Source organism: Pleurodeles waltl, chromosome 5 (genome assembly GCF_031143425.1).
Source record: "Pleurodeles waltl isolate 20211129_DDA chromosome 5, aPleWal1.hap1.20221129, whole genome shotgun sequence".
NCBI classification, from domain to species: domain Eukaryota; kingdom Metazoa; phylum Chordata; class Amphibia; order Caudata; family Salamandridae; genus Pleurodeles; species Pleurodeles waltl.
Window position 1 is genome coordinate 269346761 of NC_090444.1, and position 144179 is coordinate 269490939.

The window sequence follows — 144179 nt, forward strand, 5'->3', positions numbered from 1 at the left end:
TGAAAAAAAAAAACTTTCAAATAATAATAAAAAAAACAACAACAAAAAACAATATGCAGAACGTTTTACCTCCTGCGCCCTTTCTACAAGATCTTGGCGATCCACCTCTTGAATGGAAATTGTGGCTATGCTCGTTCAAGGCATATCTTGGAGTAGTTGATGGCCTCAAGTTTAAACCGGAAAGAAAAAAAAGTTTATTGTATCATCACCTGGGAGTTGAAGGCCAGAACATCTTTGATCGTCTTCCGACTTATGAATTAGCTGAAGAGGAGGAACTGGATGAGTTTGAAATGGCCATTGCGCAACTAGACAGATATTTTATTAAAACAAAGAACATCGTAGTACACCAATACAAATTTATCACGAGATCACAAAGCTCCAGTGAGAGTATTGACACTTTTATAACTGCATTGAAAGTGTTAGCAGCAAAATGCGAATTTGAGAATTTCACATCGCAACTCATCAGAGATCAGCTAATCGCCAGATGTCATTAAAAAAGAATCCAAGAAAAATTACTAACTTGCAAAGATCCGTCGTTAGACAAAGCCATTGACATTGAAAAAAGTATTGAGTATTCAATGGAAGACGCCAAACAACTGGAAGCATCTATGTCCAAAACAACTATCTCTGCAGCAACTGTTAATGCGCAAAATAGCAACAACAAGAGACAAGATCATTTTGAGAAAAAACAGGACAATACTTCTGTCAAGAAAAAGTTTAATCAAAAACCAATTTGTTATAGATGTGGTTCTTCTATGCATGTGTCATCTTTTAAGAACTGCCCGGTGATTCATCAACAGTGCAGTAATTGCAATAAAACCGGGCATTTTGCGAGAGTGTGTAGGAGTGCCAGAAAGAATAACATTCGCTGTGTGTTGAGTGATGATGCTGAAGGTGTTGTGGGAGAACAAATGAATGAGTATGTCTTAGTTGTCAAGGATGTAACCGGTATCAACAAGGTTATCAGTGATCCGGATATTGATGTAATTATTGAGGGGACTAAAATCAAATTATTAGTAGATACGGGAGCACAAATAACTATAATAGCACAAGACAAGTACAAGGAAAATTGGGCCTCCAAGATTCTTCATCCTCCAGCTGTGGCCACAGTTGCGTTTGAGGGCAGAAAAATTGACTTACTAGGTTATTTTTGGGCATCATTGACCATCATGGACAAGACATTGCGTGGTAAAATGTATGTTGCCAAGAAAGGTATCAATGTTTTAGGTCTACTTCATCAAGCAGAATTCATTCTCACCATCAAGCCAGGTCGAGATAGACCTGTTGTAATAGATAAAGAAAGTTTGAGTTCTATCAAGGTTGTTTCTAGTCAGGTACATGATTGGTAACAGAAATAAAAAAAATTGTTTTGTGAACGGTTAGGTAAAATCACCAATTATGCACATAAGATAAAACTCAAGCGTGATGCTGTTCCTTTTAAACATAAACTAAGAAATGTACCTCTGGGTGTCAGATCTCAATTGTTTAATCTATTAAAAGAAATGTGTCAACAAGGGGTAATCGAAAAAGTTGAAGCAAGATTATGGTTATCTACTATAGTTTTAGCCAAAAAAAAACTGGTGATTTAAGAATGTGTGTGGACTTGAGGAGTGTAAATGAGGCAATATGGGTGGACAGTTACCCTCTGCCCAGGATTGATGATTTAGTTACTCAAATTGGTTCGGCCAAGTGGTTCACCAAATTAGACTTAAAGTCGGCCTATCACCAAGTAGATTTAGATGCAGATTCAAGACACTTAATAGCGTTTATTACTCCTGATGGAACTTTTCAATTCTGCAGACTACCTTTTGGCTTAGCCTCGGCGGCCGCAGTGTTTTAAAGGTTAATGTCAGAAATGTTTCCTAATAATCCTAACGTTGTAATTTTTCAAGATGACATATTGGTGTTTTCCTGTGATGAATTAACACACGATAAAGCACTAGAAGAGGTTCTATGTACTTTAGAAAATAGAGGTGTGACATTAAGAGGATACAAATGTGTATTCAAAGCCAGGGAGATTGAATATCTTGGCCATGTTTTCTCTGAAGGTGGTGTAAAGCCAAAACCAAGTTTGGTCAAAAGCATTTTAGAAGCACCAGCTCCGAAATCTAGAGACCAACTTTTGTCTTTTCTTGGTTTGTGCGAATTTTATGCTAAATTTCTAAAAAACTTTGCAAAAAACACAGAATGCTTTAGAGTGGCATTGAAGAGTTCTGTATTCACGTGGTCTGACGAGTGTATCAGAATGTTTGAACAGATCAAGCGTGAAATTGTTGATGTTCCTGCTTTACAACCGTTTTCGGAAAAAAGAAGTACTGTGGTAACCGTTGATGCATGTGAATATGGTCTTGGGGCTGTTCTTTCTCAACTATCCGATGACGGGAGAGAAAGTACAGTGGGCTTTGCATCAAGACCTTAAGACAGGTTGAGTGCAAGTATTCAGTTATCGAAAAGGAACTTCTAGCTTGTGAGTGGAGTATTGAGAAATTTGAGCAGTATCTGTGGGGTAGACCCTTCACGTTGAAAACTGATCACAGACCCTTGGTGGAAATATTGTCTGGCGAGAAAATTAAACACTCAACGGCACGTATTGCTAGATTGTCTGCCAAGTTACTGGAGTTTACTTTCACTGTTGAATATATTCCCGGTGGAAAAAATAGGAGGGCAGACTGTTTATCTAGATTACCTGTTGAAGATAGTGAGGAACAGGAATGGGAAACTGAAATAGAAGAATGTTTTGTTGCTTGCGTAACCGAAAATGACATGCTTCTAGATGAAAACGAATGCACAAAGGCTGTGTTGAATGATAAGATATTGTGCAAAGTAATACGCATGGTCAGAGTAGGTTGGCCTAAGGAAAAGTGTTTACCTTCAGAGCTACAACCATTTTGGAAGATATCTGATGAACTGTCTATTGAAGGTGGCAAATTAGTTAGAGGGAAGAAACTTGTTCCACCATCATGCTTGAGGGGGAATTTAATTACCGCATCTCATTCTGGTCATTTAGGGGCCACGATTACCAAAAGAAGATTAAGGTCTGATTTTTGGTGGCCAGGGATGGACAAGGAAATTGATGATTTTGGAAGAAAATTTACGAGATGTTACTCCAGTGATAAAGTGTTAATTACTGAAGGTGTGACTAGCACATTTGTTCCGTCTCCTGCGAGAGCTTGGCAAAAACTAGGCCTGGATTTTCTTGGCCTTTATCACATTTTGCCTCCTGATATGAGATACTTTGTGGTTATAGTTGACCATCTATCCAGATGGGTAGAAGTTGAACCGGTAAGGTTTCCCACTACTCAGGTTGTGATCAATTGTCCAAAGAAGATCTTTAGTCGTGAAGGTTTTCCGGAGCAAATTTTAACCGACAATGGGGTTCAATTTGTAACATCAGAAATGCTCCAATTCTTGAATAAATGTAATTTCAAGCACATAAGAACTCCACTTTATCATCTACAAAGCAATGGCATGGTAGAGCGATTTAATCGTGTTTTAGTAGACTGTATTCAAGCTTCTTACAGGAATCATTCTTCAGTAGACCAAGCTATAAAGGAGCTAGTATGGTCTTATCGCACCACACCTCATGTTGCCACAGGGAAAACTCCTTTTGAGCTAATGAGAGGGAGATTAGCTTCTACGGAATTATGTCCTTTTTGGATGGTAAACTTGTTCCATGAAGGTAGTGACCTGAAAGAGGCATTGGAAGTTGCAGAATACAATGCCAATTTGAGTGGTTTGCGAAGATTAGACGAAAATAACAGAAATAAGGAATTGCAAGTGGGGGACTGGGTAAGAGTAAAAAATCCAGTACTACTTAAAAAGGGTCTATCCAGATTTAAGGACTCTCAACAAATTTGTGAAATACGTAAAAATGCTGTAAGGTTATCTGACAGGAGTTGGTGGAGTACTTCACGTATTGCACTGGATCCGGCTGCACGAAAACAGGTTGAGAATACGCAATATAGCAAAATAAGTTGTCCAGGCAATGGTTGCTATAAAAATAGAGTGAGTACTAGAATTCATCACAAACCAAAGAAATGTCAAGATTTTGTTACATATTAGTAGCATTAACATAACATATGTATATTTAATTACACATTTGGTATCACACAACAGTTTACCTTAATGTTGTAGTAAGTTATGGTTATTATGATGTTTCTTTTTAGTCTTGTAAAAAAAAAAGGGGGAATAATGCGGTGATCTGTATTGTATTTAGAGCACGGGACATCATTACATCATCTCTATGATGCCGTGGTATTCCGTGTTCTATTATGACAGTTGGAGATGAAAATCTCGGTGCTGCTTTACTTTGATGGACGTTTATTTAATGCGCTTCTTATCTTCTTCATTAAAACCATTACAAAATCTACTCTACTCTGGCTGGATCACTTTAGGAAGTCAGTGTACGTCTTTCAAGATGGGCATAATACGATGAAACTTTCTTTTGTCTGAGACTAGATGAGAAGTGAGATGGAGACCCACCTTAAGAGGAAGAAAAACACAACCTGGTAGCCAAAGAGTATTGTGTACTCTCCTTCAGCTCTGGAGATAATTAAAATTGAGACAGCAATTTTAAGTTGGTCAACAGAGAGAAGAAGTTTTATTTTTTTAAGTTTTGTTAGGCAAATGTTTGCTGCTTGGGTTATCTTTTGAATGTGGTGTTCAAGCAACAACTTGTTGTTGATGAGAAATCCCAGGGAATTGACCACTGTAGCTGGTAAGGGTGCATATCCATAATCCAATAGTATGGAGATTAGTGACAAATTGATTCTTCATTGTTTTGTGGGGCAGGAATGAAAACTCCGTTTTTTTGGGGGGTATGTTTCAGCGAATCAGCAGAATCTCAAATGAAGACCGTTTCTAGGCTATCTTTGAGGAAGTTTAGATCTTTGTGCAAGGAGAATGTTAAGTAGATTTCAGTATTGTCTGCATACTGATGTTGTTTGATATTGGATTTTTCCAGTAATTGGTTCAAAGGTTCAATATACAGATGAACAAAGACAGGTAATTGAATTGAACTTTGATGAATGCCACATGTCAACTTATCCAATTTGGAGATGTTGGAGCCTACTTTAACTAGGTTTTACTGATTGATGATAAAATATTTGAATCAGTATACAACTGTTGCTTTTAGACCCAATATGAATTTGAGAGTTTCTAAAAGCATTTTGTGTCTACAGTGTCAAATGAGCAGGCAGGTGAAATAGAATCAATAAACAGGAATTGCCCATCATCTTCAGTAAATCATATAGGACTTTTAAAGTGGCTGTTTCAGTGCTGCGCCCCCTCTGAATCCTGATTTGCAAAGTGACAAATGATTATTATTTTCAATAAACTCATTCAGTTGAGAGGCAACACATTTTTTTATTGTTTTGCCAGGCCCTGGAAGACGGTGATTTTTCTATAATTTTCCAAAATGTCAGATCAGCATTCACTTTTTTCAATTGGGGAGATTTGACAAATTTAGGGCCATATTTATACATTTTGACGCAAACCTGCGGCGGCGCAGTTTTGCGTCAAAAATAATACCGCCAGCTAACGCAATTTTGGTGCGCTGTGTAGGTGTCAAATTTATACTTTGACGCACGGCGGCGCAAACCACAGGTGGGAGTCATTTATTTTGACGCACACCGCAGCGGCAAGTCGTAAAGCAAAATGACGTTAACGCTGCAGAAATGACTGAGGGTCGATTTACGACCCCGCAAACTGGATATGCGCCGTTTTTTTATGCAATAGGTTCAAAAAACCCTGCGAACACTGCCGTTTCACCAGAGGAGAGACAAAATGGATCCCAGATGACACTACAGACCCCAGGAAGATGACAACAGACCAGGAACCAGCCAGGAGGACCAACACAAGAACCAGGACACTTATAGGAAGAAAAGAAAGTGTCGCTTCAGTGCAGAGGAGCAGGAAATTCTGGTTAAAGAGGTGGCGGAACACCAGCACCAACTGTTTGTCACCTCAAAATTGCCAATTAGTAGGAGAGAGGCTATAAGGCAACAAATTGTTGACAAGATCAACAGTGTGGCAGAAGTACGCAGAACTGTCATCGAGTGCAAGAAACGCTAGCATGACTGCAAGCGCAGGACCAAGGAAAAGATGGCCAGGAACAGGAAGGCAGCACTGCAGACTGGAGGTGGGAGTCCAGCACACCAGGAGGCCCTGGACCACGTGGAGGAGATGGTCGCAGCTGTCATCCCTGAGGAGATCGTCACAGGGATTCAAGGACAGGACAGCGCAGACTACCAGGAGAAAACGCACATGCGATGTAAGTCGCATGGGGAATTGAAATGCACTAATGCCAACTGCAACCGGGGGGAATACCTACTACACATTGCATGTAAGTCATCATATACATGGAGTGGCATGGGTAAAGGTGCACGGCATGGGGGCATGGCCTGCACAGACAGAAGCTGGGGCACACCATTACACTACACCAACAACAGTCCCATGGGGGCATGCTGCCATGCTGCCATGCCAACGATGGAGCAAAGGGAAAGCCACGCCAGGAGGGAAGGGCACAACGTCAAACTGACATCCCGGCACACGTCAGCCACCATACCCCCCACATTAACTAGGGCCCTATTAACAACCTCTAGCCATACCGACAACTGTAATGTAACTACGAAAACAGTTGACACTACCACCTCCGCTCTGTGTGCAGCTCAAGTAGCCAATGGCAGTAACCTCCCCATGGATCGTACACACCTAAATTAGAGGGTTGAAGATGACAACTTCAACAATCCCCTGAAAAAAGACAATGGCCCCAGTACTGTCAAATGTCAATGCCCATAGTTGTTGCAAACATCAGCCAATGTAAACAACAATAGGTGCAACACAGCACTAAGGACATACCCATGCTGCATATGTCAGGGTCAATCCTGTGCCTGTGTCACAATGTAACATCCCAAATGTCATACTGCTCAGACAACAGCATTGAGGGGGGGACACATGTAACTGGTCACTGACATACACCTGCACAGTCAGAGGAGGAAATAGGACACTGATACGATTATCAGGGCAATCCAATGTCCCACACATTCCCAACATCAGCTGTACACATTACCAATGCAACATCCATATCGTGCCATAACATTGCTATGCATAGGATATTCTACATGTCAACTACATTTAAGTGGATGTGAAAGATCAGAGACTGGGGCAGGTCCAGATTGTTTAGTGTGCTGCCAGTGCAATTAGAACACCCGCAGCCAGTGAAAGGTCTCACCATGAGAATCGATGTAGACGAAGGCTTGAGTAGGACAAGAAGGTGGCAATTCACTATTTGGCCAAAACCAACACCTAGAAGAGATGATGCCGACAAGTCTAATAACTTAATAACATACATGTGACATGCAGGTGGGCCATAGGCCTGAGAGAATGCCCATCTGAAAGACTGGAGCAATAAACACGAAACAAGATCACAATGTGAAATCATCACAAGGCAGGCATGTCACATCACCACTCATGCCACAACACATACACACTAATTGTATCCCGTTTCATTGCAGAGGAAGATCGATCTCCTGCGGATATGCCTGTCCCAGATTACCCTGATGACATGGATGACGAGCTGATAAACATTCCCCAGGAGACTATCCAAAAGGTCCTTGAAACCCTCCAGACCCCACCTTCAGTCACAAGGAAGAGCACAGAACAAGCAGCCATCGCAGAGGATTTACCCACCACCCCAATTGTAAGACCTGCCAGCTCCAATACAGCTGAGGACTCAGACAACAAAGGCACCAGCTTTGAGAGAACTGTAGTTGGGGTACAGCGGGAGCTGGCCAAGGAGGTGCGGGTGCAAACTATGGCAGCCAGCCTAGAGGGGGTGCGTTCGTGCATGATGTCATCTGCAGATCAGGCAGCAGCTAGGCAAGCCCTAACATCTATCTTGCAGGAACAGCAAAAAACCCAGAAGGAAATCAGCACAGCTGTAATACAATTGACCCAACACCTACAACAGCAATCCTGTCAACGCGTGCACGAATGCAACATTGAACCCCTCAGGGCCGGCCTGGCTGCCTACCATTGTGATGTGGCTGCTATTCTTAAGAATCAGCAGATCCTCCTTGCTGCAGTACTGCCCTTAAGACCTTCACAGCTAGCAGCGACCAGGATGTCAGACTCCAAGTCTTCTAACACTGAGGTGTGTGTTGCCCCTTCACAACCACCACCACCAAGAACAGAGGAGGCAACACACACATCAGAAGAAGAAGACATGAAACAGATCACCTTCACACGGAAAAGTACCCAGAAGCACTAGTCCCTGCCACATGGCCAACAATTACCAAGGTCCAACGCTTTGTAACATGCCAGTCTTACAACAACTCTACTTAATGACTGTTCTGCTTACCACTTATCTTGTCAGCCTGCCAGTGATTGTCTCTCTCATACTCATTGGCAAATCCTGTCCCTCTGTACTGTCTGAAACATCACCCCAGCATGTCAAAAGCATTTCCGTAACCCCTTGTGTAGGATCACAATGTAAGATGTCACTCTAATGGACTCACAATCATGGACAATGTAAAGATAGCACTACAGCACTTTTCAGTAAATAGCACTTGCACAACAAATGTGTCTCTGGGTAATGTGACATCAACTGTGCAGTAGATAACTGAAATGTGTCTACTGTCAAATTACGTAGCTTGTCAATACAACTGTCCTGATATTATGTAGTCAGATAAATCTGCACAGTGCCCATGATTGCATCATACTCTGCCCATCCTGAGGGACATATCTGATGAAGTGAGCAACCATACACCATCATGCTGTGTTGGACAGAATAATGCTTCCTCAAGGGATATCTAAGTCATAAAATAGTGGCAGCAAAATGTTGTCACCATGCAATACTAACACATATACCAGTGCACACTAATCTAAGTAAACACTACAAAAACTGCATGAATGAAGCTATCTGAGTTTACATACAAATAGGTACTCATGCTGAACTGTGTCACAAATTACTTATGTGAGTCATGAAGACAAGAATACAAGAGTGCCTACGAGAACTCATCTTATAAGGGTGCCCTTGATCATCACACTGCAGTCAGACCTAAAACTGTTCCCCCAATACCAAGTATGGAAGTACTGTTTGTGACATAGAAAACACACATATCAACAGAAACACATTGTGATCCATATTCACTGTGATTGGTGATTGCAACGAAGGGTGGAAACTATGCAAGGTAGCTCTGGGGTAGCTGCCAATCTTACATCTCAGTTGGGATTTGTTTGTAGCATAGGACACAAATGTAATAGAACAACATTCAAGTACACTGATTCCAAGCCCAGGATCAAGTACCATTTAACACATACTGTTAAGGGTTAACTAAATATTTATTAAATGCTACTCACAGAAGAGAAAACTGAGGGAAAAGTCTTACCTACCCTAATCTACCCTGACTACTCATTACCCACAACTGTACCTAACTAACCTAAGCTAAACTTACTTATCACATGTAACAAAATGTTCTAAACATACACCCCCCACCCCTTATGAGACGGGACACATGGAGGACAACACATACTAACCTAAACACATACTATCCTATACTAAACAAATATTTTTTTTTTGTAAAGTTTTTTTTTTAATATATATATATTTTTTTTAAACACACAAGAACCCCAACGTAGCCACACACACGTAATAAGTAAAAATAGAAAGAATCAGGACCCCCCACCCACTTACACTAACTAAACTAACAGCCTATACTAACCTAACACTAAGCCCCCTAAGCCTACTAAGTATAAGAACAAGGAAAGAGGAGGGAGGGGAGGGAATCATGTCCATATCAAAAAAGTCTAGAGGTTGGCCCTGCGGAGGGTCCTCTTGATCGACTTCACACGCCGGTTAATGTGGTGCACATCCCGGCTCAGATGGCTTAACTTGCGCAGCACACGGTCCATCTTCCGTTCCATGTTGTGGAATGCTGCAGGGTCAACAGATGGAGCTGGGGCAGTCTGGGTACCGGTGGAGGAGGTCTGTGTGTGTGTGGAGCCAAGGCCAGTGGGCTGTCCTGCACCTGTAGCAATGCTGGGGCCTGGAAGTCAGGGAGATATAGGGACAACAGTCCCAGCTATGGGTGGGGCCACCTGGCTTGAAGTGGTGGTTGTGCTGATGGTGGCTTTGGTGGGAAAAGTAGGGCCACCCTGTGGGAAGGCCCTCCATGCCCCGGAGGCCCGTTCATGGCGATATCGACGGGCCATCCTCCTGAACCCCGACTCCACCAGCAGGATGTGCTGGTATCTCATGGCCCGCCGCTGGAACTCACGGACCTGGTCTGGAGTCATGCTTGCAGCTGTGAAGACAAATGCAAATAATCTACATTAGGAACTGCATTGTGTGAAATGGCACAAGAAGTCAATCAGACAATACATCTACTGTACTTGTAACAGCTCTTATCACAATACCGATCATTGAATGTCCCTGAGGAAGTACATGGCAGTTCAGCCTACAAAGGTCACATCACACATAGCACATCCATAACCTACAAGATGGGTAACAACTGGCATTGACTTGCCATCTGAGCTCTGCCAGTTATCAGCTAACAATCATGCTGCATATCCTCCGCCAATACCTGGGCTACAAATGTCAGTGTACGGAATGCAAAACTAAAGCCACATGGTCTGCAAGTTGTTACAGGACTTGCCAGTATAGTACCCATGTGCCAAACCTGAGTGTGTATACTAGGTTCCAAACAATCAGGCCCTTTTTTACATATATGTGTAACATACTGGTAGCATCAGTCCTAGGTACCCCATTCACAAACCCATGCCTGTGTTTGAGGGTGGGGGGTGGATAAACAACTATCAATTCCAAACAACATGGACACCGAGGAGTGTATAGAAAACTCCACATGTGTTTGTCTCTACACACACACCACAGGTAAGGTCTATCAACAATTAGGAGTCTGCAAACCCTTGACCAATCATAGTGCCACACATGTCAGGAAATGCAGAGCGTGGTACACAACAAATACTTACAGTAAGGCATGACTTACATCAGACACAGAGTTGCAAGAACAGCCATGATCATGATTAGCATGCACACCTAGGCCATTGCACTCAGGTTCCACATACTTGTAGCACTACATGTGGAAGTACATGCTGCTAGGAGGTTCTACCTACAGTTTAATAAGTACCTTGGTAAATAGTGTAGGGTGCCGGTCCACCTGTAAGGCATGGAAGGAAGAAATGTGCTCAAAATCTGTGCACAGACCAACAATTTCATGAACATATACAATGTGTTGGTTGAATAAGGAAATGGCAGCCATTCAGACATACTGCATCTGATTTATCACGGACAACTTGTACATAGCATGGGTCTCCTGTGACAGTTACACACATATCTGCACACATGCAGTGGCCCTAACTATCATGTGGTGGCAAACATGCCCTATCATTGGTGACCAGAAAAAAATATGGAGTGTAATCGTCTCATCATGTGCATCCAAGAGAGACATCCAAAGCCTGGTTACTTGAGGACTGCATTACCAGTCAAACAGCCTATGTGGCCATGACACATTTATTACACATAGGTACAATGTACAGAGGGACAGGGACTTTTGTAAGCCCTCATGTTGTTACAGTTTCTTCATTTGATGTGGCCTAGCTATGGTGATTTGCACCAACCATGGAGATGTGAACCCATGTGCATACCTTTGGACTGCCATCCCTAATTGGAATGTGGCACAACTAACTCCAACAAACATTCTAAGATGTTAGCTGAGGGCACCTTACACCTTTTCACGATGTTTTCAAATCCAGATCTGACATGTATCCAAAAAGATAAAGGACCACAATAATCCCTAACATTCATAGTACTTCCGTGAACGCTTTCATTACACACTCACCAGACTCACATGAGACATGTGTCTGAGCCACTTTGCTATCATCAATTGACGTGAAGCCAGCACTCATTTTCTGCATCATGTAGTGATTCTAAAGTCAGTCTAGCTATTGCGTCAACAAAGTTAGCCAATATGTTGGTACATCTTTACTTCTCTGGCAAATGTGCCCTATATAGAAATGAGTGGCTCCTATTTTGTTTGGTTGTCTGATACAAAGGCAGCACCAATTTACTTCACGGAAAAGTATCCTGTAAGTTTGCTGAGCACGTGCTACCTGACAGCTAGCAATTGTGATCCTTCCCATAGTGCATCAATTATCTGAGTATGTTTCCCCAGCATTACACACAGTCAGCAACTTAGCTGGCAGACATTGTACAAATCATCTGATGTCACTACAGAGCATTTAATCGTGCACATTTACATAATTAGTACTCACCAACAGGGCCACCAATCACAATGCCCAGGTGGTCCAAGAGATCCTGCTCCCTGGTGATGAGATCAGCCCACCGGTGCTTCAGCTGGTGGTCACTCCTCTGGCTGGCATACACACGCTGCAGGTGATGCAGCACCTTTCCCCACTGGATTCTACGTGCCTCTGTGTGATACCCCTGTATCACCCTGCCTCGATCATCAGTGGCAGGAAATGGCACACAAGCTATATGAAGCCCCCCAACTCCTCTTCACCCATCCTGCCAAGATGTGGCCTACCAGACATTGTAGAAATGTGAAAGGGGTTAAAGAAATAGAAAGGGGAAAAGGGGGAAAGTTGGGGTACAAATACAGAAGAAAAGAAAACGTAACCACTAAAAGAGCCCAACTTTCCCCAAACTACCACTACCCACAACAGACTCCCACAAACTACAAAAACAATAGATAAATGGACAAAATCTATGGACACCACTCTCTACACAGCCACACAGTCTAGAAGAATCATAGACTGCAAAGTGAAAGCGAAAGTACACCCACTGTACACGATCTGTAAACAGGATATCCTATTACATCACTTCCTGTATAAAATGTCCGCCCTTTTTTACGTAATGCGTCATAATTATTTCACGCATACAGTTTGTGCGTCATTTTTTTTTTACGCACAGGATTGAAAATTAGCCCGCATCCAAATAATAGTAAATAGCCTGTACAATTATCTGGATGCAGCCTAATGTTCACTCCTGTGCGTCAAACAAAATGACGCAAAATCAGTATTGGTGTTCAAAAAATGATGCATAACGCTAGCAACGTCCAAATTTCAGTGCATGAACTGGTTTTGGGCTTTTTTTCTGTTTTTCTGTTATGTTACATTTGGGACACATCAGAGATAGGCTGATGGCACCCACTATGGTGTTGATGGTGTATGTCACATGTGTGACATCATACTGCAGCGGACCATGATCCGCTACTTCCTTCACAGTATTTTGACGGTTGGCTGACGCACTAGATGGCCATACGTGTGGCCTACAAATATGTATTGCACAAATTGGGCATGTTTGGCAACAGGAGAGGATAGCAATGTGACGCACATATGTACAATACCTAAATGCCTTTGGCTCAATGTGTGTGCTGTGGCAACTAATGTATTTGTTGACCAAGTGTGTGTGTATCACATGATGCATTATTGCACATATGCTTGTATGAATGTGGCGTCCATGTGTCCAAACCTTAGATGCAAGTCATTGTGGAAATGAGAGAGGACATGTGTTAGTCATACATGTAGCAACATCCATAATGTGGACTTCCAAGATTTAGGGTAACGTAGACACCACATATGACAAAGCATGCACCAGATAGATGGCAGACGTTTGTTCATGTCAATGGTCCACATTTTCAACATCCTATGTCCTAGAGTTTTGGTAACAGCTTCCTAGGCACTAGTTGGTGAATCCCACAGTGAGTCATACACATGCATTGAGGAAGTGGGTACCATGTTGTTTGCCCAGACAGACAAAGGTGAATCACAAATGTTTGATGACACCACAGTTGAGGTCATATTAGTGAGCCACAACTCTCAAGTGGCTGTGGTGGACCAGCAGATGAGGCAGCACGTGTCCACATATTTCCAGTGATCAATTGCACATAGGTGTCTTGTTCATGTGTGTGGTCCAATGTTGATCCTGTATATTTTTTGGGGTGTAATTTGTCACAGTTCGGTCCAGGACTCATCATGAGTCAGTGACAGCTATTCCTGTATCTACTGAGTATCCTTTGTTGATCAATGTGAGTAAAGTAGATGTGGACATGAGAACCTACATGGGGGTGGTCCCACCCTATCACTAAAGACGTGTAATGAGACAGTCAACAGGGCAACCTTGGTGTGCTGAGTGAGATAATGTCTCAGGTGTCATGTTCCGGCAGGTGTCATTACAACATTTGTACACAGGTTAGCCTCTGCAATTCCCACTGTATCTGGGAACATCGTAGCCTCTGTGCTGATTATTCTGGCAGCTATTCACCACACACGGCCCATCAATATGTTGTGAGCAATGTAATTCTGTGTGTGAACTGTCAGGGTCCTGACATGTGTGGATTTTTCATGGACATTTTCAGAGGTTGCTGGTTCTGCTGAAGGCCCCCTACCCTGGCCCTGGGACACTGTCACACTTTGTCATTCATGCATAAATGGGACCCAGACAAGGGATGGGCAATGAATTTTGGTTTTCACAGAGGATTTAACTCATATGGTACAGTTAAAAGGCAGATGATGCTATACAATGTATTTGGGCATGCATTGAAGAAGCACATGCCCAAATACCCCCTGATGAATGAGAGGTTTGCTAACGCAAGTGTGGTACAGATGTAGACACAGGGATAATTTAGTGTGACGCACAGACAGATGCCAGTCAGGCTGACAGAATGCAGGGTGAATCAGGATACAGCAATGTGACAAGTTACATAATTAGTGGTCTGACTAAGACTGTTTGGAGGATGAACTAGACAGTTGACATGTCTAACTGTGTATGTCCTGTGTTTTTAAAGGTGACAAATGAACCCAAGGGCTGTTTTACACGGCTTAATTAGTATCAATGCTTAACTGTGTATTTGGCAAAATGGCAACTCCTATGCTGTTCCAGGCATCAGCAGAGGCAGTGCTTGTTGAAATGGGTGGTGTGCATGGAGGTGATCACAGGTGTGGGCTGCATCAGTTTCTCACAAGTCCTGTAACTGAGATTTGCATTCTAATGGCCAACAGACATTTTCACACGGGAAGCAATCTACAGGTGCTAACAGGGCTTGGAAACTAGAAGCCAGTGTATTAATTGACCTGACGTCCATGCGGTCAGATGTTCTATGACAATGGCATACCATAGGAAAGGGTGTAGCACACTGGATTGATATTGACAAGCTGTGTGTGTTGAGGAGGGAATATCAGGCTACACATCTTAGTATTCCAGGGACCTCTTCAGACAGGTGGGTTGTGAGCAGGTGCATGGGTGTGTCAGGAGTTAGGAAATGGGCTGACATGTACATGGAATGTCATGTGCGCAATGCTGCTCATATGTGTGGCACCTGTGCTGTCTATGTACTGCTTCTATGGAACTCTGGTCACAGATAGTCCTTGCAAATATTGGATGCAGTTGGACTTACTGCTGTCAATGGTCTGGCCATACATTCCTGTTACTGATGCAAAAGCACATCAACTGCCTCATGTATGAGGCTTGTTTTCCCCTTATTGAGTGATGGTGTCTTAGTTGTGTGACCTATGCTGCGTTGGACCTTGATTTCAACATGTATGTGTGAAATAGGTGTGGTCCTCTGCTATTGGCCTTCAAAGGAGAAATGTACATGATATATGTCATTGACAGTGTGTGTGTATGTGACCATTGTATGTTACGCATCACATTAGCTCTGGGATTTTCAGTGTCCTAATCGGTATGTCAGCAATGCTCCATGAGGCAACACTCTTATTCTGATAGTTAGAGATGAAGGTGTGCAAAAATGAATAGCCAAACGATGATATGGTGATTATTATAGGTGTTTATTTAAATTAGTTCATTAAGTGGTGATAGTGATTATATTTAAAAGAAATTGTTAACGATATGTTGCCGCCTGAGTATACCAGCGGCCGTGTTCTGTAGTTCCCCCTCATGTTGCAGGCCAGCATCCTCCTCTTCCTCCTCTTCAGGCATGTGTGGTTCGGGTTCCAGGAGGGGAATGTTCCTTTTGATGCAAATGTTGTGCAGAATAGCACATGTTAGGATGATCTTACAGACCGTCTCCGGGGAATATAGGAGGCTACCACCAGTGATGTCGAGGCACCGGAACCTTGACTTGAGGTTGCCGAAGGTCCTCTCAACTATGGTGCGTGTCCTCCTATGTGCGTCATTGAAGGCACGCTCTGCTGCAGTACTCGGGTTGCCAATAGGTGTCATTATCCATGGCTGGATGCCATACCCCTGAACAGCTGGAAGAGAAAATGAAGGGGATCATGTTGATGTAGCTAGCCCCATTGAAATGACCTTTCATGGCAGTAGTTTTCTTGTGTTGTCTGTGACTCTTTTGTGTTATTATGTCGCATCCTAGGCTTGTAGGATGTATCATCTGCATCGTGTTGTTTCCTTGGCTGAACGAGTGTTTGGCTGCTGACCGTTTGTCAGCAGTATGTTTTGGGATTTGCAGTACAGTGTGCCCTCCCTAGCATTGTGACTTGTGATACAGGTGTTCGTGTGTCTTCACTGGGGGTGAGATGATAGTTCCATACACAGATTAATTTTGACAGTGTTGTTAACACGTTCATATCATTGTACCCTGGACATCCCATACCTTTAGACTTATGCAATGGATTAATGTAAACGTCATTGGGACACTAACAATTTGCAAGGTGACATTTAGGCAACCCACTCCACATTTTGTGATCTTTCACGTCTTAACATTAGACTGTACACTAATTTCCGATGTGTGACAGGTTCAATGGTGACCTAAGAAACATGCCTAGCGATGTCACGACCTCAGTGTGTTCCTGTCGACATGTTGCTGGTGTGGAGAATGTGTTGTGTGTCCTAGGGGGTTGCTGTGCAGTGCGCATATAAGTAGGTTTTTGTACTTACCAACAAGTAGTCCATTGCCATACCATCCATCCTGGAAGTGTTCATTGATGGTGCAGTGACGGAAGATGAATGAGTCATGGACACTCCCAGGATATTTAGCCACGATGTTGGTGATCAATCCTTGGTGATCGACAATGGCCTGCACATTGATAGAGTGTGTGTGCTTCCTGTTGCGGTAGAGGTGTTCAGTTGCAGCAGGTGGCACAAGGCGTACATGTGTGCAGTCGATTGCACCAAGGACGTGTGGGAAGCCACTAATGAGGTAGAACCCCTGTTTTGTTTCCTGCTGCTTCTGCAGTGTGTTAGGGAAGCAGATGCGGCGGGGTGTAAGTCCAATGATGGCATCCAGTACTTTGGGCAAAAAGGCAGAGAATTGATGGTTGTGATATTCCAGCAACCAGGGCCCCAGTTGTTTGAAAAGAGCCACTTGCCAGCATGTGAAGTACGCCAAGCAGCTTGGTTTCTGTTGGGATGGTGCAGGGTGTCAGCAATGAGAGGTGCCAACTGCGGCTCAATGTTTTGCAGCAGCTGGTGAATCGCCTGCCAGTTCAACCTGTACCTCTGGATGATGTCGTGTTCCCTGAGGCCATGAAGGGTTGTTCTGGGGCGGAATATCCTCTCCTGCATTCTGCGCTACCTTTGGGGTCCCTGCTGGTGTTGTGGTAGCTGCTGTTGTTGCTGCTGGGCTCTGCGTCTGCGTGCACGCTGGATAAGAATCACCTCCATGTCTCCCTTTTGCTGCTCTGCTGTTGCTTCTGTGTGTTCTGATTAAATACAGGTGTGTTTGCCCCATTTTAAAGCCTGCCCTGACGCAGGCGTTAAATTTTGATGCAAATCGGGCTGTGCGTCATTTTCCTGCTCCGCCTCCCGGCCGTGCGTCATTTTTGCCTGAAAGCATAAATACGACGCATGGCTGTTTAAGAAATTTTTGGGACGGGAACGCCTACCTTACATATCATTAACGCAAGGCGGGTTGCTGCATCCAAAAAATGCCGCACACGGCAGACTTTTGTCGTCCGTGGGCTTGGCGTCAAAGTTGAAATACGGGACAACGTTTGCACTGAATGTGCGTCAACATTTTTGACGCACATTCGGCGCAGACGGAGTATAAATATGCCCCTTAGAGGTTTCTGGGGAATGATTTTTGCTGTAATGATGAATTGATGAGTAGCAGTCAGTAGGTGGCAAGAATGTGAAAGTTGCCTTTTATTAGGTCTGTTAGTAGGAGGCCATCAAAGTTTGTTGGCTTAACTTGATAATGTCTTCCAATTGAAGCAGTTTAAACTGGCTGAATATGTTGTTTATTCTCAGACAGTAATGTGTTTCTTGTTAAGAAGTAAACAGTAGTTTACATTTGACTCTATTCATTGTTTTCCATGACAAGTCTTGCAAATACATTGCATTTGTCATCAGAACAGGTTTGAAGAGCACAAGGGATTTGGTGACGTCTACAATGAAATACATGTCTAGTTGGGTTCAGGGATTATGGGCCTGATTACAACTTTGGAGGAAGGTGTTAATCCGTCCCAAATGTGACGGAAATACCACCAGCCGTATTACGAGTCCATTATATCCTATGGAACTCGTAATACGGCTGGTGGTATATCCATCACATTTGGGGCGGATTAACACCTCCTCCAAAGTTGTAATCAGGCCCTATGTGATTTGAGTTTGAATGTATGAGGCCTTTATAAGCTGAATACCTGTTTTCTGTTTTCTTTCATGCTGCTTTTAGTTTAGGTTTGGTTCTAGGTGATTTGTCTTTTGCCTATGATTACTATAGGACTTTTGTTGTATTTCTAAGATTGTGTACCTCTTTGTTGAACCAAGGATTGTGCTGTAGTTTTCTGGTATGTTTCCAAATTATCGGGACTTTGTTGTCTATGAAGTGTTCTGTCTTTGTTTTTGAGTTGCAGGGCAAGCAGAGAATTCTGTGCCTCCTCAATGATGTTTCTGTATTTTCTAACTGGAGTTTTGTTATTCATTTATGTGGTTGGTATATTCTTAGGCTGGAATGGTAGCAAATAATGTTTATGAAAGTGGTCAGACCAATCAACTTCTTACGGTTTCGAGTCGCAAGCTGTTGATGAAGGATAGAAACATTTCTAGAATTCTACCTTTGATGTAGAGTGGTTCATATAAGAGGTGTATTAAGTTGAAATGTTTTGCTAAATCAAGAATTTCACAATAAACTTTGGATTTGTTGTTTCCCCAGTCCTTATTAAAATCCAACAAATAAACAGTGTTTCAGGAAAATGTTAGTTTGTGGGATATGTAATAATTTATTTGTTCAATTAGGCTTTTAGGGAGTCTGTGGATTGGTACAAGAATAGAGGAGGTATATTGATCCTTTTCATTGGGACGCTGTGTTGCCAAAGCATAGTAGCTTGCACATTGATAACGTAGCTGATGATACCCAGTGTAGTGTTTGCAGGACTGGTGTTATGCATTCTATGGGGTGAAGGTGTAAGAGAATTCTTGACAGATTTTTGGGATTTTGCGTGTGATGAAGCAGGGACACCAAGATGTCGGCTGTTGGCATGGTTAAGACTAGAGACCATGAGTGCTAAAATAGCTTATAGTTTTTTTGTGAATCCAAGATATGTGACAGTACATCACAGTGTTTTCATTGTGTAAAGGTGCTCCATGTGCCTTTGTTGGCATGTAGAATCAGGAATAGATCTGGATCATTGGTTACCTATAGATTTCTCACTTCTCATAATTTGCTAGAATGGCATCTGGTTCCTTGGCAATTATGGCCATAGTCTAGTGTTTGTGCTATTGTCCACAAATCACGATCTATGGGCCAGATGTATCAATTTTCCCTGTAGCGATTACCTCATTGTGATTTTTTGTGAATCGCATTTAGGTAATTGATATTAGAATGTATGAAACTCCAGGAGTTTCATTTAGCGATTCCCAAGGGCTCACAAATCGACCTACCTCATTAATATTCATGAGGTAGGTTCCAATTTGTGACCCATTGTGAATAGCTACAATCACAGGGATGGTGGCCTGCTGGGCTCAGCAGGCCGCCATGTCTGTCATTGTTTTTAAATAAAGCAATCTTTTTTTAAATTTTAAATGAAGCCCATTTTCCTTAAAGGAAAACAGGATGAGTTTAAAAAAAAATTATACTTTTTCTTTTAATTTTTTAAGAGCAGGCTGTGGTCTGTGGGACCACTGCCTGCCCCTAAAAAATTTTTCTGCATGCATTCACAAAGGGAAAAAAAAATTCTGCATGCATTCACAAAGGGAACGGGGTCCCTTTGGGACCCATTCCCATTTGCAAATGGGTTACCACCTATTTGAAGCAGGTGCTAAAATGCGAATGTTTTGTGACTGCATTCCTACATACCGCTGCAATTCAGTATTAGGAAGGGGAGCCCTTGACATGCCCTTCCTAACACCGAATTGGTATGCAGTCGCAATTCCAATTTGCGATTCGGTAACAAGTTACCGAATCGCAAATTGGAATTAATACATACCAAAATGCATTTTTGCGACTGATACATCTGGCCCTATGTCTTTGTAGTGTTGAGAGTTAGGTGATTAATCATAATTTATGCATGTAAGGCATGGAGCCAATTGCTGGGACTGAAAAGTCCTCTGGATGTTAAGAGAAGTGTTCTGTCCTGAGTGCTCAACTATATTGTTGTTTGGATCCCAAATGTTGAGTTTTTTGTCACAGGCGAATATGGATCATGAGTGTGCACCATGAAATAGGCTTATCTCATGGATTTTGGTCTTGTTGGAGCAGGAGCGGTGCCCATAGTGCTACCCTCACAGTGGGGGTAGGCTACTGCCTTCACAAGGATTTAAGCAGCACTGGTGCAGTGGTGGCAGCATGCCGTATAGTGATCAGTAGTAGTGAACAGGACCTTTTTACCCTCTATCACAGGAGTGAGGCCTTAAGGCTCAATCACCTTTTAAAAGGTTCCACTGCTCTGTGCTTAACTCATCCTTATCAGGCAGACGTGGAGTGCTGCATAGCACAGGAGTAGTGACTCTGCATTAGTTGTATGTGTGCCTGGAAAGGTACAGTAAAAGCATTGAGCAGTACTGTGCAGTACATGAGTGGTTAGTACAGGGCTGAACGTATGTATGCCTGGGAGGATGTAGTGCTCTGCAGTTTGTGTGGTAGGGCCCGCATGTGATGGGTGTATGCGTTAGCGTGTAGTGCAATACATTAAGGGTGAAGAGTTGTGCAGTGCATACATAGTGAGTGTGTGCTGGTAGTGGGTGTGTTTTGGAATAACACACCCAGATTAAAGATAGAAAAGCTTTAGTACTGAACAGTGCACTCAGACTAAGGGCCTCATTAGGCGTTCTGCAAACGTTTTTCACCTTTGCCGAACTTCCGACAGGGAGGTTGCTGCCACACTGGCACCTCCCCACCGAACTCATTGAGAATTTCCTGCTAGGCTGGTGGGCAGAAACCTCTGTTTCCTCCCGCCAGCCTAGTGGGAAACAGTATACAGCATTGTCTCCAGCTCGAAATCAAGCCAGCGACAATGCTGTAGCCAGCAGGGTGCACCAGCACCCTCGCAATGTCCACTGTCTGCTTTGCTGGGTAGGGCGGGCCCTGCACTGCCCATGCCAAGTGCATGGGCAGTGTAGGGGCTCCCTGTGGTCCCCTGCACTTGTTCTCCGCCTGCCTTTTCATGGCGGTGTTACGCGGAGAATAAGGTTGTAATACCCAGGGAAGTGCTGCTGCTTGCAGCGCTGCCCTGGCAGGTTAGGATCTCTGCCACTGATAGTCTGCCAGGATCCAAGATCCTAGCGGAGCTGGCGGTCAAACTGCCTGGGTTTAAAAGTGGCGGTTCGACCGCTGCATAGGTGGCAGTCCATAATGCTACCTCGAGTATAGCGGTCGCAAGACCACCACACTCGTAATGAGGGCCTAAGTGTGTGTGCTGAAGACAGCTGTTCATATGAACGTTCCATGCATGGAGGTATTAGTTCTGAACAGAAAGTATGCTATGAATGTACACTGAGTGAGTGTGTCTGCATTGCTACATTGGATGGAGGACCAGGAGTTCCATTTTGGGAAACCCAGGCCTGCCTGTCAAAGACATGAGGAGAAGAGTCATCTCCCCAGACAGATTTGAGTATTACTACATTCCTGTGAAATGGTTGAGGGCACACTAGAGGGAAGGAAGAATATCCTTTTACATCTCAAAAGACCTCTCTTTGATTAAGTGATAGATCACAAGGAAGGGACCTGGACACATCGATGGAAGGGATAGGGGTTGATAAGAGATTCATAAAGAGTAGAACTGCAGGTCTGGGATTAACGCTTTCATGCACACATCGCTTTGGCTGATATCCAGGTGTAAACTCTTGTTGCTCCCATGAATTATGTTGTGGACAATCAGCTTCGGAGTCGTGCCTGTCCCAGAGCTCTTTCATGAAGAAATATGAAAAGGAGAAGTGACTACTACAAAAGAAGCAGAACCCCAACATAAAATTTGAAAGACCCAGACCCTAAGTTAAATTTGGTGTCTGGAAAAGAAATATAGGAAGGGGAGATTGAGTCCCAAAAAATGTGTCATCTGCAAAGCAACAAGACAGGCTGTGTGAAAAGGCAAAGCTCTGTAAAACTTCCACCTGTGACTCGGACTGGGGCCAAGTCCTGCTAGTCTCCCTGCTTGGTGAAGGGATATCACCCAGGGAAACCAGGATTACCTGCCATATAGCATGGTGCATCAGTGCTTGCCTGCTAGCCACGACCAGTGTGCCCTGTGAGAAAGAGGACAGTGTTAGAGTGAGCGAGGTCCAGAGGGGCGGTGCCCTACTGTCAGGACTCCCTGTGCAAGGTGTGAGGATTTGGCTGTGCACCGATCGGGCTGTAGCTTCTGTACAAGATTGTTTCTGGTGACCCTGTATGCCAGGAGAGGGCTACTGTACTGTGACCAGCTTGCCAGGACATGTGAATGCATGAGCAGTGACCCCATATGCCACGAGAGGCCACTGTTGTAGGGTAATCACACATGAGGAGTCTGCTTTGTGCCCAGAAGGTTCTGGCAACCCCGTATGCCAGCAAGGGCTGCCAGAACCAAATCATCAAAGACTTTCATGGGCGTTGCCCATGACTAGAGTGAGGCTGTAAATGGCAGGTCTAGTTGTACTGAAGGATATACCCTGACTGACACCAATGGACCATGAGGATGCCAAAGAGGACAACATGCCTCTGCACTGCGGAATTCCCCTGCCAAGGAGAACTTGACTCACCACATCAATGTGGACTGTCAGCTGGTCTGAATGCTGGGGAGAGGGGCTGCCAATCCGGTGAGTAAGCCTGCCCCTTGTAAATATCTCCTTCAAATAAATAAGTGACAAAGGACTCTAATTTGCAAATTTGCTTAGGTAAGGTTAAAAGAGCACATTATGATGAAGAATTACCAATACAAGGATATTTAGCACGTTGAATCAATTTATAAGGTATATTGCTTCCAGAAATGCCAGAAGTCCTTAAAGCAGTATTAAAGTGCTGACCCTTTCTGCCCTTACTACACCGCACCCCGTTTGAAGAACGCTTATTCTGTAAGAGTTACACGTGTTCCTCTTTAAGATGCTAACAAAAGGCTCAATGACAAATAAAATACACAATTTCACTGTAATTTGGCTTCGTTAAAATTAACGTTTCTTACTCCAGGTTTCGGTGTGACAGACTCAAGAATTTCCAGGAGTATGACATAGTTACTCAGAGAAGAAAACTTTGTGAATTGGGCCCAACATGTTTAGGGATGGTGAGTGCATTACTGACATGCATTGTAAAAAGGTGTTTTAATCCTTTTGCTTAATGTTTGTCATACTTGGACCCCTAACTGTACCAGCCTTATTCCCTTGATGTGGTGAGAATACAGCGTGCTCTGAGTCTTTCCTGGTTCTGATCTAAGTGCAAAGAATGGATCTCCATCGAACACCATGTTGGCCCACGTAGCGACAAATTGAAGGGATTGGTGAAATCCCATAAACCTGTCCTGACTAGTCCTCTGCTCTCTCAGAGCCTCAGTGAGTAGGCAGATCCACGGTCGTCTCCAAGTGTGATCAAAAGGGTGCTTGTGTCAGATCCTCACACACAGTTATTAGCAGGAATGAGCACAAAATATGACGCTAGCTAACCTGTAGACAACAATAAAGTAACTGAAAATTGCTCTTATCCTTCTTTGAGTTGTGTGTACTCTTCTTCTGACATATTGATTTCCCTAAGTGTTGTGCACACTGGATACCTTTCCATGTTTACAGAGCTAAGTGGGTTTTCTGTGAACTGTATTGTTTCTTCGCCTCTTTGATGTAAACCACTTAAAAGCCTGAGTGCCAAAAAGAGGCTCCCTCAGGCAAAATAGATGTTATGCAAGTAGTGCGGTGTCATCATGATTTCACCAGCTCTCAAACTAGGAGCAGCAGTGGGGCCAGACGGATTAGTGTTTTTGGGCCAGGAGCCAACCAATTTTCACTTTTAGGTCATGGGTTCAAATGTTGCTGTAGTGGCCAACTGGTGGTATTTGCTGCCGCTTCATAGTGGATCTGTGCTCTGAGCAGCATTAAAAGTGATCTGAGCAAGGCTGAGGACGTGTGGCTACATAAGGAATGCCGCCATCACCTTTTCCATCATGAAAAATTCAGAGTGTCACTATCAACAAAATAAATACTGTGACCGCGTATTTAAAAAGTTGTTCATTCAAACACTACCATAGAGTCGTTGAGGGCTGGAGAATTTACACTCTCCTTCTCAGAATTCGTAGTGCCTATCCACGTCTTTTTTCGTTATTTTTAATTAGCATTATTATAATTTCAGCAATACCATAAATATGAACATAGGCTTTACAAATATCATTTCTCTTTAACAACATGTATTCTATAACATTAATAATGACGTACTTGTTTTTATTAATGATCATGAATATGTAGTTTAGCTTATCAAGTTATATATCCTAAATGAAGGTGGAATGTAAATAATAATTGTTGATGAACAAGATAGAAAGGAAATCCTAAACATTCTGTATTCTAGTAACATCAGTTTCAGAACTATGCAGTGTCACAAAACTTCAGACATCGTCCTACAAATTGTGAAATTTCGCCAAGTTGTTAGTAAGCTTGTAATAAATGTTTTCGCTAGAAGCTAGTGTGGATAGTTCTTATAACCACAAAATATATCTACCTTGCTCTTGTTTTACTTGCCAAGTAATCAATTTATATTTTACAGTAAGCCAATAGGCCAATCTCCAGATGTTGATAAGTAGTTATTGTCATTTTATCACGTAGTCTGTTACAGGGATGTGTTGACCTTATGCTTCAGTAGGACACATTCTGTTAAGCGTGGGCTATATTCAGAAAAACGTATATAGATGGCAGAATTATCTTCAAAACGTATTTGGCACAATTAGTGCACTTGAATAATTCACTAAATGTTCATTAGCAATTGTCACCCTATACACCACATTAACTTGCAGTGATCTTAGATTAGTGCGAATGTAATGTGTGTACCTTCAGGGAACCCTGTAAATACTCAACATGCATGAAAACTCTTCAGCCAGCACAAAATTGCTTTATTTTACAGAACACCTGTTTCCGCTTGCGCCTGTCTGGATTTAAGAAACAAAGGCCCAGATTTATACTTTTTGCAGCAAAACTGCGCAAATGCAGTTTTGCTGCAAAAATTATAGCACCGGTTTGCGCCATTCCACAGCACCAGTCGGGCGCCATAGTAAAGTAATGGCGCAAGCCGGTGCTAAACTTGGGTTAGCGTCTTAAAAAAAGACGCTAGCTGGGTGGGGATGTCGGTAGGGAAGGAGGGGTTTGTGCGTCAAAAAATGACGCTAGCCTGGTTAGAGGCAAAAAAATGCCTCTAACCAGACTAGCGCCATCTCCTGACGCACAACCACCCAAAATATGACTCCTGTCTTAGGAAGAGTCATGCCCACCATCCCAATGGCCAGCACAGGGAACAAGTGTCCTCTGGGCATGGCCATTGCATCCTGTGCCATGCAGGGGGCCCCAAGTTAGGGCCCCCGATAGCATTTAAAAAAAAATTAAAACCATTCTTACCAATACTTACCCTACTTACCTGGGATGTGGTTTCCCATCCTCTGGTGTCCCTCTGGTGTGGTAGGGGTATTCCTGGGGCTTTGGGAGGTAACCTGTGGACCCATGCCATGCTGTTTAACCGTGGAAATGGGCCCACAGGTCCCCTAACGCCTGGTCTGACCCAGGCGGTAAATAATGGTCCAAAGCCCCTTCTCCCACCCGTCAGCCATTTTAGCATGGGGTATAAATACGGGGCTTAGGGGAATAGCACCATTTTTTAGATGGAATGCCTACCTTGCATCTCATTGACGCATGGTAGGTTCACGCATCAAAAAATGGTGCTAACTCCAATATGTTGATGGTAGACGTGTCTAGCGTCAAAATATAAATATGGAGTTAAATTTGCACCGAATTTGCGTAAAAAAATGATGCAAATTCAGGGCAAACAGGGTGTACATATGTTCCCCAAAGTACATCTGCTCTCCTTCCCATCATGAATACAGGTACATAACTTTTAGATTTACTCCTCTACCAGACAGGAAAACACATATTAAATCATGCGTGAACTTTAAAGGAAAGGCCACTTGTAGGTGAATTGTGTCATTCCAGTGATAGATTTCAAATTATAAAGTGGTGCTTTAAATAGACAGGTACTGTCAGGTACTGAGTACGATTACCTGCACTTCCTAGTACTAGTGCAATACATTTAATAGGAGAGTACAGTCACTTGTCAGGAGCAAACAGGTACTTTGGCTAGTGAGTACCAGCAATGTTCCCATTTAAAGCTCTTATAATAACAATGAAATGAGTAAGCAAACAATTCACAAATTATTTGTGCACTTAGGGCCAGATTTGCTAAACTCATGCAACCAATGCAGCAAGATAATTTGCTGTGCTGTGTTGCGTGCAAGGGAGGGAGCAGAAATGCACCATATCTTCTAAAATTTGACACAGTTCTTCTCTCTCGTGTCACCGGCACACTTCTGGCTGCCTAGTGCCAATGCAGGCACCCTAGTGCCACAATGCAAGTGTGCCTGCATTGTGGTAAGAATGTTTTTGTGCAGTAAGTGATATGTTGCCCAAAAATCATTCTTAGAGGCTTATTCCTCTTTGTATATCTTTTGTAGAATGCTGCACACATGCAAAGTGGAGGGAGGTAATGAGGAGAAACAAAGATATTTCTTCTTGTGATACCAGCATCGGGTAAGCTCAACATTTTGGTACAAACCCATGTTTACTGATATTAGTAAATATGGGTTTGCACCAAAATACATTTGTAGGTGCATGAGAACGCCCATGGTCCACCCATGTAAAGTCCCCCAGATATAAGGTAACACAAACAGACCTATGGAAAGTGTTGCATTACTTTTTAGATAAAATCCCATGCAAATGTTGATTTGAGCTGCTTGGTACATTCCTGCATGGATTTTATGTCTGGGCTTTGCCACAAAAATGGCCCAACCCCAACATTAAATCTTAGTAAATCTAGGCATTAGAGGAAGATTACAAGTTGCACAGTAGAAGGGTGCTAACATTTCTGGAGCTGGAATCACCATACTAGCTGGTAGTTGCACCTTTGAACCACACAATAATGACTTCAAGTTCCTAGAATGAAGAGTTGTCATAGAGACTCTGAAATATCTGGTCTTTTTCCACATAGTTATCCACAATTAAGGACCTTTAGGCTTCCATTTACCACTTGCTAATAGCAAGTGTTAAATGGAGTGGGGGGCCGATTCGGGTAGTGGGTCAGTGATTAAGGGTGTGGAGGGTGTTGGATGCAGTATAGGCTCAGTGGATAGGAGTGTTGCCTAAATATGGACTTGTGGATACATTTACTGGCTGGGTATTTGCACATGGTAAAATTAGGTCTGGTGTTTCTGCACACTATAAAATAAATTTGGGTAGAGGGACACCGGTCAACCTGCAGTTGGCCCCACATTTTCAAATTAGGTGCAGAAAAATTTGCATTTTGCATTACAATATTGAATTGGCAAATGGTACTTATGAATGTGAAACTTCCACCAGTGTGGTAGAAATTATGAGATGGCAAATTTACTTGAAAGGGCAGGTTTGTAGGTATTACAGAGTCTATGTACAATGTGCAGGATACTTCCTCCCTCAACTTTAAACCACCACATTTGTTGCTGTACCCACCCTTCTTAACATGCACTATCTGACTCAAAAGCATAGAGAGTAATAAAAGGTAAAGTGCCTTTACTGCATTTTCCACTCAGCTATTTTCAAGCTCTTTCTCTCCATGTCTCACATGCCCATCTTCACCTCTGCACTCTCTCTGTGTCTCACACACTTTCACCCTATGCTCATTGTAGTCATCCTTTTATTTTTCTCCACCCTTGAGGGCTTCAGTCCCCATTCTTCTCAATCTACCACAGTTCCAGAAGAAAAGATCAATATATTAGCAGTCAGACATTAAAAGCCTTTTTGGGGCTGCAAACACACTAGTGTCTGAGTTTGTGACTGTAAAAGTAGTTTTTTTTAAAGTACCAATCACATTTTAGGAGTCCACAAACTTTTACCATCTCCTAAAATGAAATTGCAGCTACATGCTGATTCACTACTTGGAAAGGGTGTGTTGTATGTGTCTGTTCCAAATACTGAATCGGTATGACATCGCACCTCAAAACACTGAAAAATTATTGACTCAGAGTGGTGTGAAGCCATTCGAAAAAGAAAATGTGCTCTCTTCTCTCCTCTCCTCTCTAAACAGTCCAGATGGACTTCTGTCCAAGGCAGACTGCAGCTTTCCTTCCAAAGGTAGTTGAAGTCTTCTAGTTGAGCTTCCATCACCTCTGGGAGACTGTCTGTCAGTGACACCGGCTCTGGATCCCAAGACTTTCCTTCACAATCTGCGCAGAGCATCACCTCTTTGGGCAATAAGAAATCCTGGGGCTGTTTGAGGAAGTTTCAAGATTTTGTTTATTGTCTTTTTCTAGACAGGGTATGTTGATCCCATTGATACTGCCCTGTAACCGGTTAGAGGTCCTTAGTCCATGTATCTTCCACACTTTAGAACAGAACCAGTGTTTGGTGATGGTCTCACACAGCAAGTGGTGAGGCGTGTCTCAAGGCAGAGTATCTAAAACTAAAGCACAATGAGCAGTGAATTCTTTGCAATTGATAGCCATTATCTTTTCGAACTCACACCACTGGGAGAGACAAAGGCAGACCCTAACTGAATGGGTCACCCTGCACCTACATAAGAGACTGATATCTCCACCTCCGAGTAGCTTCTATCTTTTCAAATGCGAGTGCACAGGAGAGAACAATTAGGCAAGTCACTGCTGAAAGGCCACTGCAATTTTCTTATTGGGAACCCGGTCTCCATTCTCCCACAAGTTAACTTCTGGTGGCATATATACTAACAATTCAGGCAACTCTTGTGGCATATCTACTACAATATGGTGCATTTCTGCTGTCTCCTAGCACTGTCACACTGTGTGCTGTCTAGCACTAATGCAGGCGCCCTCACACTAGGGAGCAAGCTTGTCTGCGTTACAGACATAATTGTTTTTGTGTTGAAGAGGATATCTTCCATCACTAAAACAGTCCTTAGAAGCAATTTCCGTGCTCTATGTGTGCTGCAGAATGCAGCAAGCATAGAAAGAGGAAGTATTAAAAGAGAAATAAAGATATTTCTTCTTGTTATGCCTGCTTCAGGGAGGAATAGCTTTTTGAGGCAATCCCAGGGCTACTCATCTGTGTAATCTTGGACTGTATCAAAATCCATGGGTGAATGCATGGGAACGCCCATGCTCCACCGATCGGACACCTCCCTGGTGCAAAGTAACTTAAGTCAGTGCTATGCACTGCCTTGCATTACTTTGTATTAATTAAACTATGTAGAACTATGCAAAGTGGCTTTGAATTGCTTAGCAATTACCAAAAAGGATTTTGTGTTGGCTGTGCCATAACAGTGAAGCAGCCCCTACACAACACCTTGGTGAATATGCACCTGGTGTTTCACAAAATCTTTAAAAAATGCCAGTGATACACTGTTCATCTGGGAGGCATTTACCCAGCTTCCAATCTGTACCTTACTATAAGAGCAAACCATTGGTCGCACAGAGCCAAACAGGTTTATCACACAAATCATCTTATACTCATTGCATACAGAGCATACACCAGGATATTATTAAATTCAAAGTTATGGCCCTTTATTGAGACTTTGAAGACTGAGATCAGTAGATTTCTTAGTCATTCCCAAGGCAAGAAAAGACTTGCTTGTATAAGAGATTCAAAAATGGTATACCTCCACCATTGCTAAACTTCTGTGAACTGGTACATAGACAGTAGACCCATTTAATGTCTTAAGTGCGGGCGTCGGCCACTGGCTGACGCCCACACTACCTCCCTGGTGCGGGTCACGACCAGTGGCCGACACCAGGGAGGGGGTTAATAAATCCTCGGGTGCGTCGCACCCGAGGATTATTTTTATTTTTTTGATCCCTGGGAGACACGGAAGCTCTTCCGTGTCTCCCCCTGGCCCCCACCCGCCCCTTTGTGATGTCTGCGCGCCGCGAGGCGCGCTGACGTTACTATGTGGATTTCCCATCGGAGCAGGAAGCGGCCTTGCGCCCGCTTCCTGCTCCGATGGGGAAAACGGCCACAAACGGCCTTCCCCACATTCGGGAAGGCCTCGTAAGAAAGGGGAGAGTCTCCTCTTTCTTACGAGGCCTTCAGAAAGTGTTCCTGCTGCGATCGGGGGCCAGGAAACACCACTAGACACCAGGGATTTCACTTGGGGGGTTCGGCCCCCTCTGAAAACGGGACACCCCTCTCCCCCCCACCCCCCCCCGGGAGCATTTTTTTTTTTTTTAAAGGTAGGTGCCCCCCCCCCCCGGGCTAAATTAATTTATAATTTTTTTTTTTTTAAAGAAAAATAAATGGACAGGGGGTCGCCCGTGGGCAGGGCGACCGCCTGTGGGGGCAATATTTTTTTAGTTGTTGTAGGGTTTCCCTGGGGGCCATTTTGCCCCCCAAAGAAACCATACAACAACTAAAAAAAAATATATATATATATATATAAATACATTTATAGATCTATATATATAGATATATCTATGTAGATATATCTATGTACATGGATATATCTATAGATAGATCTATAGATATATATATAGATATATGTATATATATATATATATTATATATAGATCTATCTATAGATATATCTATGTAGATAGATATATATAGAGAGATAGAACTATATATATATATATATATATCACTTTTGTCAATATGTGTGTGGTTTCCCTGGGGGCTGCGATCGGCCCCCAGGAAAACAAGACCCACATATAAAAGTGATATATATATATATATATATATATATATATATATATATATATATATATTTGCCACCAGTTGTCTTGCAGTTGCAGCTTGCGTCTTCAAAGCAATGCACATTCTTCAACTGACGCTTTTCAACTGTAGCGTTTAGGCAGCAATAAAAAAGTCAAGTAAGTATTGTGATTATGTTTCTGCTACAAAAGGGTCAGACTTGTCTAGTGGCAGTTTTAGTGCCATAAAGAAGCGCAGAAGGTTTATATGCCTACTGCAAAGAGCAAATCTGTATTTTATGTAAATAGCCGAGTACATTAGTAAAGTCAGCCATTACCTGCGCTATAATACAAATGAAATGTATGTGCGAGGTGGAGGGCGGCTATGGAGAGATGAAGGGCACTTTTGCTGGGTGGTAATGAGTGAATCCGAGGAGGAGGGAGTGGGAGCACCAATAATGATTGTTGGACTGGGCACAGGAGGTGCTAAAGACTGTGACGAATGGTTTGTGACAAGGTGTTTTTTGAGTGTCTTGAAAGAACGTGCCGATTGAGGGAAGAAGCGCAGGTAAGGTGGCCTCTACTGTTGCACGAATCTCACACACACCATCGATTTTGTGACTGTCTACGTAGGCTAGTGTTTTAGAGCAACAGTTTAGCCAATAGCAGAGATGGCATCTTGATGGATGAGTGCTGCCGTCACTCGGGTTATAGAGGACAGCTCTGACATAGGATCAGAGACTGAGACATCAGATACTGAGACAGCATCTGAGGGATAGGACAATGGCGCAGACTCTGGGAGTGATTTTTCAGTCAGAGGAGTCCCATTCGATAACTCCTCTTCCAGTACATTATGAGGGAGGTGATGAGGACAGTCCTGATGTCCCTTCGCAAGCAGTCTGTGCAACTGGGTAATAGTGGGTTAGCCCAACCCAGAGAGCAGGTGAATGTGGCGGCAAGCAGAGAGAGAGAGTGCTCTCTTGGGAGCTCCCCAATTGAGTTCAGACCCAAATTCCACCGCCCAAATCGTATTGTGGAGACATCAAAATTATCTGTCGCAAAACAAACTGGTTTTGTAAGGCAGGCACCTGTGTTTTTGGTCCTGGGTTCGGCGGCCATATAGAGAAACACACTAAACCCAAACATTTCTGGAAACTAGACATTCGGGGGAGTCCACAGAGGTGTGACTTGTGTGGATTCCCCAAAATTTTCTTACCCAGAATACCCTGCAAAGCTGAAATGTTGAATAAAAACTCAATTTTTCTCGCATTTCTGTCACACAAACTACAGGAATATGCTGGGATCCACAAAATTCCTACTACCCAGTGATTCCTCACCTGTCCTGATAAAAACACTACCCCACTTGAGTTCCTACACATTTGTATCGGGAGACTTGGGGGAACGCTGGGTAGAAGGACATTTGTGGCTCCCCTCAGATTCCAGAACTTTCTGTCACCGAAATGTGAGGAAAACTTGTTTTTTTAGCCACATTTTGAGGTTTGGAAAGGATTCTGGGTAACAGAACCTGATCAGAGCCCCACAAGTAACCCCATCTTGGATTCCCCTAGGTCTCTAGTTTTCAAAAATGCACAGGTTTGGTAGGTTTCCCTAGGTGCCGGCTGAGCTAGAGGCCAAAATCTACAGGTAGGCACATTGCAAAAAACAGCTCTGTTTTCTGTCAAAAAATGGGATGTGTCCACGTTGTGTTTTGGGGCATTTCCTGTCGCAGGCGCTAGGCCTACCCACACAAGTGAGGTATCATTTTTATCGGGAGACTTTGGGGAACATAGAATAGCAAAACAAGTGTTATTGCCCCTTATCTTTCTCTACATTATTTCCTTCCAAACATAAGAGAGTGTGTAAAAAAAAGTCTATTTGAGAAATGCCCTGCAATTCACATGCTAGTATGGGCACCCCGGAATTCAGAGATGTGCAAATAACCACTGCTCCTCAAAACCTTATCTTGAGCCCATTTTGGAAATGCAAAGGTTTCTTGATACCTATTTTTCACTCTTCATATCTCAGCAAATGAATTGCTGTATACCCAGTATAGAATGAAAACCAGCTGCAGAGTGCAGCTCATTTATTGGCTCTGGGTACCTAGGGTTCTTGATGAACCTACAAGCCCTATATATCCCCGCAACCAGAAGAGTCCGGCAGACATAACGGTATATTTGCAGGAAAAGCTTACAGAGTAAAACATAAAGAAAAATGGCTGTTGTTTTCAGCTCAATTTCAATATTTTATTATTTCAGCTGTTATTTTCTGTAGGAACACCTTGTAGGATCTACACAAATGACCCCTTGCTGAATTCAGAATTTAGTCTACTTTTCAGAAATGTTTAGCTTTCCAGGATCCAGCATTGGTTTCACACCCATTCCTGTCACTCACTGTAAGGAGGCCGAAACCACCAAAAATAGTACAAATGGGGTCAGTCCCAGTAAAATGCCAAATTTGTGGTTTTCTGATTCAAGTCTGCCCGTTCCGAAAAGGTGGGAAGATGGTGATTTTAGCACCAGAAACCCTTTGTTGATGCCATTTTCAGGGAAAAAACCACAAGCCTTCTTCGGCAGCCCTTTTTTCCCATTTTTTTGGAAAACACTAAATTTTTACTGTATTTTGGCTACTTTCTTGGTCTCCTCCAGGGGAAATCACAAACTCTGGGTACCATTAGAATGCTTAGGATGTTGGAAAAAAAGGACGCAAATTTGGCGTGGATAGCTTATGTGGACAAAAAGTTATGAAGGCCTAAGCGTGAACTACCCCAAATAGCCAAAAAAGGGCTCAGCACTGGGGAGGGGGGGACGGCCCAGCAGCTAAGGGGTTAAACAAAAAGACTCACATACAAAGTCTAAGCACACACCCATGATTGGTTAAGTGGGGGCAGGTATGCAGGCTTGCAAAACCATGAATAGGAATAGTCCATTGGTTGGTGAATGTGGGTAGGACAGTCAACTGTTCCTGGTGATGGGCAGATGACAAACTATCTCCAGCAATCACCCCACAACACTTAGACCAGATCAAATGGGCCTGGAATGTAGGAGCACAATGAAGGAGGCCATAATGGAGGCCATAAATCATGTCTCCCATAGATTGTGGCCACCTTACTCCTCTTGATCCTAACTAAAAAACTAGACTTCATAAGACAAAACCATGTTGTGATGTTCTCTTGCAGAAAGACTCATGAAACTCAGGATGACGATATTAGTTGAGGTCACTGCTGCCTGCTGTCTTCTGGGAGCTCATAGAAGCTTCTTGTGGAACAACCCATGCATCTAACTGCTATAACAAAACTTACCTGGCACAAAGGTAACCTGTAATCTAATACTAGTTCTCTGTAGTTTAAACTGAATCAAAACAAAATTGCATTCTATGAAAATGTTCTTACTTGAAGTATTCTGACATGCACGGAGTGAGAGTATGCTATAAAAAAACTGCAAAATAAATAATATATTGTCACACAAATGTGTGACATAATTTTCTGCTTTGAAAATTAGAAATTTCAAACTGTAAAAAAAAATACATCACTGCTGTACTTTCTCTTTCAATTACCTACCTTTTTTTTAATCTATGCATTAGTTAATCAATTCAATGACAGATTTTCGCAATGCCCTCTTTTTGAGTTTGTGTCCCTGTTCTAACAGCTAAGTAGATGCAGTGAGCAAGGCTCAAATTAAACCTTGCTGGCAGTCTCAAGATACACGCAATTGGTGCAAAGTCCCACTGATAAGCCAGGACAGTGTTTCACCAGGTGAAGTTAATGATCTACAAATCTAGGATCTAAAGGGAATTAAAGATGAGTAGACCAGCCATGTACTGATTACCTAGAAGCTGTAAGAGGTACCATATTAAACTATTGCTAATATTTCTGGCCAAGTGTTTAAATACTGAAACCAAAAAAAAAGCATACGTTGGATAACTTTACATCATAATTCCTGGTCAGGAAACTAAAATAGATGGAAATATTGGACTTGATGGTTCTTTCTATTAAAAATGTGTTATGTTACTAACGCATCTCTCTTTGCACAGGGAGATATAAAGGTCTAGATAATGTTAGAAGTAATGTACTCCCAAGATATGTGACCTAAAAATGAATCTTTGATGCATTAGACAAACATGGATCAAAATGAACAACCCAACTATTGAAGGTCAACAAGGAGAAGCAAGACAGGAGCTTTTTAGAAGTTAAAAATATACTACATCACTCTTTTCATGAACCTAATTCCTCCCATCTAGAACTATACCAGATTGTGAGAAAAGTAGAAATCCTGAACCATTCAACACAAACAACCCCAACATCAATAGATTCCTCTATAAAGTTTAGTGTTTTTTTAGTATGCAAAGTTAGTAAAATAAATTATGGAACTGTTCAAAAAAATGAAGGGCCAATGCCCAGTGTAAAATGAATGCCGAAGCGCTTGAATCCAATAAATGGGCCTAGCTTATTAGAAATATCAATAGTAAAATGAATTTATCAGTGGGGGAAGCAGAACTGTCAGCAGCTCGATCCAAGAACAGGGGAAGAATTCAGCCATCTGCTAAATCCTTGGTAGCCTTCCTTTTCTGCCACTGTGGACTGCTAAGTCAATAAATGAGGTGCAATTGTGAAAAGGTATAGCATATGGTGAATGTTTCAACCCATATGGGTGATGTGCTTCATTAAAAGTAGCACTGAAGATAACACATCACATTTATTTTCCACAGTATTTTTGCTATCCTACTATATACTTCATCATTAAGATAGAAATTATAGTTGGAAAATCTTCTTTTGAATCATGAAAGTCTGTTATTATTCCTATTTCTTCACCACGGGTCCCCTTTCTACAACTACGTATTTCTATATTCAAAGGTGTTAGCTCAATGTTTGCAGTAAAAACTTTGGCTCTATTGCTCAGAGACTTCAATTTACAATTTGTCGGTTCCTCAACAGTAGCATCAGACACCTTGCATCCAACTTCCAATCAGCCCTTGAGAGGCCATAGCCCTGTCTCACATCAGTGGGGCAACACACATCTAAACAACCTATCAGACATTATCCTGGTTTCAATGAATGACTTCCTCCAGGCTGATGCTGTTGTGATCAAAGCCAAAGGGGCATCCAGGAAGTAAACAAACCAAGGATCAGGAAACAAGGTGTCTTAATCTACTCTGCCAGGATCTATTCTACCATTGATCTTGAAGGTGGTATGTCAGAACATCAAGAACAAAAATATCATTTGACATAAATAATGTGGGATAAATATTGTTTATAAACAATGTGGCTCCATTGGTGCAGATTTCCTATTATCAGCTCCAGTGGGGCAATTTTTTTTGTAAATTATATTTAGGACACAATATTTTGCCAGATAATATTTCGGCCACTATATACTGGTGCCATACAGATCTAAAGATTCCCCCAATCTTGCGAACACGTTTGGAAATAATGTAAGACCCTCTCATATTGCAATATGAAACACATCCTACATGATGAGCTCCCAGGCCTATGCCCTTTATCTCTCCCTATTGTATGCTATATATTGACATCCTCTGCTCCTTGTTGCTCTTTATCAATGTACCTCAGTTTACTGGAATAGTAACATTACACTGTAAACCTGGTTTTATTACGCAGCACTTAGTTATCACTTAGGGTTATGTTCACCCTGTAAAAGTAGCCTAAGGAAAATAAACATTATGGAATATCGTCATACTTTAATCACCATATTTGGTAAGTGCTGCCTCTCCATCTTTAACATTCTAGAACAGTAATTTTTTTTTTGGAGTTGTCACCTCATCTGTTTTTTATTTATCTGTCTGCCTTTAATTATTATGATGCTCAACGCCATGACTCATTTATCAACCTAATGGGGCAGATCCCTATTCAGAGGCTAAGGACCTCATTCCGAGTTTGACAGTTTTTGGGAAAACTGCTGCAGTGGCGACTGCCAAAAGATCACCATGTTGGCGGTAATCTGACCGCCGTGTTAAAAGCCACACTGTGAAGACCACCAAAATTCAGCCAAAAATACGAAACCGCCAAGACACTGGAGGGCTGGAAAGAGGTGGTCCCACCACCAGCACCACCAGCCTGACAAAAATCCACCCACCAGATTACGAGCCACAAATTACTACAGCGGTTCTTCCCTGGCCTAAAACCATTGGCGGTGCAACCACTGCAATCAGAACTCACATCAGTTAGGACACCATATTGGATAGATGAATACCCCACACCTGACACACATCCACACACCCGACACACCAACTTACTGCACTATATTACACACCACTACACAACCCACAATCCTTTTCAACAAAAATGCCATTCAGATACCCAGACAGTAGGCATAATTATATATATAGCACCTTTACATAATAGGCACACATACCTCACACTCAGCACACACCCACATCAGCACAACTAACACAATACACTCATCACTAGCACACACAATTCACAACTACCATCTCACTCTCACGGCGCAGCACCCACACCTCACCAATTACCCAACACTGCACCCTTACACTCACAACACCCCCCACACACTGTCTATTCAACCTCTACCATGTCCCCACAAAAACACCCATGTTTTACTGACAATGAGTTGAGGGTCATGGTGGATGAAATTGTAAGGGTAGAGTCACAACTATTTGAAGCATAGGTCTAACAAACATCGATTTTCAGGAAAATGGAGTTCTGGCAAAGGAAAGTCAACAGGATCATCTCAGTAGGCAGCCATCCACGCACAAGAGAGGACATCAGGAAGAGGTGGAACATCCTGACTGGAATACCTGGGGACTGGAGTCTCAGAAGTACGGACAACAGTCATGTCACACATGTGTCTTGTCCTGCATGCTTCCTCACCACCCAAATACTGCCTAATTAACAAAATGTCCTACTACACCTCCCACCTAATCACCTAATGCTCCTCTGCTGCATGCCACCACTCCACTCAGCTCAACTGCCCTTACAGCCCTTGGCAATCGCACATTAACAAATGACTCATCATATTACTGCGACTCCCAGAATTCACTAAGCCATCATTGTGAAAAACTGTAATGTGTACAACACATCACATGTAATGCATGTACAACTAAAGTACTAGCTACACTATCTAGATTGTTCTAGTCAGGACCAGTACATGCCAACGACAACAAGGCAGTGGCACATTCACAATAGCAAACAAAGTAAAACACAGCTTCAGTTGAATGACCATTCCTAATGGCCACAGATCAAATATCCAAAGCCAGAAATGAACTGACCTGGGTTGGAAAGTACCATTGCATATTCACATACTGTGCTCCCACTAGGAAACCATTGTGCAGCTTTAATGTGTGACATCTAGCAAGCCTGACTGTTCACTAGGTAATAGAGGTGAACAGTCATGTCAATTATTAGACATAACCACAACCCATCTGCAGTGCAATCTGTACCAAATTTATATGACAACTCCCAACATGGAGTATGGAAATCAAGTCACAGAGTTGTATGTACTTCACCTGTTCACTGGCACTGGGAGGGACCAGGGCGACATGGGTGCCATGAATGACTTCTCATAAAAGTCTGCATTCACATAGGCAAAATCTGCTCTTTGGGGAAACCTGATGTAGCTGTACAGGTGTTTCAAAAATACATACAGTACATCCTTTGGCACCAGACTGAACATGGGCTGAGACATCCCTGACAGCATTCTGAAAGGACCCTGTGGCCAGGAAGTGTACTGACAAGACTTGAACAATGGGAGGTATGCCATAGGAATTGCAAATGGCAGGCATCAGATCTGGCTCCAAAGGTATGCTGTGCAGTATCTGTCAGTGTCATTCCAGGAAATCATGTAACGCAATTGTCTGCATCTCACAAAGAGGCAACCAAACATACATTCTAACTAGAACTCTGTGTCTCGTTCCCTTCACAGGCAATCCTGTCATTGCCACCGTTGAGAGGATACCTGAGACTGCCAGCCCCCCTCAGGATGAAGGACCCAGTGATGACAACATGCCTGGATGTTCGGACAATGATGAACAACTGGCCTATCTGGGACACCTGGTCAGTCAACAACTCCCTGCCTCACCCTGCCCACATCAACCACCCACCACTGGTGCATCTACATCACAGGCAACCATTTGTCCCCAAACCTGTGTTCCAAAGACTGTTCAATCAATTGTGTGCCTCACAGCACAGGGACCTGAGTCAAACCTTAACATCCCTCACAATGAAGGGCCTGCTACCACTGGGCACAGGCACCTAGGGGTAGGGTGTGGGAGGGATGCTGTGGGCCAGAGGATGTGGTCTCAAAGGGGCTCCACTGACCAAGAAACTATCTCCCAAGTCCTGGGAGCATACCAATGTTCCCAGGACAGGATGGGCCACATAATCACCATGCTGGGAAAAAATCAAAGGCTGCAGAGGGAATACCACCAGGAAGTCACACAACAGTGGCAGGCACAAAATGCCCACATGGCTTCCATTACAGGGGTGCTGAGGGGCATCAACACCACTCTGATTGGTTTCTCTACACACCATCAGGCCCCTTCTACTATCAACGTAACATCTGCCACATCTACATCTGTGGCAGCTAGTGGAATGGAGGCCCAGCCAGGGGAACCACATGCCTCAGACACCCCTTCCTCTATAGCTGAAGAACCCCCGCAAATGTGGACGTCCACCCAGACATCTGGCTGGAGCAGATGCCAAGACCAAATCCACTCCCATGAAGCGAACCTCTCCTGACATGTCACCCTTGTGTGCCACTGAGACACCCTGTAGACTGCTCTGTAACATAACTCCATTTTCCCATGGTACAAGGACACTGGACTTGTGTAACCAACGGGTGTAGCACTACTCTGATGATTCCATCTTCCATGACCACACTCATGACCATATTTTTCATTTGTGCACTTTTATTTTGACTACTAGTATTCTGATATGCACAATAAATCCCAACTGAACACAGTTACTGTATATGTGCCTTTTATAATACATCAACAGTTGTCATGCTTGCCAAATGTGGTCTGGTCATGCCCTCCTGCATCGAACAGCCAGTGTAATGGTCATCAGATGGAGGCTCCCTCAGCAGGAGACACATGACAACAGAAATGTCACAGGGCAGATATCAGAGAGGTTGAAATCCAGCCAGAGCAACACAGTAGTATAGAGCATGACAGAGAGTACCATCAGGACAGAAGGCATGGTGGCATACAATGCAATTATACAGAAAATAGAAGTCATGTCCATGGTAAACTACCTACAAAGCAGGGGCACCCAGACTGGACTTATGTATCACCAGGTACAGGCTTTTCACATACCTCTACCATAACTACATGATCACATATCCCATGGAAAAAACAAAGAACATCACTGAGGAACCCAGTACTTTAACCTTACACTAACATAGGCTCCATACTTGTAGGATTGTCACTCACCTTTGTCAGTATACAGTTACCTGCCCCCTTGGACAGCAACGTCAGAATACAAACACAGCTGGGTCCCCTGGTCATCACAAAGTACCCCACCTATTGTGAAGCCAGAGCCCATGATCCAATCATCACACATGGGCCACAAACTTCAACTAGCACGTAATACACCATTTCACACACCCCACCCCACTTGTAATAGGAAAGGACTAATCATTCACACCCCCACCTGTATGAAGGAAGTGCTAACAAGGTACCATCCCACTGTAACTATATCCATTTTACCAGCTATCTGTCAGGTACAACTCTTGTGTCTGTCAGCAATTACCACTGGCTACTGACAATGAATACCCCAAGCTTAGGTTGCAGAGGCAAACATGAAAACGCAATTTCAGTGAGTGGAAGTAAAAGAGGATAGGAGAATGCAAGAAACATACTTCAATACTGAGTAGTCCATTATGGAAGTGTATGTTAGGATGAGATGTAACAACAATACATGATATAGCACACCAAATTGTACTGTATACTTTACAATCTATCAGTCTGCATTTGCAACTCACATATAGGCATTGGAGCTCATGTCACCCCACTAATGAACCAAGTCAGGAGGTGTAATGGCAGCCATCTACTTCAAGTTGTGCACATTCAAAACATCAAAAAGGTCCACTTCACAGATGTGTATGTCAGTGGAAGTACTGATTGATGAGATCTGCCCTAGAGTCACCTGCTTGTTCTTCCTCTGGCTCTTTATCACTTGCCATATTTGTATTTCCAGCCTCCCCCTCATCTGCTATCAATGGTATCTGACATCTCAGGACTAGATTGTGGAGCATGCAGCAGGCAACGATTACTTGGCATACCTTGGAGAGTTCCTCCAGAACGGTCCAGGCACCTGAATCTTGCCTTCAGGAAACCAAATGTTCACTTGATTACCTGCCTTGTCCTCCTGTAGGCCTCATTGTAATGGAGTTCCCCTGACATGGCTGAGTACCTCACTGGTGTCAACAGCCAAGGAAGGGTTGGATAGCCTGCATCACTTGTGAACACAATGGTAAAACAACTCAGAAATAGTTCCTGCGACTGGCCACATTGTGATGACAGGAGACATAACACACAAACACACACTACAATGCAAACTTACCAAACAGTAAGGCCCTCTATGTTGGTAGTCGTGCCATCAGATGTGGGACATTGCTGTTCAGCATGTTGTAGGAATCATGCACAGATCCTGGAAACGTGGCTGTAACTTGTGAGATGTACTGGTCTGCCAGACACACCACCTGTACGTTGATTGAATGGTAGTTCATCCTGTTCCTATACACCTGGTCACTGGCACTGGGAGGGACCAGGGCGACATGGGTGCCATCCATGACTTCTCATAAAAGTCTGCCTTCACATAGGCAAAATCTGCTCTTTGGGGAAACCTGATGTAGCTGTACAGGTGTTTCAAAAATACATACAGTACATCCTTCGGCACCAGACTGAACATGGGCTGAGACATCCCTGACAGCATTCTGAAAGGACCCTGTGGCCAGAAAGTGTACTGACAAGACTTGAACAATGGGAGGTATGCCATAGGAATTGCAAATGGCAGGCATCAGATCTGGCTCCACCTGACTACAAAGATCCATGATGGTATGACGATTCAGACAATATGTCTGGATGACATTGCTTTTCCTCCATGAATTCCAGGTCTACTAGTGGACGGTCCACTGGTGATTTTCTCAATCTCCTCATGGCAGGATACCTATGTTGAGAGAAGACATTATACTGTGTGTTATGCAGTATGCACACATTTTTAACACATTGTATATCACCTGACACCTAACATCTGTAGAGGATGCGTAGCACTTCTGACATATATAGTACAAGCCATAGATATGCACCTAATTCACCCTCATTGCTGCACATTTGCTAACATGTAAATGGGATTCTGCACATGAAACTAATGTTAGGGTACATGTATGTAAGACTTAGCTGTCCTGCACTTCACTCACATATATTTTGGATTCTACCAGTATCTTCATGTGGCCGATGTACCTCAGAGTAGCTTTACATAGTTCTCATCATATATAATCCTTTACCACGTATTTTTGTTAAATTCTGCTCAAGATGTTGCACAACCGTGATGGCACTACATACGAATGCACAGCATTTTGGGGGAGTGTGACAGGCTAGAGCCTGCGCGCCCGCACATGGCTATCACTTGTTCTGACTCTGCCACTGCTGGCCCGAAGCTTCCTGGTCCTGCTGCCTGTGATTGGTCAATCGTTCCGCAGTGGCGGGACGCCAGTCGGTCAAAGGAACCTGTGTCAGCACTTTCGGTGTTCAGAGGCGGGAAGGAGAGAGACGAGGAGCAGAGCTCGACTGTGAACCAGCAGCGGAGGTACCCTCTGGGTATCGGAAGAGTCACTGAGAGGCGATTCCAAGACGACCCTGTTCCAGGCGACCGGGAGGACAAACTGCAGCATCCCGCCACGCTCCAGGAGAAGCGTGGCCATTCAGGTGCGTGGGACTACGTCCCTGAGAGACTGTAAATAAGAGAGAGAACGGAGTGGAGTGACGAAGGGGCACGGGGATACGGGGAGGGGGAATAGACAAACACTAAGGAAACTGAAAGGCACGAGCACTGGGGAAATAGGAAGGGAAAAGAGGGAAACAAATGAGGAGGAGGGAGAAACAAGAGAACTTACCAACAGGCACCGTAGACTACGGTTACCTTTAAATGAGCCAGCCGAAACCCAATCACAGAAATGGCTGGATACTAGAGGAAAACAGAAAGATTAGGAATCAGAATAAGTACGGAAACAACAGACAAGTATGGGCTAACCTGAGACAAGAAGAGTAACTTAACAGTGCCAGGAACAGAAAGACAGGAATCGTAGCGCCATTGTGTAAGAAACAAGATAACATTAAAAGATCACTTACAGCTCTTATTCTTTTCTCTTCACATGCGCTTCCCGGGGAAAGACCTGTGAACCAGAGAGAGAGAGAGAGACGAGTGAAGGAATGGAACCTCAAGAACACCCCACCAATTAAAGCCCAATTTCACAAAGACTGAAAACGAACCTACCTGTATTCTACCATATACCATATCATCAATAAAAATCCTTCGTTTTAATCCAATAACGCAGTCTGGAGTGGTTCCTCCATCCCCACACGGTGACAAGTGGTGTCAGAAGTGGGATTTAGTGGAAACACCGTCACCATGGAGGAAAAGACCACAATGGCAGACGTAATCGCTCAGTTGGCCGAAGGACAACGGCATCTTCAGATAATGTGTGTGAGAAAACAGGGCTGATTGCAGAGGCCCCATAACTTTTTGCCCCCATTTTCCTCTTTTTGCTGGTGTTTTCCTGACTTTGATGGTGCCCTGGGTACTGCTAACCAGTCCCAGGGCCTGTGCTCTGTGTAAAATGGATATGCAAATTAGGCTAATTATAATTGGCTAAGTTAACCTACCTATAAGTCCCTAGTATATGGTAGGGCATGTAGGTTTAGGGACCACAGCATAGGTGGTGCACTCCTAGGTGCACTGCTGAGGTGCCCAGTGTCATTTTAAAAGCAAGCCTGCCTTGCTGGCTGCTTTTAAATTAAAGTTATATGCAAATTCGACTTTGGAATTAAAGGTACTTCCAAAGTCTTAAACTACCTTATTTTTACATATAAGTCACCCCTAAGGTGTGCCCTATGTGCCCCTAGGGCTGGGTGCCATGTAACTATAAGCAGGGACTTTATAAAAATAGATTTATAAGCCCTGGTGAGGTAAAAACAGCCAAATTCGTTTTTCCCTCATTGAAGTAAATGGCCTTCATAGGCTAGAATGGGCAGACTTTATTTTAAATTTTAAAGTCTCCTTAAATGTTACATACCAAGAATTTGGTATCAAATTGATTGTTGTAATAAATCCCACAACTTCCAGTTGTTGGATTTAATATAACTAGTTCAGGTAAAAAGTTTAGACTTTACCTAAAAAGTTGCCAATTTCAGCTCTGCATTGTTTTTGCTGCTGTGCTCTGATTGGCCAGCCTGCAGCAGCTTCTGCCAGGCTACCTTGATGAGGTGTGAAGTGGCCTGACTTCACACAAAGGAATGTGCTTGGGGGAGAGAATCTCCCCTCAGCAGATGGTGAGGCAGGAAGGGGGAGGGCTGCCAAACTGGTCTTCAAAGGCAGAGAAGGACATTTGCAGCACCCAGCAACACCCCCACATCCTGCAACCCCAGACAATTAGGTGCCCCCTTGATTAGATTAGGAGAGGGCAGGAGAGGGGTGTGTTTATGATTTTTAGCCACACCAGTGGGTGGGCTCAGCCAGATGTAACCTCCAAAAATCAGATTCATCCATGTTGGATTTTTAGAGACTGTTGCCTTCTGGGATCGATTTTTGCCACACTTCCCAGGAAGTGGTCATCACAGGGGGACGACCCTGTCCCTGATTGGAGAACCAGGGCCCCCCTGCTTTTCACCCAGGAGCAAGGATAAAACTGGCAGACCTGCCCCCACACCTCAGATCCCCTCCAGAATTCAACAAGAAAGGAACTAAAGAAGAAGAAGGACTGCCCTGCTGGACCCCTGGCCTGCACCTGGACCCTGCACTCAGAAGGACTGCACCAGCTGCACACTTGGGCTTCACCACAAGAAGGACTTTGCCTGGCTTCAACTGGTTCAAGGAGGGACTCCCTGTTTGCTACAGGTGAAAAATTGCTAACCAGAGTCCCCTGCACCAACTCCTGAAGAAAGCGACCAGCTGACCACTGTCCAGTGGCCAAAAAGGAGTTTGCGCCAGGTGCATTCTGGGAGTTGAAGTCCGCACCCCCCAAGGACCATCACAGAACTTCTGGACCCTTGGGGTGAGCTGTGGACCCCAAAAGAACCTTAAAAGAACATCTGGGTGAAGCCCCAGAAGTTTGGAAAAGATTTGAGAATTTTTGGAAAAAAGCTCCAGAGAGGGACCGACCCGCCGCGGAAATTCTAGCCGGCTTGCCTCAACCGCGACCCGGCCTGACTTCGTGGTTCGTCCCGGTAAAGAAAAACATCCAAAAAAGAGACTAAGTCCGAACGTAAAAAGTTGACCGGGACCTCCCAGCCATCGTATCCGAGAAGGGCTCCATGGACGTCGGATCAAGATCCAGGTTTACCCCGGTCGAAGGATTTTCATCTCGAAAAAACGACTAAGTCCGAAGGTAAAAGTCTCCACCGAGGAAACCCACATCGCGTATCCGGACAAGGGCTCCAGGAGGTCGGATTCAACTGGCAGGTTCGTCCCGGTGAAGAAAAACTTCAAAATAAAGACTAAGTCAGAAGGTAACTTTTTAACCGAGGCCTCCCGCGACCTGTAGCCGAGCAGGGCTCCATCGCGGTCGGCCTGAAAGTTTGACTTTGCCCCGGTCGAGGTGCAACCAGATGACCCGATTGGCGCTTTTTGTTTCTAAGCGCTAGAAAAGTAATAATTCTTTAAAAATTCATATCTCCGGTTCCCCTGAACCGATTTTAATCGTTTTTGTGTCATTTTAAAGATAAAAATATAAACTATTTTTATAAATTGGTTTTGGATTTTTAAACTGTTTCCTGTGTTTTATTTAATTACTGTTTTGTGATATTTGAATGCTTTACACTTTGTCTCCTAAATTAAGCCTTGACGCTCGTTGCCAAGCTACCAAGGGTTGAGCTGGGATTAATTTACTGAGACCTAACTGTACCTATGTGGAGGTTAGTGGCTTGTTGCTAGGTGTAGGTACCTACCTGCCCTACCAATAACCCATTTTCCAACAATGTGGGAACAACAAATGAAAGAAGATAAAGAGGAACGAGAGGCACTGCAAACAGCTCTTAAGAGTCAGGCAACGATTATGGCCAATAATCAACTCGTACATGAGACTGCTTTGGGGAAACTTACCGATACCATCGCTCATACAAAGGTACACCCCACAGTACCGAGTAGTGTGTTGCAACGCTATCAGGAACAGGAAGACCCGGATTCGTTTTTCACCAACTTTGAGAGGGTGGCCAGCACTGCTAACTGGCCAGAGGATAAATGGGGCCAATATATCACCCCCCTTCTCACCGGCCATTTACAAGCAACATATCAAGCTGTTAATCCCAGTGGTACTCTTCCATACAAAGACCTTAAGAAAACTATTTTAGAGAGAGTAGGTTTGGACAGTGAGAGCTATCGCACTAAGTTTAGACACATGAAGTGGCAGCAACAGGAGAACCCCCGTACCTTGTATTATCGAGTCCAGCATGCAGCCGGGAGGTGGTTACTTCCAACAGAGAACACAAGAGAAGCAATGTTTGACATTATAGTCTTGGAACAATACTTAGATGCTCTCCCACCTACCACCCGGAACTGGGTTCGGCAACATCCCGTTCTCACATATGAAACAGCCATAGATCTGGCCTGTGCTTATCATAGAGGCTCGGCCTTTAGGGCTAATGTAAGTCGGACCCCACCAACCCCGACCTGTCCGGTCATGCCTAGACTACATCTGCCGCGGCCTGTAGGAAATGCTGGAACTGACCGAACACAACCAGCTGGTCTGGGTCCCGCTGGATATACCAGTCATGGACCCCAATGCTATAACTGTTCAGAAGGGGGTCATATTGCCCGGCATTGCCCGCAAAAGAAAGAGACAGAAGAACCTATGGAGAGACTGACCAGAAGAAAGGTATTTTGGGCTGGAGGGAAGAAACCCAAATACACCTTCCCTCTACTCATCAATGAAGTAGAAAGGATGGCTCTAGTTGATTCTGGAGGTAGCCAGAGCGTGATCAGGGATGATTTAATATTGCCAGGACAGATAGAAACTGAGACACAGGTGCTCATTACCTGCGTACATGGGGATCAACGATTTTACCCACTTGCGACAATACAGTTGAAATGGAAAGAACAGACTGAAACCCTCAGGGTTGGGGTGCTCCCCAGCCTCGATGAGGATATAATCCTCGGGACAGATTATGTGGATTTTCCCTCCTTATTGGAGAAGGCAGGGCAAGAGCACATTCAGAGGGAATGGTGGAGGGAAGCTCCTAGAGTACTGGACCCAGATGAGCCCACACAAGTACGAATTGCCCTCAGCCGAACACAGAAAAGAGAACAGCGACACTCTTATGTGCCGAACTGTCTAACCCACAAAGATTCCCTTAGTATTGGGAAGGTTTGCACAATCACCGGAGATTTCCGACAGAATCTAAATGAGGATCCTACGTTAAAATACGCCTGGCAGCAGGCTGAGTCTGGAATAGCACCAAGGGTGGGTCCCCGATTTTTGGTTCGTAATAATCTCTTATACAGAAATCCCACAGCCACCAGAGGAAATAACCTACAATTAGTAATACCTAAAAGTCACCGTCAACAGGTATTGCAGCTGGCACATGGGGATAATGGGGAAGGGCATTTAGGAAGGGAGAAAACGGAAGAAGCGGTACTGCGCCGATTTTACTGGCCCGGGGTTTATGGCGAGATACGTAAGCATTATTCTGAGTGTACCAAATGCCAGTTATATAACCCTTCCCCACAAAAACCCGCTCCCATCCAGCCACTTCCCATTATTGACATCCCTTTTACCCGGGTGGGAATGGACCTTATCGGGCCCCTTACCCCCTCAAATCGGGGAACACAGTATGTGTTAGTGTTGGTGGACTATGCTACACGATATCACAAGGCCATACCCCTTCCCAGTACACATACGAAGGCTATCTCTCAGGCTATGATAGAGTTCTTTTCCAGAGTGGGTTTCCCGAAAGAGATCTTAACGGATCAAGGGACTCCTTTTATGTCCAGGTTAATGGCAGAAGTATGTAGACTATTAGGGGTGAAACAAATCCGTACTTCGGTTTATCATCCGCAAACAGATGGGCTAGTAGAAAGATATAATAAAACCATTAAATCCTTATTAAAAAAAAGTATATCTGAAGCTGGGAAAGACTGGGAAAAGAAACTGCCATTGGTTTTATATGCTATTCGTACACATGTACAAGCTTCACTGGGCCATAGTCCTTTTGAAATGTTATTCGGACGACAGCCACGCACCCTGTTAGACATGTTAGCTGAACAGTGGGAGGATACAGAAGAGGAAGTAAAAGATCTCTTGTCCTACACCAGGGATTTAAGAGACAATCTACATACAGTATGGGAAGAAGCCCATACAGCCTTACAAGAAGCACAGGATAAGCAGAAACAAAGATACGATACCCGGAATGCTGTTCGCACCCTCTCAGTAGGAGATAAAGCTCTGGTCTTGCTCCCTAGCACTGAAAACAAGCTATTGGCTAAATGGCAGGGACTGTTTGAAGTGATAGCTCAGATTAACCCCACCACATATGAGCTGGCCATTCCCCAAGGGAGTGGTGGGGAGCAGATATATCATATCAATTTACTAAAGAAATGGTTAGACCCCACAGAAGACAACTCTGTTCACTTTATCAACTCTGAGATTCCTGACGACATCCCATATCCCAAGATAACTTCCCAGGATCGGTCCAACCAGGTAAACCCATGGATCCATCCTGACCTTACAAAAGGGTATCACAGTCAACTAACCCAGTTAGTACAGCATAATCAAGATGTCTTCTCTAGATATCCGGGGAGAACTACCCTAGTCCAACACCCCATCCGTTTGAAACAAAATACTGTCTCACGACAGCGGCCATACCGCATCCCTGAAGCAAAGCAAAAGATAATTGAAAGAGAGGTCCAAACTATGTTGACAGCAGGTATCATAGAACCATCAACCAGTCCCTGGTGCTCGCCAGTCGTATCCGTACCCAAGCCCGATGGTAGTACACGGTTTTGTGTGGATTACAAGGGTGTTAATAACCTCACCTATTTTGATGCTTATCCTATGCCTAGAATAGACAAACTAATTGAGAGATTAGGCCAAGCCAAATACCTATCCACCTTAGATCTCACAAAGGGTTATTGGCAGATACCCTTAAGAAAGGACGATAAAGAAAAAACAGCATTTGCCACCTCTTCGGGTTTATATCACTTTACTGTCCTTCCTTTTGGCCTCCATGGTCGCTCCGCCACTTTCCAGAGGCTCATGGATGAAATCCTACGTCCCTTTCAGCAATATGCTGATGCCTACCTCGATGACATTGTTGTATACAGTAAAACCTGGGAGGAGCACATGACACATCTAGGGACCATATTGCATGCTCTACAAAAGGCCAACTTAACTGCCAATCCTGACAAATGTAAACTCGGACAGACTAGTATCAAGTACCTGGGCTATATTGTGGGGAATGGTAGAATTAGTCCCCAAGTAGAAAAAGTAGAGGCCATTTCTAATATGGAATTTCCCAAGAGAAAGAAAGATATTAGAGCTTTCCTGGGTTTGATTGGCTATTATCGGCGATTTATCCCTCATTTCTCCACCATTGCAGAACCTCTGACTAATCTATTGAAGAATTCCTGTCCCAACACCCTTGGTTCCCCCCCTATGCCTGCTGTATGTAGTTTTGAGCAACTCAAGACCGCTCTCACTTCGGAACCCGTGCTGTGTTGCCCTGATTTCGATAAACCTTTCGTGTTATTGACTGATGCCTCCGACGTGGGGCTTGGGGCAGTATTATCCCAACCACAGGCTGATGATTCCCTCCACCCTGTGTTGTACATCAGCAGGAAGCTTCTACCGCGGGAATGTCATTATCCGGCTATAGAGAAGGAATGTTTGGCAATTAAGTGGGCAATTGAATCTCTCAGGTACTACTTGTCGGGCAGAACTTTTACCCTGATCACGCGCCTCTCACATGGCTTGCCCATCATAAGGACACTAATGCCCGTGTTCTTCGCTGGTTCCTTTCCTTGCAGCCCTTCTCTTTTCGGATCCAACATCTGCCTGGGAAACACATGGTGACAGCGGATTTCCTTTCCCGTTATCCGGCTCTGGAGCTTCTCGACAGGCCGCTCCCTAGGAGGAGTGTATGTGACGGACTAGAGCCTGCGCGCCCGCACATGGCTATCACTTGTTCTGACTCTGCCACTGCTGGCCCGAAGCTTCCTGGTCCTGCTGCCTGTGATTGGTCGATCGTTCCGCAGTGGCGGGACGCCAGTCGGTCAAAGGAACCTGTGTCAGCACTTTCGGTGTTCAGAGGCTGGAAGGAGAGAGACGAGGAGCAGAGCTCGACTATGAACCAGCAGCGGAGGTACCCTCTGGGTATCGGAAGAGTCACTGAGAGGCGATTCCAAGACGACCCTGTTCCAGGCGACCGGGAGGACAAACTGCAGCATCCCGCCACGCTCCAGGAGAAGCGTGGCCATTCAGGTGCGTGGGACTACGTCCCTGAAAGACTGTAAATAAGAGAGAGAACGGAGTGGAGTGACGAGGGGGCACGGGGATACGGGGAGGGGGAATAGACAAACACTGAGGAAACTGAAAGGCACGAGCACTGGGGAAATAGGAAGGGAAAAGAGGGAAACAAATGAGGAGGAGGGAGAAACAAGAGAACTTACCAACAGGCACTGTAGACTATCGTTACCTTTAAATGAGCCAGCCGAAACCCAAGCACAGAAACGGCTGGATACTAGAGGAAAACAGAAAGATAAGAAAGATTAGGAATCAGAATAAGTATGGAAACAACAGCCAAGTACGGGCTAACCTGAGACAAGAAGAGTAACTTAACAGTGCCAGGAACAGAAAGACAGGAATCGTAGCGCCATTGTATAAGAAACAAGATAACATTAAAAGATCACTTACAGCTCCTATTCTTTTCTCTCCACATGCGCTTCCCGGGGAAAGACCTGTGAACCAGAGAGAGAGAGAGACGAGTGAAGGAACGGAACCTCAAGAACACCCCACCAATTAAAGCCCAATTTCACAAAGACTGAAAACGAACCTACCTGTATTCCACCATATACCATATCATCAATAAAAATCCTTCGTTTTAATCCAATAACGCAGTCTGGAGTGGTTCCTCCATCCCCACACGGTGACAGAGAGTAAGTAATTGACGCAGATAAGTAAGCACATCCATCGATGACGTACCCAAAATGGCAGGCACCTGGCCTACTGTAGTGGACAGTTGGAAGTGACCTAAGTCCACCAGTGGAAGTCGTCATGGGGTCGCAACTGCCGTGCAATTTGCCATTGGTGAACATTTCTGCCTTTGGCGGACTTGGGCCAATGGCCATGACCACCGCCATTGATGGTCGTGTATGTGGCGGCTGTGACCACCATTTTCTGCAGTATTGCTTACTTCACTCCTGACACTGTTGCCAGCAAGACCTCCACAACATGAGTTGCTGTGTACTGCCTCTGTGAGCCATCATGCCACGTCCTGCAGGTGAGGGCCCTTGCCTTCACCCCAGAAGAACTTGAGATGCTAGTGGAGGAGGTCTTACCCCTGTATGAACAGTTATAAGGGGCACCAGAGGAGCAGGTGAGTCCAATACCCTAGCCATGTGTGATTGGTGTTGTGTATGACGTTGCATCGGGTATGTGAACTTGTCAGTGTGTAGATGCATCTAGATGGCATAATGTGAAGGCGTGTGAGCAGAGAGGATGGGTTTGTGTGCCTACATACTGTGACTGATGTGTACTGACCACTCCTATTGGTATGGTGCATGTGTACATGACTTTCTCTTTTTGTCCGTGTCATCCATGCAGGTCAACGCCCATCAGAAGAAGGGGATTTGGAGATTAAACGCCAAGCAAATGCAGACCTTGGACGACCACAGCCGGCAGAAAACCCATTGTAGAAAGTGGTGGGTGGACCTGAGACGCTGGGCCTGAAAGACTGCTGAGTCCCAGCTGAGGATGTCCTCCCAATGACGGAGGGATGCCCGTCGGACCCTGACCCCCTAATGGCCTACATTTTGGCAGTGGCCTACCCTGAGGTGGATGGGTGCTTGAGGGAAGCACAGCAGCCACAAGGGAGTAAGTACTGACTATATCCTTTTACTTGGCTCTGGTAGTATGGTGTTTGCTGTCACACTTTAGCAGCTGTGAAAATGTAATAGGTGCTACATGTTTGTAGACTAGTGGGAATATGTAGTACTCACATTGCCTGACTAATAGATGGAGATCTGACATTTGGGTTGGCCATGTGTACGTTCATATCACCGGTGTCAATGCATATCTGTGTCTGCATGTGGAGATGCCCGATTGACACTGCCACATGTGTAACTCCACCCAGCCATATCCGTGTATGTAAGCTGCTGTATCATCCTACCCATCTAGTATTTCCAGGTCCATACATCGGAATATGTGAGTATGTAGCTCTAAGGTGTCAGACCACTCCTACCTGTGTAGATCACCTGTATTTGCTCCTGAGTGCCTGACATATTTGGTATGGGGTTTAGTTACCTTTTGTTCTGGTACAGGTATTGACTCCATGTGAGGCTGGCATTTCAATCAACAGATATGGCCAGTATAGGACTGTACTTATGGGTTTGTGGAGGTTTCCCCATTGTCCCTTTATATTCATACTATGGGGTAGGTGAAGGTTGTAACGAAAGGACATTCAACTATGGCTGTCTGATTGTTAATATTTGGCCTTACCATGCATTTCCATGCCATTGAACTGTAGGTGATTCACTATTATCCAAATGCCCTTGTTTTACAAGAGGTAAGTTATTAGGCTTTCCTACCTTCTGACAATATGCAATGTCCATGCTATAAGTGCCCTTTGCCTACCAATACTAGTGCAATCGTTGGTATTAGCCAACTACATCATGTCACAATGGTTAATTGGGGGCAGATGTTGTTGAGTCGACAATCATTGCTACCCTTAGCCTAGTTGATGTGGACAAGTTAGACAGGAAATGGTTTTGGGTCACTTCTTACTTTGAGATGTTCTGGTTTGACTGAACTACTTTTTGTCATACAGGTGTTGTTGTTGGATATGTTTTAGGTGCAATGGCAGTTGTGTAGGACAATGTGTACATCATGTGTACACGTCTTTGTAGTGGGATATGTGTGTTGTCTGGACTTAGGTACAGGTAATCATGTGTCAAGAATGGTGTGAGTGATGTTGGTTTACTCATGTTGTCCAGTAGTGGAACTGTATCTGCATGGATCTGCATGACTTAGGTATAGGTAATCACATCAGGAATGGTGTGAGTGATGTTGGTTTACTCATGTTGTCCTGTAGTGGAACTGTATCTACATGTCAGGTGGAATGGAATGTGCCCTATTTGGATTTAGTTAGCTGGCCTTGGTTCAGTTGTTCTCACACTGATCTCTGTGATTGTCAGTGGATGTCTTATGCGTGCTATGTATGCCACTGTAGCTGTACATGCATGTATCATGTGATGTGGTGTATCTGTGTATAGTGACTGCAGATATTCCTCTAGGATTTGGTACATGTAGTGACATGACTGTTCTCCAGACATGGATTCTCTACATCAGATGGCACCTGTATGGGACTGCTACATGTTGTGTCGTCATCAGAGATTGTTTCCATAATGGCATATATGTACATAGGGTTCAACTAGGCGTATGATTGGAATGGCAGGTGCTGTGTCGTCTGTGAATAGAGTTGTTTTTACTTGCATGGGACATAACTTATGGACAAGGACTGGTCAGGTGTTGAATCGGACAGAACATTCATGATATGGTGTGATCAGTGAAATGCTTTTCCTAAAGGTGATAGGTGTATAGAGAGTAATGACTAGGATTAGGACAGAATTTCAGCTTTAGCCAGGGCATATGAGCATGCTGACATAGCTTTACAGGTGATTTTATGGAATGCTCCAGTTGTGCTACCTTACATGGATTATGATGGTGGTGAAAGAGATGACAGAAAGGGTTGGATAGAGGCAACATGTTGTGACATGATGTAGGATATGTGGTTTTCTATATGAGAAAAATCATTGAAACACACATCAGACACTGACCAAGGTAGGTGACATACAAAGATCATCAAAAAATATACCAGAAGGCTATTTTTATGGCCAGTCCACAAACAAGTGCCCAACAAACTTCACATCAGTCATCCCATGCAAGCAAAACATCTTAGCAGAATTGGCATGGTTTTACAGTGTAGACATTAACGTCTGATGGATACTACTTTATTACTTTATCGTCAACATTTCATTCTGTGATAAACCATTAATACAAAACTACTTTCATCCATAAATCTATTATCAAGATTTCATTCAGTGACAAGCCATAAATCCAAAACTAATTTCATCCATAAAATACAATTTAAATTAGAGTTAAACAGAATAGGTAGCGCATTGAGCACAACTGAGTATGCACATAAAGACTAGCCCAGGAGATTAAGCATGTAGAGGTCCTGGCTTGAGGGGACAGCTCAGTTGCATACTATTCATAACATGGCTTTATGGACTTATGTGCACCGGCATAGTTACCATCCTAAATTTGGCTCATAAGAATGGTAGGAAACAAATATGAAATCCGCACCCCACCCCCTCCAAGTGACAAAAAACATTCCTTCAGCACTAAAGCCATGAAAGCACAAAAGTTAACTATGTGGTTCATCTCACCCATGAGTTTCTCCCTCCCTCACCATTTCTTTCAAGATATTTTCATTATCTTAAGAACCTCAACAAATATTGAGCCAGTGAAAATCAAACCCATGTATTCTGGATTTGATACACAAAGGTAAGCTTCTCTGAAGACTGAGAGCCAGCATATTTCAGCAGAGGAGTTATCCATGTGGATGTAAAGCTCTTATGCATATATACAAATGAAAAGGAAAGCGTTTCGGTATACCTATCATTACTGAAATAAAAAGGAAATGTATGGCTTGTTTAAGCTAACATGTCTGCTTTATCTAAATGTAACAAGCTACATAAACACAGACAAACATAAGTTTTTCGCACTGGTCTGAGACACTTCTGAGGTGTCAGGAGGTGGGCGAATGGTGAGCAATGTAGTAAATTAAGTCATTTTGTTGATTTAGTCAGCCTTTGCAAGGTCCTTTCTACTTTTCTTTCTCCTTTATCTCCATATCCCTTTATGGTGATATTGGGTTTAGAGAACAACAGTATTGATATATACATCAGGATTCCATGCCTAAGGCCACCATGGTTTTTGGTTAGTGTTGGGAATGCCACTTTCGGCAGGGTCACCTCCAAATGTTTTGCCTTCCTCCTCCTCTTTTCTGACCTTGTTTTTGCTGGCTTTAGGACCCTGTGCATTTTACCGCTGCTAACCAGTGCTTAAGTGCTTGTGCTCTCTCCCATAAAACAAGGTAACATTGGCTTAACCCCAATTGACATACTTAATTTACTTATAAGTCCCTCATAAAGTGCACTACATGTGCCCAGGGCCTGTAAATGCAATGCTGCATGTGGGCCTCTGTTATACATTTCCTACTTTGGGAATAGTAAGCTGTGTTTAGGATGGCAGCTCTACAGAGTTTGGGAGACTGAGTGTACATCACATCTTTAGTAGTTGTCTGCCTAATTTAGGCTAGCTGACAGTGCATCGCCCATCCTCCAATCCTACTGGGGTAAAGGGTGATTATGAAAACCTGAACATAACACTCTGGCACCTCAGAGAAGTCTTGGGAAAAAGATCATATCTGTTTTGCTCAGTTACTCATGCAGGTCAAGGTGAGACACAAAGGTGCAAGATGAGTTTTCAATACATTTATTGAAACACTTATAATCTATCATGTTAAGAGTGAGCTGCAGTAGTTAGGCAGATGAAACAAAGCAAGGTGGTCAGCATTACGATCAGGGTAAAGAAGATAAACAATCTAACCATGATGTATATGTTTCTGAATGGTCTAGGGGTTCTAGAAGTTCCTACCTGACCCTATCTCTTTCTCTGATAGCATAGTGCATGTAATCCTCTGCCTTGCTCAATTTATGGGATAAGCCCCAGCCCCATACCTGGATGGAGTGTCAGGAATCAGCCTGTTGTGTGGATGGCGAATCTGTTGGTAAGCTGACAGATCAGCACCAGCTTAGCTGCTTGTCGCACAGCATGTGCCCCAGGATCCTTGTGGCTAGAATGCTCTCTGCCCTCCTTGGATCATTGTATGGTTTATATAGTTAAACCATATCATCTCTGGGATACAGTTCTGATGTAATGCTGTGTCTGGATGATAGAAGCTGTCTACTGTACGGCAACACAAGTTAGCATATTGTGTACTGCGTTCCATAGCCTTGGACAGAAAATACAGATTATTTATGTCCTGCCAAGACTAAGCTAAATGAGCAGCATGTTCCTTGCTTTCCTAGAAAAAAAGTAAACTGATCAAATGTTTAAACGCCTTTCCTAAAAGGTGACAGCTGGGTTGTTGCATTCCCTTTAGACAACCACGTACAAAGGGAGCTTAGGTGTGACTGACTGGCCATCCACAGCCTGATGGGCCATCCTAGGCAGAATGGGAGCTATGGACTGACACGCCTAAACAGGCAGTGTCCTGTCCCCACACTGGGGACTGCACCCCCCTGCAATGAGTCTGGATCCAGGGCAGAGAGGGAGGACCTCTGTGCACTTCAAAGACATTTCTTTGAAGTCTCCCCAACTTCAAGGGCATAAGTGGGTATGAGTACTGGACCGCTGACAACAACAATTGAGTCCACTTCTGGACATGTGAATACTCTGTCAGGAAGAATGACTGCTGTGCTGCTACAAGGACTGCTACTCTTTGGAGCTGGAACTCTGCTGGACTCCTGCCTTGCTGTGCTGACCTGCTGACCTGCTGCATGTCCCCTTCTTGCCTGGGCGTGAGGAGGACAGGACCTGGCCATCTACAACCCAGAACCCAGAGGGACTCTAAGGGCCAGCTGACTGGTCTCCTGTTTTCTATAATCTCAAGGGCACAAACGACTTTAACTCACAATGGTATAGCTCCTGGACGTTACTGCAAGTCTTGCCCTGTCAAGAGGTGCCAACCTAGACCTGGGCCCTTGGAACTGCTGCTTCAAACAGAGCCCAGGCATCCTCATCAGAACCGGCTCATCTTCACATTTGCGTGAGTTGGAACCAGCGCAGCCTCATCGCTGTGTGGAGAGGACCTAGCACATCACCTTCCAAATCAACGCATCACCTACTGATGCAGCAGCAGCCTCGCATCGTATTCGGAACAAGCATGCTGCACTTGAAACCAATGCATTGCTACAGCTGCGAGGAGAAAACCAATGCATCTAGTCCACTACGGGACTCGACACCGATGCATCACTTTGGCTGCATCTTGTATCTTCGTTGATGGAATCAATGTACTTTAGTCCAAAAGACCCAAGTGGGTCCCTGTATCAGGCCCATGCTCCATTTCGGTCAGCCTGAACTTTTGACTTTGTCCCGTCCTGTGCACCAGATATCCTATTTTAGCGCTGATTGCTTGTAAGTGCTAGATACTTTTATTCTTTAAAAATTCATATCTCGACTTCTACTTATTGGATTTTTGTCATTTCTGTCTTGTTTTATTTATTAAATTAAGTTCTGTTTTTTCTAACCAGGTGTGGCATCTTTCTGTGCAGTGTTTTCACTGTTTTGTGATATGATTTTGTAACATGTGCCTCTTGAAGACACCCCTAAGTAGCAGTTGTGAGGGAGGCAGGAAGTGTGATGAGGCACATCTACGTCTAGGCTTTCTGCAGAACTGTTCTAGGCCTCAGTGTCACCTATTCATGCCATGATGCTTGTGGAGTCACTGTTCAGGATAGACATTGGTCCAAGTCCTGTAGAAGATATGTTTATGAAAAGATGAGAGCCCACATTGGAGTTTTTTTATATATATCCAGAAAGTCTATATTCAAAATGTACATAAATCCATTCCTGTCATGATAGTTGATGGTTAAATAATCATTGGCGTATAGATATATCCAAATGTAGCAGCCAACACGTGTTTCGCCCCTTGCGGTAAATTTACAAGGGGCTTTCTCAAGGCTACAAAGTAATACAGAATGGATAAATTAAGATCACTGAGATACCTATTTGAGGTGAGTTAGTAGTGACATGCATCGTTGTGTCCATCCCGTTATTAGAAATCAAGAAGTTTAATTATATTGGTAAAGACGATGAGAAAAAAGGAAAAATAAACAAAGTTACCGTGTAGTGATAAGAGTTGTGAATAGGTGATATTAGTCCCAAGATAAGCAGATAATGATAAATAAGGCTATCCTGAAAAGAAGGCGGAAAGATAACTCATCAGGAGTCAACCATAGTGAAAAGTTTATGTTCAGAATAATGTGAGCAGACTTCTTAGTAATTCCATGTTGGAAGTTAGTTACTGGCATAATGTAATATCAAATGTTTTTGAGTTGTTAATTTGTGAGTATTGTGTTGAACCTATGTAAGTATTTTGAAGAAGTGAAAAGCTAAAGAAACATACCAATGCAGTATTCAATATTATGACATCACATCATTTTGATCAAATGGTCTGTAATGTGAAAAGAAAAATTGAGAATTATATAAATCTTTAAGAAAATTGATCACCTTAAATTTCATTATTATGAATTAATAATTGGATAGGACCATCATTTAATTATAGAGTATGCATTCATTTATGCATTTGTTTAAAAAGAAAGCATCAGGAATAGTGCACACTTCACCGACCGCAATTATCTAGTATTGAACTACAACTGAATGTTTATAATACTTATTAATCAAAAATGAAAGTCCTCCTAATGTTTGTAGAGAGGCTTGAATAACAGTAGATAAAGTCTCAAAGTCCTCAAATTACTATTGGTAGAAAGACGTACGCTTACCCAAATACCATGTTATTTTTCTCTTCCGAGAAACGGCAGCATGTTGCCAAGTCCACGTCTTACTTAAGCACCATCTTGGAAGGGTTTCTTCCGCCTGAGCGTCTACAAGAGGACTATTCCGTATTGGTTTAGTCCTTTTACGCTTTTGTGTAATACCAATGTAGGAACTCCGTTCGTGTTGCCGGCGCCATTTTGAAACATGTCAGAATGCCCATATTTGTGGCAGGAATAACACTAGCTTGGACCTAACTGTTGCCATAGATTATAAATTCGAACATAAATTATTCAATTATTCAAAAAGTTTGTTAAACACGAAATTCCACGAATATTAAGCCGATTGACACACGATAATGAGAAAAGAAATGAAATATGGCCTCACAAAATACGGGGGAAATAACATGAACATATTTAAAACGTGTTGATCATGTCACATTCATACTTGTTGTTTCAATAATGCGTAGACAACAGACTAATAAAAATTAAAGAATAAATAAGTGCAAGATTAGAAGTAAGAAGGAAAAAGGAAAAGGAGGAAGTGTGGGCATGTATTCAAGGATTTATGATAACTTGACCCGATATAAATTATATAGAATTATAGAAAGAGAAATGCATTGAGTATGCAGTCGAAGCCTGATTCTAGATAGAATGAACGATGTCTAGTTCTGCATGAGGATAAGAACAAGGATGATTTTTGTCCAATATTATATAGTTCTATAGATTCTAAGAAAATGGATTAAAAATTAAAAATTAAAAAGTAAGAGTAGAAATAGGGATAAGAGTAAAGATAAAGAAAAGTAAATGAAAAGAGTTAAAGATGAATCATCACTGAAGCCAATAGTGCCATTCTGGATCTTTGTTCAGTCCTTTTCGAACAGTGTCATAAAGGATTATAAAACGACTCTCATTCTGTCATAATTTAAGTTCCAAATTGCTACCTCTGCGATGGTGTTTCAACTGTTTGAGACCACAGAATGAAAAAGTTCAGTCATTGGGGTGATGTTCCAAAAAGTGTTGCACCAGAGGATATTTTGTGTCATTTTTTTGTATATTGCGGAAATATTCTTGTATTCTCGTCTTCAAGGTTCGAATCGTACTGCCGATATATGCTTTTTTGCAGGGACAAATAATGGTATAAACCGTGTTAATGCTTTCGCAGTTAATGAAATCTCTGATCTTAAAAACCTGATCTTGATCTGGATAGTTTTTGATTTTGAAAGACCAAGTTTACATACAGAACATTTTGTACAACAATAAAAGCCATACTGTCTTGGTAACATAATCTGCATTAATGGCTGATCTATAAAAAGTGAAGAACAGATTTTATCCTTATCCTGTAGAAGATAGGTCAGTACGACATCAGTAACTGCTATTCATCTGTAGGAAAGGCCAGGAACGTGCTACTTTGGACCTCTTTTTTTCTTGCTCCATTTTACCTGGGTCTACCTTCATCCCTAGTTATTGTATCTTCCCTCTTGTTGGGTTAGAGACTATAGGGGTTATAGACTTTGGTTTCCTGTCAACTAATCTCAACTAGGAAAAAAGGCAAAAAAACACCCAGACTGGAGCAAGCTAGTCATGCATGGACCTGAGAAGCTTGGCAGCTACATGGCACACTTTCCATTTTATTACATGTTAATTACACTGACTCTCTGGTTGCATGACCTCTTTTTTCAGCTAATTGTCTGATCAGCCAACAGTATATTCTTCCCAGCCAAACACGTTAATTGGTTGCAGGTAAATATAGAGACAATGGCGACCTCCATTTATCTGTAGTAGAAGGCCCGACGCTTTGAAAACAAGGCAGTGGTGGAGGAAGAAAACGCCTCCTTTCTCTCCCAGCCGGTGTTCCACATTGTGCTTCGTGCAAGCGAAGATGTACTGGGGGCAGTCGGTTTGTGTGTATTGTTTATGCTAATCTCCCAGAGTGTGACATTGCAAGATAGCTTCCTCTGTGCTGCTGATCCACGTTTTAGGCCAGCAGCCAAAGTATTTTATCTCTTTCCTTCATTATAGTGATCTTCCAATTAGCCGTGGACTGTAATACCCTGATTTTTGGTGACGGTGGCTCGGGGGGTGGGGGCTCTTTGATAGTTCTGCTCGAGAGGCAAAACGAGGGGCCTTATTATGAAAAGTGCAGAGGTGGCGCGGTAGCTGAGTTCTGTTGCAAAGTTTGCCGATAAGGGAAAACTGGCCCTTGAGCGTCCATTCTCCTCTGTATATTAACACTTCTAATCTGCGCTGCTGATAAAACTGGAAGCCACGCGCCTTCGGAGGAATTAGTTCAGCCTCCCTCGTGTAACCAGGCGACGGTGATTAACCTTTAGACTGTCCAATATTCTCAGCAGACTCCTGCTCCAGATTAGAAACTATTTAGTTATGACCAACTAAATGAACAGCATTGCCTCCGCCGAAAGAACCGATTTGGGCAGAAGGTTGGCTGAAGTCGAACTGTTTATGTCGTTTTGATGCGGCGACCACGGAGCTCTTGTTTACAGGCTGTTAAATGGAATGAGGGCGTGAGGAAGAAACTGCGTAGCAGATGAAAACATAATACTTTATTCAGAAACATGAAGAGACTGGTCGGTTCTACTCTTAAAAATTGCGTTGGCCCATACGAAGGAACAGGCGGTAAGAATGCCGCCACGCAGGTAGTACGGCCCATTACAAAAGTAGGAATTACACCTAGCAATAAAATCCGCTTTGCAAGCTTTCCCTTATAGGTAATGTTACAGCTGCTGGGATAAGGTCCCCGCAGAACAAAGTATTAGTAATGTATCAGAACCCGAGTTTAAGTGACCTCACATAGCCATCACATCCAACTATGGAATCTGGTTATGAGGATTACCAATTTAAAGACCGATTAAATGTGATTATATTTTTAGTGATAACATTCCATTATTTCTGGCGGTGTTGATTCGTGTAATGCTACTTGTCAGAGGTAGTGCAGGTGCAGCCAACAGTGACGTAATCACCACCAAAGACAATTTAAATCTATTTGTGCTTCACTGTACTTTTACCAAACAGCACTTTATTGTATTGGCAAATAGTACAATTTACTCCAAGGCTATTTATTTAGCTTCTACCTTTATAGATAAATATTTTTGTTTGCCACCTGATGTTAATTACCCCCAGAGTTGGCGCTGATGTATGATTGCATGCCGCCGGAACATTCATCTCGGCAGAGGTTCTTTTTGTCAGTGGTCGTAATTCTTACCTCATGCAATCGAATCATTTTGGAGCGGGCAGAATATACGATTTTTAAAAAATATTTGCGTTTTTCATCAGTTCTGGCTACAAAATAAATAGATTTGGTCCATTAGGCAGTTCTGAAATATTTCCAAGATCTTCTCCTTTTTGTTTCTGTGGACTCTCACTTTCCCTAGCAGTGATTTAAATGGGTGCCGTTGAATGGCAGGGACGAACACCAGCATCTTTTTTTCTTTTATATCTAAGTAGTAATGGCACTTCGCGGTGTAGTTGTTTATGAGGTGTTATTGTTCATAACCCTCCTGGCTGGAATGCACACAAAAGGACTTTATGCACAGCACGTACAAAGCCGTACTCTACCAAGTACCTGCTTCTGCGAGAACCTGCCGCACCAATGTATGTACACATTTAAAATCTGTAATTCATGAGTTGAAACATACCCTCCAATGCATGTGCCAGGAAATAAAAGTGGCAGAGCAATTATGTAAAAGTGTTCTGTTTGTCTGACATGTTTTAAAGCCACCCATATTGTTAGGCCTGTCTGGATAATAAATACAAAAAACCCTGTTAGCAATGTTTCTGTTTTACCAGTTTTATATTAGCTGCCTCCTTAGAAATTGCTAATCTAGATACTACATTAGCAGAATGTCACTCAAGCTGCAATCCACTGCGAGGCCTTCTTCATATACTAATTTAAATCATTCATGGCCCGTTCTTTGGCATTATTCAAAAGATCATAATAATTTTCTTGTGCCCACAGCATAAAAAAATCAATTATTTCCCTACAAAGACTTGAAAGTACTTAGCGAGTGCTGCAAGAAAAGCTGAGGGTTATATCAAATTGAAATTGCACTCATTACACAAAACACAATTAGTTGCCACAAGTCTGGCCGGTGCTTTAATTCTGAATGGCATATCTGTATTATTACAGAAACAAGCATGCAAATGGCATTGTTCAGGATTTGCAGAAATCAATAGGATAGAGTTGTGTGTGTTTGGTGGCCACTGTCACTCAGTCTGCTGTGGATTTGAGATAATGTGTGTATTTGAATTAATGAAGGCAACGCGAGACATCATAAGTGACACCCAAATAAAAGAAACGGATACATGATATTTGTAATTATTCTACTTGTGTTTTTTGTTGTAAATACTTGTGCTTTTTGTGTTTTTTAATCAAAGGATTAATTGCATTTTAATAAGGCTTTATAATTTTCAGAGCTTGAGTTAATTAAAACTTGTAGTATATAATTATAAAGTGAGGCTGCGATTTTCCACAGATCACCCATATGGACGGAATATTGAACATTTTTCTATTAAATTGGTTCTTATTTTTCCTCCTCCCCAAATCCTTCTGTGGAAACATCGCTTTCACATGTTTCCGAAAATAACAGTCTCAGAATGGCTGCACAAGCGGCATCTGCAGTCCTACATTTTAATGATTGCGCTAATTAGAAGACTAAAATTTGCTGATACCATGGAGTTGAGACAACTGCGAGGACATCGTTTGAAAAAACATCGGCCACTGCCCTCATTGCTTTTCAAAACATTTCAGTGGCATTTCCAGAATGTGTGGCGTACTCAAAATGCTAGTTTTCTTTGGACCCTGCCCACAACTGTCTGTCAGACAGGATGCCTGCAATTTAGAATTTTGGAATCCACTGAAAATAGCGCTGTCAAGCGACAAACAGGTTTGTAATGGGATGCGAATGTCATTTCGAGAGCACTAGAACCCCAACATTTACTGCAAGCCTATGATTTGTCAAAAGGGGGGTCTGGCACTTGTATGTATGCAGCTGCCATGCACTTGGGCCACCAATTTGTGTTATATTGCAACGCACCCAAATTTACCCAGAAGTGTTTACAAATTGTGCAAGGCAAATGGGATTAGATAGAAATGGGCCAAATGCACAGAGTTCTACGCGCAAAAGGGATTTGATGGATATTTTCTGATTGGTGAAATTATTCAGATTCAGGAGTTCATAGCTGTGCTCAGTTTGGCACTGGACAATGCAGGCGCTGGCCTTCGAGACAGGTCGACAAGACTGGCTTTTCAGTTTTTTTCCCAGAATGTGGGAGCCACATGAATGGAAGCTTTGGGGTCTCTGCAGGCTTCCTTCCTCACGTATGGAAGCAAGTGACCCACAACAGCTTTAGACTCAGCATTGTCTAAAACTGGAACATTGATATTCCATGTTACCCCTCATCAATCTCTTAAAGAGTCATTAACTTCTAAAGAGAAAGTCACTAAATCACTTCTGGTGAAGTATTTAGATGGCAACACCATCATTCATTTTGTGAAGTTGGTTGCAAACCTTGTGTAACCTGTTGAAAACTACACTTTGTTTCATTTATAAAACAATGACATTGGTATATCAAAAGCATAGCTCAGAGTGCTTACAACAGCTGTATGGCGTGGAACTTAAACAGATAAATGTAATTGGGACAGTGGTAAAATGTAGAAATAGCAATATGCAATTTTGGATTGAAACAGCCTCATAGGCTACAAATCTGGCCTGGGTCCAATTTAAGGTTTGTAATCATTTTAAATGATCCTTACTGATACATCGCAATGAAAAACATGGATTTGGCTACGCCTCATTTGCGAGAGCACAGCCTGTCCTTTTTTTTAGAAAGTGATACCCATGCAACCTTACAGTAGCTAATTTTCTGTAGCTCATCCATTAACCTCACTGAGCAGCTGCATGGACTCATACATTCCTTTTTCCCCACTAATGTTCATACCCACGTCCTATTACTTTAATCTACCACAAAGAAAATGGAGTTAATGCATGGAATGGTTTGTTGGAGAGCACAAGAATACTCCAATAACCAACAATAACACTGGCCTAACCAGTAACACTGGATTCCAGAGAAGCATGCTGCCAGGTATAAAAAGCTTCAGTGACTAGTTAGGTACAGTTAGAGCTATAGAAATGCAATTACAATATAATTAAGAGAATCAGAGCTACAAATTAGAGGTCCTTAAATCAAACTCAAGAAACTTTATTCCACATATTCATATTCTCGTTCATAGAGAATTATATACTTATTTTATAGTCTATATATATACTTAATTGTTTATTTATTTGGGGTTTCTGAAAAAAAATACAAACCACTTTGGGGAGGGGTCAAAACAACACCACAAATCTGGGTAGGTATACAGTGAGAGATTCCTGTAAGTTTTTTTTGTAAGAATCTAGCCTTAAAGTACCTGACTATCAACCATTAGAGAGCTGGGGTCAGAAGATGCCAACCACTTAATGTACCACACCACAAACATGATGTCAAAGCATTAGGACGAACCAGAGCCATAGATATGTGTATGGGCAGGTCTATGAAATAAGATGGAGAGGGTTGTCATTGAGGTGATAAAAGGGAACCCGGAGTGAAGAGCTGGGTGTTTAATTATCTTATGAATTAGAGATAATAATTTTCCAGTCAAAGCTGAACAGGTAGGGAATACCACAGGTAGAAGCCCTGGTCATGAAATTATTAACCCCAATATCCCTTGTACCTGAATCGAAGGACCAACAGAAGGCCCCTTTTGGAGGGCCATCGGTTTCTTTTCCAATGTTAAGGGAAAAGCACTGTTGCAAGATAGATGGAAGAGTGACCATGCAGTGCCCTATCTATAAGCCAAAATGCTTCAGAGGCATCTTTTACTGGAAGTCAGTGGAGGGATTTCATATACTAGCCGAAAAAAGATACAACGATTTGCAAAATATAAGATGAAACCTCACAACTCCTGAGCTACATGAAAAGCCAAGATTAGTGTTCCAAGTTCTGTACTAGCCATTTTAAATGCTCTGATCATTGGTTGTTGACCTTTGATGTAAAATTCACACCACTTTCAGGGTGGATATGAGATCAAAACCTGAATCTTACAGAGGAGGTTTGTTCTGTAGATAGATCGGGCATACATCGATCAGTGTTTTATGTACCTCAAGAGCTACATGGAACTGTAAGTGGAACCTTATTGCTAGCTGATGTGTTAGAAGGTTGTGAACAGCAATCAGTTTTCCAGGCTGAGTTTGAGGAAGCTCATGGCTAACCAGGCTCCAATAGAGTAAAATCAGTGTTCCTAGAATGGTGTCGGTTTTCTTTGTTGATGATGGATTAGGAACATTTGAGTCTTGTCTGAATATGAAGAGGATGTGAGTGCTGATGACTATGAAGTGGGGGTAGAGGCAGAATTTGAAGTGGGCTGGGACATATAAATGTGACTTTGTGTGATAGATATAATGCTCTAAGTCAGTGGTTCCCAACCTTTTGACTTCTGTGGACCCCTACTTTAACAATACTGGAACCCGGGGACCCCCCCACTGAATCATTATTGGAAGCTGGGGACCCCCACTGAGTCATTTCTGAAAGCTGGGGACCTAATCTGTTAATATTATTCCATTTTGTCAGCAGTCACGGACCCCCTGAGGAGGCTTCACGGACCCCCAGGGATCCCCAGACCACAGGTTGGGAACCACTGCTCTAAGTAGCTGAAGCTATGGCCAGATGTGAGTCCCTTGCTCAGTGTGCCATAGGATCTAAGATATACCTCACTGACTTGGCCTAACAAGGCCAAAGCCAATCTGGGACTGCTTGTGTTCCTTTCTGGATGAGGCGTAACCTGGCGGTTTAGGATGGACTGCTCTCATGAGAATCAGGGTCTGTAAGGATTTGCATAATGCAAGCATTTGCCTACAGAGGCACAGTAGATGAAAAACAATGGGTTGAAATGCTACCCAGAGTGATTGCTAGTGGTTAAACTATTTGCTATCATTCCTCCCATCACCTTTTGTGCAGTTTGCTTTGTGGGAGTAAGGTAAGAAATAACACTGCTGATAGTAGCTATGATATTTCCTTTGCTTTTCTGTACACTCACCTATGGTTAAAATCTTATTAAAATTGCTCACTTTCTTTAATAAAAGTAAACAACTTGGATCTGATTCACTTTATGAGTACAGGAAGTAGCTCTACAGGAGTATGCTTTTACATACTCTTATATGCCTTGAAACACCCAACTCCCTATTAGTTAAAGTGGAAAAGGGCAAAACTTTTTTCTTTGTACTAATTGTATATGAACATTCCCTTAATATTCACATTTTAGATGTTATAGAGCTACATCAGAACGGTATGAAAGACTGCATAAAATAGTATTACAGGAATACTAATTTACTTACTCCAAAATGCCTTTGAAAATAGGCCCCATTCAGTTTACTCACCAATGACATCCACCTAAAATACACTCTCAATCCAATCCCTCTATTTGAATCAAACAAAGCATTTTTCTACAGTTTCGTATTTTCTATATATTTTCTATACAAGATCCAGGAGGTGTTTGGACAGAGTATTGAATATATAATATTGCTGCACAAAAAATAGTTTCTGAAATATCATGATTGCAAAAACATCATGGTCATTAACATAAAAGTTAAGAATATTGTTTGTAAGGTTATTTTTAATATTGTTGTAAGATATAATTGGGCTCATTACGAGTGCAACGGTCTATAGAATGTCACACTCACAGTGGTGATCTGGACCTCCGCCAATGCGGCGGTCTGACCGCCACATTACAACCCACCCAGTCCAACTCCCAGGATCTTGGATTCTGGCAGTCTTGCAGTGGCCCTAATCCACCAGGGTGATTACGACCTCGTTCTCCACCAGCAGTTTCAAGGCTGCATGGGCAGTGCAGGGCCCCACTGGCCAGACTCCTCGCAATGTTCACTATCTGCTTTGCAGACAGTGAACATTGCAAGGGTTCTGGTGCACCATGCAGGAGACAGTACTGCCGCTGGCTCCATTACGAGCCAGAGACAATGCTGTAGTCTGTTTCCTGCTAGGCCAGCAGGTGGAAACGTAGGTTTCCGCTCGGTGACCTAGCAGGAAACCCATAATAGCTCTGGTGGGGAGGTCGCCATTTAGGCAGCAGCCACCCTGTTGGAGTTTGGCTGATGGAGTTTTCCGTTTGCCAAACCCGTAATCAACCTTATAGTTTCTAAAAGTGTCCCTGTAGGTTATCCCATTTATTGCTATATTTGTGCTACATTGTTATTATATCAATTGTTTAATGTGCTTCATTGTTACAATATCAGTTTTTTAATGTTTTTTTAATTTTTAAAAAGGTAAATTGATTTTATTAAGCTGTATTTCATTTGAATCAAATTTCAAATGTTTATTTTTTTAGAGATGCATTTTTCTTTCATTTAAATACTGATTTGTTCTTTTAATTGTTTAGTAGTGGGATGTTGGGTTTATGGGGGAAAAGTGTGGGGGGATTTTTAAAAGAGAAAATATAAATGTATATTTTTCAAAAACAATTAAAATGTAAATGTACATTTATTAAAAAAGTATTGAAAATGTTAACTTTTTTACATCATTTGTAGTTTTAGAAATGTATTTATTATTATGATTTTAAATCAATTAATGTTTACTTATAAAATTAAAAATATAATATTTTTGGGAAACAAGTGAAATGTAATCATATTTATGGAAACGTTATTTTAAATTTAATTATATCTTAAGATACACATTGATTTGCAAATAGTTTTAATATTTGAAATGTAAAAGAAATATATATGTAAAACTTTATTTTATTTAAATGTTATATTTGAATAATATTTGTTTTCTAAAAAAGTTGCCAAGTTTTAATGATATAGTAATGATATGATTTTTGTATTAATTGTTGGGTATATTTATTTGCTTTGTTATTGTTTGTAAGAACTTTCATGGAATAGTTTTTAAAGGAGTAAGAGTAGTAAATCCGACCCCCTTGTGTCTAATATCTTCTCCAAAATGTTTTAGATTGGAGTGGGAAAACTAATTTGATCCCTTTATTGTCCAGCACCATTACCAAAATGGTTCAAAGCGGAGGGGTAATAGTAAGTTTAACCCCTTTAGTGTTCAACACCTTCCCAAAATAGTATAGATTGGAGTGGTGATAGTAAATATGACCCATTTTGTGTTCAACACCTTCCCATATGTGGTTCAGTTTGGAGTGGGAAATAGTAAATTTAACCTCTTTTGTGTCCAACACCTTCCCCAAAACAATTTAGATGAGTGGGAATTTTAAATAGTTTGGCATGAGAATTGCAATTACCACCCATTCAGTGTCCAAGTGGTTTTGATTGGTATTGATGACGTATTGTTTATGCATATTATAATGTGATATGTGTAGTACATTAATATTTGTAAAATGTAATTGTATTCTAAACTTCAATATAAGACTGTATTGTAGAAATACAGATGAATAATTATGTTATTGTGTGTTTCATAGTTGATAATGTGTAATATATGTTTTTGGAGAACAATAACCAAAGCATTCTAATATTTTAATCTGTTTTTTATTCATACAATTTATTCACTTAATGTACATTTACATTCTTTCTTTGTTGTATATACATTTTACCTTAAGCAAAAAAGTATATTTTTTATACATATATTTTTATTTACTTATTGATCCATCTCATGTTTTGTATATTTTTTGTAATACTTTTTAAACTCAAGTCCAATTTTTGGTAATTTTTTTACCTATTTTACAAAATAATTTTTTATATGTATATTATGTGGAGTACTTTGGTGCATTTATTTTGGAGATTTTTGAATTTTATTTTGGGTTCCATTTTCTCTTTTCTATGGATGTGATTGTTTGGGAGTAAAGGTGGATCAAGAACATCAGCTACAGAAATGTAAGTTGATTTTTATAAATTAGTTTTGTGTTGGTAAAGGTTATATATTGTTGCAGATATATATTTTGCTTCCACTGTAATTGCAATATTTTATTTTATGTGTGTGCTTTAAATCGTGCACTGCATTATAAATGTTACATATTTAATGTTATTTGTTTGGTAGAATACATTTTAAATTAAACATTATATATAACAAGTTGCATTCGTCAATTGTATTGTGCAATATTTCAGTATATTTTTCATATAGGCTGATCGATAAAATATTTGTTTTACTATCTATGTACCATTTTTTATATTATGCTACAGTTATTTTGTTGTAGTTTATTATGAAGCGCATTGTTAAGTGGGTTATGACAGAGATGTAGTTATTTCGAGGTAGTGTACATGTTTGATATTAACAAAGAGTCTGAATTTGAATTCTAGCATTTTTCTTCAATTTCCCTGGTATTTTTAGGTATTTTAGGTTTGATTTGGTTTACTGACTGTTCTAGTCATAGTTGTCGACAGCTTTGATCTTTTTCAATATCTAATATGAATATGTACACTTTTGGTTGGGTTTGCTCAGAAGGCAGCACTGGCCATCCTTCTGCTGTGTTGTTGGTTTTGGCTTGCTGAGCCATGGTGCTGCTGTAAACATTCCACCATAATATTTTAAACTTGGGTTTGCATCTGTGTCCACAATAGTGCAGTCTGCCAACACAAATGTCTTTAAAGTGGTCCATTAGTGTAATTCGTTTTGCTTCATTTCTTTGATAAATGGGATTTCTATTGGAATGCTGCAGTGGTTAACTATTTCTGTGATGTGATAAGTACATATGCTAGGGCTATTAACATTGAACTTCAAAAGCAAACCAGTTGCATATTCAACACTTAGTAGAAATTCTTTCAGTTTTCTCAAATACTTTGAAGTGGTAATAACAGTCTTGTATGGTTGTGTGTGGGTATAGTTTTGATATTGTTTGTATCATTATTGCCTGTTCAAAGTGTATTATTACTTCATGTGGAGAGTAGTTGTCAGTTTTTATTTTGATGTGGTTTAAAAATTCAGAATATGTTGCACTTTGCTTGTTATCAAGCAGTGACTAAATTAAGGGTATGTTAGGAGAATGATATTCACCATGTATGGTAAGCACCCGAGTGAATGGTGGAAGGCACATTTTAAAAGTACTGTCCTCATCCAAATGTCAGATTAGCTTAGTTTTAAGAGGTGGTTTTCAGTTTCAAATATGATTATTATCCTGTCGTTTTTGCGATTGTTGTGTAGAAAAAAGGATTCAGCGTAATGGGTAGTGGTTAGGTATTGTGGAATCTGAATGTCTTGTATCATCTAGAAGCAGCTAAAGGCTTTTTAACTATGTGATGTAAGTCTTTTAAACTAGGAATTTGTGGTAGGTGACCTGTATTGTGCTCATGCACTTTAGGAAGTATAATATTTAAAATGTTAGTAGTGGGCTCTTGAGAGTTATGGCCCGATTATGATCTTCCAGTGGGAAGGCTGCCACCTTACTTGGCAGCTCCCCGCAGGGCCCATTCCGTCTTTCCTGCTGGGCTGACGGGCACACCTGCCCAGCGGGAAAGTAGCTGCAGCATTTTAGCTGGCTCATAATTGAGCCAGCAGTAATGCTGCTGCCCGCAGGGTGCTGGGCTGGGGGACTCCTGCACTGCCCATGCCAAGTGCATGGGACGTGCAGAGACCCCCCTGTGGCTCCCTGCACTTGTTCTCCGCCAACCTTTTCATGGCAGTAAGACTGCCATGAAAAGGATGGTGGAGAACCAGGTCATAATCAGCAGGGCATTGCTGACTTCAGCGCAACCCTTTCTGATTCCAACCTGCACCACCGTTAGCCCGTTGGGATTGAAGATCCTAGCGGAGATGGCGGTAGGTTGGCGCGGTTGCCTGTCAACCTCGTAATGTGGTGGTCAGACCACCACAACTGCGGTGATCCAACAGCCAGAGCGAGTGTGGAGGTCCAAGGACCACCGCACTCTTAAATAGCCCCTTAATGTTTGATTATTATAAATCTTGAAGTACATGCCTTACTTCTATCTTTGCTACATTTGAGAGGTGATTGTCTTGGTTGTGGGTGTTGGTATTTTAGATTTAAGGTTCACTTTCAGGGGTTCTTTTGCTTTTGCTACTCTGTTTTTAGGTCTAGCATTAGCCATGACCTTTTGATTTAAAAATAAATAAATATATATATATATATATGTAGAAGATACTTATTTAAAGGGGCGTTCAAAAAGCTGTCTTCATTCATTGGTCTCTTGGTGTGTCATTCACACTTTGCTTCAACCCACTACAGCATACAACACAGGGCACGGTGTCAGCCCACTTCAGCCACTGGGTAACTTCACTTTGAGTGACTGCATTTCGCTCTTTCACAGGGTGCACATGCACGCAAAAGGTAATTCTCTTTAGTGCCAGTGCCAGTTTTTTTTGTTTTTTTCTTTATTGCTCTGGTGTTGCCTATGTGCTTAGAGTCTGATATGATAGCAGGACACTTTCTAGCAGCTCTTCTGTGTGGACTACAGGGCACATTCCTACTTTATCAGTTCCCCTGGCCTGCTAATGATATTGTAAATTCCTTTTGGAGTGGCCTTTGTTTATTTTCCCTGACTGCTTCTATTTCTCAGCATACCAATTGTTTTTTACTATGTGTGCATTTTATTGCATTCTTGTATTTTATTCTGGTGTGTATTTTAATTGAGGGCTACAGTTATATTTGTAAACCAACTTAGGGCCTGGTTTAGAGTTTGGCGGACAAGTTACTCCATCACCAACATGATGGATATTCCGTCTGCCGTATTACAACTCCATAATATCCTATGGAAATTATAAGATGATGGGTGGGCTATCCATCATATTTGTGATGAAGTAACCCATCTGCCAAACTCTAAATCAGACCATTAGGACCTCATTAAGAGTTTGACGGTCCCACCGGGCGGCCGACAATGTGGTGGGGAGGACACCACTGCCATGGTGGTGACGCCCCCGCCCTATTACAATGTTCCCACCGGTCTGACCCGTAGGAGCATTGCAATAGAGCACTCCCGACAGCCAGAATGGCAGGAACAGTGCTATGAAACAGCATGTGGCTCCCTTAAAGGAGCTGAGTGCTATCTTGTAGAACAAAGGGGGCCAAGCAGCATCACCCTCGGAATATGTTCTGTCTGCATAGCAGACAGTGCGCATTTTAAGGGTGCTCGGCAGGGAACCCTGCACTGCCTATGGCATGGGCAGTGCAGGAGACCCCCTGTAGCCCCAGCACACCCTCGCTGCCAGTCTTTCCATGCTGGTCAAACCGCCATGGAAAGACTGGCGGTGAGAGAAGTTGTAATCAGTCAGGTGGTGCTCAGTTCAGTGCCACCCTGGCTGAGTACAACTCTGACCTCCGTCATGCCATTAGGAACCATGTTACCGCAGGGCATGGCGGTCCCCTGGTGGGTCCACCCACCAGGACACTAATTGGGCGGTCTGACTGCCTGAAGTGCAGCAGTCTTGACCTTCAACACAAGTGTGTTCCTTCGTCTGTGGGCCTCATTACGAGTCTGGTGGTCTGAAACTGGGACTGCCAGACCTTTGGGGAGTAGACCGCAATGAAGCTTGCGGGCTCCCCCCAGCCCCCCCAGCCCTATAACGAAGTTTCCACTGGGATGACCTGTGAAAACCTCAGAGGTTTCTGCTGGTCATCCTAGTGGAGACCATGCAGTAGCATTGGCCGCAGCTCCTAATGGAGCCGAGGTCAATGCCGTCGCACAGAGGGTGCACCCAGCAGACAGTGCGCATTCTTAAGATCACCAGACTCGTAATGAGGCCCTCTATGTCCTTCTTGTATGGCTTTCTAGTCTGCTTTTCTGTGCTTGTGTATATCCTACTTACATAGACATTCAATTCACTAATTCTAACTCTTATTCCAGTCTATCTATCTATCTATCTATCTATCTATCTATCTATCTATCTATCTATCTATCTATCTATCTATCTATCTATCTATCTATCTATCTATCTATCTATCTATCTATCTATCTATCTATCTATCTATCTATCTATCTATCTATCTATCTATCCAAGCCTCAGTTTGTGTGTCTCTCTGTCTAAGCCTCTGTCTGTCTACTAAGTCTATCCTTCTGTCTGTCCATACAAACATTTCCTTCTGTCTGCCTCCCTGTCTGTCTTTGCAAGTCTCTCTGTCTGTGAAAGCCTCTCTGTCTATATGTGCAAGCCTCTCTGTGCGTCTGTGCAAGCCTGTCTGTCTTTGGAAGCCTGTCTAATGTCTATCTGTGCAAGCCTCTCTGTCTGTTCGTGCAAGCATCTCTGTCTTTCTGTTTGTAAGGAAGGTTTACAAAAATATTTTAAAAAAGCAATAGCAAAGGCAAGAGATTTGCAGTCAACAGCAAACCACTTGGCTTTTTTAAGGTCTGGTGTTAGCCAAGACCATTTGATTTTTCTACAGTTATGTGTATAGGATAGTTACTTAAAGGGTTTTCAGTGAGAGGTCATCGATTATTCTGTTGTTGTATCACTTGCATTTGCATCATATGCCAGTGGATTATAACACTTCAGCCACTTGCTGATTTCACATTAAGTTATGGCGAGCTGTCCTTTCACAAGGATGTATACAAAATCCTCATGGATGGAATGCTTGAATTAACCTTAGCTACTGGTGGGGGGCGAAGCCGAATCGGCCACAAGACGATAGCAATCTGTTGAGCCTCTGTGCCGTCACGGAGCCTTAACTAGGAATTTGACGGCTGTCCGTGAAATAGGGGCCATGTAATTAGCAGCACTGACTCGCGAGCCCGGGGGGACCAGGTACTTTTATTCAGTCAGTTTCCCCAACCTGTTCTTTCCTGTTTTCTTCCCCGGCGCTTGCTTTCCTCACACGTGGAGGTCACAGCCGCCATTTTGATTGTAAATGGGTGGCAGCGCTCGTTTTTTCTTCACGCTGCCGGTATGCATAAAAGAGCATTTGGTGAGCAGGAACTCTTTATTTGTGGAGGTATTAACCACATTTTGCTGCTGCATTTTGCTGCTGCTTTAAGGCAGCAACCTTATCTAGAAAAATGCCCTCTGCTCGTAAAGACTTTAACAATACTTCTAAACATCAAAAGAAAGAACCTGTCTCTCCAGCAAAATCTCTATTTCCTTTGCATCCTGAAGATCTTATGGAAGAGATGAAACTCTTGAAACCCTTTGTAATGGAGACTAATGCAAAGCTTCAGAGGATTGAAGAAATGGTAGAATTTAGAATCCAGGGTCACAGAGGTAGAGCAAAAGGATAAGTGCAATATAAAATGCAGCAACTAAATCAGACGTTTTGTCCAAAATAAACTTTGCTTTTGAAATAACAAACCAAAGATTTGCAAAACCGCAATAGTTGTAACAACCTCAGAATTTTTGGTACTACTGAAGGGGCGCAGGGCACAGACATGCTTGCCTTTCTTAAAACACACATTCCTAAGATAGTTTGTCTCAAGGATGGTACGACCCTTAATTGAAAGTGTGCTCATCGAATGGGCCCTAAATCATCTGGATTATCATCATTTGACTGCCCAAGAGGCATAATAGTTCTTTTTCAGGAACATACTGAGCTATTTAAGGTCTTATCAGCGGTTAACAAAGGAAACAAATGTTATGGACTGGTCAAAGCGTGTGCTTTTCGCAGGATGTGGCTTGTGTGGCTCGTCGCAAGGAATTCCTTTCATTTAACCCTGTTCTACATTCCTTGAATCACTCGATATGGCCTGATGCATCCTTGTTTTTTCAGGGTGACATATAAGGAGAGGTCTTTTTCATTTGATTCTCCAGAAGATTTGAAAAAGTTCATTTGTCAATGCAAGGGTGCAGAAATGTAACTTGGCAAATCTTGAAACATTTTTATTTTCCTGTATAATTGATACCCTGTCTTATTTTTGCTTATATAGGGGGTGATTCTGACCTCGGCGGTAAAATGCCCTTACCGCCGGTCATTAAACCACCATAACACCGCCGCGGCCGCGGTCAACCGCCACGGTCATTCTGACCCACAACGGCCAAACCTCCAAAAATCCGTCCTCCACTGCAGCCCGCCACATCGGCGGGCAGCGATAAACTGGAGATGACCAAACCTCCACCGTCACGCGAACAGAAATACGCCCATGCCATTACGACCCACGAATCCACACGGCGGTCATTCAAACGCGGTATTCCATTGGCGCTACACACCGCCGCGGTCAGAATACACACACATCACCAAAACACAGCCACATTGGACAATTTGAAATACACACACCTGATACACATACACACACCACTCCCACACAATCAACCAACTATAAAACACACACCCACATCACCCACAAACCCCTGCGACCATAATTACTGAGAGAAGGAGAGAGAGACACAGCAGACAATCCAGAGCAAGACACACTGAGGCACACTACACCATCACACACACCACATAGTAGCACAAAGGACCACACACCAACATACTCATCATCACATACACCACCCCACACCTCACCCACACCACCCCATGGCACCCCAAAGGCACCCACGCTTTTCGGACCAAGAACTCCGGGTCATGGTGGAGGAAATCCTAAGAGTGGAAACCCAGCTCTTCGGCTCGCAGGTGCAGCACACCAGTATAGCCAGGAAGGCGGAGCTATGGCAGCGGATCGTGGACAGGGTCAACGCGGTGGGACAGCATCCCAGGAATAGGGATGACATCCGCAAAAGATGGAACGACCTACGGGGGAAGGTCCGATCGATGGTCTCCAGGCACAACATCGCGGTCCAGAAGACTGGCGGCGGACCCCCACCCACCCCTCCCGAATTTACATCGTGGGAGCAAGAGGTCTTGAACATCCTGCATCCTCAGGGCCTCGCTGGAGTAGCCGGAGGAATGGACTCTGGTAAGTCCCATCTCAACTACTATATCCCCCCCACCCCACCAGCATGCCAACCCACACCCCCACCCTCACCCCCAACCCCCCAGCACATATCCTCCCTGACAATGTCTCACCAGCACAACCCACCCATCCCAACACCAACTCCTGCATGATAACACAAATCATGGGCACCCATCACCTATGCATGACCACTGCACTAACCCCTCCCCCCCACTAAATACCCTCACAACACCTCCCTCAAGGGAATGCCTGCACTGGGGAACAAGGGCACGCTATTGCACACACAGAAACAATAACCAAACTCTCTTACCCCATGCAGGACCCGAACGACAACACACCAGCCAGGAGGGTCCAGAACTGTCCATCCCACCACCGGAACAGGCCCACACTGAGGATAGCAGCTCTGTCGACAGTGAACCTGATGACCAGCCCGGACCATCGGGGACCTCTGGGCAGTCGGTTCCCCTCAGGCAGCTACAGGCCACACCAGACCCGACCCCCTCTGCCGACACCAGCACAGCTCCCACCCAGCGGGCCCATGCCTCTGTCTCTAGGACAGCTCAATCAGCGGTGTGTCCGCCACTACAGGGCACCCAGGCTAACCCAACACCCCAACAACAACAGGGACCTGGGGGCAGTGGGAGCGGGCACACCGGCCAGGGGACAGAGGCCGGGGGAAACCGGGCAGCTCGGAGGGCTGCTGTGCGACAGGGGGGGGAGGAGAGGCCCAGGGAACCCACTCTCCAAGAGGCCCTCACCACCATCATGGCAGCCTACCACCACTCCCAAGAAACGATGGCGACGGTACTGGCCAGGTTCACTGAGGTCCAGGCACAGCAGGAAGAACGCTACATGGGGTTCAGGGAGGAGCTGAGAATCATCGGGACCGCAATGGGGACCATCGTCCTGGCCCTCCACAGGATAGAGGACGCGTTGCGGGACCATGGTGCACTACACAGGGCCCCTGTCACTAGGCCGGACCAGGAACAGCCTACCACCTCCGCCGGCGCTAGTGGACAGGAGGTCCCAACACCTCGACAGCCCCCCAGAACCCCACCTCCTGCTGAAGAACAACCACCCCGTAAGAGGAGCCTGAGACCAAAGAAAAAGACAGAGTAGGATGTCAAGACCCCCGCCAGCAGGACATACCCCCTGAACTCTTCCCACTGTCCCACATTGCCACCCTGTCCAACCATGAACTGCCTATGCTCCATCCTTCCCCAGGCAAAAGAACAATGCACCTGTGAGACTGAGAACTGGACTCTGCCATGGATATTCCTCCACCCCCACCCATCACCCTTAGAATCACATGTACCGATATCTAGCACTGTAAATAAATCACATTTTGCACAATAATCTGTTTTGAGTCATGCTGTCTTATTAACAAATGTATTACATATCACTGTTCAATTTCTGTTCTGTCAATTAGTCATGACAACATACCAATGTCAATACGCTGTATTTCATGGGCGAACCAAGCAGAAGTCAGGTACTGAGTCAGACAGCACTGAGAAGGGAAGGGAAAGGCAAAAATTACTGAAAAACATCTGTGGGGAACTACAGAAAGTACAGATGCAGGAGGCTAGAAGCAATTGGGAAATGGCGTGGGTGAATCTTACCTGGGTGTCACTGGAAATACTGTTGTATCACTCTATCCCTATTGTCTGTGTCGTCCTCTGAGTCTTCCTCCTCTTCACTCTCCACAGGCTCCACGGCTTCTACAACACCACCATCTGGACCATCCTCCTGCAGGAAAGGCACCTGGCGTCGCAAAGCCAGGTTGTGAAGCATACAGCAGGCCACGATGATATGGCACACCTTCTTTGGTGAGTACATTAGGGATCCACCAGTCATATGCAGGCACCTAAACCTGGCCTTCAGGAGGCCAAAGGTTCGCTCAATCACCCTCCTAGTACGCCCATGGGCCTCATTGTAGCGTTCCTCTGCCCTTGTCCGGGGATTCCTTACTGGGGTCAGTAGCCACGGCAGGTTGGGGTAACCAGAGTCACCTATTAGCCACACACGTTGTCTCTGTAGCTGCTCCATCACATAGGGGATGCTGCTATTTCGCATCACATACGCGTCATGCACTGACCCAGGGAACTTGGAATTTACATGGGAGATGTACTGGTCAGCCAAACAGACCACCTGGACATTCATCGAATGATAATTTTTTCTGTTTCGGAACACCTGCTCATCGTCTTTTGGGGGTACCAAAGCCACATGGGTCCCATCAATGGCACCAATGATGTTGGGGATGTGTCCAAGGGCATAGAAATCACCCTTCACTGTAGGCAGGTCACCCTCCTCGGGGAAAATGATGTAGCTCCGCATGAGTTTCATCAGGGCAGACAACACTCTGCTCAAAATCTTAGAAAACATAGGCTGAGACATTCCAGATGACATGGCCACTGTGGTCTGGAATGACCCACTGGCCAAAAAATGGAGGACTGACAAAACCTGCACCAGAGGGGGAATCCCTGTGGGTTGGCGGATGGGGGACATCAGGGCTGGCTCCAGCTGGGCACACAGTTCATGGATAGTGGCACGGTCAAGTCTGTATCGAAGTAGTATATGGCGTTCTTCCATTGTCGACAGGTCCACCAGCGGTCGGTACACGCGAGGATTCCTCCTTCTCATCGCAAGTCCCAGAGGACGGTGCCTAGGAAGGACAACATGGAGCACAGAGTCAGCCAAAACACAGGTACGTACAGACAGCTTGCACAGTTAAAGAATGGCAATGGGTTGAAAGGCGTGTATGTGTGGCAATGCAAGGCCTAGGCCTGTGTGTCGCAGTCAAAATTAAGCCATGTGGGCCCTTGAAATGGCGGCTGCCTGACCTGTGAAGTGGGACAATGGGATGTGAGGTCAATGCGCTGGCGGGGCACACCGTGGCGGTAGGTGGTCGCAGACCGCGGCGCAAAGCCGCATTGGTTAACATTGAAGCCTATGGGTTTCAGCAGCCAATAACGAAGTGCGCCGGCGGTCGCTGTACGCACCGCCGCGGTACGCACCGCGGCGGACGTGACCGCCATTTTTTATCTGCTTAATCACTCGAGACCTGATCATCCACAGGAGAGGACCTATACTGCAAGTGCTGCTGTGACCTCGGTCTGGAAGATACAATGGCTGCTGCGCCTGGGGAAAGGGCCCCTGCCTTCACGTCTGAAGAGTTGGACAAGCTCGTGGATGGGGTCCTCCCCCAGTATGCGCTACTCTACGGTCCTCCAGACCAACAAGTGAGTACACCGGGTGCTAATGGAATGGGCTATGCCTGTGTGGATTGGGGTGGATGTAAGTTGGTGGGGTGGGGGGCGAATGAGGAGTGCAACGCCCGACAGATGAGAGCATGTGCCATATGGCAAAGTGGGTGGGGGGGGGCCAATTACATCTAACATGCAGGTCATTGATGAGTTCCTCCTTTCCACCCTGTACATGTCTAATAGGTCAGCGCCCATCAGAAGATCGACATTTGGCGTGCCATCGCCAAGGAAGTCCGGACCTTGGGGGTCCACAACAGACGGGGCACCCACTGCCGCAAGAGGTGGGAGGACATCCGCCGCGGAACAAGGAAGACCGCAGAAACACTGCTGGGGATGGCCTCCCAACCTAGGAGGGGTGCCAGTCGCACCATGACCCCCCTGATGTCCCGGATCCTGGCGGTGGCCTACCCTGAATTGGATGGGCGCTTTAAGACATCACAGCAGACACAAGGGGGTGAGTATCAGCACATTCTCCTATCTTTCTGCGCAGTGGAGGCGTCTGGGTGGGGGAGGAGGGCTGTGGGTGACATTAGGCCAGGGCGCTTTCTGTAGTGTAGTCCTCTCCCTTAGGCATGGCCCTGTGCCCCCGGCCCCCACCTCGGTAGGGTGACAAGTACAGCCATTGAAGGTCCAGCATCTCCCATGTGCGCGTTTGACGTCTCTTGGCCTGTTGTCTTAGTCAGTAGTACTGAGTAGTGTACCCCGAATGCGCGGCTTAGTGCATTAGGCACCTGTGTCTGTCCTCTCCGCCAACGGTGTTGACATTGCATGCACTCAACCTGGTCTTCTTTTTTCTCCCCCCACCCTTTCTCTTCATCTTCTTGTGCATGTGTGCATTAGCATCATCAGGCGGAGGAGATATGGCATCGGAGCACGAGGGAGCTGCAGGACACAAGGCCCCGGTGGGCCCAGGAACAGACACCGAGGGCACCAGTGATCCGGAGGGCGAGGGGAGCACCACGACGGGGACCGCTGGTGAGAGCAGCGAAAGCGACACGTCCTCGGATGGGAGCTCCCTAGGGGTGGCGGCAACATCCGTGCCCCCCGCCTCTACAGGTACAGCCGCCACCCAGCGCACCAGCCCCACCCTCCCAGCAGCCCCTCAGTCTTCGCTCCGTGCCGGTTCGCCCAGGAAGGCGCGCGTCTCCTTCGCCCCAGGCACCTCAGCCCCTGCCCCTGTTGCCCCTGCTGCCCTCAGTGCGGAGCTCATTGACCTGGTAAGGACGCTCATTGTTGGGCAGACGACCCTTTTGAATGCCATCCAGGGTGTGCAAAGGGAGGTGCAACAGAGCAATGCGTACCTGGAGGGCATTCATTCGGGTCAGGCTGCCCATCAACGAGCGTTCACTGCTCTGGCCTCAGCACTGACGGCAGCCATTGTCCCTGTTTCCAGCCTCCCTCTTCTGACTGCCTCCAGTCTGTCTCTGTCTCCTGTTCCTCAGCCTATCCCATCCACACCATCAGACCAGCCTGCACACACCTCAACACCCAAGAGCAGCTCATCCAAACACAAGCACCACAGATCCCGCAAACACTCACCCGAGCAACACCCAGATGCAGACATGCCAACAGCCACTGCCACCCCTGTGTCCCCCTCTTCCTCGTCTCCCTCCTCCCTCCCTGTGACGTCTACACTCACACCTGCATGCACCCCAACATCAGCCAGTGCTTCCATCACCACCTCACCCTCCAGTACAGTCCACACTCGTGCAGTCACCACCCCCACTGCCATGTACACGTCCCCTGTGTCCTCTCCCACTGTGTCTGTCACCCCCTCTTCCAAGACACACAAACGCAGGCAGCCACCCACCCAACAGCCATCCACCTCACGACAGCCTACAGCACCAGCACCTTCACCCAATGACAGCACACCTGACTCTCCTACAACCACCTCCTCTACCTCCACTTCCATCTCCACTCCTCCAACCCTTTACCTTGGCCCTAAAAAACTTTTCCTGGCTAACCTTAACCTCTTTCCCCCCGATGACCTCCCCCATCCATCTTCAAAGAGTCCCAAGAGCACCGCAGCCACCACCAGCCCAGCTTCGGGTGTCACTGTTGTGCCTGGGTTCTGGAGCCCACCCTTTGCCAGCAGTGACACATCGAGCTGCAGCAAGGACACGTCCAGCCCCCCCCCCGGCAAGAGGACCCGCAAAACCAAGGACCGCCGTGCGAGGACCGACAGGGCTGCCCCCAAGGAGCAATGTGCGGCCACTTCACCACCCACACCATCTGGGGGAGGCAAGGGCCCGAGAGCCCCATCAAAGGAGCGGAAGGGCAGCAGGAGCGCGGAGAAGGTGGACCCCACATGCCACATCCCAGCTGGGAAGGAGGACACTAAGGAGGCCAGGAGTCCGTCCCCGAAGGGTCCAGAAACGTCACAGTCCAAGGGCGACTGAGCAGGGAGTCGAGGACAGGTCTGGCTCCCTTGACCTGCTGGATGAGCACCGCTGAACAGGGCCCGCGGTGCAGAAGAGCACCGCTGAACAGGGCCCCGCCGTGGAGATAGGCACCGCTGAACAGGGCCCGCGGTGGAGAAGAGCACCGCTGAACAGGGCCCGCGGTGCAGAAGAGCACCGCTGAACAGGGCCCCGCCGTGGAGATAGGCACCGCTGAACAGGGCCCGCGGTGGAGAAGAGCACCGCTGAACAGGGCCCGCGGTGCAGAAGAGCACCGCTGAACAGGGCCCCGCCGTGGAGATAGGCACCGCTGAACAGGGCCCGCGGTGGAGAAGAGCACCGCTGAACAGGGCCCCGCCGTCTCAAGCACCGCTCCGCTGGGCCCCGCCGTCTCAAGCACCGCTCCGCTGGGCCCCGCCGTCTCAAGCACCGCTCCGCTGGGCCCCGCCGTCTCAAGCACCGCTCCGCTGGGCCCTTCCTCTCAAGCACCGCTCCGCTGGGCCCTTCCTCTCAAGCACCGCTCCGCTGGGCCCTTCTTCTCAAGCACCGCTCCGCTGGGCCCCGCCGTCTCAAGCACCGCTCCGCTGGGCCCCGCCGTCTCAAGCACCGCTCCGCTGGGCCCCGCCGTCTCAAGCACCGCTCCGCTGGGCCCTTCTTCTCAAGCACCGCTCTGCTGGGCCCCGCCGTCTCAAGCACCGCTCCGCTGGGCCCCGCCGTCTCAAGCACCGCTCCGCTGGGCCCCGCCGTCTCAAGCACCGCTCCGCTGGGCCCTTCTTCTCAAGCACCGCTCCGCTGGGCCCTTCTTCTCAAGCACCGCTCCGCTGGGCCCCGCCGTCTCAAGCACCGCTCCGCTGGGCCCCGCCGTCTCAAGCACCGCTCCGCTGGGCCCTTCCTCTCAAGCACCGCTCCGCTGGGCCCTTCTTCTCAAGCACCGCTCCGCTGGGCCCCGCCGCCTCAAGCACCGCTCCGCTGGGCCCCGCCGTCTCAAGCACCGCTCCGCTGGGCCCTTCCTCTCAAGCACCGCTCCGCTGGGCCCTTCTTCTCAAGCACCGCTCCGCTGGGCCCCGCCGTCTCAAGCACCGCTCCGCTGGGCCCCGCCGTCTCAAGCACCGCTCCGCTGGGCCCTTCTTCTCAAGCACCGCTCCGCTGGGCCCCGCCGTCTCAAGCACCGCTCCGCTGGGCCCCGCCGTCTCAAGCACCGCTCCGCTGGGCCCTTCTTCTCAAGCACCGCTCTGCTGGGCCCCGCCGTCTCAAGCACCGCTCCGCTGGGCCCCGCCGTCTCAAGCACCGCTCCGCTGGGCCCCGCCGTCTCAAGCACCGCTCCGCTGGGCCCTTCTTCTCAAGCACCGCTCCGCTGGGCCCCGCCATCTCAAGCACCGCTCCGCTGGGCCCTTCTTCTCAAGCACCGCTCCGCTGGGCCCTTCCTCTCAAGCACCGCTCCGCTGGGCACCGCCGTCGCAAGCACCGTTTATGGTTCACTGTGCCCACCATGCCTCCTCCTTGACCAGTGGAGACTGTCATCCACCTGATGGACTGTGGCTTTGCACTCCCCAGGATGGCCCAGTGGGCAGCCCACCCACTGTAGAGACATTGAGAGACTGTGGCTTTGCACTCCCCAGGATGGCCCAGTGGGCAGCCCACCCACTGTAGAGACATTGAGAGACTGTGGCTTTGCACTCCCCAGGATGGCCCAGTGGGCAGCCCACCCACTGTAGAGACATTGAGAGACTGTGGCTTTGCACTCCCCAGGATGGCCCAGTGGGCAGCCCACCCACTGTAGAGACATTGAGAGACTGTGGCTTTGCACTCCCCAGGATGGCCCAGTGGGCAGCCCACCCACTGTAGAGACATTGAGAGACTGTGGCTTTGCACTCCCCAGGATGGTCCAGTGGGCAATCCACCCACTGCAGAGACTTGAGAGACTGTGGCTTTGCACTCCCCAGGATGGTCCAGTGGGCATGGTGGCTCCTCGTGGATCTGGCGTCGTGGACTCATGTGGCTGTGGTGCCCCCCCCTTCCCTTCCCCCTGAGGTGCCTGTAGTTTTTACATCTGATGCCCCTGCAGTGTTCTCTCCAAAGGACTCAGGTCTCCTGTGTGGGCTTTGCCCTTGTTTCTCAAGACTTTGGCCCACGGACATGCTGAAATCGTAGGTTGTGCAGGACTTGGTACTTCAGTTATACACTGATGTGTGTGTAATTAGTTTTGTTGTGGATATCTTTCATGGTTGTACGCTAATTTTCTGGATCTTTTTGGTACATAAATATTTATTCCAAATATGATTATGTCCTAGCATTTTTCAGGGGTGTTTGGGTGGTGTCACTGTGACTTGGTGCGCTGCATTGGTGAGTACATAGTTGGGGGGGGGGGGTCGCATATGTGTGTGGCCGTAACCTTTCGTCCTCCCCCTCCCGTGTGTCGTAGGTGCAGTACTCACCGTTGTCGTCTGCGCCGGACTTCGTACTCGTGGTAGATGAGAAGGTAGACGAGAGCAGGTAGGATGTTTAATTCGGGTTCCATGCTGTCCTCCTTCCTCCTGGAGTGCGTAGTGGTGAGCGTTTTCCCGTCCGTAGTCTGTTTCCGCCGTGTTTTTATCGGCGGTGCTCCCGCCCCGGAAAAGGTGGCGGATTGGTGAGTTGGAATAGTGTGGGCGGTACATTGTCTGCCGCCTGTCTGTTGGCGGTGACCGCCGCGCTGTTTGTTTGTACCGCCGTGGCGGTCGGAGTGTTAAGGTGGCTGTGTGTGTTGGCGGTTCCCGCCAGGGTCAGAATCCCATATTTTTTACCGCCAGCCTGTTGGCGGGTTGGCCGCCGCTTTAACACCGACCGCCAGGGTTAGAATCACCCCCATAATGTTTTGTCTCATAAAGTGTTGCTATTCTTCTGCTCAATAATTAATTATTTTTCTTTACAGATGTCTCATGTCTCACCTGGATCCCCTCTCCCAGATATGTTCCTTTTGTGTATTATATTCCAGACCCATTGTATTTATTATGTTCTCATTTGTCGGTAAGTGCATTTTATCAGTCATTTGGTGTTAGTTTTTTATTGGATATTTCTCTGTGTAATTATATTACATGTTTTAATTGCTGTCTCATACATTTGTGGTACCTATTCATTGTCTCAGTGACTCCCAATATCCACACTTGGGTGACTCCTGTTTGCTGTCCATCCCTTTTTTGCACTTCTCTGTTCCTCCTTGTTAATGCTGTTGCACTGAACATGCTTCGTTTGATTATGGCTGAAGCCTTTTGGCTTATAGACATTTGTTTCTTTTCTATCACATACTGCATCTTTCTTCCATTTCTTTCTCTTACCTCTTTTTTCTTTCCTTTTCAGTTAATTGAACCTTACTTTACAATGACATATTGCATTTGTATTTTAATGATTTGGTTGTCTTTTGTTGATTGTTCTGTACATATTATTGAATTGAAGATGCACCTACAATATTACTCGCTTATCATTTTAATGTATGGTTAATAATATGCGTTTAGTATCCTGGAATGTGAAAGGTCAATGTAACCCAATTGAGAAATAAAGAGTTTTTTTACACCTATCTGAACTAAATTAATTGTAACATTGCTATGCTTCAGGAAACCCATTTATCTGAGAAAGATATTAATTCTCTAAAGAAACACTGAGTAGGTCACATATCTTGTTCTTCCTCACAACAAAATAAAAATTGAGTCTTCACCTTATTTCACAAATCACTCTCTATGCAGATAGAGACGGAGGGGAAGGATGATGATGGCAAGTAGCTTCTCATTCACCTTACCATTAATAAGATTCACTTTTCCCTACTTAATATTTATGGCCAAGGGCATAGATGTAAATTTCTGGGAACACATCTATCAAATTCTTCTGTCTTGCCGAACTAATAATCTTCTTGTCGGTGGGGACCGTAACCAGATTATTGACCCTTTTACCAACAGGCAATCCCTCACCAGATATGTCCCAAATAAAATGCAAAAAACATTCAAAAACACTATTCAATCAAGAAGACTAATAGATGCTTGGAGAATATACAACCCGGAGAATTTGGAATTCACCGTTTACTCTCCTACACACAATTCTAAATCAAGAATTGATCACATCTTTTTGACACTCCATATTGATATAGAAACTATACCTGAAACCCCTAGACCAAATAGATGGTGTTTTAATAACTCCCTATTGAGAGAGCAGATTTTTGTGGAAAAATGTGAACTGTTCCTAAAATTTTTTTCAAATCTAACCTTATTTCAGATCTACAGTTCCACATTATTTGGGATGATTTTAAAGATAGGGCTAGAGGTTATATTATCGAATATGTTTCCATAAGGAAGAAAAAATCTCTTAAGGATTCCGCACTCCTTCTAACCTCTATTAAACAACTTGAACACAAATATTATACTTCCACATCTTATCCAAACCAAGTTAGCTTTTAAAAAAAAATTGACAGAAGAAGCTTCTGGTATGCTTTTGATGATTAACTCCAGGTTTTATGCTGGGCGCAACAAAGCTTGAAACTACTTATGAAATATCATAAAGTCAACTCCCAAAAATAACAAATTTCATAGGTAATAAAGGAATAAATCACCTTAAGGACGAGGAAATTTTACAGTTCTTTACTGGTTTTTACCAAAATCTATATACACCAGAATCCTTTCCATCAGAAGCATTCCTTGACTCCTTTTTGACTCTCTTCCAGTTTGTTCCCATCACCCACAGAATATTTTCCTACTAGATGAGTATATATTTTTAAGGGTCATTTGGGGCCTCATTATGAGGCTGGAGGTCTTCAGACCGCCAGCTCTACAGTGGCAGTCAGGATCGCCCCCTGTCCGACGGCCACATTAAGACTCTGGCAGGGTACCTCCAGCACTTCTGGGATCCCTGATCCTGACGGCCTGCTGGTGGTGGAGATTGCAATCAGCCATTACAACCCGGTTCTCTGCCAGCATTTTCATGGTGCTATCACTGCCAAAAGTCTAAATGTAGACCAAAAGTCTAAATTTACTCGTAGTGAAGTTAGAATTTTGGTCTCAGTTTAGACTTTTGCTCTAAACTTAGACTAAAAGTCTAAACTTAGACCAAAAGTCTAACTTTACTATGAGTAAAGTTAGACTTTAGGTCTAAACTTAGACATTTGGTCTAAGTTTAGACTTTAGGACTAAGTTTACATTTGTGAATTGGGCCCAGTGTGTTTCAGGGGTTTATTAGCTCACATTGCAGTTGTCATTTTTTAAACTTACTTGGAAAGGTGGCTTGTTCATTTGTTGAAGTCTCCCATCTGGCTTTTTTTGTATAGTCGTGTAGAGTGTTGCTTCCTTGTAGTTTAGTTTTTGCTGTGAAAAGTAGTGGGTTTTTAAATATTTTTTTAAATAAGTTAGGTAGATACTTCTATTGGGTAGGTTTTGTTACATAAAATGTTATTGTTAGTTTGTGTCTAGTTTGATTTTTTTCAGTTAGCTCCTTTAGGTGGACAATAATTAGGGTTTATTTTTAAATTTTAAATATACATACATGGTGAAATAATGTATTACGTTTTAAATTAAATGCTTCTTTAATTATTATTTATACGCATGGTGTATCTTTTATTTATATTGTAATATTATGTGATTTCTTTTACTAAGCTTGTCTCAATTTAATACTAGATACATTCTGTGTAGATATGATTTCATATATGAGTGATTTTATCTTTGTGTTTCAAATCTATTGAATATTTTTTTCACTGCACTGCGTTTGTGCTTTGCTTTTTTGCATTTGTATTTGCAATTAAAATTAAGTTTGATTATTCTAGTTGTAATTTATGTTTCTCAATATTATTGCAGTCTGTATTGCGCAATTTAATATTTTTTACATTGTCTATTTATATTAACATTTTACAATATTTTGTATTTTGATATTTGTGTGTTTGAAATTGTCAAATTTAGATATTTTTTCAGTTGATACTGTTGTGTTTGATATTTATGTTTCTCCTAGTTAAGTAGAGGATGACAATATTGTTGCAATTATATTATATTGGCAATATTGTTGTGAATCAAAATAGCTTTTCTCAATATTCAGTAATTTAGAAGAAAACTAACAAGTGAAAAAGTGGTTAGCAGGAGAAGGCTTAGGGGAGTAATATGTGTACTCTATGTTTTCAGTGCTCTTCTAAAAGCAACCTCTTTTGACTCATTGACTAAATGGTGTGGGAGGGTGTTCCAAAGTCTCTGGTCTTGTGATGAAAAACCTCACCTATCAGATATGTTTTCTGATTTGCAGAGTTTTTCATGTAATCATAGGTGGTAATTAAGGGCCTCATTATGAGTCTGGTGGTCCAAGAACCGCCAGACTCGCCATGACAGTCGGATTGCCACACTCCACGTGGTCCGACTGCCAAATTACCACTAGAGGACCGTTGTCACCGCTAGGAACAAGGTTCCCGATGGGCTGATGGTGGTCGGACTCGTGGTCAGCAACAACGACGATGAACTCAGCACTTCTGTACTGACCACGATTCCTGTTTCTGCCAGCGTTTCCATGGCGGGGACCCCACCATGGAAACACTGAAAAAAACATAGTGGTAGGGGCCACAGGGGGGCCCATGCCCAGGGCATGGGCAGTGCAGTAGCCCACCTACCCAGCTCCCTCAGAATGTGCACTGTCTGCTTTGCAGACAGTGCATATTGCATGGGTGCTGTAGTGCTACGGTATCGTAGCACTGTTCTCCTGGTCTGACCAACGGTATCGTCGTAATACGATGTTCCAGCTGGTCAGCCCAGCAGGACCATCATAATACGACCAGGGGAAGACAGCTAGTATGATGGCTGCCTCCTCCCCCAGTTTCTGAAGCCTGCCGTTTTAGATGCAAAGGACAAATGAAGGAGGCGTCACAAAGGAAAGCCTTGCAATTGTTTGAAACCATAGATCTTCTTTTCTAGATGATCTGAATCCTTATTGAATGTGAAGGTGTGATTTTGGGCTTCTACCATGTTTCTGTACTTCTTTTCTACCTTATGTATTGTACCTTATGCAAAGACAAATGTATACAATACATGAAGACTAACATCAAAACAACATTACAGTTAAGAAATAAATTAGTTACATTTAAAAAACAATTTATCCATAAAATGAAACATAATGATACTAAAATGTCTAAAATAGACTGTGCAACTCAAGAGTTATGTAATTATCAGGTGATATAAAGTAGAATAATGGTTCAAGAGTTGCATACCTTATCAAAACCTGATACATTGGAAACAATGTGAACTAAAAATGAAATTCAAGTCAACAGTATGCGGTTGACTGGGACCACGGGTCGTCCACATCCGAGTGTCGATGAAAAAAGGTCAGATACATACTATTGCTTTTCCCCAGTCAAATGTTGAGGAGGCTCTGGTCTTGACAAGGCTTTGTGGCTGACTTTCTTTGGAGCACGTATGGATAAGGATTCTTGTTTCATCTCAGTCAAGCGTTTAATCTTTCAGGAGGTCAACAGTCTTGAGTGGGCCAAGATTGGACGCTGCAGCTAAACAGGGCTTCAGGGAGTCAAATCCTTCTTTTTCACTGTTCCACAGTAGCCTGTAATTTGCACTCACAAAATTCCCAGCGGGTCAGCAGCAAAATATAGTCATAATGGTCGCATCATCTATGGATAGGCTTGTCAACTTGTCTTGATCTTTCAAAGATGAAAATGATCAAAGTCATATCTTTTTTCAAAATGTCTAAGCATCTTTCCTGATGCTTTAGTGCATCCTGTATCCTTGGTCAAAGGTTCAGGTAAGAAAAAACACTTTACCCCACTTTCAGTAAGGTCCACAGCTAAAAGTTCAGTCGAAATGGATCTTGCTGATATTCTTCTAAGCAATTACTGCTGTATTGGCCAGAGAGGGAGAGTTTCCTCCAGGCAGTGGTACACATCAACATGAAATAAGCATGTCTATATATCTGATTTAATATGCCTTTTGGATTCAAGGCCTACTTTGATTATATATGATACCTTACCCACCAGTTGTCCCATGTGTGGTTGTAGAGGATATTTCTATTTTCTGTATGTGGTGCTTCTATCTCCACATTGTGATTATGGTGATCAACTGTTGATCAGCAAGAGGAGCAGAGGGAGTATCCTGTGTGTCTGTTGTCCTGTGATGTAATGATGATCAGAAGTTTTACTAAAAAGGTACACATTATTTAAACCAGGCTTGAGGATGGTTTGTTTGTAGTATGATATACTGTATTGCCACCACTGTAAAAAATAATTTCACTGGGCCCCCTCGATATGACAAATGACAAGTTTTCACAATTATTCTATAAAATGTTAAATACAGGAAGGAAGTGGATGCATTTTATGGGGATTTAGCGCACCCTTTGTAACAAATATAGTGAAAGCTGATTTGAAGTATTGTTTTTCAACTAGACTAGAGGTATAAACACTAACTTCTAACTTATGTGTGATATTGAAAAATATTGTACTCAAATGAGCCAAAATGTATAAGGGACTCAAGATGTCTTCAAAGAAATGTTGGCAGCAATTCATGTTCAGGGCTCCCTTTTATTTTGTCCCAATATCATAGTTTGCTTGCAGTGGTCTCATGTGCTGTACGACACATCTGGCCAATATCAGCTTTTAAGTGAAAAGCACTTTGCAAGTTGAGATTTTTTAAACCATTCGTACAGTGATAAAAACAGGAAGCACAAGCCCCAAAATGCAATATGCTATTGGCTAAAATATGAGGACTGGCTGATGAAGTTTAATTTAAAAAGGTACCATAAGGTAGCTCTGACATGTTTAACAATTAATACATCGGCTTAGTGTTCAACTATCCCTTTTGCAAGTGAAATTGCCAACATGAAAGTGTCAGCAGGGTGACCCTTTACCAGGAATGAGGTGGTAGGTGTATTTGAGCAACTCCCTTTTGATACCTACCACCAGTCTGGACATGATTGATAAGTTACTGATTGCCCCATACACAGTGGATCACCTCCACTCGTTACTTTCAATGCAATCACTGTGCTGTTTTTCTGCATGTTTGTCTATGCTCCCCGTGTGCATTTTAAACACTTTTCTTGGCCAGAGCATGGCACCAACCCAGCATCAATTCAGGTCTGCCGAGGGAGCCCATTGCTGCAGTTTGAAGACCTTTGGTCTAATAGTTTAGTTTGTATGTGTTGTGGAGTGAGGGAATAGCATGATTGAAGGGTTGTCACCAGTACAACATACTATCTGGTTCTATATATTTGGGAAGTGATTTGTCTAAAAATGCTGAAAGGTTTTAATTTTATCATTAATCTCGTACATAATGTGCTCCCACGGGGCTGACTTCATTAGCTCTGTTCTCCAGTCCAGCTCCAGTAGGGAATGATTGTGGCAAAATATACAATCATGGCAGTCACCAGAGATGTTGCAGTCCTCAGGTGGGTATGTGGGGTCACCAAGCAATGTCAGTTACATCATGAAGAATAGCCAGTTGAGATTATGAGGGAATGAGGAAATGTGGACATTTCAGTCCACATGGTTGTTCAGTAGGTTAGTAGGTTCTGCAGCTCCAAAGTATGAATATCAGATCACACTCTATTTGGTAGCAACTCTAGCATTTCAAAGGTTCCAGTCAGCCCCTTCAGTCTAGATTTTCAGAGAATATATAGTTTTTGAATTTTGAATATTGAAATATAGCAAATTAATTCCTGCTTCCTTACGCATCTATTGTGTGATAGCAGTAGAAAAGACCATTGTCCAGTACAGTATTTTTTATGGAGGATATTTTTCCATGTTTTTCTGATTACATTTTAGATCACCTCAGAGATTAATTGAATTATAATAACCCTATCTAAAAGTGAAACTATGCCATGGTTGAGGCCCTATGTCTTTAGGCAGTTCAGAACCAGAGATTCAGGTAAGTTGATGCAGAATGAACCCGCAACTGACATCTCAAGCACAGGATCAGCTGTCTGTTATGCCAGCAAAGGTCACAATATTCGCCAAAATCTATGAATATTGATTACAAGTCGATAAGAATTCAATCTTGAAATAGGTGGTTCAGAATGAAACTCCATTTATCACATCATTCATTCTAAAATGGGGTGCACCACCTATTTGGAGGCCCCCTTTTCTCCTTATGGGTGCCACCTGGTAGGGCAGAGGATCATTCCCAAGCTCCTTATGCACAGCTTTCCATTCGGCAAGACACACACCAGGTGTCTAGGTTTCCTACTGATGGTGTTTTTTTTTTAGCACCTGTAGTCAGGGTAACTTTGATGCATTTTAATAGTTGATGTTCAATGTCACACCAAGCAGGACACTGTTGTGGCAGAGTTTGGAAATATGATAGTAGGGGCAAATTATGTACTTGGTAATGTGACCCCCATTTGGATTAGCGTCAGTATTCTGAATGTGGAATGTGCCCAAAGTTTCAGGAGTTTCAATTAAGTTCTTGTTCCTCTCCAGATGTAGCCCTTTATGTCTGCTTCAGTACACCTCAATGATCTTCACATACTAGTATTGGTAGCATTGCTATGACATAATTATACTTGGGAGTACATGTGTGTTAAAAAAGACATTACTGCAGGGATAGAATTTCTGGGGAGGTGAGTGTAAAAATGCATTGTTGGGGGTCCACAAACATAAGTATTCCTCATATCTTTTCCATTTGGTGAATTGCAATGGAAAAAAGTTACAAGACAAAAGAAACAGGAGGGTGAACAGTAGACAGTCAGCGGACTTTGAAGATGAAATCATCACCCCCAATGCTGGCCATCTTGAGGTGTGGAAAGGATATCTCCTCTCTATGCTGCCAAAAGGGCCTTATCTATCTAACAACATAGTCAGAGACTTGCTCTGGAGGTTCCTTTTTTGTCATAAGAGATTCAAGAGAGTTCTCGGGTGGTTCCTCCAGATATAACTGGGGCAAAGTCTACTTAGTATGCATGGCTCAGGGATGGTATAGCACTACAGAGTTTATTTGCCAATATCTTAGCTAGAATTTTGACAACAAAATTGATTCTCGATTTAGGGTGGCACCTCAAATATTCCTTCCCTTCCTTAGGAATCAAGGAAATAACAGCTTTATTAGAGATTGACCACAGGAAGCCTAGAGATTTAGCTTATTTGCATGGCACATTTAACATTGGGGCCAGGAGAGGTTTTCCTGTCATATACAATTCTCCAAGGAAGCCTTCTCCTGGGGATTTATAGGTGGGAACATCACCATCAAGATTTAGGCCCTCATTACAACATTGGCGGTAAAAGCCACTTACCGGCGTGCAGAAGATTGCCAACACACCGCCGCGGCAGCGGAATTCCTCCACGGTCATTATGACCCACAGCTCGGAATCCGCCAAAATTGAGACACCCACACAAGTCCGCCACACCAAAGGTCAGTAATAAACTGGCGATAACAAAACCTCCACCGTCACGCCAACAGAAATACGCCCACACTTTCATGACCCACGAATCCACGCAGTGGTCTTTCAACCATGGTATTCCATTGGCGGTACACACTGTCGCGCTCAAAATACACACACATATACAAAACACTACCACATTGGACAATTCCGAATACACACACCTGATACACATACACACACCACTCCCACACACCCAATACAATATAAAACACACACCCACATCACACCCACATCACCCACAAACCCCTACGACCACAATTGAGAAAGAAGCACAGAGAGAGACACTACAATCTACAACCAAGCATCCACAGGCACACAATACCATCACCCACATAACATCCACGCATCTCACACAACGCACCACTAAATATCACCCCACATATCAAAACACACACCACCCCCCACATCACCCACACCACCCCATGGCACGGCAAGGACACCCCAGGTTCTCTGAGGAGGAGCTCAGGGTCATGGTGGAGGAAATCATCTGGGTAGAGCCACAGCTATTCGGATCACAGGTGCAGCACACCTCCATAGCTAGGAAGATGGAGCTATGGCGAAGAATAGTGGACAGGATCAACGCAGTGGGACAGCACCCAAGAAATAGGGATGACGTCAGGAAGAGGTGGAATGACCTACTGGGGAAGGTGTGTTCTGTGGTCTCAAGACACCACCTTGCGGTTCAGAGGACTGGCGGCGTACCCCCACCTCCTCCCCCACAACTAACAACATGGGAGGAGCAAGTCTTGGCTATTCTGCATCCTGAGGGCCTCGAAGGAGTAGCTGGAGGAATGGACTCTGGTAAGTCAAACCTTAACTACTATATCCCCCACCCTACCTGCATGCCATCACATACCCCCACCCTCGCCCTCACCCCCATCACTCCTACTCCTCACAAATGTCCCAGATTCACAAACCACACATCCTAACACCAAGCCCTGCATGCAACAACAAAGCATGGACACCCATCACCAATGCATGGCCACTGCACATACCCATACACCCCCCTAAACCATCATCACACAAGGTCCCACACAGGAATGCAAGCACTGGGGTACACGGTCACCCACCCTTGCACACCATGGTACACCCCGATGCAATAATCATGCTTTTACACCCCTGCAGGACTCCTACCCAACGTCACCGCACAGGAGGGTCCACACATGTCGACACCACCAACAGAAGAGGCCCACAGTGATGACAGCACCTCTGTCCAACTGGATCTAGATGACCAGCCCGGCCCATCTGGGACCTCGGGACAGTTGGTTCCCCTCACACTGGTACAGGCCACTACAGAGCTTGCCCCCTCTGGAAACACCAACACAGCACCCACCCAGCGGGCCCATACCTCTGTCACCAGGACACGTCAAGCAGGAGTGTTTCCACCACTACAGGGAACCCAGGCTAACCCACCACCCCAACAACAACAGGGACCTGGGGGCAGTGGGCACATCGTTTAGGGGACAGAGGCCGAGGGAAACAGGGGAACTGGGAGGGCTGCTGTGCGACAGGGGGAGGACAGGCCCAGGGAACCCACTCTCCACGAGGCCCTCTCCAACATCATGGGAGCGTACCACCATTCCCAGGAGACGATGGCAACGGTACTGGCCAAGTTTCAGGAGACCCAGCGGCTGCAGGAAGAACAGTATTTGGGCTTCAGGGAGGAACTCAGATCCATCAATTCCACCGTGGGCACCATCATAGGGGTGCTGAAGGAAGTCCTCAACACTAGGAGGGACACTGTGGCACAAGAAGGGGCCCCTGACACTAGCCTGGACGATGAACTGCCCACCACCTCCGCCTGTGCTAGTGGACAGGAGGCACAGCCACAGGACCACCACACCAGCACCCCACCCCCTGCAGAGGGAGAACCACCCCACAAACGGTACCTGAGATCCAGGACAAAGAAAGAGAACGATGCCAAGACCCCCGCCAAGAAACGAGACCGCCCTGAATGTCATCTTTTTGTCCCACCTTGTCACCCTGTCCATCCTCAAACTGCCCCAGCTCCACTTCCTATGCCCCTTTGGACAATGCACCTCTGAGACTAATAGACTGGGTTCTGCCATGGACATTCCTCCACCATCACCCCTCACCATTTTACAACCCCCTCAAATATTGAGCACTTAAATAAACACCCTTAAAGCACAAAACAATCTGGAGTCTGTCTGTGATTTCGAAATAGTGTATTAGCAATTACTGTGACAAAATGCTCTTTCAATTGTAATGTCAACATACCTATGTCACACAGCTCTAGTCCATGAGGAAACAAAGCAGATGTCACACAGTGGGACCCACATCTGTGAAATCGTAAGGGAAAGTGACAACTCAGTGACTATACACTGGGTGAAAAGGACAGACAGTAGAGAGGTAGTAGTGTTAAAGTACATGTAGTAGGCAGGTTTGTCTTCTTACTTGTGTCTCACTGGAAGTATTGCAGGATCACAGAGCTCCTGTTGTTGATGTCCTCTTCTTCTGCTTCTTCCTCTTCGCTGTCCACAGGCTCCACAGCTACCACAACACCTCCATCTGGACAATCCGCCTGCAGAAAAGGCACCTGTCGTCGCAAAGCTAAGTTGTGAAGCATACAGCAGGCCACGATGATCTGGCACACCTTCTTTGGTGAGTAGAATAGGGAACCACCTGTCATATGGAGGCACCGGAACCTGGCCTTCAGGAAGCCGAAGGTCCGCTCTATAATCCTCCTAGTTCGCCCATGTGCCTCATTGTAGCGTTCCCCTGCCCTTGTCATGGGATTCCTCACTGGGGTCAGTAGTCATGAGAGGTTGGGGTAGCCAGAGTCACCTGCAAATGGCGAGGGACAACTGTTAGACACACACTAACCTGTAGGGATATCCCCAGACCCACACAACTATTCCCACTGATTTGGTTCCAGGTGCTCACTTAATAGCCACACACGGTGCCTCTGGAGTTGCCCTATCACATAAGGGATGCTGCTATTCCGCAGGATGTAAGCGTCATGCACTGAGCCAGGGAATTTGGCATTAACATGGGAGATGAACTGGTCTGCCAAACACACCATCTGCACATTCATCGAATGGTAACTCTTCCGGTTTCTGTATACCTGTTCACTCCTGCGGGGGGGGACCAAGGCCACATGTGTCCCATCAATGGCACCTATGATGTTGGGGATATGTCCCAGGGCATAGAAGTCACCTTTCACTGTAGGCAAATACTCCACCTGAGGGAAAATGATGTAGCTCCGCATGTCTTTCAGCGGGGCAGACAACACTCTGGACAACACGTTGGAAAACGTAGGCTGGGTCATCCCTGATGCTATGGCCACTGTAGTTTGAAAAGACCCACTTGCAAGGAAATGGAGTACTGACAGCACCTGTACTTGAGGGAGGATTCCTGTGGGATGGCGGATGGCTGACATCAGGTCTGGCTCCAATTGGGCACACAGTTCCAGGATTGTGGCACTTTCAAGCCTGTAGGTGATGATTACATGTCTTTCCTCAATTGTCGACAGGTCCACCAGCGGTCTGTACACCGGAGGATGCTGCCATCTCCTCACATGTCCCAGCAGACCGTGCCTATGAAGGACAACAGAGAGCACAGAGTCAACCAACCCAGAGGTACGTAAACACAGCTTACTCAGAAAACCGTTCATAACCTGAATTTTGCCTGTATAAGTGTTGAGGCAAGGCCTATGTATGTGTGACGCAGTTAAAAATAAAGCCATGTGGGCCCCTGAAATGGCGGCTGCCTGACCTGTAAAGTGGGACAATGGGATGTGAGGTAACTGCGCTGGTGTTGTACACCGTCGCGGTAGGTGGTCGAAGACCGCGGCGCAATTCTGCATTGGTTAACATTGGACCCTATGGGTCCTAGGAGCCAATGACGATGTACGCCGGCGATGACGGTACGCACCACTGTGGATGTGACTGCCATTTTCTATCTGTTCAATCACTCGATACCTGATCTTCGACAGGAGAGGACCTACACTGCAAGTGCTGCTGTGACCTCAGTCTGGAAGAGACAATGGCTCTTGCGTCTGGGGAAAGGGCCCCTGCCTTCAGCACGGAGGAGTTGGAGAAACTCGTGGATGGGCTCCTCCCCCAATACACTCTACTCTACGGTCCTCCAGACAAACAGGTAAGTACACTGTGAGCATGCTGTATGGGCAATGCCTGTGTGGAGTGGTGTGGATGAAAGATAGGGGGGGGAGAATGATGCATGCATGAAACGACGGTGAGTGCATTTGCCACATGGCAAGGATAGGGATGCGGGCCAATGACTGTGATGGTGCAGTTGGTAATAACTTCTCTTTTTCCCCTGCACAATTCATGTGGGTCAGCACCCACCAGAAGAAGGATATTTGGCATGCCATCGCCAAGGACGTCCGTACCCTGGGGATTTATCACAGACGGAGCACCCACTGCCGGAAAAGATGGGAGGACCTTCGCCGCTGGAGCAAGAAGACGGCGGAGGCCCAGCTGGGGATGGCCTCCCAACGTGGGAGAGGTGCCCGTCGCACCATGACCCCCCTGATGTTCAGGATCCTGGCGGTGGCGTACCCGGAGTTGGATGGGCGCTTGAGGGCATCACAGCAGCAACAAGGGGGTGAGTACACTGGGTGGGGGAGGTGGGCTGTGGGTTTCCCTAGGCCAGGGCGAGTGTGCTAGTTAAGTCCCCTTTTTCAGGCAGACCCTGTGACAACCCACCCCACCTGGGTACAGTGCCAACTACACCTATGACATCAATGTGTGCAGATATCGGCCATAGCCTTGTAGGCCATGTCCCAGGGATTGAATAGTGGACCCCAAGTGCGCGGCGTAGTGCAGGGGGCTTCTGTGTCTGTCGTGTCCACCAACAGTAGCGGTAATGCATGCACTCAACATGTCTTTCTTCTGTCCCCCCCCCCCTTTTTGTGGTCTCCCTGTACATGTGTGCATTAGCATCATCAGGCGGAGGAGCAGCAGCACCAGAGCAGGAGGCAGCTGCATCCCACATGGCCCTGGAGGGCGACACTACGGAGTCTGATTTCACCAGTGGGACGGAGGGCGAGGGGAGGATTATATGACGGAACACCGAATTAAAAACAACTACTAACCTTAACAACGAGGTCGGAACACCGACCTCGTCCTTACTACTAATGATTTTACCACGAATGCCTTAACAACGATATTTCGTTGTAAAGGCATTCGTGATAAAATCATTAGCAATAGGCACCATTCACCCTACATCCCTCACCCCACCCCCCTAACCCCACCCCAAAACCTAAAACCCGCTGACCCCCACCCACTCCCCAAAACCAAAAATGCCCCACCCCCCAACCCCACCCTAAAACCTAAAACCCCCTGACCACCCACCCACTCCCCAAAACCAAAAACGCCCCACCCCCTAACCCCACCCTAAAACCTAAAACCCCCTGACCCCCCACCCACTCCCCAAAACCAAAAATGCCCCACCCCCCAACCCCACCCTAAAACCTAAAACCCCCTGACCACCCACCCACTCCCCAAAACCAAAAACGCCCCACCCCCTAACCCCACCCTAAAACCTAAAACCCCCTGACCCCCCACCCCCACCCCAAAACCTAAACCCACCACTTACCTTCGCCAACTCCCTTCTTTGTACCTTAACCACGCATGTTCGTTGTTCAGAACATACGTAGTTAAGGCACAAAAATACGAAGTCGTGGTTAGAAAAAGCGTTGTTACGCTTTCGTTAACCACGACTTTCGTAATAAAAAATTCGTAAAAAAGGATGTTTCCCCGAGGGGAGCTCCACGGCGGGGACAGGAGCTAACACCAGTGATACGGACTCGTCCTCTGATGGGAGCTCCCTTGTGGTGGCGGCCCTATCTGTGCCCCCCGCATCTACAGGTACTGCCGTCACCCCCCCCAGCACCGCCCTCCCAGCAGCCCCTCAGCCTTTGCCCCGTGCCTGTTCACCCAGGAGGGTGGGCATCTCCTTCGCCCCAGGCACCTCAGCCCCTGCCCCAGTCACCCCTGCTGCCCTCAGTGAGGAGGCCATTGACCTCCTCAGGTCCCTCACTGTTGGGCAGTCTACCATTTTGAATGCCATCCAGGGTGTAGAGAGGCAGTTGCAACAAACCAATGCATTCCTGGAGGGCATTCATTCTGGTCAGGCAGCCCTTCAGCGAGCTTTTCAGACTCTAGCCTCAGCACTGATGTCAGCCATTGTCCCTGTCTCTAGCCTCCCCCCTCGAACTACCTCCACCCAGACCCAATCTCCTGTACCTCAGCCTACCCCAAGCACACCATCAGACTAGCATGCACACACCTCAACACACAAAGGAAGCTCAGGCAAACATAAGCACCACACATCCCACAGGCACTCACGCATGCATCACACACATGCAGACATAGCAACATCCACTGCCTCCACTGTGCCCCCCTGCTCCTCTTCTCCCTCCTCCCTCCCAGTCTTGTCTCCACTCACATCAGCATGCACTACATCTACAGCCACTACTTCCATCACCAGCACACCCACCACCATACCCCGCTCACATGCAGTCACCACCCCCACTACCTTTCAGACATCCCCTGTGTCCTCTCCCAGTGTGTATGTGACGCCACCTCCCAGGGTACACAAACGCAGGCACACACCCAACCAACAGCCATCCACCTCACGCCAGCCTCCAGCACATGCAACTTCACCCAAAGTCACCAAACGTACACCTCCTACAACCACAACGTCAACCTCCACTCCCAAACCCCCTCCAGCTACCCATCCCAGTGTTCCTAAGAAACTTTTCCCGTCCACCCTTGACCTCTTTCCCTCACCTCCCCCACCCCGTCAGTCTCCTAGGGCCCGACTCTCCAGGTCCGAACCTAGCACCACAGCCACAACATCGGCGGGACCAGTGGTGCCAGTAGTCGCTGGATTCTGGAGTGCACCAGACAGCAGGGCAGCCAGTGTTGCAAAGAGCCACAGCACGGACAGTCCCCCACCTGTCAAGCATCAAAAGTTGGCCAGTGCCCGGCAGAAGAGGGAGAAGACACCAGCCACCAAAGCCTCTCCCAGGGGTACAGGTGGGAGTGTGGAGTCAGCTGGGAAACTTCCAAGGTGGAGAAGGGGCACAAGAAACCTGGCAAATTTGGGAAGATCAGCACGGCGGAGAAGACCGCCATCTGCCCCGCTGCCCAGGAGGCGACTGCCAGCAGCCCCACTGGCCCAGACAGGACTGCCAGCAGCAGCCCCACTGCCCAGGAGGCGACCGCCAGCAGCCCGGCTGCCTCAGACAGGACCGCCAGCAGCAGCCCTGCTGCCCAGGAGGCAACCGCCAGCAGCCCCGCTGCCCCAGACAGGACCGCCAGCAGCAGCCCGCTGCCCAGGAGGCGACCGCCAGCAGCCCCGCAGCCCAAGACAGGACCGCCAGCAGCTGAAGCTCTGCCAAGGACACCGCCGCCACAATCACCGCTGCCAAGGACACCGCCGCCACAAGCACCGCTGCCAAAGACACCGCCGCAACAAGCACCGCTGCCAAGAACACCGCTGCCACAAGAACCGTTGCCAAGGACACCGCCGCCACAATCACCGCTGCCAAGGTCACCGCCGCCACAAGCACTCTGCCAAAGACACTGCCGCCACAAGCACCTCTGCCAAGGACATCGCCGCCACAAGCACCGCTGCCAAGGACACCGCCGCCACAAGCACCGCTGCCAAGGACACCGCCGCCACAAGCACCGCAGCCAAAGACACCGCGCCACAAGCACCGCAGGCCCATGAGTGCCAAAAGCACTGACGCTACTGAGGCCGCCACGAGCAGGATGAAGCACTCTGGACACCAAGCCCCCTCCAGAACCAGTGGAGATTTACATCCACTACCTCTGTCCTTGGCAGTATGAAGCACTCTGGGCACCAAGCCCCCTCCAGAACCAGTGGAGATTTACATCCACTACCTCTGTCCTTGGCAGGATGAAGCACTCTGGGCACAAAGCCCCCTCCAGAACCAGTGGAGACTGTTATCCACTTGAGAGACTGTGGCTTTGCACTCCCCAGGATTGAACAGTGGGCAACCCACCCACTGTAGAGACTTGAGAGACTGTGGCTTTGCACTCCCCAGGATATAGCAGTGGGCAACCTACCCACTGTAGAGACTTGTGAGACTGTGGCTTTGCACTCCCCAGGATTGAACAGTGGGCAAACCACCCACTGTACAGACTTGTGAGACTGTGGCTTTGCACTCCCCAGGATTGAACAGTGGGCAACCCACCCACTGTAGAGACTTGAGAGACTGTGGCTTTGCACTCCCCAGGATATAGCAGTGGGCAACCCACCCACTGTAGAGACTTGTGAGACTGTGGCTTTGCACTCCCCAGGATTGAACAGTGGGCAAACCACCCACTGTACAGACTTGTGAGACTGTGGCTTCGCACTCCCCAGGATTGAAGAGTGGGCAACCCACCCACTGTAGAGACTTGTGAGACTGTGGCTTTGCACTCCCAGGATTGAACAGTGGGCAACCCACCCACTGTAGAGACTTGAGAGACTGTGGCTTTGCACTCCCCAGGATATAGCAGTGGGAAACCCACCAACTGTAGAGACTTGTGAGACTGTGGCTTTGCACTCCCCAGGATTGAACAGTGGGCAAACCACCCACTGTAGAGACTTGAGAGACTGTGGCTTTGCACTCCCCAGGATTGAACTGTGGGCAAACCACCCACTGTAGAGACTTGAGAGACTGTGGCTTGGCAATCCCCAGGATATAGCAGTGGGCAACCCACCCACTTTAGAGACTTGTGAGACTGTGGCTTTGCCCTCCCCAGGATTGAACAGTGGGCATGGGGCCCCCTCGTGGATTTGGCGTCGTGCACTCAACCGGCTGAGGTGCCCACCCTTTCCCTTCCCCCTGAGGTGCCTGTTTTATTTCTATCTGATGCCCCTGCAGTGTTCTCTCCCTCATGTTTGGGTATCTTGTGTGGGCCTCGCCCATGCAGTGTGGGCCCAGTGGTCCACAGATTTTAAGGGTGGAATACCTTGGAGTAATATTCTTGGTGTATATATTTGTAAATAGTGTATGTATATTATTTCACTACTGAATTTTAATATATTACAATCGTTCACCTCATTTCCTTTTGTCTTTGCATTCTTCCAGGGGGTTTGGGGGGTGTAACTGTAATGTATCATGCTGTATTAGTGTGTGTGTTGTCGTGGGTGAGGGTGGGGGTGGGGGTGTTGCGTGTTGCCTGTGTCACTGTTTTTTCCCTCCCCCCTCCCCTGTGTCGTAGGTGCAGTACTCACCGTGGTCTTCGCCGCAGACGTTCGTGCTCCTGGTAGAGGAGCAAGAAGATAAAGGCTGGTAAAATGTGGAGCTCTGGTTCCATGGCTTCCTGGTTCCTCGTGGGGTGTGTAGAGGTGTGCGTTTTCCCTTCGAAGTCCTGTTTCGGCCGTGTTTTTGTTCGCAGTGAATCCACCCCAGAAAAGGTGGCGGATTGATAGGTTGTGATACTGTGGGCAGCACATTGTCTCCAGCCTGTCTGTTGGCGGTTACCGCCACGCTTTTTGTTTGTACCGCCGTGGCAGTCGGAGTGTTAAAGTGGCTGTCTTTTTTGGTGTTTTCCGCCACGGTCGTAATTCCATTTTTTTTCCGCCAGCCTGTTGGCGTTCTCACCGCTGCTTTACCACGACCGCCAGGGTTGTAATGACCACCTTAATCTAAAGTGATTTACCTGTCTAACAGCACAGTACTTGCAAGTCATAGTCTAGGCAAGTTCAGGCATCCCATGAACTCCTACTTTACATAAGTTGTAATGGGGGATTGGACCCTTTGAAATCTTCAGAGTAGGAGGCACTATGCGTAAGTGTGTGGCCCTCACTGTCATATATTTTAGCTATGATAACATTGGGTTCTTTTAGTTGTAGGTGAGCTGCTAGCAGCCTGCCTGCTTCTTTCTTCTCTCACAGTGCTGCCATTTAAACTTGATCAGAGTTCACTCTGCCTTCTGTGTGTAAAAATGATTGAAGAATATGTTCTCAGTTTCTAGATGTATATAGAAGGGGAAGGGCCTGTGTTATATTGCATTATTATGTCTCTTACAGCTGATTTCAGTTTAATTCATTCAAGGTGAGAAGTCCATATGCCAATGGCTGAGTTACACATCAGCATACTTCTCCACGTTTCCTTGCCTGCTGTCCAAAGCATCTGCACTGAATCAACAGTACCCTCATTGTACTCTTTGGATTATCCAATGTGTGATTTTAGCTTAGTCTTTACCTTTGGGACCTTTATATATTAGCCTGCATTTGCCATAATAGTGTAATGGAAGTGACATGTTCGAGGTATATCCCAATTGTGTCAGCAAGTGCTTTCTGATTCCTTTTTCAAGTATATCACAATAACAAATATCTGGAAGTAGAGCATCCTGACTCAGGACACAGTCTATTTGTGATGATGTACCATGCATGGGCAAAGGAAAAGACTGTGTAATCCTATTCATCTGGTTGTAACACATGCCATATGTAAAGGTTATGACCAGACATTAGGTTGCATATTATCACCTTATCATTACCATTGTGTCTGTCTAGTATTTGTTGTTAAACAAAAGGTCAGGTGCCATGTTGAAGTCTCCCCCTCCAGGAGTTTGGATGGCTCCAATTCACACAAATTCTGCACAGTTTAGATAGAAAGGGTTGTTTCTAGATGTTAGTTGCATGAACTATCCTGATTACCAATGCAGCATTGATTGTGTGTACTTTCACAAATGCATGTTGGCCTCCGGGATATGTCCATTTCCTGAGGACATCCAGTAGCAGAGCTTTTAAGGTAAGGATGACTACTCCACATTTTTTGGGGAATGGAACTCCACTTGAAGGGGGTCCCATCAGTCTACTTTAAGGCTGTGACTAAGGACAGTGCCCACCCAGTTCCTCTTCAGTTTTGATTAATCTTTTTTTGCTGAATGCATCGCTTGTAAGATAGCAATGGCAGAAACCTTTTGTGTTAAAATAGTGGAGAATGTTCTTCCTTTTAACATAGTGGGTCAATCTCTTCGCATTCATCAATGTAATCTAGAGTGACTTATTCCTTGTTCTTGTGGGATTCATAAAGGGACAAAAAGAGTTGGTATATGTTAATCTGAGATAATAATATTAAGGGCCTGTGGCAGATATGGTGAGTTATTGGAGTAACAACAGTAGGATGATTTCAATTGGTAGGAGAATTCCCCAGCGTGTGAGGGGAAAGATATTGTGATCTAGAACATATGTGAGATAGAGCTAGGAGTATTGTGAATCTGCTCACAGTTTGTAAATGTGCACTGGTTGAGAGTATACACTCCAGCTGGGCAGGTATGGTAAGTGTGTCTAGGTGAAATAAACAATCATAAATAGTTAGAATTGAGGAGAGGTGAACTTAAGTGTGGTAGTGGTGATTCCCCACACTGTCAACTGAGGTCAGGGAGCTGTTTGAATACGTCTTGAGGCAGTGCCCAGATTCGCTTGATTAGACTTGGTCATCCATAGAGTGGCTATTGAGGAGTAAAGATGATAGGTTTGATCAGTATATTGCCAGAGGGAGGAATGACTTTTTCTGCGTGATGTATTGTGGGTACCTTTGGGGGTGGCAGGGGTGGTGGGGGGTGCAGGGGAAGGGCTCGGGTGGGGGTGGGAGGTGGGGGAGACCCCTATCAGTGCCAGGGAAGGAATTCCCTAGCACTGATAGTGTTCACCACCATGGATTTCATGGTGATTCCTAACCCCATGAAATCCATGGCATCAGCCGGGTCATGATACCGCCGGTGGTATTGTGACGACCGCTGGGCTGGTGACCCTGGTCGGGGAAGTGGCGGATGACCATGGCGCTAACCGCCATGGTCATAATTCCAAAATCTTTACCGCCAGCGTGTTGGCGGTAAAACCGCCACTTCTCCGCCAACCGCCAGGGTTCTAATGAGGGCCTTTGTGTATTCCTGGGCTGTTATTTTATTCCTCCTTTCCCCTCCCTTTTCCCTACCTATGTGATTCATAGTTCTATAGGATTTATTCTCACCTGAATCTGCATTTCCTTCTTGATTGGGCCCAGCTTTCATTCTTGCATCTATTGGTGCTTCCAAACGTGGGACAATTCCCCATGTACTTCTAAGCTCCTTACCCATCATGTGTATGGAACATCTGGTAACATGGAAGGGTATTGGGATTTCAAGTGCTTTTACCTCTTCGTTATGTGTTAAGTCAGATCAAAAGAAATCATGGTGTGGGCACTCCTGTTAAGACACCTGTAGGAGAGAACCCTAAATAGAGTTGTACCGTTGACCTGTTGAAAGAAGTACCATCTGTTCAAGAGTGTTTCTCTTCCTTTCCTTAATGTAATCCTATTTGCAAGCCAGAAGAAGTAAGATTCTATATTCTCCTCTGACACTTCATACTGGGTGGAGATTGGTGTATTAGCATCTGAGGTATGTTCCTCCACATAACTCTCCACAGTGTTGTGACAGTTTGTGAGGGCCAAAGACATGGTCTTGGATGATAATCATCTCCATGTAATGTTGCAGACTCTGTCCCACTTTCAGAAGGATTTACAGATCACTTAGCAAGAGTGCAATTTCTTGTTCAATAAGATCAAAGAACTAAGTAAAAATCTGGAAGTTTTAAGTTTGGCAGGTCCTACTACTTCTGCAATATGAGACGATTTGATTGGGCATAAAAAGATTGTTGGTTTGAGTAAAACTGGGACAGAATTCTCCAATGTAACTACAGGATTTGTTCAGAAAAGTGTTCTGAAGATTCTCAGCATTTTAAGACATTTATGGTCCAGTGTAAGTTGCACTTCATAAATCGTCCCTGGGCATTCCCAATTATTTTCTTATACCTGAAGGAAGAATCCCTTGCTTGGCTAGCACCTTTAATCAATGGGAATAGTCCCCATTGTTAAATTTCTTGACATTTGTTTTAATTTTACCCAATTATGTGATAGATGCCAAACTCTGCAAAATGCTCATTTGGGTCTCCTAAATCATAAACCAGGGAAGAGAGAGCTGGTTTCCTATATTATATATACAGGTCCAAAACTCAAGAGCTGAAATAAATGTGTCTGAGGAGGCCTTTCCCCATTTTGTCCTTTTAATGAGCAAGAGGAGGTGAGATTCCCTGATCTCCCCTTATGGTTCTTACTGGGGGGTGTTTGGTGGATTAGCTGTAGATTCCTGTTTCTCCTCACAGCTCTCCACCAAGTCATTGCTCTGTGTCTTCTCATGCATGGGGAATGCACTGTGTGACAGCACCATGACAACAAACTATATTTTCCATCAGATCATGAATGCTAACATAGCATGGAGACGTGGTGGCCATCATGGATATCTAGGTTTAACTTCCCTCATTGGCCATGATGTTTTTGCTTGGCAATCATGATACAGTGTTGCTGTATAATCATAGGATTTTCTTTGCTAAAGACCAAGTGCTGGATTGTATCAAAGGACATTGACAAGTATTTCTGAAAGCCATGTTGTGTGTTTGGTGGACACAAAATTCGAACTATATCAGTATTTACAATGAACATTTCTGTGACTTTGGGGTTGTTGCAATTGTCCTTAGGAGTTATCCTATGACAGTGAAGGAAAGATTATTAATATAAGTCTTGTTGGTCATGCTGTGCATGAACGTTAAACCTTAAGCATATGAGTTCTAGGCTGCTTTGATGAATTGCTAAGTGGAGGTCTAGCAGAATCCTTAATGATTGTTAATTTCCTCGTGGTGCTACTGATTTAATATAAAACCAGTGCTTTAAATGGAAAAATAGAAGTGCAGGTACTCTGTACCAGAGTACCTGCTTGTTCCTGAGAAGTGCCGGTACTCTCCAATTAAAAGTAATGCGCTTTCCTTGAGAAGTGCAGGTACTCTCCCTCCCAAAACAAAAAAGTGCTGGTACTCCGTACCGGACAGTACCGGCCCATTTATTAAAGCAATGTATGAAACCCCAACTTATCTTTCACAAAGACTTCATAGTGACAAAGCTTGAGGTAGTTATTCCATTCATACTGTGAATGTATGTTTGTATCCTTTCTTGTACGTTTAATTTCAGAAATTACAAACTCCACGTAAAAGTGCAGAGTTGATGACAATGAGATATTGCTAGGCATATCCAAGTACTATTACAGGTAGATGCTGAATTCTCATTTCAAGTTATTAAATATGTATCTTTGACTTTAGATACCCATTACATCCTGCAAACGACATTGACCAGCAGAATGAAAACATTTTCACCTACTTGAAGCAAGTGAAAACATCGGGTCTGCATTGCAGTGCACGCTTTCAATGCTTGGAAAATTTCTCCGTTTGTCTATGCTAAGAAGTGTTTAATGGAAGCCTATGCTTTCAGAACAATCCTATTCCAGAAAGAACACAGTCACATCTGGATCATGTTTTGAGGCTGTACAGCCCACAAGGCAGCCTTATGTGGCTGCCATTGAAAAAGATGACAGCAGCAGCAGACCAGTCATAGTAGAGAGAACTCTGTATTGTATTTCCCCTTTGCAAAATGTAGCAAGTTTGGATTCTGCATTGCATTGCATTAGCAAATCTGGGCCTATGAGTTTAAGATGGCTGCCACCATTAGGAAGTCTTGTGAGAGTGCTGTGGCTTCATTGGAAATGTTTTCTTCCCTGACTGCTACATGCCTCTCATGTCGCTTATCCATGTGAGATGCAAAGCCGCTCTTGAAATGGTTCACACATTCCATGCATAATATTCCTGCTTCTGACCATGTACTTTCAAGCATTTAAAAAGTTAGTGCCTTTGCATGAGACCAGTGCAAGGAGGTTAGTGCGGGCCACAGATCATGATAGCTTTGAGGTCTTTTTTCATGGGAGAGCTCAACTTCTCTCTTTCATGAGTTAGTTATTTCATTCTTTGGATCAGTTCATCAGTGTTGGACCTCATATGGTTTTAACCCCACAGTAGGGTTCAGCCTCCAGGCCTGCTGGTTGACTTGCAATGCAGTGGACAGTCTCTTTCACAAGAGAATGAGTGTGAAGGCTGTAATACAGTCATAGAATAGGAGTCCAGGAAATCCAGCTTGTATGGGTTGTCACATTCCTTCATTTAACTGCTATGTGTGATAATCATAAGTGTGGTGTCAAGCAGACTATATTTAATGTCTCAAAGGCACATGCTGTTACGAACTGCAAGACTTTTTTTCTTTTTAAGGTTAATGTCTGCAGAACAGTTTGCAGATATGAATATATGGTGTTTATCGAAGAAAAATGGATCGTTCTTTTGCTTAGCTGCCTAGAGTACCATCTTGACATGTTGATGCTGCAAGTAACACACTACAATGGAATGTGGCTAGGCATTTGTTGAATTTCACCTTGGTTGAAGGCTGTCGGCCTTTTCGAATTCCAAGGGGTAAAAAAAATATTTTTAGCATGCAAAGTACCTGTTCAGCCAGAACTTTCATCTTGACTTACTTCTTTGCTTTCTCTTTGATGTCATATAATAATTTGGACAGTGTCATGCCTGGAATTACCCTCTAGGCCCATAACGTTTCTTTCTGAAGTGCCAAATGTCTTGACACCATTTAGAGGTTTTGCCAAGTCTCTCTACAATAGAATCTAGCCTTTTTTTATTATTTGAATCCAGGCGAGTAGTAATGGTCAAAATTTCATGAAAGTTAACTTTAATTTCTCTGGGCATGGACTATACCATGGCATCTAGTTTGGTCATTGTTGAGTCCCCCATATTGGCAAGTATCATGGTGTCAAACCTCTATTTGGAGTGATCTATAGGAGCCATAGGGTTATAGTTCCATTGTGGTTCTGCAGGTGTAGCAAGTCAAGTAACTGGAATACAGTTTGGCCACTGTCAAACACTCAATTTGGCTGATTTAGTCTATTTATCATTGTGTAATGTGTTCTGCAGTGATCTCTTAGATCTCCACCTGGGGTGGGCAGGAGTTCTACCAGTACTTACAGTAACCATCACAATACCACAGACTATGGAATCATTCCACACTGACCAAGAGGTCCTGCAGTGTATGCTCATTTCTGGTGTCTTATCCTAAGAAGATGGGCCTCCTCCATGACCTCATATTCAAGTGTCCCTTGCAAGAAGGACCAACATCAACAGGGGCCTTTATGTGTCACTGTGTTCCCAGTGGCTCTAAGGGGGTCTTCCGAGGAGTAGCTTGCTTTGTGGCACCTAACCTACCCTCGCTCCTTTGAACCAGGTTGACTCCCAATTCATTGTTTGGGGGGGCGGTTGATGCGATTTGACTCACATGAGTGAAATAAGCCCTAAGCAGATTTTCTAGCTCTACATTGTATCTGAAACCTGAACATAGGTTTGTGAGCCACCAGAGTACTCTTATACAGAATAAATGCCCTGTTGACACAATTTACATTGTATCTAAACTCAAGCAGATGGGCATACCATTCTAAACCACAAGCAAGGCTGATGTATGCTGTGCTAATTCTGTCATTTCAAATACAAAAGAGATTATAGGCTTAGTCTCATCAAATATCCTGAATTGTAAAACTGGTTTCCATGATTACAGAAAAACACATAGAGTTGAGAGTTTTTTGGAAGAGCCCACCTACCTACAGGCCCAAATAACTTCAGAGTCTGAAAAATCAAAGGAATCCAGGGGGAACACAGACAAAAGATGGATGTATTATGCCAGACATCTAGTCAGCTGTAGTAATCTGCGCCTGAAAGAAACAGTGGACTTGAATAATTGCGCTGAGATAAGTAGGTATATCAGATGCAAGAGGAAAGGGTTAACACTTGTCAGCAAACATGCTCTTTTCACATTGAGGGGTAAAGGAACCCAAGAAAAATTAATGGTACTGTAAAGCAGTTTCTACACTAAGCAAAACACCTCCATAAGGTTTCCAAGGCAAGTTGGAGTTATCAACAAGTACTGAAAATTACTAGTGATTTTTTTATCGACCACACAGGATGGAAACCTTTACTGATCTTGGTGGCACTAGAATAATTAAACCTGATGATCACACTAATCCTGCCTTAACTAAGCCATCCTCCAGACCAACAAGGGTTACTTACTGGAAAAAAGGCCCTCATTACAACCCTGGCGGTAAATCCCGCTTACCGCCGTGCAGAAGACCACCAACATACCACTGCAGCGGCGGAATTCCGCTACAGGTATTAAGACCCACAGCTTGGAATCCGCCACAATACAGACACCCACACAAGTCCGCCACACCAACGGTCAGTGATAAACTGGCGATAACAAAACGGACACCGTCACCCCAACAAGAATATGCCCACACTATCACGATCCACGAATCAACGCAGCGGTCTTTCAACCGCAGTAAATCATTGGCGGTACACACCGCTGCGCTCAAAATACACACACATTTACAAAACACAACCACATTGGACAATTCAAAATACACACACCTGATACACATACACCCACCACACCCACACACTAACACCACTATAAAACACACACCCACATTACCCAAAAACCCTTACTACCAAAAATTTGAAAGCAGGCCAGAGAGAGACACTACCAAAAACAACACCAGCATCCACAGACACACAACACCATCACTTACACAACATCCACGCACCTCAAACAACACACACCAACACATCCCCTCACACATCACAACAGACACCACCTCACACATCACCCACACCACATCATGGCACCTCAAAGACACCCCTGGTTCTCGGAGGTGGAGCTCAGGGTCATGGTGGAGGAAATCGTCCGAGTAGAGACACAGCTATTCGGATCACAGGTGCAGCAGACATCCATTGCAAGGAAGATGGAGCTATGGCGAAGAATTGTCGACAGGGTAAACGCAGTGGGACAGCATCCAAGAACACAGGATGACATCAGGAAGAGGTGGAACGACCTACGGGGGAAGGTGCGTTCCGTGGTATCCAGACACCAGATTGCTGTACAGAGGACTGGCGGTGGACCCCCACCTCCTCCCCACAACTAACAACATGGGAGGAGCAGGTCTTGGCAATACTGCATCCGGAGGGCCTCACAGGAGTAGCAGGAGGACTGGACTCTGGTAAGGCAAATCTTTACTACCTTATCTCCCACCCTACCTGCATGCCATCACATACTCCCACCCTTACCCTCACACCCATCACCCCAACAACCCACAGATACCCCACCAACACAACCCACACATCCCAAAACCAAGCACTGCATGTAACACCAATGCATGGACACCCATCACCCAACCATGTCCAGTACAGAGACTCACTCATGTCCCAAAATCACCAGTCACACAAGGACCAAGCCAATAATACAAGCACTGGAGTAGAGGGTCACTCACCCCTTGCACACAGAAGCACACACAGATACAATAACTATGCATTTACACCCCAACAGGACCCCTACCCAACGTCACCGGACAGGAGGTGACAGACATATCCAGTCCCCCCACAGAGGAGGCCCACAGTGATGACAGCAGCTCTGCACGCCTGGATCAAGATGACTAGCCCGGCCCATCTGGGACCTCAGGACAGTCTGTTCCCCTGCCACTGTCACAAGCCACCACAGAGCCTCCCCCCTCAGGAAACACCAGCACAGCACCCACCTAGCAGGCCCATCCCTCTGTCCAGAGGACATGTCAATCAGCAGTGTGTCCACCACTACAGGGAACCCAGGCAAACCCACTAATACAGGACGATCAGGGACCTGGGGGCAGTGGCAGTGGGCACACGGTTCAGGGGACAGAGGCACAGGATAACAGGGAAACTGGGAGCACTGCTGTGCGACGGGGGGACAGGCCCAGGGAACCGACACTCCACGAGGCACTCTCCAACATCATGGGAGCTTACCATCTTTCCCAGGAGACCATGGCAACGGTACTGCCCAAGTTTCAGGAGATCCAGCGCTGCAGGAGGAACACTACCTTGGGATCAGGGAGGACTTGAAGTCCATTAACACCACCCTGGTCACCATTGCAGGGGTGCTGGCAGACCTTCTCAACACCAGGAGGGACACAGTGGCACAACAAGGGGCCCCTGACACTAGCCTGGATGATGAACAGCCCTCCACCTCCGCCGGCGCTAGTGGACAGGAGGCACCGCCACAGGAACAACAGGACACCAGCACCCCACCCCCTGCAGATGGAGAACCACCCCGCAAATGGTCCCTGAGATCCAGCAACAAGACAGAGAACATTGCCAAGACCCCGGCCAGGAAATGAGACCCCCCTGAATGTCACCCTTCTGTCCCACTATGTCACCCTGTCCATCCTTAAACCGCCATTGCTCCACTTCCTATGCCCCTTTGGAAAATGCACCTGTGAAACAAATAAACTGGACTCTGCCATGGACATTCCTTCACCATCACCCCAGCCCATTTTTCAACCCGTCCACTTATTTGCACAGGAATAAACACACTTCAATCACAAAACAATCTGGAGTCAGTCTGTGCTTTCACAAATGTGTAATTGCAATAACTCTGGAATATAGCAATGTCAATTTACATGATCACATACCAGTGTAACACAGCTGTAGGATAGGAGTAAACAGAGCAGAGGGCACAAAGTGGGACCCAGATCTGTGAAATGGAAAGTCAAAGTGACAAGTCAGGGTCCATACACTGAGTAAAAATGACAGATTTATGCTAGCTTAAACAACAGTATGAGATGTGGGAAACAGTTACATCTTCCTACCTGTGTCTCACTGGAAGTATTGCATGATGATGTTGTTTCGGTTGTCAATATCCTCTTCTTCTGCCTCCTCTTCTTCACTGTCCACAGGCTCCACAGCTGCCACAAGACCACCATCTGGCCCATCCTCCTGCAGAAAAGGCACCTGCCGTCGCAAATCCAGGTTGTGTAGCATACAGCAGGCCACGATTATCTGGCACACCTTCATAGGTGAGTAGTATAGGGAGCCACCTGTCAGATGGAGGCACCGGAATCTGGCCTTCAGGAGGCCGAAGGTGCATTTGATCACCCCCCCTAGTTCACCCATGTGCCCCATTGTAGCATTCCTCTGCCCTTGTCCTGGGATTCCTCACTGGGGTCAGTAGCCATGACAGGTTGGGGTAACCATAGTCACCTGAAAATGACGATGGATATCTGTTAGACACAAAAACCCTTAGGGACAGCCCCATACCCAGACAACTATGTCAACTGTATTGGGACCTTGCCCTCACCTAGTAGCCACACACGGTGCCTCTGGAGTTGCCCCATCACATAACGGTTGCTGCTATTTCTCAAAATGTAAGCGTCATGCACAGAGCCAGGATACTTGGCATTGACATGAGAGATCTACTGGTCTGCCAAACACACCATCTGCACATTCATCGAATGGTAGCTCTTCCGGTTTCTATACACCTGTTCATTCCTGCGGGGGAGTACAAATGCCACATGTGTCCCATCAATGGCACCAATGATGGTAGGGATATGTCCCAGGGCATAGAAGTCACCTCTCACTGTGGGCAAATCCTCCACCTGAGGGAAAATGATGTAGATGTGCATGTGTTTCAGCAGGGCAGACAACACTCTGGACAACACGTTCAAGAACATTGGCTGGGACATCCCTGATGTCATGGCCACTGTTATTTGAAAAGACCCATTGGCCAGGAAATGGAGTACAGACAGGACCTGCACTAGAGGTGGGATTCCTGTGGGATGGCGTATAGATGAAATCAGGTCTGCCTCCAAGTGGGCACACAGTTCCTGGATTGTTCCACGATCAAGTCTGTATGTGACTAGGATGTGTCTCTCTTCCATAGTCAACAGGTTCACCAGGGGTCTGTACACCGGAGGATGCCGCCATCTCATCACCTGCCCCAGCAGACGTGCCCTATGGAGGAGAACAGTGAGCAGAGAGTCATCCAACAGTGAGGTATCACAATTTGTTATTTGCAGAAACTTTACTAATCCTCAATGTGCCGGTATCTGTCTATATTCCCCGCCCAGACAGGTGTGACTCAGTTAACATTCATCCCATGTGGCCTCCTGAAATGGCGGCTGTCTGACCTGTAAGGTGGGACAAGGGGAAATGAGGTAACTGCGCTGGCGTCGTACACCATCGCGGTGAGCGGTCGAAGACCGCAGCTCAATTCTGCATTGGTTAACATTGGGCCCTATGGGTCCCAGGAGCCAATGACGATGCACGCCAGCGGTGACGGTACGCACCAGCGCAGACGTGACCGCCATTTTCTGTCTGTTCCCTCACTTGATACCTGACCTTCAACAGGAGAGGACCTACACTGCAAGTGCTGCTGTGACCTGTGTCTGGAAGTGACGATGGCTACAGTGTCTGGGGAAAGGGCCCCTGCCTTCACTTCGGAGGAGTTGTAGACACTAGTGGATGGGGTGCTCCCCCAGTACACGCAACTGTACGGTCCTCCAGACAAACAGGTGAGTACACTGTGAGCATGCTGCATGGGCAATGCCTGTTTTGAGTGGTGTGGATGAAAGATACATGGGGGGGCTAAGGCCTGCATGTGTGGATGGTGAGTGTATGTGCGTCAGGGCATGGGTGGGAACTGGTGGGCAATGAGTATGACGGACGGGTAAGTAATTTCCCTTCCCCTGTACCATTCCTCTAGGTCAGCGCCCACCAGAAGAAGGGTATTTGGCATGCCATCGCCAAGGATGTCCGGACCCCGGGGGTCTACCACAGACAGAGCACCCACTGCCGTAAAAGATGGGAGGACCTGCGCCGCTGGAGCAAGAAGATGGCGGAGGCCGAGCTGGGGATGGCCTCCCATCGTGGGAGGGGTGCCCGTCGCACCATGACCCCCCCTGATGTTCAGGATCCTGGCAGTGGCCTATCCGGAGTTGGATGGGCGATTGAGGGCATCACAGCAGCCACAAGGGGGTCACTACACTCTCATTCAGCTGACACTGCGCGCATTACGAGGTGTCTGGGTGGGGGAGGTGGGAAGTGGGTTCCCCTAGGCCAGGGCGAACTTGGTAGGCAAGGTCCCTTGTGAGGCAGGCTATGTGGCACCCCAACCCCACCAGTGGTAAGAGCCATCTACACATAATCAGGCTCCTGTGACTTCCAGGTGTGCAGCAATTGGTCTTAGGCCTCGTACCCCATGGTCAGCTGAAATTTCTAGGAACTGTCAGTGCATGGCATAGTGCAGAGGGCTGCTCCATATGTGTTGTGTCTGCCAACAGTAGTGGTGTTGCATGCACTGAACATGTCTTTCTTCTGTCTCCCCCCCCTTTTTGTGGTCTCCCTGTTCTTGTGTGCAATAACATCATCAGGCGGAGGAGCATTGGCACTGGAGTAGGAGGGAGCTGCAAACCACTTGGCCTTGGAGGGTGAAGCAACAGAGTCTGAAGCCACCAGTGGGACGGAGGGTGAGGGGGGGCTCCACGGTGGGGACAGGAGCAGACAGCAGTGACAGCGACTCCTCCTCTGATGGGAGCTCCCTTGCGGTGGCGGGCACCTCTGTGCCCACTGCATCAACAGGTAAAGCCGCTACCTCCCCTACCAGCACCACCCTCCAGGCAGCCCCTCAGCATGTGTCCTGTGCCCACTCACCCAGGAGGGTGGGCATCTCCTTCGCCCCAGGCACCTCAGGCCCTGCCCCAGTCAGCCCTGCTGCCCTCAGTGAGGAGGCTATTGACCTCCTGAGATCCCTCACTGTTGGGCAATCTACCATTGTGAATGCCATCCAGGGTGTAGAGAGGCATTTGCAACAAAGAAATGCATACCTGGAGGGCATTCATTCTGTGCAGGCAGCCCAACAGGGAGCATTTCAGGGTCTGGCCTCAGCACTGATGGTAGCCATTGTCCCTGTGTCCACACCTCCCCCCTCCAACTTCCTCCGCCCAGACCCATTCCCCTGTACCTCAGCCTATCCCAAGCACACCATCAGATCAGCATGCACACACAACACACAAGAGTGGACATGGCAAACATAAGCACCATACATCCCACAGGCACTCACACAAGCACATCCCCATGCAGACACATCAACATCCACTGCCTCCACTGTGTCCCCTCCTCCACGCCCTCCTCCTCCCTCCCTGTCTCGTCTCCACTCACACCTGCATGCACTACATCCTCAGCCACTACCTCCATCACCAGCACGCCTATCTCCACACACCGCTCATGTGCACTCACCACCCCCACTACCATTCACACATCCCCAGTGTCCTCTCCCAGTGTGTCAGTGAGCCCTCCTCCCAAAGTACACAAACGCAGGCACACACCCACCCAACAGCCATCCACCTCACAACAGCCTCTGGCCCATGCACCTTCACCCAAATTCAGCAGACGTACACCTCCTACAACCACTACCTCTACCTCCACTCCCAAACCCCCTCCATCTTCCCATCCCAGTGTGTCTAAAAACTCTTCCTGGCTAACATTGACCTCTTCCCTACACCTCCCCCCATCATTCACCTGGGGCAAGGCTTTCCAGGTCCCAGCCCAGCACCTCAGCCACCACATCCCTAGGCACAGTGGTGCCTGCAACTGTGGGGTCATCGAGTGCACCACCCATCAGAGCGTCACGTAGTGAGGGCAAGGACATTCCGCCACCTGCCAAAGTGAAAAGGTGCCCACATCCCAGAGGGAGAAGCCCAAACTACCAGCCACCAAGGGCTCAGCAAAAACAAAAGGGGATAGTGGCAAGACAACTGCGGCACCATCAAAGGTGGGGAAGGGCCAAAAGCAGAAGAGCAGGTCAGGAGAGGGTATGGTGGCACCGACTGAGGGACCAGTGTCACACCTTCTGTCCATGACTACGCCAACCTGTATGGCGGCGAACACTGCTAGCTGCCCCGCCACCACAACCGCCATCTGCACCGCCACCTGCACCGCCACCAGCACCGCCACCTGCACCGCCCCCGGCACATCTACAGCCTCAGCAACAGTCCCCAGCCTCTTCCCCAGTGGGCAGCCATCCGAGGCTGCAGGAGATGTCCTGCTTTGTCCCTCAGCAGGTGCTGACCCATGCACCACCGCCAACACTGCCGCCACAGACACTACTGCAAGCACTGCCACTGGCCCCGCTGCGTCCTCGGACACTGGCTCTACCACTGACATGGCTACCATCCCCAGTGGTCAGTCGTCTGAGGCTGGAGGAGAGTTCCTGGACCCTGGGCAGCTTCCATGAGGCATGACTTCCATCACTGTTTGCACCTGCAGGTGGAATGCGAAGCCGCAGCAGTGTTGGGTATGTTGCTGCCTCCATGGCGTATCATGCTACCTGAACCTCGCCAATCTCATGGCACGCACACCCAGGTGAGGAAATTGTACCGGCCACACTGCACATGGAGCACTCTGAGCACCATGCCCCCTCCAGAACCAGTGGAGTATCACATCCCTAACCCAGTCCTTAGCAGGATGAAGCACTCTGGGCACAAAGCCCTCTCCAGAACCAGTGGAGTATCACATCCACTACCTCAGACCTTGGCAGGATGAAGCACTCTGGGCACCATGCCCCCTCCATAACCAGTGGAGTATCATGTCCACTACCTCAGTCCTTGGCAGGATGAACACTCTGGGCAGCATGCCCCCTCCAGAACCAGTGAAGTATCACATCCACTAACCCAGTCCTTAGCAGGATGAAGCACTCTGGGCACAAAGCCCCCTCCAGAACCAGTGGAGTATCACATCCACTACCTCAGTCCTTGGCTGGATGAAGCACTCTGGGCACAAAGCCCCCTCCAGAACCAGTGGAGTATCACATCCACTTCCTCGGTCCTTGGCAGGATGAAGCTCTCTGGGCACCAGGCCCCCTCAAGAACCATTGGAGTATCACATCCACTACCACAGTCCTTGGCAGGATGAAGCACTCTGGGCACCATGCCCCCTCCAGAACCAGTGGAGTATCAAATCCACTAACCCAGTCCTTAGCAAGATGTAGCACTCTGGGCACCAAGCCCCCTCCAGAACCAGTGGAGTATCACATCCACTACCTCTGTCCTTGGCAGGATGAAGCAATATGGGCAGCATACCCCCTCCAGAACCAGTGAAGTATCACATCCACTAACCCAGTCCTTAGCAGGATGAAGCACTATGGGCACAAAGCCCCCTCCAGAACCATTGGAGTATCACTTACACTACCTCAGTCCTTGGCAGGATGACGCACTCTGGGCACCATGCCCCCTCCAGAACCAGTGGAGTATCACATCCACTACCTCAGTCCTAGTGGAGTATCACATCCACTAACCCAGTCCTTAGCCGGGTGAAGCACTCTGGGCACAAAGCCCCCTCCAGAACCAGTGGAGTATCCCATCCACTACCTCAGTCCTTGGCAGGATGAAGCACTCTGGGTACCAGGCCCCCTCCAGAACCAGTGGAGACTGTTATCCACTTGAGAGACTGTGGCTTTGCACTCCCCAGGATAAAGCAGTGGGCAAACCACCCACTGGAGAGACTTGAGAGAGTGTGGCTTTACACTCCCCAGGATAGAGCAGTGGGCAAACCACCCAATAGAGGGACTTGAGAGACTGTGGCTTTGCACTCCCCAGGATAGCGCAGTGGGTGGGAAAACCACCCACCGGAGAGACTTGAGAGACTGTGGCTTTGCACTCCCCAGGATAGAGCAGTGGGCAAACCACCCACAGGAGAGACTTGAGAGACTGTGGCTTTGCACTCCCCAGGATAGAGCAGTTGGCAAACCACCCACTGGAGAGACTTGAGAGACTGTGGCTTTGCACTCCCCAGGATACAACAATGGGCATGGAGCCCCCTTGTACAGCTGTGGCGTTGTGCGTTCATCAGGCTGAGGTGCCCCCCTCTCCCTCCCCCTGAGGTGCCTGTGTATTTTCGATCTGATGCCCCAGCAGAGTTCTCTCCATTTCCAGTTAGGTATTTTGGGCCCAGTGGTCCACGGACAATGATTGGTACACTATCCGGACTTGTGTAGTTGGTGTACATATTTGTGTATACTGAATTTTGACTTTTGACTAATGGATTTTTCATGATTACAATCGTTAGAATCATTTCCTTTTGTCCTTGCGTTCTTCCAGGGGGTGGAGGGGTGTATATGTAATGTTGATGCATTTATTTGTGTGTATGTTGTTGGGTGTGAGGGTGAGGGTGGGGGTGTTGCATGTTGCGTGTGTGTGTGTCACTCTCTTCCCCCCTTTCCCCTGTGTTGTAGCTGCAGTACTCACCGTAGTCACTGCCCGCCGCTGTTCGTACTCCTGGTAGAAGAGGAGGTAAACCAACATAGGTAACACCTGAAGTTCGGGCTCCATGGCGTCCTGGTTCCTTGTTGGGTGTCGAGAGGTGAGTGGTTTCCCTTATGTGAACTGTTTCCGCTGTGCTTTTGATAGCGTTGGTTCCGCCCCGGAAAAGGTGGCGGATAGGCGTCTTGAAATACGGTGGGCAGTACTTTGTCTTCCGCCTGTCTGTTGGCGGTAACCGCCGCGGTGTTTGTTTCTACCGCCGTTGCGGTCGGAGTGTTAAAGTGGCTGTCTATGTTGGCGGTTTCCCCCACGGTCGTAATCCCATTTTTTTTCTGCCGGCCTGTTTGCGGGATTACCGCTACTTTAACACCGACCGCCAGGGTTGTAATGAGGGCCATAGTCTTTCACTTTGACTAATTCTGGTTGTGCACCTTTCCTCTTTGCTATTCAGAAAATCATGAAGGCATTTTCAAAAATCCTGGCACGAATAGTCCGATCTTGTGAAATCATTTGGTAATTCCTGCATGTCAGCTCCTTTATTTCTCTCACTGTTGATAGCTCCTTAAGAATTCCTCTATTTATGTATTGTTGATTCTATATTAAGTTTAGTGCTAGCTCATTTGAGTGTTATAGCACTGTACATGAAGATGGAGCTTTAGAAGAATGATGAAATTCATGAAAATATGTATAGATGTTTTCAATTAAAAAAAACATATTATGTAGACCTTTGGGTGAGAGTTTTTTTAATTTATTTATAATAATAATAATACCAAAAACAATAATACTATAACAATATTATTATTATTATTATTATTATTATTATTATTATTACTATTATTACTACTATCAATATTGTTGCTGCTGTAACAATAATAATGACAATAATTATAATAATGATAGCAAGTGACATGAAAAATATGATATCTGTTAAAGCTTGTGAATAATTTGGTGGAATATTGAGAATGGTAATTGCATTCCTATGGGCATTAGTAATGGGGTGTTAGAAATTGGGTTTCTGGTTGGTAGAGGAATGCATCCTGTCCAAGCAAGAACCACAATCCTATTCAGGGTAAATCAGGTATACATTAAACGTTAACCTGTGATCACCCTCAGGTAGCTTGGCATAGACAAGTTTGGCTTAATTTAAGAGGTAATGTGTGAAGTATTTGTGCAACCCTTCTAACAGTAAAATAGTGAAAACACCACACAAAAACAATCCACACCATGTTAGAAACAGAGATCTAAATTTAATGAACAAAATAAGACCAAAACAGCAAAAATCCAATAAATAGAAGTTGTGATACAAATTTTTAAAGAATAAATGTAAAATAGTGCTTATAAACAATAAGCGCTTAAGTGGGATATGTGGTCGCGCTGGACCGGGACAAAGTCAAGAGTTCAGGCCACCCACAATGGAGCGCAGGCCAGTTACAAGACCCATGCAGGCCAGCTGAGCAACAGTGCCTTAATCTTTGTTGCCGCATGAAATGCGTTGCTGATCCCCATGCAGTTCAGATGGTGCACCGGAATTCTCCACCCAACGGCGGTGATGCATCAGGTCAGAATGCGATGCAACAGGTTAGTCCACGCTGGAGGAGGGCAATGCGTTGATCGTTGCCGGCGAAACATTGGTTCTGAAGCAGTGTTTCTGAGGAGATGCAGCAGTCCCAAGTACGATATGCCGGTCGAATCCCTGCAGCAGAAGTGATGTGTCAATCCCGATCTCGCAGCAGGCGATGCATTGGTTCTAATCGGTGCAACAGCAGTGTTACGCAGGTGCTTTCAGTTGCAGCACCTTACACTTACTTCCAAGGGTCCTGGGCTGGATTGGCACCACTTGGTCAAGCAAGACTTACAGCAGGCAAAGTCCAGGTTCTGTTTGTAGATGGAAGGGAAGTCTTTGATGTTCCTGAGACTTCAGAACAGGAGGCAAGCCAGCAAACCCCTGGAGTTAATTTAGTTGTGGGATGAAGATATGCAGGTCCAGTCCTTCTCACTACTAGGCAAGAGGGCAGCAGGTCAGCTCAGCAAAGCAGGAGTCCATCAGAGTAGCAGCTCAGCAGAGTGGCAGTCCTTATAGCAGCACATCAGTCCTTTTTCCATTGCAGAGTATCCACAGGTCCAGAAGTGTACTGAGTTGGTGGTGTCAGAGGTTCAGTACTTATACCATTTGTGCCTTCGAACTGGGGGAGACTTCAAAGAAGGGTCTTTGAAGTGCACAGAGGCCTGCCCTGGCTCTAGACCCACTACAGGGGGTATGCAGCTCTGTATGTGGCAGGACACTGCCCTTTCAGGTGTAAGTGTTAGCTCCTCCTATCCATCCTGCCCACGATGGCCCATCAGGATGTTGATGGCTTATCAGTCACACCTAAGCTCCCTTTGTGTGTGGCTGTCTCGAGGGAATGCACAATCCCAGCTGTCACCCCACCCCAGTCGTGTATTGGTGATAGGCGTTAGGCACCAAATTGCTAAGATAAGAACTTGCTAACTTTTTACAAGTGGCATTTTCAGAACAGCAATTTAAAATCTGGCTTCACCATCAGTTGTGATTTTAAATTGTGAGTTCACAGACACCAGACCTGATGAACATGTGTCTTCCAGATTGGGAATTTCACTTATAAGAAGTAATATGATAATCCCAATGTTAACTTATGTGAGAGATAGACCTTACAATAGTGAACAATGAACGTTTGCAATACCAAGCCCTGTGTTAGTCTTGACAGCCTTAGGGTGGTCACCCCTAACTTTTTGCCTGCCTCCCTCCACTTTTTGGACACTGTTTTTGCTGGCTTTTAGACTCTGCGCACTTGATCACTGCTAACCAGTGCTAAAGTGCATATGCTCTCTCCCTTTAAACATGGTAACCTTGGATCATACCTGATTGGACTATTTAATTTACTTATAAGTCCCTAGTAATGTGCAATATATGTGCCTAGGGCCTGTAGATTAAATGCTACTAGTGGGCCTGCAGCACTGGTTGTGCCACCCACGTAAGTAGCCCCTTTACCTTGTCTCAGGCCTGCCATTGCAAGGCCTGTGGGTGCAGTTTCACTGTCACCTCGACTTGGCATTTAAAAGTACTTGCCAAGCCTAAACCTCCCCTTTCTCCACATATAAGTCACCTCTAATGTGTGCCCTAGGTAACCCCTAGAGCAGGGTGCTGTGTGGGTGAAAGGCAGGACATGTACCTGTGTAGTTTACATGTCCTGGTAGTGTAAAACTCCTAAATTCGTTTTTGCACTACTGTGAGGCCTGCTCCCGTCATAGGCTAACATTGGGGCTGCCCTCATACAGTATTGGAGTGGTAGCTGCTGATCTGAAAGGAGTAGGAAGGTCATATTTAGCATGGCCAGAATGTTAATACCAAATCCTGCTGACTGGTGAAGTTGGATTTAATATTACTATTCTAGAAATGCCACTTTTAGAAAGTGAGCATTTCTTTGCACTTAAATCTTTCTGTGCCTTACAATCCACGTCTGGCTGGGCTTAGCTGACAGCTCCTTGTGCATTCACTCAGACACACCCCAAACACAGGGTACTCAGCCTCACTTGCATACATCTGCATTTTGAATGGATCTTCCTAGGCTGGGAGGCTGGAGGGCCTGCTCTCACACAAAGGACTACCACACCCCCTACTGGGACCCTGGCAGACAGGATTGAACTGAAAGAGGACCTGGTGCACTTCTTAGCCACTCTTTGAAGTCTCCCCCACTTCAAAGGCACATTTGGGTATAAAACAGGGCCTCTGCCCTACCTCATCAGACACTTGCTGGAGAAGAAACCTGAACCAGATCCTGCATCCTGCCAAGAAGAACTGCCTGGCTGCCTAAAGGACTCACCTGACTGCTTTCTACAAAGGACTGCTGCCTTGCTGTTGCCCTGCTGCCTTGCTGTACTATTGTCTGGCTGTGAAAGTGCTCTCCAAGGGCTTGGATAGAGCTTGCCTCCTGTTCCCTGAAGTCTCAGGACCAAAAAGACTTCTCTTTTTCATTTGGACTCTTCGTGCGCTGAAATTTTCGACGCACCGCTTGTTCCGCGGCGAGAAAAACGCCGCACACCGACGCTGATCGACGCAACGCCTTTGGGGTGACCGGAACTTCGACGCACAGCCTCACAAGGACAACGCCGCCCGACTTCAGAGGAGAAATCGACGCAACGCCTGCTGTGAGAGTGAAACTTTGACGCACAGCCCCGTGGAACGACGTGCAGCTGGAAAACAAGCCGGAGAATCCACGCACAGACCTGGGACATCTGGTAATCCCCGCGACCCATAGAAAGAGACTGTCCACACACCGGAACACGACGCACGACTTCCCCGCGTGAAAAATAACGACGCAAGTCCGTGTGTGCTGGGGAGAAATCGACGCACACACCATTTTTCCACGTATCTCTTCTTCTGCGGCCCTTTGCGGAGATTTTCCACTCCAAACCAGGTACTTTGTGCTTGAAAGAGACTTTGATTGATTTTTAAAGACTTAAGACACTTGAAATCACTTTCCAGTGATAACCCTACAATTTCACATTGCATCTTTATTCGTTTTGACCTACAATTATCCTGATAAATATTATATATTTTTCTAATCACTGTGTGGTGTAGTTTTGTGGTGCTATATTGTGTTATTGTATGATTTATTGCACAAATACTTTACACATTGCCTTCTAAGTTAAGCCTGACTGCTCGTGCCAAGCTACCAGAGGGTGGGCACAGGATAATTTTGGATTGTGTGTGACCTACCCTGACTAGAGTGAGGGTTCTTGCTTGGACAGAGGGTAACCTGACTGCCAACCAAAAACCCCATTTCTAACACCCTGTAAACCAAAAAAAACATGTCCTTCCTTCTACTAATATCAACGTTGGAAAATTAACTTCAAAGAGTCCCAGGTTTAGAATTTGGACAGAACGTTGGAACCCTTCTAAATTATTATGCACAGCAGACGTTGGGTGGGGTGGTTGGAGGTGGATGGCGTGACCGTGAGGAGCCGAAGGCAGTAGGCGGGAGGCAAGTATGTGTAGAGGAGACAGCGGGCCACAGGCCACGAGCTCTGGTCTTCAGTTCCCTAGCTGTCTGCCTGGTTGCTGGCTGTGGGGCTCTCGGGGTTGCCAGCCACCAAGACACCATGAGACGTGGTGAGACACGAGGAGTGCCGATCTGCTGATCTGCTGTTCTCCTGTTGGTCTTCTGCATCCAGGGGCCACGGTATATTGCTGTACACTGCGGCCCACAAAGGCCTTCACAGATCTGTACAGGTGAGTGACCATGTCTGCTCATGCCTGCTCACCTGGGCACCTGCTCCATCTGCCTCACCTACCTCCCTTCCCAAATTGCCTGAGCCCTGCCAATCATTGTACCAACTGTTTTTCAACCATTCACCACACTCAGTGCCTCAGGCCTGTAGCCCCCTACAATCCCCAGCAGTTGCTGCAGATACAGACAGTGGGAGTCTGGTAAAAGGGGATTGTGCCTAGTGCTGATGCTACATTCTTGTATTTCTACCCCACTAATTTCTCCCTCCAGCACAGGATCTCAGACGACTTCAACAGTCAGCTGCCATCAGCAGGTGTCAGTAGACCTCAGTAATCCTTAGCCCCAGCAGCAGCAACAAGCTAAGCCACCTAAACAAAACTGCCAAGCAACTGACCTAGCCCTGGGCACTTCCTAAAAAGCTCCCAACCATGTGCTTGTGCCTCTCTATTACCCCGCTGCTGTGGGGGATTAACAGGGAGAAGAGGCGGTGTGGACAAGCGCACAAAACAGACAAGCAGGTGCACAAATAGGAACCTGAATAAAACTTTTGCACTCTACAACAAAGGTTCAATAAAGGTATAAACAAGCAAAGAAGCAGACAGCTACCCAGGCAAGGAAGCACCACCCTAGCAAGCAGTGGCATCAAATTCTCCATCTCTGGTTCAAGTTTCAACTGCGTGCTTGCACCCCTCCATTCAAATAAACTATAAAAGAAGCAGAAAGCATGGTGGCACAGATAAGTAACATGACTAAGCATATGGATTTGACTCGATCTGAATCAAACTGCTCAGAAGGGCTTCCCAGCAGAGAGATGTCAAAATGAAAATATCCCTCGTGCCGGAATGGACTGGGAGACAGTTCGACCCTGCAACCTACACACGGGGAGGTATGCTCTCCCCCGTTTCTGAATGCCAGTGCAGTTAATGGCCATAAGGAGAATAGTCAGAGTGGTGACTTTTACTTTCTCAGGAGCACCCCCAGGAATAAACTCCATAAGACGGTTCCTTCGTAAAACCACAGAACCAGTAACAGAGAGTGCACAAGAAGGACCTCAAGATGTGGGGGCTCAGAAAGTCAATCAGGATGTCTGGTGTCTGGCTTGCTTAATGACACTGTGCTCTCTGCCCCAGAATTTACAACTTCAGGGGACCCTAGAGTGCAAAGATCCTTTTCGTGTCCCAGACCCTAGAGTGCAAAGATCCTTTTCAAGTCCCTGCCTTACAGAAGGCCATCACAAACCCGATCTAAGCAGTGAGATAATAATGCAACCATGCTTGACAACGCATGTGCATACTACTAGTGATGACAGCATAACCAAAGACAAAACCAGCCTGCATCCTATCTCACTTACTGCTTGTTTGCCCTCATAGGGGCCTGAATTTAGAACAGATCAGAAAACATTTGCCGCCCTAGTCATTCACGAATTGGAGTGGACCCAAGAGCAAGTGCGTTCGTTGCCAGAAAGAAAACACAGACAGCCACTCAATGGTCCTGCGCTAGATACAAAAGCTTTGCCTACCAACCCAAGAAGTGGGAGTATCACATACCAGGAACTGGGGGTTTTGTGGGAACGCTTTCTCAATCATATAGAAGCGCAGAATGACGAAACACTCAGACAAACCCCCTTCAGCTGGGAGGGTCGCAGAAGGAAAGGGAGCTGTTTCAGCACCCAGGAGGTCACCCACACTTTAATCGCAAGAGCAGGCTATGATCAGATCCTTGCAGGACACCATTGCAAGGGCTCTTCTCTGGCAGTCAAACTAAATGGAGCTACAACTTGACCTGATACAGTCTCTGGCTACACACTTCGTCTAACTCGGGTCAAAGTTCAACCTCTTAGAGGGCCACCTTAAAGCAGCTGAGAAGGTCAAACAGTGCCCGTACTCCCCATTTACTGAAAATATAAGTTCCTTACATGAGATGTTGGGATGCTGCTGGGCAAGCATCAGTACTGGTAACAGTTACCGGGAAAGCAACAACAAAAGTGGGGTGCCATGGATCTCGGAGAGCTCGTCTGGATCAAGGAACAGAATCTGCCTGGAACCTCTCAGAAGTGAAGTTGGCAACAGCGGCAGAAGCCTCTCCAATAGGCAGGTGCACAACTGAGTACTCAAGTCCAGGTAGCGCTTGAGTAGTGTAGCCCACTAAGCACTTTGGCACATACACTGCTCGAACACTACAGCCCACTAAGGCCCAAGGGCTGCACTCTGACATGAGCAGCAGGGAGGTGCCTAATGGTCCAGTAATGAGGCCAGAGTACAGTGGCCCTTCCAGGACAGATGCCCTCTTACAGGATAGACCTCTAGCAGAGGCTCTCACACCACTCAGCTGGAGGCCTGGCAGGCCCTGTCGCCCACCAGCACACATCAAGTGAAGCAGTCGGGCAGGACCACCCAGAACTATTCTTTATCCCACATTACACACCTAAAGGCCCCATGGACACCTTAAATAGAGTGAACCTATTATGGCTTTTTAGTCATGTTGCAGCACTTAGGCACATAACCTCAGAAGACATGGACTGGGTTAGGTTTAAGATGCCCTACCTAAACTCGACTGGGGAGGTTACAAAAACAATCTGGAAAAAAGCAGCACAGAGAGACACAGTATGGCTTGAAAGAGTGAACTTTGCGGAGCGGGCAGTGACATACATATACCTCCCCCAAATAACCATACGTCCTACTAAACACAATCCCCAGGGAAACCCCCACGAGCATGTTAAGGGGATCAAGTGGGGGCAACCATGGTTGGGCTGCCAAGCTAGAGGACTCGCAGTCCCTAACCACTGTCTGCATGTACAACCAGAGAGAGGTGCTCCTGGCTGTACAAAAAGCCACACACAGCTGGTGGAGGGAGCTGGAGTCTGATGTATCAGACAAACAAAGTTATAGGTCCTAGTCTTGTGAGAGGGTTTGCCCCCCAATCCCTCCAAACAACTAAGGGCCAGATGTAGCAACCGGTTTGCATGTTGCAAACTGCGAAAAACGCAGTTTGCGACATGCAAAACGGCCATCGCGATGCAGAGTCACATTTTGCGAGTCGGTACCGACTCGCAAAATGAGATTCTGACTCGCAAATAGGAAGGGGTGTTCCCTTCCTATTTGCGACCGCATCGCGATGCTGAGTTGCTTTGTGACCGCGAAAGCGGTCGCAAACCAACTCGCAGTTACCAACGCATTCGCAAATAGGAAGGGGTCCCCATGGGACCCCTTCCCCTTTGTGAATGTCGCTGAAAATATTTTTTCAGAGCAGGCAGTGGTCCAATGGACCACTGCCTACTCTGAAAAAATGAAACCAAATGGTTTCATTATTTTTTTTAATTGCAACTCGTATTCCTTTAAGGAAAACGGGCTGCAATTCAAAAAAAAAAAAACTGCTTTATTAAAAAAAGCAGTCACAGACATGGAGGTCTGCTGTCTCCAGCAGGCCACCATCCCTGTGAGTGCAGGGACTCGCTATGGGGTCGCAATTTGCTACCCACCTCATAAATATTCATGAGGTGGGTCTTTGCAACCCCATAGCGATTTGCAGAAGGTGTCTGAGACACCTTTCTGCATGCACTTTTGCGAGTTGCAATTTGCGAGTCGGTCAGACTCGCAAATTGCAAGTTGCAAAATTTTCTAATGCTACATCTGGCCCTTAATCACTATCAATACTGTCATGGAATGTGGCACGTCTCAGCAGTATCAGAAAGTGTGGGGAAGCACAGGCCTATTTGGACACAAATTGCATTCTCTGTTTCCAGGAAACCTGGGAGCTTGCTTCCTTTCTGCTGCCAGGTTATTATGAGATTTTCTTGTTAGCAACACACCCAAGCATCTTTGACCGCCCGTCCAGTGGTTTATATATCTTTGTTAAGCATTCAGCCAACTTCGTGGACTTCAGTCTTTCAACTAACAGTGGCGTGGCAGAAGCAGTACCATCAGAGGCCTGAAAATTGATAGTAAAAAAGTAGATTTGATATTGGTCAACTGCTACATAAATACTCCAAAGAAATTAAAGCCAATTATAGTCTGGATACTCTGGAATATTTTATGCTCTATCACCCCGGTTATGAAATTGTAATGCTCCCACAACAGCAAAGAACTCTTCAACATCGTCAAAGAGCTCTCCAACCCCAGCGCCAGCTCCAGCTCCAACGTCATCACGCCCTCACAAGAACTCTGCAACTCCCTCGCTACGTTCTTCCACCGAAAGATCGCAGACCTACACAATAGCTTCAGACCCCAGACCCCGCCGCCCACCACCGAACCAACAGCCCCCACCACTACACTCAACGCCTGGACCCCCATCAGCTCTGAGGAGACCAGAATCACCATGAACGCCATCCACTTTAGCTCCCCCTCGTACCCTTGCCCCATCACATCTTCAACAAAGCCGACTCCATCAACGCCCCCTATCTCCAGAGCATCATCAACAGCTCGTTCTCATCTGCCACCCTCCCCGAGAGCTGGAAACACGCGGAAGTCAACGGCCTCCTGAAAAAACCCACGGCTGACCCCAGTGACCTGAAGAACTTCCGCCCCATCTCTCTTCTCCCCTTCCCGGCCAAGGTCATTGAGAAGACCGTCAACAAACATCTGACCAATTTTCTTGAAGCTAACAACTCGCTCGACCCCTCCCAATCAGGATTTCGGGCCAACCACAACACAGAAACCGCCCTCATCGCAGTCACCGACGACATCAGAACTCTGATGGACAACGGAGAAACAACCGCCCTCATCCTCCTGGACCTCTCGGCTGCCTTCGACACCGTGTGCCACCGCCCCCTAATAACCCACCTCCGCACCACTGGAATCCTAGGACAGGCCCTTGACTGGATCATCTCGTTCCTCTCCGACAGAACCCAGAGAGTCTACCTCCCGCTCTTCCACTCAGAACCCACCGAGATCATCTGCAGCGTACCCCAAGGTTCCTCGCTCAGCCCAACCCTCTTCAATATCTACATGAGCCCCCTCGCCAACATCACACGCAAACACAACATCAACATCATCTCCTGCGCCGACACCCAGCTGATACTCTCCCTCACCAAAGACCCGACCACCGCCAAAATCAACCTTCAGGAAGGAATGAAAGACGTCGCGGAATGGATGAAGCTCAGCCGCCTAAAGCTGAACTCAGACAAGACGGAGGTCCTCATCCTCGGACAATCCCCTTCCGCCTGGGACGACTCCTGGTGGCCCATGGCTCTGGGCACCGCACCAACCCCCTCAGACCACGCACGCAACCTCGGATTCATCCTGGACCCCCTCCTCACTATGACCAAGCAAGTCAACGCCGTCTCGTCATCATGCTTCAACACCCTACGCATGCTCCGAAAAATCTTCAGATGGATCCCCACCGAAACCAGAAAGACAGTTACCCATGCCCTCGTCACAAGCCGCCTGGACTACGGAAACACCCTATACGAAGGGACCACCGCAAAGCTACAGAAACGTCTTCAACGCATACAGAACGCCTCCGCACGCCTCATCCTCAACATCCCTCGCCACAGCCACATATCCGCCCACCTGAAAAACCTGCACTGGCTCCCCGTCAACAAGAGGATCACCTTCAGGCTCCTCACCCACGCACACAAAGCTCTCCACAACATGGGCCCCGAATACCTCAACAGCCGCCTCTCGTTCTACACGCCCACCCGTCAGCTCCTCTCAGCCAGCCTCGCCACCGTCCCACGTATCCGCAGAACCACCGCAGGAGGAAAATCCTTCACCTACCTGGCAGCCAAAGCATGGAACTCCCTCCCCGCACACCTAAGAACTACCCAGGACCATCTCGCCTTCAGGAAGCGCCTCAAGACATTGCTTTTCGAGCAGCAGTAACCCCCCCCTCCCCAGCACCTTGAGACCCTCTCGGGTGAGTAGCGCGCTCTATAAATGCATTGATTGATTGATTGATTGATTGAATGCTGGGAGATTTCAAAGTCAGCGGCCTAGGCTGCATACCGGATGCTGCCTGCCAAGACAGAGGGTGGGAATCCATTCAGGACTTCTTGGCATCTTATAAGCTAGTATATGCTCAATACTAGGAGATTTTGGTAAAACAGAAGGATTGTGTATTCTTCTCCACCTTCAAAGGAGGCTCAGCTATCGACTATGTGTTTCTGTCCGAGCGTCTGGCCAGGCGGCTGGTTCATTTAAAGTCACAGTGAGGCTGGAGAGTGATTATAACCCGTTAAGTTGCAACACAGCTCTTCACATGCAATTCCCTGTAAACAGCACCTTAGTGGGTGCTTCAACAGGTACAGAGAAAGTACACTTAGTCAGAAGAATAAAATAGAGACCAGAACATTGAGCTTGCATAGCAGCCTCACTGAAATACCAGTCCTTCGTAATAAACTCGAGGCATCAGACCTCGATCTTCAAGTGATGGGAGAAGATAGTGGATGACCTCATATCTCTCCTGAAAGAGAAAGCTCCCTGCCCTCACCCAATCAGTCCTTGGGTGGCTAGAAGAATAGCCCCACAACTTGACAAATGTATTATTAGTGGAAGACGGGCACTTCTGAGAGCACAGTGTGCGCATAAACAAAAATCAGCAACTGATGCTGCAGCCCTAATAAAAATCAAAAGACAAATTTTCAAGAAAATAACCTGGGAGTGCAAGGTGGCAAAGGATCAAAAAGAAAGGAAACTACTATTTCAATTATTAAAGGATTCAAAACATGCACGTTTTTTGGGAGCATGTGAACAAGTTGAAGAGCCCTAATGAATCAAGGGAGAATGGGGTGTCGGAGGCTGCCTGGGCCACCCATGTTACAAACCTATATAAGGCCAACCTGTCATGTCTGGTTATGGCCGGCAAGTGGAACGATATGACCTTTAATCCCCTTCCCTCCCCCACTAAAGCACCTTCAAAGGTGGTAGAAGGAGGGACAGAGAATAAAGTAGCCTCTGGGCCAGAGAAGACAGTTGTATCTGACGAATCAATACACGCAGGTCCTGAACATATCACTCCCATGAAGATCATAAACATCATCATGTGCATAAAGAAAGACGGGGCCACTGAGCCTAATGGTCTGCCAGCGTCCCTGTTCAAATGCACCTTGGCATACTGGGCAAGGAGGCTGTCTCTGCTCTTTAATAGTGCATTCGAGTTGGCTACGGTCCCGATCTCCTGAAGAGGGTCTATTCTTTGTCCAATCTACAGAAAAGGGGATAATATTACCATTTAATAGCCCTCTTGGATGTAGAGGCAAAAATATAGGCACTTATATTGCTGATCCAATTGAAGGCATGGGCCTAGAAGCAACTTTTCTTACCGTTCTTCCAATCTGTCTTCAGACCCAGGGCATCCGCAGTGGATAACATGATATCACTGTCGTTTCTGAGGCAACAAGCTGCCAAACACAATCACCTTCTGTTATTCTGCTGTTTTGTGGACTGTAATGCGGCATTCAATAGAGTCGGCACGACCACTCGGAGAATTGAAACCAATAGGGTCTTAAAGCATGGTGGTGTTCTGGCCCCTCTACTGTTTAACCTGTATACAGCCAATTTAAGGAAAAGCCAGTAAGTCAGTGGTCTGGTCTGGCCGAAGATAGGTCCCACTAAGCTTCAAATAACCCAATGTTGATGAAATTGTGATTATGGACTGCACAAGAATCGGCTTACAGCAGGTACTAAACACTCTGAAAGCATTTAACATTGCCACCCATCTTCAAGTTGACCAAGAAAAAATAATGGTCCTTATATTTGGAAAGTGTAAAAACAAAAATAACATTTCCTAGGCGACTTGGAAGCCTGTGTATCGACACAGCCAGAAAGTAAAACTACCTTGGCATGTGATTCAGTGAAAACAATATGGTAGGGCTACAGATAAGCGGAATTAAAAATAAGTCTGCTGCAATCACATATGGGATCGATCAGCTGAAAAAACAACTAAGAAGCGCATTGGCAACCCCAGTACTGAGGGTGATAAAGGTGACTCTCGTTCCTGCAGTGCAATATGACCATTTTGCATATCCTGGAACCCTAGATGCAGCTTTGAAACAAGCACTCTGCTGGGTGTACAAGAAAGTCCTACAACAAATAAGCTACATTGGACACTGCAGTCTAAGACTAGAGTTGGGCATAGTGTCTCAGAAAATAGACTGCCAAGCGCGTAAACTGAAGTACTACATCAGGGTCAGGATGGCAGACATACAATCGTTAAAATGCCATTCAAAACGTATCTTTGAAACTCCAGGAAACCCTTGGTATGCACAAGTAAATAATGTTTTGAAGACTTTTAAGTTGGGAGACTCTATCCAGCTGGTAGGAAACATTCCATATAACATCTGGAAAAAACAATCAACAAGCAGCTACAGGAAATCTTGAGAGAACGAGATTTATCAATCGTCAAAAACTCACCTGCAGCGCTGGCTTTAAATGGCCTCTACCTGCCTGGGGCTCAACAACCATATTAACTGGAGTCGATAAACGTGGAAACCTGTTGGCAGATTCTCTACCTTCGCATGTGAGCTCTGCCAATTAAATACTTTAACCCCTCTTGGACCACTCACAGAGTTAAAAGAGCTTGTAGGCTCCTTTGCTACCAAAACAAATCATGGTTAAATCTTCTTTGTTGCTGCCTCTCCTTAGAACCTCAAAGGAGACAGCTAAATAAACCAGTATCCTTGGCCTTGGGGGTGCGCTCATACCTAGAAGCATCCAACATCTGCTTCTTACATTCGGCAGCACAGGACCTGACCAGATACTGATGTGGTCATGTTTGTCTAGGTGAAATGCCTTGAATTAGTCACTGGGGAATTGGAGAATGATCATGTTTGAATTGTTTAAATTGTTTGATGATTTAGAGTTGATGAAAACCTACAGCAGGAATGGAGAGTTAAGCCAAATGAGGAATCTTCAGTTTTGCTGGAAGAGTAGTTCAAAATCTGGGGTATATTTTGAGAAGGATTGAGTAAGCATCTGCTATTTTTAAACGTGTGGAATTCCCTGCGTATATTCTTCTGGCTGTGTAGCAAATGCATGTTTGTACCTAGGGATTGACTTTTCACACATCCAGTATTGTGGATAGATGAAAGAGATGGACTTCCATATTAGACCAGTCTCTTTAAGACACAAGTCTCTTATGAGGTAACAGCAAAGGAGTGGAAGTCCAGGCCATTATGATCATCCTGGTAGGTGCAAGAGATAGCTGAGCATGTACCATGGCATTTATGCTATCCTGACAGGCATTTAGCATTTATCTGGATGGAATTGTCATAGCACATAATCACTGTTGAAATCATCTTTCATTAAGTTGATGTTTATGCTTGGTTTCTAAAAATAAAGAGTTGCTACTGCCTTTCTTTAATCATATTTTGATGTGGATGATAGGGCATATGTTACTGCAAGATACTAGTTTTGCTAGTTTTGGTTTCATAATGAATGGGGAAAGATAATGTAAGAAGAAGGAACTGCATTTTAGTTGAATTTGAGTGATGTCACAAAGGCCAATATTCTATTTTTCTATTGAAAGTCAGAGGATTAAGCATCATTTACATATTGATGATTATAGCACATCTTACCTACGAAAGCTCTCAGTAGTTCCAGATACTCGCTGAAAAGGATGGAAGAATGGATTGAGTACCAAGAGACTACGTACAGCATTGTAATTTGGGAAAAGATATTCCCAATTCTTGACCAACTAATCATGGTTAAGTAGGTGAGGAAAGATTAGTTTACAAGTTTGCTACTGATATCTATGTTGCATTTTACGCTCTTTCAAGGAATCAACTGATTTACTGCTCTTGGGGCGTGTCATTTACATTTTTCAGGCTGTCCCTTTCCATGCTACCCTTTACATTTAGGACCTGATTATGACATTGGCGGTTTGACCAACCGACGACCAATGCCACGGGGAGGACGCTACTGTCATACCAGTGGCGCCCTCTCACCCTATTACAATGTCCTGCTGGGCTGACCAGCAAGGCCATTGTAATAAAGAGTTCAAGCCAGTCAGTCTGGCTGGAACAGTGCTACGGTGTAGGATTTGGCTCCTTTAAGGGGGCTGAGTCCTATCCCATAACACAGCAGGTGCTGGGCAGAGGTCCCCTGTTCTGCCCATGCCATAGGCATGGGCAGTGCGTGGCCCCCCTGTGGCCCCTGACGCTGGCTTTCCACCAGCCTTTTCATGGCGGGTCCACCACCAGGTTTTTGCCACCAAGATCTTTATTGTTTGGGTGAAGCTTTTTTTTGCAATTTTGAGAGCTATTTTAACCCATGAGCTAATTAATTTATCATATCCCTCTCTAGTGGGCTTGAACTCATTTATAATGTAATCTGCACTATTGAGATAGTAATGCAGAAGTAGGTTTACATTACTTTTTATCAGTATCACAATGTTTTGATTTGACAATTTAGTATCAACATTAAAATAGCTTTCACCATTTCAGTGTTTCCACTAATGGCAACATTCATTTTTAACAACCTGCAATGGTAGTTTTAGGTCTTAGAAGTAGGTCCTCGAAGGTTCAATTCCTTGTGTTTGAAATTGTCTAGTAGACAAGGGTAGTTACAGTGTTGTTTTCTTCTGGTTCTTTCTTCACGGTGGAGGCCAAAGAGTAATAAACCTATGACTAGCAGAGATGAGGAGTTTGAAATAGGGCAACATGATTGTATCTACCAGTTTATTTTAAGACTTGGGTGTTTTCCTTTGAAGGTAATTTATTTTGCATCAGTGTGCATACTTATGCTAATGTACAGAAAAGAGAGGATGGCAAGAGGAGTGCTCCAATGGTGGTTTCCTGGGATTTCCACCTATACTTCTACTACACTTGCATTTCTGAACTCCACACCTGCTGACTGGTTGATCTTATTAATAATGTTGCAATGATCTGATCTTGAACTAAACTAGAATGTTGGTATACCCATAGTGCTATGTGATATGCAAATAATATGCAGGTGCTCATAAGTTTTCTTGAGATCCCAAAGCATGTCTAAAACCACGTGTCAGATGTCACATGTTCCATATTAAAGACATGAAAGAGAACCTGTCGGTCTACATATATGCTACTGTCTTATTTATTTGGTTTTATTGATTGTTTCAGTATAAATAACAGGTAAGAGCAGAAGATGGAGATAATAATCCTTGAGCAAAATCAGTGGTACATACTTTATGACAATACGATAAATTACATTTTGGGAAGTTTGTAAGGACAAAGGGGAACATAAGCGAAGATTGGACAACAATCCAAAGGGAGTTTCTAAAAAAAGTACCCCATAATAGTGGATTGTGATAGTTTCAACAGATCAATGCCCATGTACTCATTACTGTGAGATGAGAGCTTAGGTGGCAGTGGTCCATAAAAGAATGCTATTCCTTCATCTGGCAAGTGAACAATGAACAACCCTGACCAACTTTAGGCTTCTGGCCTGTGTTCGTAACACATGTTCTTCTAGTTGGGGAACAAATTCAGTATGTGCTACGTTAGGCTGAAGATTTTAAAAATAGTGCTATTGTTTTGACACATTGAGCTCTGGGAAAGATGAGCCTTGAAGCGATAAGGTCTAAGGCTTTTGTGGAAGAATACTATTCCTAGTGCCCAGTGAGTGCTCTCAAGCCATTGAGAACTACTGTCTCAAATGTACTAAAAGGTTGTTGACATCTTTTAGATGTTCTTTTCTCTGGTAGAACATGCAGTTAGAGAGAGAGTGAGCAAAAAGAACAGCTAGTAGATTTGGAAACATAAATTTCGGAAACCTACAGCTAGAGATGATCCAGAGGCAAAATGGAGATTACCTTAACGGGTATGCCTCCAACCAGTATCAATGGCAAATAATGAGAAGGAGGACCAAAGCATGGCAGAGTGAACAAGTTCCAACAAAATCTAATGAAGCCAAGTGGAAAAAATTGAAAGATGTTAGAACCAAGATAATGACAAACAATAAGTAAGCATGCAATGAGATTTTGTTTTTTTTTTAAATAAAGTAGGAGAATTAGGCAAAGGGGCCACCTAATGACAAATAACAAAGTAAGACTACAAAACAAGCCAAGCAGCTAATTTAAGGCAGTGTTCTTAGATGTCTGCACTGCCATTTGACATGGGCTAAAGAAAATATTGATTGTCACTGACCCTGCATACCTTCAACCCAGCTTTTGGAATATCAACTGAAATTGAAGAAAACGGAATTGAAAAATAATAACAAGAAACCCATGAAACATGACAAATCGATCTGAAATATTGATAATATGACTGTTGAGAAGCTACTGGAAAAAGAATAAGGGACGCTCTAAAGAAGGGGTTGGTGAAAAGGAAGGAAACAATGTCTGAATATGCAGTGCTCTTGGAGTATAAAGAGAAGTAAGTGATTTTATGGGATCATACCACAAAGCCATGACTGACTTGTTACAAATCCAGAAGGAGGCAAAGGCCTCTGGTACCCACAAAGGGATGTAGACCCTGAGTGTGGATCTGATTGAGGCATAAAAGTGGAATTGATATATAGGGACGTTTTATCCATTCATTGATAATCCTGATAGGTGCCTCCTCAGCCAGGGGGAAGTTGAAGGAAATGAAAAGTTATGACTGTTGCTGGAGATCAATAAGCCATGTATCTTCATGATGGGTTCATTAGTGAGGAAATTTGAGACTGGGGAGATTCCAAAGTCATATTATTGCCTATTATTACCTCATGCCAATGATGCACCATTATGTTCCCATCAAGGGTCACAGAAGACATTCTAAAGTTTAAGGTAAGTATGCTACTGGCCCAATCAGATGCAATGTGTAGAAATCTATTCCTATTCTATAGGTTGTCTGGTTTGCACTCAGTTCCAACTCAATAAACCCCAAAATATGGCAGCAGTAGGAAACACACATTTTCTGTGTGGTCACCACTGATTTTTGCCTTCTGCTGGACCCTGTCTTTGCTGGTCTTAGAACTTTTTGCACTCTACATTTGCTAACCATGAATAAAGTACTCCCCGTTAAAGAAATTGGCTTATTCCTAATTGGAACATTTAGGGGCATGTTTATACTCTGTTTGCGCTGAATGTGCATCAAAAAGTTTGACGCACATTCAGCGCAAACCATGCACCATATTTAAACTTTGACGCCCGAGCCCGCGGATGTCAAAATTCCTCTGTGTCCGTCATTTTTTGGATGCAGGAAACTGTCTTGCGTTAATGACATGCAAGGTAGGCATTCCTGCCCAAAAATGACTTTCAGGCCTGTGCGCCTTATTTATACTCCAACGTCATTTTGACGCACAGGAGGGGGCGGGCCTTAAAAAACGGTGCATAGCCTGATGTGCACCGTTTTTTAACGCCTGGGTCAGGGCAGGCGTTAAGGGACCTGTGGGCTCACTTCCATGGTCTCTGACCATGGAAGGAGTCCAGAGGTGCCCTTCCCTGCCCCAGGGACACCCCCTGCCACCCTCACCCACCCCTGGAGGACACCCATGATGGGGGGACCCATCCCAGGTAAGTACAGGTAAGTTGAGGTAAGTATTTTTTTCATTTTTTTTTAGTGCCATAGGGGGCATAATTTGGGCCCCCTACATGCCACTGTGCCCAATGGCCCTGCCCAGAGAACAGAAGTCCCCTGGGCATGGCCATTGGGCAAGGGGGCATGACTGTTGTCTTTGCTAAGATAAGAGTCATTTCAATGGGGGTTGTGCGTCAAAAAATGGCGCAAGTCCGGTTTGAGGCATGATTTTCGCCTCAAACCTGACTTGCACCTTTTTTTGACGCACAACTCCCATTTTCCCCTACGCTAACGTCATTCCTTAAATAAGGCGCCCGCATGGTGCGTAGGAATGGCGTTAGCCGGCGGAAACATTTTTGACGCAAACCAGCACCGGTGCTGGTTTGCGTAAAAAAGTATAACTATGGGCCTTAACTTGCCTGTAAGTCCATAGTACATTGTGAAGAAGTGCACCCAGGGCCTAGAAGTCAAATGGCATTAGTAGACTGCAGCACCTATTGCGCCATACACTACAGTGGCAGTGCAAACATGGCAATAGGCATAACCTGCGCAGCATGTCTACTGCAGTGTAAAACCCACAGTATCACTTGTAAAAATAACCCCTTCTGACAGGCGACCTCCCTTTAAAATATTATTAAGTCCCCCCAATGTAGGCTTTGTGGTCTGCAGGACAGGGTTCATGAAATTTATAAGTTGGACAGGTACTCGTAAAAACAATAAAAAATATTAATATTGTATCCCAGGAATGGATCAATAATTGAACAACTATTTTAACAGTTACTAGAGATCAAATTCAATGGTGAAGACATCCCCCAACGTAGAGATTCCTATGTTGTCCCACCTCTGGAATCCCTCCAGTCCAGCGACATCCGCAAGTAGTCTTCCGTGCCACAGCGGGGTCTGCTGGGTGAGGCGTCCCCACCAACCCGACACCCTTTGGGCCTCACGCCACCCTGCTATGACCGCTTTCATCACTTCAGGAACGGTCTTAGGGATGGGTCCACCATGAAAGGCATCGAAGACTCTATGGTAGCTCAATGTTTGAAGCTCCAGTCGGTATGCGGGGTCGGTCAAGCCACCCCCCACCCAGTCATTGATTATGAGCAGATGCATCTCAATATAGTAAAGGTGGATGTTAGACATTCCCAACCCCCCATCATTGACGTCCCGTTGGCAGGTTAAAAGGGCCAGTCTAGGGCGGGTGCCGCACCAGAGATACTGGTGCGCCGTCGAATCTATTTCCTTGAACCACGTCTTGGGGACCGGGTATGGGAAATTTTGTAGTAGGTAAAGGATCATCATTTTATATAGGCTATCCTCCCTAGTAGATTAAGGGGTAGGGACCGCCATCATTGTAGGTCGTCCTTAATTCTTCTAGTGAGTCGTGTAACATTAAGTTCCCAAGCTAGCTCTGGAACAAGTGCAATGAACACCCCCAGATATTTAAAACTGTTCCTACGGATGGGAATGTTGTGTTGCCATTCAATACAATCTCTGGAGGGGTGCAAGGGGACCAGTAAGGATTTGTGGGGGTTTAGCGTAAGGCCTGAGGCCTCTGAAAAGAGGTCAAGGATCTGTAGGATACGTGGACTGCTTGTGGCCGGGTCAGCGATATAGAGAAGGACGTCATTCGCATAGAGCGCCACGCAATCCTCCGGTCCCACGGGCCATGTCCACCCTTTGATCAAAGGGTCTTCATGCAGCAACTTCGCCAGTGGTTCAATTACCAGTGCACAGAACAGCGGAGACAGCGGGCAGGAGGGAGATAGGTCTATATGCTGAGCGGCACTGCGACGGAGATTGAGTCTTAGGGATCACCACAATTGTGGCTTGATCAACCCCGGAGGGGAAGCGGCCACTTCTTTCTGCCTCTTCGTACATGTCCAGTAGGTGGGGGCCCAGAATACCTTCACATCTACCGTATAGCTCTGCTGGGAACCCATCTGGGCCTGGAGTCTTACCGGATAATAAGTTAGCCACTGCCTCAGTGATTTCTGCCAGGCTGATAGCCTCATCCAGGTGTTCTCTTACCTCCTGGGTGACTCTAGGAAGGGTAATTTCGTCTAAGAGGGGGGATTCCCTCTCCGCCTGCGGCCGGAGGCGCTCCGCGTAAAGTCGTGCATAATAAGAGGCAAAGCTTTGTGCAATTTCAATGGGTGTCTTAGCTAGGGATCCCGAATCGTCTACTATTTCGGGGATAATCCTGTCAGCCAGGGGTCTTGTGGCCAGCCAGTGTAAGAGCTTCCAGTTTTTATCTCCCCATCCATATACACGAGCGGCAGACGCCCTCCAGATGTGTTTTGCGGACTCCAGCACCAAGTGTTTAATCTCCTCTCGCACCCCGATTAGCTGCCTCAGGCAAGAAGCCGAAACAGAGTTTGTGTGCGCGTGTTCCAGTTGCAGCGCGCAGGCTTCCAGTTCTGACACAGGTTGCGGGCACGCTGACGAATGCGAAGGAGATGTTTGGCGTGTCCTCTGAGGGTGGCATTACATGAGGCCCAAACAGTGCCCGGAGACCGGTCCGAACCCACGTTCTGTTTAAAGTATTGTATAAGGTAGTCTCTGACCGCTAGTGTATAGTCACCATCCTGCAAGTACCAAGCATCCAGGCGCCACATCGGGCGCCGAGAAGAGTCTGTACCGCCTATTCGGATTTGAACTGGTGCGTGATCAGAGACCCCATGGGGCAGGATGTCAACCCCTGTGACACTGACCATGTCCAGTGCTGGCATGAATACTAAGTCAATACAGGCATGTGTCCCGTGAGCTGCTGAGGTATGAGTACACTTTCGTGTCCTGGGGTGCCAGGATCTCCAAGCCTCGCACAGGCAAAGACTCTCTGCCCAGCCCCTCAAGGTCGAGGCCCGACCAGACCAGACGTGGTGGTAACGTTTCGGGATACGTCAAGTCTGGGATCTAGGACGGCGTTAAAGTCCCCCCCTATTAGCATAGTCCCGTTAGGGAGTCTGACCAGAACCTGGCGGAGCGAGTGTAGAAAGGCCTCGAACCCGGTCGGGGGGCCATAAACACAGACGAGGTTAATCGGCAGCCCGTGGAGCAACCCGGACACCATAACATATCTACCATGTGCGTCAGACTGTGAGGCTGTGATTACCATGGGCAGTGAGCGATGAAGAAGAATGGCCACCCCCCTAGAGCCCTTGGAGAAACCCGCGTGGTAAACTTTGTTGTATCCCCCCCTTGCGAGCATGGGACATTTAGTCCCAAGGAGATGTGGTTCTTATAATAGGACCACTGGGGGGGCATATCTACGAAGAGTACTGTACACAGCAGACCTCTTGATCTTATCTAAGAGGCCGTTCATGTTCCATGATAGGACCTGTGTCATTGTGGGCCACGCGTGAGGGGAGCAGGTGCGTAGAGTTTTTGAGTGTCCATCAATGGGTACCAGGGTGACCGTCCTAAACAATGAAGCAAAAACCCCAAATGGGAAAGGAAACTTACAAAAACCAACCCAACTAAATCACTAAAAAAGTACACACCCCCCAACCACCCTCCACCCCATACTTCTACCCGGGAAGCATCTGTCGCCCAACTACCCCACACAAGCAAAAACAAAACAACCACGTAAGCTGTCGTTGGAGTGGAGTGGTGGACCCCTCCATGCGAATCGGATCTTATACAATCGAAGGTCATAATTCAGAGTGTGAAGAATAGTAAGTTTTAGCCGTGGACGGGGGCACCCGGCTGTCCATATGGCCCCACTCCGAACCGCGCCTGCCGGCCCGGGCGGAGCCCCCAAGGCCCAACGACCATCATTGAGGTTCAGTATCTTGTGTCAACCAATCTTCGGGGACTGGCTCAAGCGGTCTCCGTCAGTTGCTTGTTTCGGATCTCGGGCTCCTTGGGCACCACCAGGGACCCCACGTGTCTCTGATTCAGAGCCCTGACCCTCTCCTTCTCCTTTAGGGTCTCCAGGGCCCCTCAGCCCCCACGCCATGAACGAGTACGTCTCCGGCCCCTCCATTGTCCCGCCTGGGGCGAGGAGACCACTCCCAGGGGAGCCCCCATCCGGCCCTGCGGGGCCCTTCCTTTGCCCGACACCCTCCTCAGTCAGCCAGTCCCACGCCTCCTCCGGGGATTAAAAAAAATAGGACTTTCCAGCCATCAGGACCTTTAGACGTGCCGGGAAAAGGAGCATGTAGGGAAGTTGCATGGCCCGGAGTTTTTGTTTTACCCGTTCATATGATCGGCGCCGGGACTGGACCTCTCGGGTGTAGTCTGGAAATATTAGGATTTTGTTATTCTCCCAGTGGAGATCGGCGTGTTTCTGGCCTCTTTAAGGATGTTGTTCCGGTCTTTAAAGTTTAGAAAATGCGCTATCATCGGTCTCCTGGGACCCCCTGGGGGGCCGCGGTGCCAGAGCCCTGTGGACGTGCTCGATTGCGAACAAGGGCAAGAGGTCCTGGATCGGCATCCAGGACTTAACCCAGAGCTCTAGAAATTCGGGGGCCTTGTTCTCCTCCGCTCCCTCAGGGAATCCTGAAATGCGCAGATTGTTGCGCCTGGAGCGATTTTTGGTGTCTTCGGCACGTCGGTGAAGTTCAACTGTTCGGGTCTGCAACTGGGCCACCTTGGTCGGCCAAATCATCCTCGGCCTGTGAGACGCGGCCCTCTACTTCTGTGATTCGGCCCACCGCGTTCCAGAGATCTTGTCTGATAAAGCCCATGTCCTCTCTTACCTCCCCTATTTTAGTCTCCACAGCTAGCTGCGATGCTTGGATCGCCTCAAGGATGGCATTTACCCTATCCGGTGCAGGGCCCCCGGAGATCGTGTCCCCTTCAGTCTGAGAGCTAGCCGGTGTGGTAAACTGGTCGATCTTTTGCTGGGTGGGTGGCGGCTGTCTGTTCGCCCTATCCTTCTCCATGTTTGTTTCAAGGGTATAGCGCCATCTCACCTCGCCTTATGGACTTCAGGACTGGTTTCCCATGCCTTTGTTGTCTCCTGCGTCCCCAAGTCTCACCCGAGCACCCCCAGGAGTGGGGGGTCCTCCGGTCCAGCCCAGAGGGTCCGGGGGGGCACACAGTTCAGGAGGACATACTGCTGGTCGCAGCCGGCGAGCTCCCGCAATCAGTCAGCCCCACTAGGGGCGAAGCAGCATCTGCCCGGCCTTGTCCGGCCCACACCTAGGGCACGCAGGCCCGCTGCTTCAGCCAGGGAGACCCACGTGTCTCAGGCTCCACACCAAGGAACCCACCGCAGCTCGCCATGGGGCACCGAGGAGACCAGCGCCACCGCCGCGGCCAGTCCCGTCACTTCCGGCTCCGGCCTCGGCCCCCTGGCCAAGTCCAGCCACCCTCCCGGCCAAAACCAGTCCAAGGGGCAGCGATCCTCACTCTCCAGGGCCAGGGCCTATTCTTTAACTGGAGTCCGCGGCCCGGGCCGCTGCTCCACTCAATACCCT